General features: G+C 47.3%; 7 protein-coding genes and 4 non-coding genes across 12 annotated transcripts; 4 read left to right on the forward strand and 7 right to left on the reverse strand.

Annotated features, from left to right (window-relative positions):
- Nucleotides 1-3,019: 3,019 nt before the first annotated feature.
- LOC135814059 (glycoprotein endo-alpha-1,2-mannosidase-like protein) lies at nucleotides 3,020-4,856 on the forward strand. The gene has a single exon (XM_065327117.1). The coding sequence runs from the start codon at nucleotides 3,298-3,300 to the stop codon at nucleotides 4,699-4,701; it is 1,404 nt and encodes a 467-aa protein (XP_065183189.1). The 5' UTR covers nucleotides 3,020-3,297; the 3' UTR covers nucleotides 4,702-4,856.
- Nucleotides 4,857-7,240: 2,384 nt separating this feature from the next.
- On the reverse strand, nucleotides 7,241-28,770 carry LOC135814060 (transcription termination factor 2-like). Its single transcript, XM_065327118.1, has 23 exons — nucleotides 28,644-28,770; nucleotides 27,959-28,067; nucleotides 26,794-26,874; nucleotides 26,221-26,299; nucleotides 24,435-25,817; nucleotides 23,561-23,676; nucleotides 23,079-23,221; nucleotides 22,300-22,681; nucleotides 21,695-21,902; nucleotides 21,358-21,448; nucleotides 20,789-20,855; nucleotides 20,199-20,260; nucleotides 19,718-19,782; nucleotides 19,257-19,348; nucleotides 18,670-18,943; nucleotides 17,148-17,297; nucleotides 16,843-16,910; nucleotides 16,127-16,216; nucleotides 15,687-15,750; nucleotides 15,104-15,186; nucleotides 14,474-14,548; nucleotides 13,149-13,232; nucleotides 7,241-8,107 (listed from the first exon to the last, which is right to left on the reverse strand). The coding sequence occupies exons 1-23, from the start codon at nucleotides 28,696-28,698 to the stop codon at nucleotides 8,047-8,049; spliced, it is 3,882 nt and encodes a 1,293-aa protein (XP_065183190.1). The 5' UTR covers nucleotides 28,699-28,770; the 3' UTR covers nucleotides 7,241-8,046.
- Nucleotides 17,717-17,790, reverse strand: Trnan-guu (transfer RNA asparagine (anticodon GUU)). Its single transcript has one exon. It is a non-coding gene; the product is annotated as a tRNA-Asn (tRNA).
- Nucleotides 28,771-33,314: 4,544 nt separating the features above from the next.
- On the reverse strand, nucleotides 33,315-34,184 carry LOC135813377 (very long chain fatty acid elongase 2-like). Its single transcript, XM_065326475.1, has one exon. The coding sequence runs from the start codon at nucleotides 34,182-34,184 to the stop codon at nucleotides 33,315-33,317; it is 870 nt and encodes a 289-aa protein (XP_065182547.1).
- A 14,498-nt stretch (nucleotides 34,185-48,682) lies between these two features.
- LOC135814061 (ectonucleoside triphosphate diphosphohydrolase 1-like) lies at nucleotides 48,683-64,222 on the reverse strand. Of its 2 annotated transcripts, none has more exons than XM_065327120.1 (10): nucleotides 63,924-64,222; nucleotides 60,945-61,089; nucleotides 60,212-60,338; nucleotides 59,660-59,807; nucleotides 58,698-58,878; nucleotides 57,777-57,998; nucleotides 56,691-57,041; nucleotides 50,948-51,058; nucleotides 50,053-50,181; nucleotides 48,683-49,559 (listed from the first exon to the last, which is right to left on the reverse strand). In XM_065327120.1, exons 2-10 carry the CDS (start codon nucleotides 61,071-61,073, stop codon nucleotides 49,311-49,313), a joined length of 1,647 nt encoding a protein of 548 aa, XP_065183192.1. In that variant the 5' UTR covers nucleotides 61,074-61,089; nucleotides 63,924-64,222; the 3' UTR covers nucleotides 48,683-49,310. The 2 variants fall into 2 exon arrangements, with proteins under 2 accessions (XP_065183192.1, XP_065183191.1); XM_065327119.1 differs by having other exon boundaries at nucleotides 59,660-59,810.
- A 1,145-nt stretch (nucleotides 64,223-65,367) lies between these two features.
- On the reverse strand, nucleotides 65,368-69,586 carry LOC135814062 (protein phosphatase inhibitor 2-like). The gene is made up of 5 exons (XM_065327121.1): nucleotides 69,338-69,586; nucleotides 67,334-67,525; nucleotides 66,709-66,815; nucleotides 66,133-66,271; nucleotides 65,368-65,870 (listed from the first exon to the last, which is right to left on the reverse strand). Exons 1-4 carry the CDS (start codon nucleotides 69,451-69,453, stop codon nucleotides 66,153-66,155), a joined length of 534 nt encoding a protein of 177 aa, XP_065183193.1. The 5' UTR covers nucleotides 69,454-69,586; the 3' UTR covers nucleotides 65,368-65,870; nucleotides 66,133-66,152.
- Nucleotides 69,587-70,504: 918 nt separating this feature from the next.
- LOC135814063 (cleavage and polyadenylation specificity factor subunit 3-like) lies at nucleotides 70,505-96,274 on the forward strand. The gene is made up of 28 exons (XM_065327122.1): nucleotides 70,505-70,717; nucleotides 71,777-71,840; nucleotides 72,397-72,494; nucleotides 73,137-73,182; nucleotides 73,389-73,441; nucleotides 73,676-73,705; nucleotides 74,447-74,531; nucleotides 74,814-74,906; nucleotides 75,310-75,399; nucleotides 75,492-75,552; nucleotides 75,722-75,811; nucleotides 76,096-76,176; nucleotides 76,735-76,781; nucleotides 77,089-77,136; nucleotides 77,828-77,890; nucleotides 78,963-79,058; nucleotides 79,228-79,297; nucleotides 82,228-82,304; nucleotides 83,195-83,269; nucleotides 84,526-84,603; nucleotides 84,896-85,004; nucleotides 85,194-85,228; nucleotides 85,631-85,741; nucleotides 86,036-86,086; nucleotides 86,381-86,474; nucleotides 92,087-92,147; nucleotides 92,671-92,788; nucleotides 95,692-96,274. Exons 1-28 carry the CDS (start codon nucleotides 70,650-70,652, stop codon nucleotides 95,815-95,817), a joined length of 2,118 nt encoding a protein of 705 aa, XP_065183194.1. The 5' UTR covers nucleotides 70,505-70,649; the 3' UTR covers nucleotides 95,818-96,274.
- Trnas-gcu (transfer RNA serine (anticodon GCU)) lies at nucleotides 82,035-82,116 on the forward strand. The gene has a single exon. It is a non-coding gene; the product is annotated as a tRNA-Ser (tRNA).
- Trnastop-uca (transfer RNA opal suppressor (anticodon UCA)) lies at nucleotides 86,938-87,024 on the reverse strand. Its single transcript has one exon. It is a non-coding gene; the product is annotated as a tRNA-Sec (tRNA).
- Nucleotides 96,275-97,114: 840 nt separating the features above from the next.
- Nucleotides 97,115-97,201, reverse strand: Trnastop-uca (transfer RNA opal suppressor (anticodon UCA)). Its single transcript has one exon. It is a non-coding gene; the product is annotated as a tRNA-Sec (tRNA).
- Nucleotides 97,202-101,120: 3,919 nt separating this feature from the next.
- LOC135814064 (protein Wnt-4-like) lies at nucleotides 101,121-111,319 on the forward strand. The gene is made up of 9 exons (XM_065327123.1): nucleotides 101,121-102,180; nucleotides 106,444-106,595; nucleotides 106,973-107,074; nucleotides 107,561-107,643; nucleotides 107,927-108,155; nucleotides 108,382-108,518; nucleotides 108,734-108,874; nucleotides 109,245-109,474; nucleotides 110,336-111,319. Exons 1-9 carry the CDS (start codon nucleotides 102,110-102,112, stop codon nucleotides 110,448-110,450), a joined length of 1,260 nt encoding a protein of 419 aa, XP_065183195.1. The 5' UTR covers nucleotides 101,121-102,109; the 3' UTR covers nucleotides 110,451-111,319.
- Nucleotides 111,320-114,918: the final 3,599 nt, after the last annotated feature.

The raw sequence follows: 114,918 nt of genomic DNA on the forward strand, positions 1-114,918 counted from the left end.
ACTTTTGCGATAATTGTGTTTTGTTCGCCCGTAAAAGAGGCTTTATTAATTTTATTTAAAAAATAAAAAATAAAAGGTACAGTGTAACCACTGGTAACTGGTTGGAGTCAAAAGTCCAATACAAACTACAGTAGGGTGTTCGGTGCCTCGAACCCAGGCGCATTTTGAGTGGAAACAGTTTTGTACGGGGTTCGTGGCACGATCGTACATCACTGTGCTTATTGCCTTGGCAAGGTAAAATTTTAGCAGCTCAGGACGAGTTTGTTTCTTTGTTGGAAAGAGGAGATGTCTCTGCTGTTGAGACCGTAAGTCCCGTTTCCACACGACGAATTTTAGCAATGTTACGCCCTGCGCAACTTCAGGGTATCGATTTCGGCCTGTTCTGGGCCGGTCGCAACGCCGACGACCATTCCATCGTCTTCAGCGTCGAAAAACTACGCAGTGTGTGAAATTTGGAGGCTCTACGATGCTGTGTTCTTGTTCTATGAGAGATCGATTTGCGCCAGGATACCAAATGTGCGGAGTACATGTACATGTACATGGAGTTGATGGACTTGGCTGTAGTGCTGTTTATTTGTAGTTTCGCTGAGCTACCACATCAGATAAATCTGGTCGCTGTATCATATAGGAGAGTGGATAAAGCCATTGTGCAGACAAATTGGTCAAGAACAGATTTCCTGCCAATACTGCGTTCAATCATGATGCAGCTGAAAATCTGACACTCTGAGGATTTGCAAAATTGCAGCGCGCTAGCACAGTGCAGCTACGCAATGCCGTGTCTGGAGTACATTGTCATCCACATAGCATGGGCAATGTAGGGCCAGTGTATTTGTCGACTTTATAATTTACATCCAAATTACGCTTGCACGATCATCCGATAAATGAACTGTCTGTTGATAGTGCAAATCGTATGAATGAATAACATGTGACGTGCGACACCAATTGCCCCGAAGTGCTGCACGCGTCGTATATGACTGGGAACAAGTTGTCCTTCTAAAGCTGATGATTAGCAGGACTGCTGCTGCCTTGGCCTGGCTGAAGCTTACATCGTGTTGCAATGGTGCAGCATACCTGTTAATTGGCTGCATGCATCCGGTCCCGCGGCGCAACATGCCCGGGTGCGGGTGCCGTCTCGGCTGAGTGCGTATGTTATTTTCTTAGATGCTTCATCTACATGGGGTAGATAACTGTAATCTCCTCCTGGTGATGCGTCTTTGTAGTACCCGTATTCCAATTAGCTTCAGCCTGTGAAGGGTTACATCTTTCGCATTTATTTCGACTAATTTGTATGCGTTGCTATGGTGGTTGCTATGGGCGTAATTTGAATTTGGCTAGATGGAATACCAAAAAAAATGGTGAAGTGATGGAAGCTCTCTATTGGCTATCATCTGTGAAAATTTGAAAGACCCTGAACGAAATTGATTTTCACCTTGTTCTAGTTGGTTTTGAATTTCCCGGTTTTGTGCCACTGGCCTGCATCAAAACTGTTCCAGCAAAAGTGCCAACAAGCGCACTTCAAACGATCATAACTCTTGAACGTCTGGTCGGATTTAGACAAACCTTATATATTTCCCGGCTAGTTTATCCTACTCTTTCCAATGAGACTAAAATCGAGGAGATCGGAGCAACTTCAGGGCTCACAGTCGGTATGCAGGATCGACAAAAGCGTCGTGCGAGGGCGGGTTTGGTGCACGTGAGTCGCGTGACCCCACGAGAGCACGATCGTGTACATCCTACGCATCCCAACAGAACAAAGAAGAGAAAGAACCTTGGCTTGAGTAGCCTGTTCTTGTCTTGCAGAGCCGATGTTCGCGATATTTTGGTCGGACCTGTCCTTTCCTCGCCTTCTCTTGGCATGCAGTGTCAAACCATTCTCGTTTCCGTTCGTCTCGATCTTGTGCTTTTACGATCGTGCATACTCCAGTGGAAATAGTTTGCTTTATTATTTGCACTGGGAATTGCACTGCAACACTGAACAGTTACTGCCAGCCCTCGGCAACGACTTGCCTTTCACTGTGCCTTGTAGAATTGGTCCACCGAAGGAGAAGGCGACAGGCAACCTGTGCTAGTCCCAGGAAATTCATGTCATGTAGCCGCTGTTCGACCAAATGCTGATGCTACAATGAGCGATCGCGATGTTCCACAGGTAAGAAGACAAACAAACGAGTCAGAGCTCGCCAGGCAGGTAACGCCGAGAACATACCACACAGAGCTGCTGATCGGATGGAGGCGAACGGGACCAGCAAATCCGCCAGGCGTTAGTTGAGGGCCACTGAAGGCCAGGTTTCCAGAGGTACCAGTTCCTCCATGATGGCGAAATGCGCTGCCACAAGAACTCCAGCGAGAACGAAAGCACAGCAACCAACTCCGCGGGCGAACTGAGGAGAGAACACTGAAAAATCTGTGCGCAATGATTTTCTGTTGGACGGCGCGCGCGTTGCTGTTCCGCTGCATGCATGCGTTTTTCTTGTTGTTTGATCTGGTGCTGCTTTTGCACTTTTGGCGTTCTGCGCGCTGAGTGGCACTCACTCAAAAATGTCCACTACATCTCATTCTTGGCGGATTTTGATCATCTATGGCTTATTTTTTTCAGCGTGGAATTCTCCAGACATTTACCGATCACTTTTCCGATTGCTGTGCCGAAATCGAAGCCAAAACGACCAGACTTTGGCTAATCCGTGCCGGAAAACTGGAGGGAAAATGGTGAAACGCTGCGGTAGATCACTGAGTTTGGGGGTTTTGAATCAGCATAGCGAATCCCAGCTTCGTGGACATCAGGGCCGATGTAGTGGACTAGATCAAAGATTTGAGAATAGAGGAGAATAGAGGCCTGTGATTGGTCAGTTGTCATCACGTGACATCCGCGCAAAGCCGTGCGCGACTCGACGCTTTTGTATTGGACTGTGAGCCCTGAACTTTCAAAATCGTCCGAACACCCTAACTACAGACAGTACAGTAGATCTACTCGGTCTACCGTAGATCTACGGTAGTATCAAGAGTACATAACCCCGTGTACTCTTGGTAGTATGAATCATCAGGTAATTGTTTTTAAAATAAATAGGATGTGACTGTGGCTTTTGTGGACTGCCCGCGATATTTATTGAGGACAGACTTGTACTCCTCATGTCTCCTCATGACTCAAAGTAGTTGCCGGAGTCGGCGAAGGGCAGCTCAGTAGAGAGGGGAGCTAGAGGACGGTGATCAATCAACAAATTTGTGTGAAACAACGACCCATTGTGTTTGAAAAAAGAAACACCAATGTAACGGGTCCGGGTAAGCGGTAGACCGTGAGCTGGCATGCAATTGAGGCGTTTGCCGTGGAGGTTTGCGCGCCTGGTTCTGCTCCTGTGTGTGGTGTCGCCTCTGCTGATCTATACTGCTGGCTATTTATCGTTCCGCTCCGTCAAGCAGAGTCCTGGAAATGGCCTTGCCAGAGACACAGATAATCATGCCACTAACAAACAATCCCAGATTCCTGGCGGCACGACTGAATCTGCGTCTTTGAAGGCACCCCTGGTTCTCTCTACGGATCAGCAATACCAAAATTTGCAGAAAATAAGGAGCCCAGCTCCAGGAACAAATGATAAGGATGGGTTAGGCGCTACAACTGCTCCAGTGTATTCGTCGCGTATCCATGCCTTCTACTACCCTTGGTATGCCTCTCCAGCCATAGAGGGAAAGTATCTGCATTGGAACCATCGTATTCTGCCGTTCTGGGGCGATAAAGAGGCCGTTAAGAAGCCGCCGCATTATCACACACCCCCTGGCGACATCGGAGCGCAGTTTTACCCCCAGCTAGGTATCTATAGCTCTCGCTCGCTGGCTGTTATCAGTGCACACATGAAGCAAATGAAAGCCGCTGGGGTTGGAGTTGCTGCGGTCAGTTGGTATCCACCAAAGTTGGCTGACGACAACGGAAAGCCGAGTGACGATGTCATTCCGATGCTTTTAAAGGCCGGCCATGAGCATGGTGTGAGCATTGCATTTCACCTGGAACCTTACGAACCGCGTAGTGCCAAAGACGTATACAATGACCTCAAGTACATCATTGACACCTACGGCCAGCATCCGGCATTCTACCGCACTCGCCTATCTGCGGGCACGCCAAGCCGTCCGATTGTTTATGCGTACGATTCTTACAAGATCCCAACTGACCAATGGAAAGCGTTGCTGACTGAAGGTGGTGCCATGTCGATCCGTGCTAGCAAGTATGATTGTCTAATGGTGGGACTTGTTGTGAACAAGAATGACCTAGAGAAACTGCATGCGGCTGGATTCGATGGATCCTACACTTACTTCGCCAGCAAGACGTTCACGTTTGGCTCGAACCCGGAGAACTGGAAGTGGCTGAACGAGCTCTCAGCCAAGCTGAACATGCTGTTCATTCCCAGTATAGGCCCTGGCTATGATGATACGGCCATTAGGCCGTGGAACGCCGACACTCGCCAAGTTCGTGCTGGCGGTAAGTACTACAGGGATATGATCTCGGCTGTTCTGGAGTTGGACATCGAGGCAATCTCCATTACCTCTTTCAACGAGTGGGGCGAAGGAACTCAGATCGAGTCGGCCGTTCCGTACACGTTCATTAATCCACATGGCTCCAACCGTGTCTACTCAGATTACCAGCCACTCGCGCCGGACGGCTATCTCAAAATCACGAAGGAAGACCTAAATCATTTTGTTCCTGCTAGACTCTTCTGAGTTGGACCATGGCATGCTCGGTGCTGTGCTGTACTAAGTTCTCATCACGCCCAGGCAGGTTTAATTTAGACCTGTGGGCATACCAGCAAGGTAGATCTATGATTTTATTTTATCCCATCGAATTACTGTGCAGTATACAGTCGTGGCAAGCGAAATCCGACACTTGCCATAGGGGACAGCGCCACAAATGGACATTAATGATGTAATGCACTGCACCTAATTAAGTAGAATAGAGCCGTATGCATCCCAATCAGTTCGAAAGGTCACAGCGTAGATACACACAGTTCACGGACATGGTACACACAAGGAGAATTGGTATTCAGTCCCTTTCACTTTGCCAGCACCTTGAACTTTGACTGTGAACCTTGAGTGTGATGAGTATGAGTTCTGTCATTTTTTGTTTTTACTTTGTTTTTATGCCAGCTGTCGGATTTCACTTGCCACGACTAGCGACTGTACAATTACAATGTGTTGTAGTTGTTAAAAATTCGACGAGGAGACAATAATTTTAATATGGCAATAAGTAGGACGAGCTGAAGCGACATGTGGACTACTTTATTAATAAAGTAGTCCACATGTCGCTTCAGCTCGTCCTACTTATTGCCATGTTGTAGTTGTTTTATTTTTATTTGTATTTAACAGCCCCTTGTACGGGCAATAATCGTGATGATGATGACTCTAGAACACGCAGAAATAAGAACTTTGTGCTAAAAGAAGAAAAGAAAATAAGAACTGTATAGTGCAAGATGTTTGTACTGAAAATAAGTTCGTCCAATCTTTCATACAACATGCCCGTGCTGCCCGTGTCCTAATGAAAGTTTTGTTTAGGGTACATGTAGCCAAAATTAATAGTGTGAAGAAGAGGTTGGTGCGACTTAGGCGATACTTGGGGAATTGTGTGTCGCTTCCTACTTGGGGCTCACGCTCTTCCTACCGACTTGACTGACTCACGACTGCCGTGCAGAGCACACGAAAAGTCCATCGAACCTTCCACTCGGCAAACCTGCAAGAAAGCCCCACTAGTCTCCCTGCTCAGAAGGTTTGCCGAGTGGAAGGTTCGATGGACTTCTCGTGTGCTCTGGATGGCAGCTGTGAGTCAGTCGAATTTAAATTCAAGTCGGCAAGAAAAGCGCGAGCTCCCACGTAGGGCGCGACACACTATTCCTCAAAACCAAAATAATTGGTCGAACGATTGGTTTGTGTCCCCTATAGATGCCTGGAGCAAGAAGTGAATGACCATTGATTATAGTAAGCTAGCGGTACCGCTGTATGGGCATAACCAGTATGCCGCTCTGAAAATATCGAATTTTCCGATTTTACGGGCCATAGGGCCTATTTTATTAGGTAGCTTTACATGTACTGGTAGCCCAACATCATGCTGTACATGTAGCTCCTGCAGATACTGTGGAGGAGGTAAATCTACATCTGTATACAACAATTTAAAAGTTTCCAGCCTTGAAGTTTCCACCCAATCTTCCATAACCTTCGCAGACAGTGTGTTCCGCATAAAATTCAGTGTGACCATGATGAGATAACAAAATCTGTCCGAAGACTTTCCTGTCTTGCAGCTGCAATGTCAAGCCACGCCCTTACTGAGCAGGATATAATTATTATTATTATTTAAAAAGGGGTATTTGGGCAAATTCCTACTGTGAAGCCTCGTTTCCCTTTTGGAAATACCAGTAGACCATGGTAGACTTCAATCCAAAAATTAAAAAAAATTGTGCACAAGGATGGCTTTTCATTCTACAACTTTAGTACTTCAGTTAGCTGTCAAGTCATATACAGTAATAGAACTACAAGACTTGTAGTACAGTAGTCTGTAGAGATACAAGGTAAAAAAATACCTAGTACAACAAGCCGCCCTATATACGGTACATGTAGCGCCTATAGGCTATAGGCTATAATGCAGTTCATGCTGATTCGTACAAATACAAAATAGCAAGAGTACAATACTGCTGCTATTTTGTACTTATTACCGTATGTAGAGGACAGATGGAATCTTTCGTAACCTTTTGTTCGGGGCAAGCCACCATGTACCACAACTCAAATTCCCGCTGCCGTAAATACCCGGTACAGTGTGCTTGTTCGAAGTAGCACAAATTTGATTTCTGGTGGTTTACCCAGAAAAATGGGCCAGAATACATTTGGTCCTGACATGAAGCTTCACGCAAGAAGGGTCCAAGGTTCAAACAGATCTTGCGAAACCTTTTTTATTTTTTGTCTCACTGACACTTGACAGATGGAAAGGAGAGAAAGTTATCGTGTTTCTCATCGTACAAGTACGCAGTGTTGGCTTATACTCTTTTTCCATTTCTATCAACACGTATAAAAATTCACGGCGCAAAAGAGGAAGAAGTGAATGTTTTTACCAATGCTGGAAACATGGCAACGCCGCTAGTCCTGCACAACACTGATGACGGAGCACAACGGAGAAGATAGCGGTGAGATATGGAAGAATGTGGAAAAAGGGGACACACAACTGGCTGCTCAGTACTGCTGGCTCGGTTAGAGCATAGCCGAGATGGAAAAACAAGGAGGAGAATGTGTTAAACTGGCAAACCGGGAATAGAAGAAAGGTGATTGCCCGAAAGGAAAACAAAAGCATGCATACACTATCGCCCATCAATATGGATATGTGAACACACCATGGAGTGGTACTTCCACAATTGAGAATGCTCAGCACAACAGGAGGAATGGCAATGAGATGGTCAGTATGGTTGAAGAGAGCAGTAGGATTATGGGCAGTGAGTTATATGGACCAGCCAATGAAAACAAGTAGAATAGAACAAATAGATAATATTATTGGAACATGGAATGTGTAGATTTGAAACATGCGAAACCTTGTCAAACTTGTATTATTGCGAGCTTGGTTAGTAGATCTGGATTTAGCACAGCATAGTTGATAAGATCTGAGTTTTGTGTATAATAAACATAGTAATGATATCACCGGGAAGTAAGTGAGAGCAAGGAAAGGAAGTTACGTTAGAATGACGAATGGAAGTCCGTGGATACTCACAACTCAGCACGATCAGCGTCATTCGGATAGGCAAACACATACACACACACACACACACACACACACACACACACACACACACACACACACACACACACACACACACACACACAGATACATGACATGTGCAGATAGGAATGCTGAACACAGGAGTTTGACAGAAGAGAAACTGCATGTCACGTTAACACTATGATCATTCTTTGCCCTGACCGGGGAGAGCACGGTACTGAGTGACAGCAGAAAGCGACAGATCATTCTGACTATGATAGCAGCCATCACAATGGTCGCTGGAATGGTGACAACATCTGCTGGAAAGATGTCATGAATCACACATTGAAAAGGAGCCGCAGGTCCTGCAGAGTAAGCTTCTTGGCTGCGGTCTTAGAGCTGCAGCATCAACACGTACAGAAAGCAACAACAAAAAACACGGAAAAAGAAAATGACAACTGCTGCACACAAAGTTGATGAAGACAGCAACAGTGACTCTCACACCCATCCACCAAAAGGAGAGTTCATTGACCTCTACTTCCTCCGCATCATTAAAATTGTCGCTTTCCCAGAGCGATTTTTTCTAGTCTATTTTGTCCACTCGGAGCGAAGAAATCAGCTAGAACTTGAAGCAAAGCATTGTCGACGGACTAAGCTTGAGTTTGTGGCCTATCGATTCGCTGCACTTGCGGCTGGGGTCGACATCTCCATCAGAATTTGAGGCAGACCCTTCAGCACACAACAAGACGCAAACAAGAAGCGCGTTCAAATGCAGGTCATGCAACTTCGTTTTCAAGTGATCCATGCCTCCAGGTGGCAGGCGACGACGGCAAACTAGTATTTTTTGAATGCACAGTAACGATCTTCCAGGAAGATAGGGTAAGCAGTTCCGCAACTTCTTTCCTTGACAAGCTCTTTGCTGATTTTGTTCGTGTTTTCAGACCTGCCACCTTCGCAGCAACACACGCGACATGTACCGTACTGGCAATATATGTTGCCGCAGTGAGGCCATGAAGCGTTACATTGGCACATGTTTGCCGCACGCAGGGCGTTACATGCAAAGTCGCACAGGAGCCGTTACACAGGTTTCTATATTGCCGCAGTCCTTTTTTTGCTATTGCCGCATCACTTTTTTTGCTATTGCCGCATCATTTTTTTGCTATTGCCGCATCATATTTTGCAAACTGCAATGAAAAGATCGCCGCACCCCGCCGGACGCGCGTTACGAACTCAACGAAAATTTGTCGCACTAGCCTGGTCGCGCGTTACACCGCACCCTGCGTTACGCGTTACGCGGCAACATATATTGCCAGTCGGGTAGTCTTTTTTTTTTAGGAAATTGAGAACACATTGTTCTTGCCTCGTCAAGTTAAGCATTTGAGAAATACCAGGTTTCTTATACCGGAGCTTGCAGTCTTGACAAATGTCCACGCGAACGATGTGGGCCGGCACGAATTCCAGAAAAAGATTCTTTTCTCACTCACAAGTCAGTACTATATACACACCTGCACACACACACACACACACACACACACCTACACACACCTACACACACCTACACACACCTTTGATGCCCATCGCCAGAGGCGATGATAGCAATGCTACGGCAGAAGCCATAGCAACTTGTGCTGGGATTGCACCATTCAACAGCTTGCAAGGCTGAAGAATTGACCGTCACTATTCAGCCTGGTCTACACCATACAGCTTTTTGAAGTGACTTTTTCTGGCCAGTGAATCCCTATTTTTGGTCTTTTTTTGGTCTTTTTTTTCCCACGCACACATCACACCACATACTCCGGCATGCACTGGCTGTTGGTAACCACCCAGGAGAATGAAACTGAAAGAAAAGTCAGGAAGAGTCTGAGAAAGAGAAGAAAGACGTGTGTGACCATAATCGTCGGGAATCGAACCCGCAACCTATCGATTGGAAATCCCTGCACATACCACTGCACCATATGGGACACACACACCTACACACCTACACACACACACACACACACACAAACTCTCTCTCTCGCGCTCTCTCTCTCTCTCTCACACACACACACACACTCATCACAGAATAAACAACTGCGGGGACAGACACATCTTTTGTTTTCTTGCTTTGTAAGCGCAGGGATCGATTTATCCGGGTTCGCATCGCAGTTTGCGAATCAAAATTCACTGGCTGCGATTCGCTTTTCGTTTTTTATCGCCCAAAACTGCGATGCACTGGCCATGCATACCGGTATGTACAAAGACCATTCTGTACTGTTTGTGCGCAGTTTGCATGCGACTGTTGTACACACTGCTGACTAGGGAGTAGTATTTTACTACTCCAACCAACTGGCCTATCCTGCTCAGGCCACGCACGGGTCGCGGATCGCGCTCTGTTTGATTTTGGACACTGCATTAGCCCTGCTATAGCACTGGTCGACCGGTCGTACAAGACTGCACAGTCTGCAGTCTTTTGAAGTTTTGTACACGGCGGCGACTTTCCCTGAAGTTCTCCTCTCTTCTTCACCGTCAAGCTCAATTCAGTTTGTTTCTGTTCGACAAGATACAGTTGAAGTAGATGGTTCTTAGTCTCATGTAGCCAACATGTCAGTGAATCTGATCACTGTCCAGAAGCGGGAAAAAGAACTGGATGCGCCAGGAGTGTCGATTCGTTTCGATGAAGAAAAGTAGAAAAGCGAAAATTCTGTGCGCTTTGAACGAAGTGTCACGATCGTTTGAGCGCTTTCCTGAGCTTTCTTTGTGGAAGGAATCAGTGGAACTGCCCTGTTGAAGGACATTGTGTTGTGAAGAACTCGAAGTCGGATGGATGCTGAACATGTAACAAGCCCAAACGAAAACCCTAACGTAGAATATTCAGGTCAACCGTTCGTTTGGAAAAGCAAATAGCAACTGCAGCTATTGTACAAAATCCTGCTATTGTACAGATATATGTAAACTTTCGATGAAGGAAAACTGCTAATCAATACTGGGAGTTGCTAGTCAATTGTAAAACTGTGTAGCAGTGACTGCTATGCCAAAAAATCAAAGTAAATCGATCCCTGAAGCTGGTTGCCTTTTTTCTGGACTCCCTTGATTTCATCATTCGTTGCGTCGTACCTGCCTTTCTGTTATACCTCCAAGGAAATCCAAGGCCCCTCGGCAGCGCAGCTGGTACCTCCAAGGAGAAAATCCAAGGCCCCTCGGCAGCGCAGCTGAGCGTGGAGCTCAATGCAATGAGGGAGAAGTTTGAGGCGGAAAAGGAAGAGAGCGCCCTGAGAATCAGGCTCCTCAAGGGACAGCTGGAACGGGGAAACGAGTCGTCCTCGTCCAAGCGTAAACGTCGTAATGTTTCTGTATCGTCGTCGTCTTCATCGTCTTCGTTATCATCTTCGTCATCGTCCCCGTCATCAGATTCGTCTGACTTGTCGGACGACTCCCGCCGGAAGAGAAAAACCAAAAATTCCAAAAATCGAAGAAGTCACGAAGATCCTCCACCTCGATGTCAGTGCGAAAGTGGAAGACAAGATCTTATGAAGTGCAGCACGGCCTGAATGAGCAGCTGCAACGTCAACTCAAGAGAACCAGGCGGGACCTGCGGAAGCTGAAGGGTGGCCAGAGTCTCTCTAAGAGGCTCAGAAGAGGTGAGTCGTTGCTGTCTGCTAGACAAGAATGGTTGGTGGTGGCGGATGTGCATGGCCACGAGGCGGCCAGCAGGTTTCAAGAGGGGGGTGAGCTGGTCGACATCATGTCGTCCTCCGAAAAGTCGAAAAAGCTAATCGCTGCGATTCAAAGCACGAAGCAAAGAGCCCCCACTGTTAATGTTAGGCAGCCCTTTCGTGGCAGTGCCCTAGCCACCTCGTCCAGGAGCTGGGGCAATTCCCCAATCCCCTTCACGCCGGGCGTCACAGCAACCCCTGCCCCAGCAGTTCCCCCAGACCTCCCAGGGCTGTGTGCCACTGCTGCGGCAGCGCTGACCACTTCGTCAGATTCTGCACCCAAACCATCTCTGCCCCCGCTGCTAGAAAATAAGCCTGCTGTTGTTACACCAATTCATTCCGATGAAGATGTTGATTCTTATTTGATGGAGGCTGATGGTGGGTGGGATGTGCGTGAAGTTGGTGTTCAAGATGTTCAAGTAGGTAGCCTAGCTAAATGTATGCAATTTTGGCGCATGATGGGGGCACCTAGGTTTATTCAAACCATAGTACTGCATGGATACGCACTGCCCTTCATAGAGGTCCCGCGTGCAAGAGAATTTGCAAACCACCGCAGTGCATGCGAGAATGCCGAGTTTGTTTGTGACTCGGTGGAAAGTCTGAACCAGGGTTGCATTCAAGAAGTAAAAAGGGATGATGTTGTAGTCACCAGTCCGTTAGGCGTTGTGAACAACGGCAAGAAGCTACGACTCAGTGGACTTGAGGTATGTAAACAAGCATTTGCAAAACTTTAAGTTCAAGCTCGAGGACATGAAGGTCGTGGCAAATGTGTACTCTCAGGGAGATTATTTGGTAATGTTCGATTTGAAGAGTGGGTACCATCATATTGAAATTGCGAAGGCGTATTGGAAGTACTTAGGTTTCTCCTGGGTGGGGAAGGGGGGTAATTGCAGGCGATTCGTTTTCTGTGTTCTGCCCTTCGGTCTATCCACTGCCCCATACATTTTCACGAAGGTAACCCGTGTCTTACTCAGACACTGGTGGAGGGACGGCATCAGATGCCAGCTTTACATGGATGACGGGTCGGGTGGGCACTCTACGGTCGAGGGTGCACGGGCAGTGGCAAAAAGATTGAAATCAGATCTAGTTCAGGCCGGATTTGTTCCAAACGAAAATAAGTGCCACTGGGAGCCCTCACAGACGGTAGAAATGCTTGGCATGGAAGTCGACATGAGGGAAGGGATCATACGGGCCACTAAGGGAAGGGTGGAAAAGCTGAAGACGTTTGTAGAAAAGCGGTCACAGGTCGAATATCCAAATGCCAGACAGTTGGCCAGGCTTACGGGGTATTTGCTATCTATGTCGCTGGCAATAGGCCCCGTTTGCAGGTTGAGGACGAGGTCATTTTATGCACTGATTATGAACCGTGAGTCGTGGCATGGAAAACTCACCACGGCTTCCGTAGCAAATAGACATTGTGTAGGAAGGGTCGTAGCAATGTTCGAACACAGAAAACAGCGATTCCGACAGACCGACTAAGACAAGCAAGTCGCAAACATTGCGATGTGCGAAGCGACAATTTCAATGACGCGGAGGAAGTAATACTATTGAACGTAGTCATAACTCGTAACATCTTGTTCTTCTTCTTTTCTAACACTATTACACAATATTTGCAAAAAAATCCGGCCAATGCTGCATGCATCGTAGCCGAGTACCATGTGCAGCACTGGCCGTATTTTTTGGCGAGTATTATATATGATGTACATGAGCTTCAGCAGGAGCAGTAGCAGAATTAACAGTTAACATACCCTGACAATACACCCTCGGCCAGAGCTAGCTTCTTGTTCTGCAGGTCGATGATGCGCTTCTCAATCGTGTCCGCCGTCAAAAACCTATGCGGCACACAACAACGTAGGGTTGATTCGCATCATCAGACTGCAATACCTCGACGTATGAGCAGTGCGCCAGTGCAAACCATACAAAATGGCAATAACAGGTGTATACTGGACCATAGACCCCGCATGCACGGGCTATTCTGCGTTCAACACAACTGAAGTCTTGCACTGAGTGCATTGAATGTAGTGAATGTAATGACTGTAGTGAACGTGCACTTCAGCAGGACACATGGGATACGGCTGTACCACTCCCAGTCTGAAGCCAGTCAGATAGCATAGTACGCAGGGATGAATTTATCCGGTATCGCATCGCAGTTTGCGATTCAAAATCGATCGAGTGCGACTCAAAAATCACAGCGACTCGCAGGAAACTGCGATGCATAAACGGCACTGCATACTAGCTCGCGCTGTCAGTAAAAGTGATGCTGTGACTATGTCGTACACTCACTACACCTGTACAGTGCACGGACCCCGCTTTTTTCTCTGGAAGGTGTGATTTCTAGTACATGTACCTGTGAACTGTGGCTGGCTCCGCGTGCACATACTGACTGTACTGGTGTCCTACTTGAACTACACGTACCACTTTGTGCGGCTTTCATTCAGTAAGTAAGTTCAGTAAGTTCATGTACATGTACTTTCCGTACTGACAAGCATCATCTTTCCTCCACGATAACTGGCGGAGGTCTTGTTGTTTGTTTTCTTCTTTCTGGTTCACTTACCTCTTTTCGTGATATTATAGCTTTCTGCTTGTAGCCAGTCGGTCTTTCTGGTCGTGAGGAACTTTTGGAATCACGTTCGTCCTTCTCTCTGACAATTATCCAAGCTGTAGTTTTTCTCTAGTCTGGTTCTGCCTCCAACATGTCTGTACGACAGAGTACCTTTGAGAAGTGGGTGGCAGAGGTCGATGTCCAGAAGAAATGGCTTGGTTCTGAGAAAGCTACAGGTACCTAGGTGCAGCGGTGACGCTAATTTTCTGCTAGGTATGCAGACAGCACGAGTACTCCCTCCGTGGACTGAGAAATTTTAGTCGGTCTTCGTGGAAGAAAAAGTGCTAATCAAAAATCAAGGACTGCTACGCATTTTGGCGTTTGCGTCGCGAAAACTGCTATGCAAAAAAATGACAGTAAATTCATCCCTGGTACGGATACCACTATACCAGTTGTCTGAAATTCCTCAAAGTCACTTAGAAGTTAGAACTGATAGATGTGCCTGGCCCTCGAGCACAAACCATGACTTACTTGTGGACAACCACATCGCGCGTCTGCCCCATTCGATACACGCGGTCAAATGCTTGCTGCTCTTGAGCAGGGTTCCTGGTTAGAGGGAGCCATGTACATATACACACGCACGCATAGAGAGAAAGCAAATTAGAAGGCTTCCCTGCACATGACTCAGGCGTGATAATAGAACTCGTGCCAGGAACAGATGGCTGGTTAGTTGATAATAGAACTCGTGCCAGGAACAGATGGCTGGTTAGTTGATGAAAACACATATTATTAGTACTAGTACGCAGCTGTTTTGAAAGGAAGCTTTGTCTATCTAATCCATTGGTTTGAAGAGTGCAACCTTGGAAATCCGACCGCCATCACTCGAGACTAGCCCGAACGGCCTGATTTCCGAAGCGGTTTGGTTTGTGAAAATGACCATCCCGAGGCTGGCGACCGTACATTGCACATGGCTGGACTTGAAAACAGGATACCAGGAGATCAGAGACAAGGGAACTGTACATGAATAACCAAATATGCCTGGCCTTTTCCGTCGGATTTTACAACTGACAGCATGGAGCTGAATAGTAGACGTGTTTTCGAGGCATGTAATGCGTACCAGGTCAGCGCTAACACAAGAGCAGAAGCGAGCAGCCAACTTACCAGTGCACATCCATCAGGAAGAGATGATTGCCTCCGATCAAGTTCAAGCCGACACCGCCCGCTCGCAATGACAGCAGCATGATCTGCTCGGCGTGCAGCGCAAAACAAATAGTCACCGTTCATCAGTGTAGTACACGTGCTAAGAAACTTATAGATGACTGTGCCGATGAACTCGTACATGTAGAACAGGTGCTAATGAACTCAAATATGTGCTAAGGAATTCATACATGTACTTGAAGTACTGCATGTGTTCAATCTGCGGACAAAACTGTGTCGTCCTTCGTGGACTCATCAGCGCAGCACAGAGAAAATGAGGCCGAACCTGATAGCAATGAAAATAAAATTTCCAAAGCCAGTAGTACACGCGCTAATGAATTCATACATGCAGCACATGTGCAAATGAACACATACATGTACTGCATGTGGCAACCAGTGAAGTGCAGCAGTCCACCAGGGCAAGGGGAACTCAAAACATTCTCGAGCTTCCAACCAACTCAGCATCCCTGATTCTTGAACAAGCATTTTCAATACCAACAGTGACATAGAAAGCAGCAGCAATAGCAGCAGCAGTAACAAGCCATACCTGCGGCCCAGAGTCAGGAGTGTTGAATTGTTCCACGGTCTGATGGCGATTCTTTAGGCTCACACTAGAAAACCAGCCATGACAAAACAGCACATGATTGACATCCACTGGAATTGGTTAACTATGTGACCACGTTAAAATGAAGCTGGGCAGATCACTCAGCACATCCAGCATGCTCCCAGTACATCGCTCAGAACCAGCGACCAAACAATGTAGATGGATAGCAGGTTTTCCTAAACCAGCAAAGAACTCAAAAATTCGCAGACAAAACAAAAAATATAATACGTGACTGTAATCTAAAGCTATGCGTATTCTTTAAAAAAAAACCCAGACTACACACAACACAGCGTATCCTTGCATCTAGGAGGGGCCTACAAAGTACAAACAGTGCAATTCTGACACCACTATCCGAGTACATAACGCGAGTACCTACAGCCTACCTTCCATCAATGCGACAGTGTGAGAATCCACGTTCATCCAAGTGATGTGCTACAATGTCCAGCATGCTTGTCCACTGTGACACAATAACACTGTGAACACATGTACACAGTACAAGAGATGGATAAATAAATAAATAGACAGATGGCTTTGGGAATTTATTTTTCATTGCTATCAGGTTTGGCCTCATTTCCTCCGTGCTGCGCTGATGAGTCCACAAAAAAACGAAACAGTTCTGTCCGCAGATTGAGTAAATAGACAGATACAAAGATAGATAGATGTAGTAGCTGAGCACTCTCATGTGGAGTAGTGCCCTTGCTGTTTGCGTTATGCAAAGCTCACTGACTGGTCAGTTTGAGCACTGTCAATGTACTTTCAGGCCTAGTTTAAATCTGGCCTTGTAAAATTTATTTTTCATTGCTATCAGGTTCGGCCTCATTTTCTCTGTGCTGCGCTGACGAGTCCACAAAGGACGAAACAGTTCTGACTACAGATTGAGTAGATAGGTAGATAGATTGATAGATAGATACATGTAGATAGATAGAGAGAGAGAGAGAGAAAGAATGATAGAGATAGATAGATAGAGAGAGAGAGAGACGAACACACGGATGCACAAACACACACACACGCACATTAGCAGAGACCAAAGCATACACAAGACATAGGAACTACATTACGGCAACATCAATCGTATTGTGCCCCTCAACAACAATTGTACCTTTTTGTGGGTCGAGCTGGATCGGATGCAAGCGATAGCTCTTCAAGCTTCTTCAGAAGTGTTCCAACCTGTTGTGAAGACGAACAATAAACCACTTGATGTAGTGCAACTACAAAGCAAAAACAACCCCTCATTGAGGATAGTATACAATAGCTGACATTACTAGGCAAGGGTCAACAAATAGGATAAACCTGAAGTAAATTACACTGTATATTTAAAGGGGCTGCACCTTCAAACTAACACAACTCACAACTCTGAAACACACACACACATACGGGTGCACAAGTACACATGCCCTCCCTTACCTTGGTGCTGGGGTTTGTTGTCACAAAGCAGCCAGGCTGGTTGGATTCGCTAACCCCCTGCAGCAACTCTTCACTAACTAGAGACATGTCAGCCATCTGTTTCTCAAGAGAACCCAGCTCTAGCTTGTCATCGTCATCCTTCTCCGCATTCTGAAATGGAACACAAGGCAGAAAACGACAATGAAAGTTCTCTCTACATAAAACAAGGAAAATAAATGTTACAAAGATGAGAAAGTCTACCAGGCAACATCAAACCTTGGCAGTCACTGCATAGCGCACACAGTGCATGCAGTGTAAAGATAGTGATTGCAGCATTGTTATCTTCCTTAACAGGCGCGTAGCACCGCCATTGGAGGTGGTCCGGTTGGAGGGGGTCTGGGGGTGTCCCCCAGGAAAATTTTTAAATTAGGGTGCAAAATCCTGCATTGTGGGCCCTTCTGGGCGGAAAAGTGGTCCGGCCAAAGCCTGACCGGCCGGACTGGCTGCTACGCCCCTGTCCTACCCACATAAACCAGTCTAGTGACGTGCAACAACAAAAGCAATAATAGAAAAAGAAAAAAAGAGATATGCGTCCCCGGGTGGGCTTGAACCACCAACCTTTCGGTTAACAGCCGAACGCGCTAACCGATTGCGCCACGGAGACATTGCTGGTTCTAGCCAGCCATATCCAGATCAAAGTGGTCTCAACCCTGAGTATGAGTTCCAGTACAGTACCAAGAGTACATAACCAAGAGTGTGCAACTCGACGATCCCCAGCCCACGGCGGAATTTTTTTATGACATCAGTCTTTGGCGGCTGTTTGGCTCGCTGATGCCATCATGCGTAGCCAGAGATCAAAGTACAAAAAAATTGTACTTCGAAGTACATCACAGCTACGGTAGTCGAAGCAGAACAATGGACGATAGATCGATGTGTCCTGAACCTGGTGAACTCTCACCGTATTTACAAAAAAATGTGCGGGAAAGCATACGCACTTGATCATACTTCAGCCAAAGAATGACGCAATAAAAAAATTCCGCCGTGGGTGAACCCATCGCAGCTCGAGATAGGAGTTGCACACTCTTGGTTATGTACTCTTGACAGTACCAAGAAACCAGCCAAGAGTATCCAGCTGTGCATATGGGGTCTTTGACAGCGAAAACTCACATCAAAAATTGTCCAAAACCCACTGCATCCAACGGAGGTCAGGGTGCACACAGTATGAATCTGCCACAGATTCTGTCCACTTTCCGTCAAGGAATTCTATTTTTACTCTTCTATTGCTTACTTAAATCGAACCGCACACATACAACGTGAACACTGCACCACACGATGTGACTTTTTTTGCAATTGGTGAATCCCATAGCAAATCCATGTAGAGTCGATGACTCCTGCCTCACTCTTGGTGATACACACAATGGCACATCGCTCCAACTCCTTGGGAAGAGTGTAGTGCTGCCTAGCCTGGCCAGCATGTAAGGGCAACGTCAGAAACGTCATATTATTGGCCGACCAGCACAAGTTAAGAAGATAGACAACGTACCTGCACAAGCAGTCCAAGGTGGCAGCAACACTGACGCAGCCGCAGCAACAGTACCAGCATGATGGACCACTGCTTCTGCTGTTGCTTCACGAACGACTTGATCTTCTTCAGCACCACCTCCTCCATATACTTGGCCACGTGATCGTCCTCCGCAGGGACGGCGGCGGCGGTGGCTGGATCAAGAAGACTGGTATCCTTGAGCGGACGATACGTACCACGACCAGTAGCAGCTGCATTCTCATTGGACTGGGTGATACACGCAGCCACAGCGGACCTAGCGTAAACCAGCACAGCAACAAAAGCATGAACCAAACAACGGCATACAGTACTTTATGCTCACAGAGCGGGAACAAGAACAAGAACAACACAAACAACAATGCAAACAGTAACAATGGCGACAAGAACAACCCGCGTAAATGAAGATCTTGGTTGCGTTTGATTTCCATGGACCATGCCGTCAGCAGACAAGCACCCACAAGCCAGTGGAATACAAGAGTCAGCGTTGTGTGTGAACAATGGAAGGAAAGCGGGGTAATTGAAGCAATGGAGTGCAGAAATGAGGGAAGACGCCAAACTACATTGCGTACCGTGACAGCTGAAATAGTGAATCATATGCAACACGCTCCTCGTCACCAAGCCTGAGTTCATACGTCTTGATCTCCTTCTTGGGAAGAGAGATCTGACACAACACAACAGGAACAAAAGAAAGAAAAAATCGTACTATTATTCGAAAGTCTGGACTCGTATCCAATTACATGTACTCGTGTTTCCCAAATTGTACATGTAAGTCGCACCCCCATTTTCAGGACTCTCATATCATTTCAATAGGTTCACTTCAGCAGTAAGTTGTGCTCGATTGTAAGTTGCAGCCTGGAGCCTATTGTAAAAAGATGCAATGGGGGAAATACGGAACCCAGTCAACAACTACATGCACTCACACAAGAAGAAACTGCATTCGGGCACTACGAGCACTGGTACTCAACACTATCAGGTTGTAAGAAGTTGTCCAAGACACAAATTTAAAAAAGTTCGCTGTGGGCAGCCATACCAGGTTTTTCGTGCGGCGCAGCAATAAAGCTTTCATCACAGTGTTGAGCCTGGAAATGCGGTCCCCTGTGAGCGAACAAAGAATGGCACACAGGCACATGCAGTGTTCAGCACCTCTAATCATAGCCATAGAGCCACAGATTAGGGTCTTACTGACCAAGTCCAACAAGAGAAATGAGAACCGTCGTTCATCCCAGGAATACACTTGGTGACATCATCATACGTAGAGGGTGGCAAGTTGATGGATATTGTAAATTCATCATGGAAAAATGATTGAAAGGTGCATCTGATGGTCACCACCCAGACAAGCAATGCTCGGTCTGGCAGCCGAAAGTTCTCGCCTAGCTCAGCATCTAGTTCATTGTTTTCTTTCGTAGCAGTCCAGCTGCAGTTCGTACCTGTACTGTTGGTGGGTGTTGAAGGGACAATGTATTGACGGGCACAGAGCTTGATTAGATATTCCAGTCACATGTCAAACTTACGATCTTTTCCAGTCATGTGCTTCCACACCTTCAAGTCATCAAACGGGCTACAACGCAGGAATCTGCACAAAGCAGAAAAGGACACGAGGTTTGTTCAGCGATCAGCACACATTTTCACTCCCCCCCCCCCCCCCCCCCCCTCATACAGTATGCTCACATATGATGCGCTCACTCTCCTAGCCAACACACCTGCTTCACATACACAGGCTCCAACGGTGCCCCAACAAGGCAGAAGTATAGGATTTACCGTCACGCACAATGTCAAACATGACTAAAGTTACCTAACCTAACTAAACCCTGTAGTAAGATACACATACACAGCTAAATCTACATGCACAGGCAGGATAATACACCTTATCAAAGTAGCAGCAGCAGCAGGAGAAGGAGAAGCAGCAGCAGTGGAGCACTGTCCTCAAGACCAAGCAGGTCAAACGCTCTCAGAAATGGTGGTGTGTACACGCGGAGCCTGTGCACGCCGTCCCAGTGCATTGCATGGCATAGCTGCTGTACACACAGCCCCAGTGTTGCATGGCATAGCGGAAGAACGGCAACACAAAGTGAGATTGGATCCTGGAAGGTAGGACACCTACTTCAATAAACTGTACATATCCATCAGGTCGTTCTGAATTGGGGTACCGGATAGTGCCCAGCGACAATCTACACATGTACACACACACACCACCACCACACACACACACCACCACCACCACCACACACACACACCACCACCACCACCACCACACGCACATCATACACACACACACATACACACACACACATACACACACACGTACACACACAGGATACACACTTAGAAATAAGAAGCTATAAACACGGGGAAGGTTATGTCGGTGGGTAAGTGAGAGATAGGAGTGTTGCAAACTGCACTTGGCTGCATGGACACATGCAGGGCCGTAGCACAGGGATGTCAGGTGATCCGGCCAAAACGAATACTTCGCCGGAAATGATCTGTATTCACGAAAACACCCTTTTGCATGAATCTGGTGGGTCAACTTTTCAGACCAGCTGGACTGGGTGCTACAGCCCCGACGTGTGTGAGTGTGTGTGTGCGTGGGGAGGGGGAAGATAAATACAGAAAGAAAAATACAGCAACAGCATTTCAACAACAGCAAAAAAGCATCGGAGTCACTGCGCTTACCAGCATCAAGCTCACAGACACTTTTCGACGCAGAGGTCTTATAATTGCGGATCTCGTGTGCTTCATCCAGCACCAGCCTGCACCAATGTGCCTAGGTCCAGAAAAGGAAAATGTGGAAGAAACAACAGAAGGTTTAAATATAGAGATGGCAAAGAATGAACACACAGTCATTGTATAACGTCAAAACAAGCCAGTTAGTTACATGAATAAAAAGAGCTTGTCAATCACACACGTACACACGTACACGTATACACACACACACACTTGTATTTCGGAATGAATACCCCCAGTACACGAGAAAACAGACCAGAGCAAACTAAGCTGCAATGATACTAACATTGAACAGTGGCCAGTCTCCCTTTCCTTTGCTGGCTTTCTTCGGTTTCTTGGTGGTCTTTTTGGAGAGGCTGAAGTCAGAATCATCATCGCCGCCATCTTCCTCATCGCTGCTGTCTTCATCCTTCTTGAAGGTAGCTCCACAAACTGCAGCGTACTCACTCCTCACCACACCATAAGTAGTCAACACGATGTCTTGCTGGAGAAGTCTGTTGAGAAGCAGATTGGACAGCAAGTACATGTAAACCATTCAAGGTCCAAAGCCACTGCTGAAGGCTGGGTCCTTCACATCAAATAGGAATCAGAGCAATCGTTAAATTAGTATTGTTTGGGTCAATTCCATCCGCTGAGATCAAACTACCGGGTAGTACAAGTAGAACCAATCTTTCTAGTTTCTACCCCGCCAAACTCTGCCAAACTCTGACTGCTGAGCCAACACTCAAATCTGTATTGAGGAGAATCGAAAAAAAAAGTTGTTTAGGCGGGAGGGGAGAAGAGGAGACAGAGGGGGGGGGGGGGGGGGGGGCTGAGAGCATGTCTCCTGCACATGAAATGACATGGCAAAACAGAAGAACAACAGTTACTAAACCAAACAATGCTACTCACAGGTCAGAGCTCTTGGTACGATTGGGCCCATGATGCAAGTGCACCTTCAGGCTGCCACGCTTGAAGCGCTTCTCTGTCTCAGCATTCCACTGCATGATGATGGACGCCGGAACAACGATTAGCGTGGACGTGCGTGAGTCTCGGCCACTCTTAATCGCACGACTAGTCTGGCCACTGCTTTTGCCGCTTGCGGAGTCGACAAAGTCATCGTCACTGCACTCCTCGCTATCATCACTGGTGTCATTGTCGTCACCCGTAGCATCGCCGTGCTGTTTGGAATTCACTGCCTTGACCGCTGCCTTTGCATCGTTTACACGGTCCTCCTTGCACTTCATCACGTGAGAGAGCATTGTGAGCGTCTTACCAAGACCCATGTCATCGGCTGAGTACACACACACACACAAACATATGCACACGTGCGCATGCACGCACACAAGAAAATAAATAACGAGCAGGATGTTGTACCGTTTTCGCAACAATGGTTGGGATTGGTGGTCGTGACTCGTGAGTACAGGGCGTACAATGCCAAGCACCTGTTCTGCACCTGCGAGGGCAGGACGAATACAAGTGATAAGTTAGGTTCAACCCCTTTCTCACTTTAGCACTGAACAGTAATAGCTCATGGAGCACCAGAACATACAATCATCAGTGGACGGGTCCATTCAAGCCTACCACCTGAATTGGAATCCATTCCCGATACCTCTATCTGCCAGCCAAGCAAAAATCAGACTTCAGCAGCCTCACTGTGTGTCAAGACATGCTCAACCACCCAAACTAACCCAGGATTCCGCCGTGCGGTTTCTGCTGCTCGCGCCAGCTCAGCCAAGCCAGGCCATGCTTTTGATGCGGCAGTAGCGTCACGTTCTGCAGGCCCACTGGGTCACTGACTTGGACAGTGGGTGCGGGCACTGACTCATGTTGCCTGCGGCAGAAAATAACGATGGTCGAGCGTTAGGGTACAGCAAAAGAGACTAGCACCATGACATACCAATGCAAAACGATGCTCACAGCCTTTGTACTCAACCAAGAGTGATGCATGTCCATGAAACCTATCAGATGTTTCGTCTCGATATGTTGACTTGACACATGTAAGTCAAAGAACTCTACCAGAATACAGAATATGACCGACAATGTAATCACGGACACAGAGCCCTATCAAAGTCACGAGTATATCGCTTGGATGTTTCACACAGCTTGGCAGTCATCGCCATAGCACTACGGCATTGTGATGTGAAGACAAGGCAACGGCGGATATCCTTACTGATGGAGAACTTCCAAGACCTGGCGGGTCAGACGATTGGTAGCGTACACGTCAAGGCGCTTTGTGCCCTCAATGTAGACATTAGCTGATGGCATTGCAATAGGAATTGCTGCGTGCTGTGAGCAAGAAACAGGCACAAACAGAACCAGAACCAGAACCAGACACAAGAAAATATTTTCATATTGAAATACAGTGTGGGAGTGAAAGAAGTGAAAAAGTTGACAGAATTTCTGATATGATTGTTTGGATATTCATGTACATGCGCACACAACTTGGCCAAGCCTGCATGGTTTCTAGAGAATTTTCATTGATTGACTCACACATGCGTAGCGGAGTGTATTTAGTTTAGGGCCGGGTTCCAGTGCGGCTTCGCGGCACTTGGCTGCATGCAGCGGAGCGGCGCGGTTCCACTGACACTCGCCATTTGCGGTACCGGGGTCGTGCTCCACATTTTTTGATGACGTTTTGCCTGCCTGCGCGCGCGCGCGCGCGAAATCAAAATAATCCTCGTGTTCTGGCCTGCGCAACAAATTAAAATTTGAATATTAACGCGTACAAGACAATGCAAAGTACGGGAAACAGGTCGAGCCGCGACCGCGGCTCGCAGTTTTTGATCAAGAATCGTAGCGAAAGCTCGCGGTGAGCCGCGGCCTCGCTGCTCCAGCTCGAGCCGCGGTCCCTATGGTAATGATGATGTTTTAAGCCGCGAAAGACGAGCAGCGGAGCAGCAGTGGAACCCGGCCCTTAGAAACCAAGTGCTCAGCACCCCACCCGACCTGTTTGCATGGGGCTCACAAAGGAATAACAGCATGTACCTAACATTAAAAGGCCGCCCCCCCCTGAAGGTGGAATGCACGTAATAGTGTGGTCTTACCTTGACAGCCGCACTGCCACCACGCGACGCCATGGGCTCTGCTGCATACGCCCTGGCGGCAATGCTTTGAGCAGAAGTGGTCACGGCGAAACCGGAGATCTTTGGCTGAGCACCTGCAGCAGTGCTGCCAGCACTAGCTACACTATCACTGCTGCCACCGCGGTGGGCAGTAAACGAGTGAGCACTGGCCGGTCGAGATTGACCGTGCTTGGAGTGAGAAGACGATGCGGCATCTCCTGAATGCGAGGGTGGCGGTGCCTGTGACAACACGTGTCCAGCGAATGGCCGAGCACTGCCTCCACCACGGCCATGCTGCTTGTAACCCTGCTGCTGGGAGTATCCGTGAGAATACGACTTGCCAGATTGATATCCGGATGTGTCACCACTGGCTGTTGCAGCTGATCCAGGACGAACGGAGGTGTAATGGGATGGATAGCTGGTGGTTCCATGACTACTCTGATCGTGTAAAGAGCGATGGCTAGCACTGGGGTGTGGCAAACCAACAGGATGCTGCTGCTGCGGTTGTTGATGATGCCGATGTTGTTGGTAAGACTGATGCTGTTTCTGCTGGTATTGGCGATGTTGCTGCTGGTGAGGCTGATGTTGAGTTTGTTGCTGCTGGAAAGACTGATGTTGCTGCTGCTGGTGGTGAGGCTGGTGCTGATGCGGTCTCTGTTGGTATTGGGGTTGTTGTTGCTGCTGCTGCTGCTGCTGCTGCCGCTGAGGCTGGCTTTGCGGCCGCTGCGTTTGGTGGGGCTGTTGTTGCTGCTGTTGCTGTTGGGATTGGACAGAAGCATGAGTACTAGCTTGTGTTGCAGCACTACTCACTGACTGTCCCTGCAAGGACTGTCCCTGTCCTGATAATCCCGTACGTGCAGGAGCTGAAGCACTTGAAGATCCACCCTTACTTTGCAGTCTGGATGCACCATTGTCACCATCATCATCACTGATCACCACAACATGCGACGTTGTGGGCCTAGCAGTGTTGGCAAGTGGAGGTGACACATTGACACTTTTTGACTGCTGCTGCCCTGGCCTAAACGACTGACTTGCTTGCTGCGACTGCTGCTGCCCTGGCCTAAACGACTGGCTTGCTTGCTGCGACTGCTGCTGCCCTGGCCTAACCGACTGACTTGCTTGCTGCGACTGCTGCTGCTGTGCGGAGTGGGAAGGTGGACTCTTGGACTGAGGTTGTTGCTGCCGCTGCTGCTGTTGCTGCGCTTGTTGCTGCTGACGCTGTTGCTGTTGTTGTTGTTGCACCTGTTGCTGTTGCTGTTGCTGATGTGCAGAGTGCGAGGATGGACTCTTGGACTGAGGCTTTTGCTGCAGTGCAACATTCTCCTTGCCAACACCTTGCGCCGGGGATGACTGAGCACTTGAGCTCTGCACCACATCATACCACAGGTTACCACACACACACACACACACACACACACACACACACACACACACACACACACACACACACACACACACGTGCACACACACACACACACACGTGCACACACACACGCACACACACAAAGCCACACACACACGCCCACGCCCACGCACGGCAAACAGCTGAATCACAACTACAAGGTTAAAACTCTATTGTCCTGACAAGGCTCTGTGTGAATTCGCATTGAGCCTTCATTGACAGTACAATTGTTTTTTACTGTGACACTGAACAATAAGCCAACCTTATGCCAACAATGTGTCAATATGCCAACCATACGACAACAGTGTGTCAATATGCCAACAGTGTCAACCACACATCAATGCGAACAGGCTACCATTCATTTACCTTGCAGCCAGGGACGCGTACAAAGCGGCTACCACACCAGCTCTGTCCCTGAACTCGCTCCTTGCAACGATAGTACTGCCTACAGCAGACAGCAGTTATAGAAGTAGAAGAAAACACTTGATGAGCGCCAAGTTTGAAAACTTCGTTATAATAATAACGAAGCTGGTTTTGATTTTTATGGTCTCCCTTAGAATGGTTAAGTCTCCCTGATCCGTCTTCTCCTTCGAAGACAAATACTGCGCCAAATAGTACCTTCTTGCTATGCGATGCTGGGTACCACATAACCGTATATACATGTACAATTGTATCAAATCTTCTGAAAACACTAACTCAAAAGTCTTCGACACAGTGAAGCTGCTCCACTGTAGCAATTAGGCGTTCCCCTCAATGAAGCAAGGTAACGGAGCAAGCACTCGAGCATTGCTTTTCTTCATACCTTCCAGTAGTCCCAATTTCGAACATACTAGTCCCAGTGGGTATTTGTAAAGAAAGACCATTACTAGTATGTGAATAACGTTAATAATGGGATTCAACCACCGCACACTACACAATGCCATGCTGCACATATCTTACTTGGAAACTCCATCGCATGGCTTACTTGCCGCTTGCAGCTCAATCATGGAAGTATGCGATGGACATGTTTCCGCTGGCACTCTACCAGACACATCACAAGGAGCATACGCAGCATGAATGATTACGGTAGGTATGACCAACCCCGACAAGTTTGAAAGAGATCCGGACAGAATAAACCAGCATGCCCAACAACAACAAAAAGACCAAAACGGCAGGGATTTCACTTGACGTGCAAATTCCCTTGCAGGACATCGACATCATGACTGTAAGTAACCCCCGATAGTGTGCACGTGCCTGTACTTTCTCTATCCAGTCTAAAGATGGCAGCGTTTCACATCGCTTCACCAGGGTGCACCTGCGTTCAACAGGTTATTTGAGCAAACAGTGCAAAGTCGTACAGAGAGTTGTACCCAAAGCAGGATTGTGTGTAGCTATCATGTACTTTGAGTGCCAGATGCAGGCGACATGCACAGATTCGTCACATGATGTGAAATCCAGCCGCCGTCACCGACCCCCACAGACCCCAGTTGCTCAGTCTTGGTCAGTATGCACAATCAATATACTTACAAATAGTAATGTACTAACGTGTGCATCTCCCTAATCAATAATGGACACCTCATGGAAAGGCACATTGTTAAGAAACCACCACAGCAGTTGTAAACATATAGACGTGTAGCATAACCCTGGTTAATCCAGTACATACATTGCTACTTGTAGGCACACCAACTATGCCTCTTTCACTACTAAATACGACCAGTTGGCTGAAAAGTGGCCTGGCCAATGCCGGACTGACTACTATACCCCTTAGACACCAAAGGTACCGTATATCCACCCCCTTCTTAGAGGAAAAATGGGCAAAACATCACATTGAGATTTATTCAGTTGGTACGAAATTGCGATGAATACAATGCTTGGAGCATAAGCCACAAGGGCCGTTTATGGCGAGATTTTTGTGTGAAGAAAGTGCGGCTCGGACACCTGAAAGTACAGTACCCGGCTTTTCCTCGCAGAACAGCAGAAAAAAGCGTAGTGCAAGGTACCGTATATCCACCCCCTTCTTAGAGGAAAAATGGGCAAAACATCACATTGAGATTTATTCAGTTGGTACGAAATTGCCAAGAGCAACTGGGACTTATGACAGGGACAGACAGAACATACTACGTACTGTAATCTCTGTTCGAAAGGACACCGGTCGTTGGCGTTTGGGCACAGCAGGAATGAAACGCCCTTTGAAGGCCCTTCACGCACACCCGTCTTGATATAACATAGGTCACCTGCACGTCACAACAACAACGACGGATCAACACACAAACTGTACGTGTGATTATGAAGTCCAAGGAGATAGTTTGGAGAGTTTCAACACATTCTTATGAAGACTAGAGCACTGACCGACAAACCCAAATGTACAGTTAGGATCTAAAACTGACTTTATACATCAGCAAACTCAGTCCAAAAAAAGTTGGTGGTCAGTTGCCACATGTCTACAGTCGTAGCGTTATGAATTTCGATCACAATAAGCAGATCACAGGCACCACTATGAGCCGTCTACATGTATATCAGGGATGACTATTATAAATTAGTCAACCTCTTTCCAAGCAAATGAAACCAGTGACATTTGTAAATGTTCCCCTACATCAGCCATCACGTCGTAAACGCCATGAAATCGGACTGAGCCCAGACACATAACGGTATTGGGAGAGAGATCAGCACTCACTGCTCACTGGTTGACAATTTTTTTACCCGATACCAGCAGATGCACCCATGAAGACACAAAATCATTGCTTGTCTGAAGCAGCCTGGTTTTCTACACAATTAATTTATTTGAGCATCAAGCACACACACTCACTCACCATGGCCCGAACATCGAACGTTCGGGTGCTCGCCTGTAACTGTTACGTCGCTCATGGCTGCGCCAATCTTGCTTAGATCAACACCTGGGATTCAGTGGGAAGCAAAGGACATACCGGTGACTACAAGAGTTCGCTGAAGTTAGTGAAATGATTGTCGAGTCGGAGTAGTTTGAAAATGACTGGACTTTGAAAAATGGAAATGAGAAGTAAATTTAGTTCAGAGCAGGATGCATCGACCACGACACGTGCGTGGCTTGTTTTTGAATTCTGGCGCTACATATCCATGGATGCACGCCACTCACGCGTGACCATGGTGACCTACTGTACTCCTAGATCCTGACTCGAGACTGCAGCCTGTGGTAGTGTGGACAGTTCAGTGTTGACTGTTGTCGTTCTGTCCAGTGTCTGCACTTGCCACTGCCAGTCTGTGCACTGGTTCAGATCTACCGTCCTCGTCATCATGGTCATAGTCCTACCTCCACGCCCCCCCTCCCCCACGGTCTGGTCCGGTCCACCCGACTCCACCGGTGCACCGACCGTGGTATCGCTGATGAGCTCTGCAGCCAGGAGCGAAACAGTAGCTGAGCCTGTCAGAGTTAAAGGGGAAGTTAAGGCAAAAATTAAAATTTCACCAGTTGTAGTCTTCGGGGTGCTGAGTCGAATGGTCGTGGTCCGAGGAAGCTGAGACGCTCCCTTCCTACTTGAATCCCAATCGAACTCGCGCACTTCCACCGAAACTGGGTGACTGCGCCCTACGAGATGGGGATTTGTATGCAAAATGTCACTAAAAGCGCCATTTCGTTCTTATAAAAGCACGGATGACCGCGATTGACCCATATGTTGTAGTCTTTTGGACGCTGAGTCGACTGGTTTCGGTCCGAAAAGGCTGCGATGCAGCGTTCCGCCTTTATTCCCAATCGAACATGGTTGAACAAGCGGTCACGTGCTCCTGCGTACGCCAGTCACCTGGTCACCGTGCCTGCAGGGTACAACTTACTAGCCGGTTTGACCTTTTTTTTGGGTGCAGTCCTGTCACTCGAGTTGAACTCGAGTTGACCCTGGCCTTGGTGTGAAAGTTGTCACCTGCTGGCGTGGTGACCAGGTGATTTGGGCACCCAGGAGCACGTGACCACTTGTTCAACCATGTTCGATTGGGAATAAAGGAGGAACGCTGCATCGCAGCCTTTTCGGACCAAAACCAGTCGACTCAGCGTCCAAAAGACTACAACATATGGGCCAATCGCGGTCATCCGTGCTTTTATAAGAACGAAATGGCGCTTTTAGTGACATTTTGCATACAAATCCCCATCTCGTAGGGCGCAGTCACCCAGTTTCGGTGGAAGTGCGCGAGTTCGATTGGGATTCAAGTAGGAAGGGAGCGTCTCAGCTTCCTCGGACCAAGGCCATATAAGGCCCCCATGAAGAGAACACACCACCGAAAATATTCCCGGAGTGCCCCTTTAAGTCCTGTATTCATTATAGCCTTTATATAGGGTCCGGCGGATTGCCGTGTCATGTCGGTTCGAGCTCTCACCATCGCCTGGCCAACATCTGCAGCAAGCACCACGCAAACATTTCCCTTACCGCTATCGTCATGTCCCCTCTCACTGCTGGGACTCTCTTAATTCCGATCTCTCTCATTGTGACTGGTCATTTCTACGCCCAGGCAATTCCCCAACTGTTGACGACGCAGTCGATCGATTTTCAATCGTCCTGGAACAAACCTTCCAGCACCACCTCGCTGATTTTTCCACCCATTCTTGTCGGTCAAACACACGCACATCGTCTGTGACATCCAATCCACCCTGGGTGTCGACTGTCCTCGTATCTGCGGTGAAACGTAAACGAGACCTCTTCAGTGTCAGCCGAAAATTTCCAACACCTGTCAATATGGAGGCCTACCGAGTTCAACGCCACTTTGTCAAATACCTATCCCGTAAAACCTACCGCTCTTACATCAGCTCCCTCTCTGCAACAATCTCATCACCCAATCGTCCTTCTCTCTATCAGTTCATTCGCACCCAGCGTCCCAGTGTCTCTCGCGCCCCAATCCAATGCTTGATTGATCCTGATGGCAACAGTCAGTCTGAGGCAAAGTTCATTGCGGACACTCTGAACAAACAGTTTGTCTCTCCCGGACTTCCCGACGATCCGAACTGGGTTATCCCGCCCCTGCACCCAGCTCCAGAGCTGCGCGCTCCACTTCTGGAGGTCTTTACAACAACTGGTGTGGTCCGCAAACAACTGAAACGTCTTAAGAGCTGCAAGTCTCCTGGAAAAGACGGTATTCCAAATGAAGTCCTTAAACTGCTGGTGCCTTCCTTGTCGTATCCCCTGTGCTTGCTCTTCAACTTGTCATATCGTGCAGGAGTCTTCCCATCTGCGTGGAAATCTGCTATTGTTGTCCCGATATTTAAGAAAGGACAACGCTCCCAAGCTGTTAATTACAGGCCCATCTCCCTCCTACCAACTATATCCAAGGTCTGTGAACGCATCTTCTATGAATCTCTCTACCACCATGTCACCCCTGCCCTCTCCTCTGCACAATCCGGCTTCTGTCGTGGCGACTCAACTACTTTGCAATTGACACGCTTAATCCAGGATATTTACGGACATCGTAACCCGAAGAAGCATGTAGGTCTTGTCTTTTTTGATCTGTCAAAAGCGTTCGATACAGTCTGGCATCGAGGCCTACTTGCAAAGCTTGAGTACATTTCTCTAGTACGTGGTACAGCTCTGCAGTGGCTGTCGTCATATTTGTCGTCCCGTCATCAAACTGTCCGTGTCTCTGCTTCCTTGTCCGATCCTTTACCTGTAGTGTCTGGTGTTCCACAGGGGTCCATACTGGGTCCACTCCTTTTCCTAACTTATGTGAACGATCTGCCCTCTCTAGTTCCAGACGTCAGCCTTTTTGCTGATGACACTGCACTGTTGTGCTCTGACAGCTTGCCGTCCAACCTCGTTACCTCCATGCAGACCGGCATTAACTCCACCATAGCATGGATGGAAGCTTGGAAGCTGAGGCCCAACATCGCGAAGACCGAAGCAATGTTCATCAGCCCATCGCCGCCTACTCAGCCGTTGCACTTTCCAGGAGCCAATGCTAACGTTAAAATTGTTCATGAACACAAACACCTTGGTGTTATATTCGACAGCCATATGTCCTGGTCCCCACAGGTCCAGTCAGTATGCAAGCGAGCTAGCTCCTCCCTTGGCATGTTGCAACCTCACTGCCACCATTTAAATGACCATTGCCGAAAATTGTTCTTTACGTCGTATATTCTACCTATATTTGATTACTGTGACACAGCGTGGTGCGGTCTGTCTCAGGCCCTTGTCCAAACTCTGGAAATACACCAGCGTCTGCTTCTAAAAATCCTGTTTCGCAAAAATCAAACATTCTCCTCCCAACGTCTCTACAGTTTAGCTTCAGTATCTCCCCTCTTAGAGCGACACCAGCAACATCTTTGCATCCTTGTACACATGATCTTATTAGACCTGGCTCCAAAACACTTTGCTAAGTATAACTGGTTTGTGTCCACCAGATCAACACGTCATTCCTTCTCATTACCCCGTGCCAATACCTCCCTGTTTCTGAAATCTCCTATCTTCTCTGCGTACACTCTCTAGTCTTCCCTGCCAACTAGCCTTAAAGCATGCACAGACATTAAGGAGTTCAAGCTTCAGCTTCTTCGTCCTAAATAATCTCACCATTTTCATCATGCCTCCCCTTGCAGTACTCTCTTTGTTTCTCTCCTTATTATTCAGTTCGCCGTGGTTGGCTACCACCCGACTTCTCATATATATTGGCAGTCTTCTGACGAGCCAGGAGATGTTGAATTAATAATAATAATAATAATTCTGCCGGCAGAAAAATTGGCAGAATTCGGTACTTTTTCTGGTAAGTTTCATGTATGTTTGGTACACGAGTCACAGGAAAACCACGCGTCTTGATTGTCGTAACTTCAGTTGTCTGAAGATTGCTATATGGCATGAAACTTTAAGTTACGACAATCAAGACGCGTGGTTTTCCTGTGACTCGTGTGTTACTGCTCTGCTTCCGCATTGAGCACTCTATCGATCCGGAGGACTCCGCTATTTGTATGTTTGGTATGTGGATAAAAAAATGGAGCAGAATTCGAGTAATTGCCTGCCATAAGGTTTGTATTGTTCTGCCAATTTCACTGCTTTTCGAGCAGAATCTGCCACCGTTTTTCGAGCAGAATCCGCCGGTCCCTAGTATTCAATCTTCCCTCCGGTCATGTTCAGTTTTGCTAATATACATGTACAATTATTGTAATAATACCTGGGAGGTGGTGTGCATTGTGCAAGTACCGGTAAAATTTAATGGAGTTGCTCAGTGCCCCCCGGACCTGTGAAGAGTGAAATCTGGTACTGTGGTAAAGCTGTAGTGGGTTTAGTACTGTAGTTCCACGGCCGGGCTGTGTTACAATCTCAGACTGAGTTCTTTCCTCCATCCCACCTTCATGGCATTGAACATAGGGTGTGGCCATGCCGGTCCTGCTGCAGCCTGAGAACTACAACAGGTGCACAGCAGAGGACTGCAGTGACACAATGTTTACATCCAACGTCACAGTGGCTCAGCTAGGTTCCTTTGAGGATGGCCAAATCTGACTAGTTTAATTGCGGGAAGGGTTAACGCTTTGATGGCTATTTGTTTTTATAGGAGTTGTCAGTGGATCGAGCAGCAGTGGGAGCGGATACCAAGTGCCTAGATTGACATGATGAATAACACTTGTTGTAGAAGCTATAGAAGAGCAGCAGAAATGACAGCATGTAGAGCATGACAAATATGGCAAAGTTGCGCGGATAGCCGCAGTTCAAAGCTGCTATGAGGCCAGAGTGGAGAATCAAGGTGGCAAACTGTACCATCTGCAGCTGGGTGAGGTAGCACTTCCACCACAGGTATGGTTTTATCCAATCGCCGAGAGATGCCAGAAAGTAATAGGCATACATGAACACGTGGACGACGCAGTTCAAAACTGGCTCATAGCTGCTGCTCCCACCGGGCATCCAGCGGGCCACAGCCCACCACACAACTGTGATTGAAGCATGGTGGTAGACATGGAGAAACGTCACCTGCGAGTTCTTCTTCCTGACGATCATGAAGATGGTGTCGGCAAACTCGATGATTTTCGAAAAGAAGTAGAGCCAGATCACACGTGCCACCCGGTAGTCAGACGGGGCTAAATCATGACCAATAGGTGCACATGAGACAGCCTGGTTGTTGGAAAATCCAGACATTGGCAACTCGACAGCCATGTAGAGGCTAAGTAAAGTCATGCCGCAGTTATAGATCTGCATAGCACGGTTGACATTCCATGCTTGGCGCTTCTCCATCAGCCGCGGCCCTATGGCGACAGCAAGCAAGTATGCAGCGACTAAGACGATCAAGACCCATGCTTGGCCAATGAGAGGCAGCTGAGCACTTCTCGGGTCAGGGCCTGGACTCCACGGAGGAGCATTCTGCTTTCCAACACCCAGCAGCAGTGCTAGAGGATGATCAGCCTCCGCGTCCATGACTGCGGCTTCGTAATTCCTCCTGAACCTTCCAAAGAGAGTTCCCCCTTTCACCAAGCAAAGCCGGACGTACCGTACACTAACCAGTTACTTGTTTGTCTTCGCTTTCACATTATAATAGTGAGAGTGCATGGTATAGGCACGCTCAGTGGAATTGGGGGACTGAATGGGCACAAACCCGCGAGTGGCCCAAGGAATATCCAGGATCTAGCCTAACACGCAGACGACGCCTTTAGCCCAAAGTCCATGAAGTGAAAACCAGTCATACACGGCTTGATACAGTCCAACAACGGAAATGACCTCCGAATTCCCAGGTTCCACGTCGCGACGTCGGTCATGCGCCAGATGCCTGTCAGTGACGTGACTTTACTTCTGCTTAGCCCACTGAGGCCAGGGAGTGCTGCTTGAAAGCACTCCCTGGTTCAGCCTGCCTACTACTAGTACTAGTACATAGGCTACAGGCTAGTACAGCTGCCACCACGGTGTGCGCTTGTCAAGACAAGACTCAAGAGTGAAGACCTGAGGTGCAGACCTTCCTCGGCTGTCAAACGTGACCTGCGACGTGGGATCACAGACACAGGCCCACAATCACTTCGACCAGCTGAGCAAATACAAGACAAGTAGATCTACGACTATTACTGTATTAGTATTAGCAAGCCTTGACCTTTGGTAGCCTATTTAGTATTTACTCTGGGTATTAGTTACTGTAAGACCAAGAGTACATAACCCCGGGGAAGGTATCCGGAGTCCCGGATAGCCTGCTCCGGCCAGCCCGAACTGAGTTCAACCCGCACAGCCAGGACCGGTACAACAAGGGCAAACGGCAACAGACTGCATGCAGCAGCAATCTTCAAACTGTTGCTGAATAAACACTTAGCCAAAGCTGAATCCACCACTCCACCTGAAAAGAATGAAAGAATGGCATAGATAGACAGTTGAGGGGAACTGTGTGAAACCTGAAAGTAAGGCTGCAGATGAGATGAATATTGTAGATCATAGATGTACAGTGATAGCTAGCGTGTAGCTGACTTGCGGTAGATCTACGTTATGACAACACCATTACACTGACTTACCGGTCACACTAATAGTAATACATTACAACAAGAATACATAACCCGGGGGTTATGTACTCTTGATTACAATCGACAACAAAATGCGATCTGAATCATCTGATGTGATATTGACACCGAGAGATTACCAAAGGAGGAATAAGTAGCCAGGGGTATCATACAATGTAGAACATGTGTGTGCCAACTAACGTGTTACTTCGACCCTGCATATATCTATACACGTCATCAAGACGGGCCATAACTGGTGGTGGTGGTGGTGGTGGTGGTGGTGGTGGTGGTGGTGGTGGTGGTGGTGGTGGTGGTGGTGGTGGTGGTGGTGGTGGTGGTGGTGGTGGTGGTGGTGGTGGGGTATGGACGCTTGGCATCATACTTCATACTAAGAGTCGGTGCCACATCATACTCTTACTCCGGGCTTCTCTACCCTTTTCAAAATCACTTTTCTTGTTCTCCCTGTCTCTCTCTTTCACCCATTTTTTTCATTTCTTTGACTACTTTCACGTGGGACATGTCCTGCAGTCATTTGCTTTGCCCTGTATTAACTGTGACCACTACATGTAGTACAGTCATACTCAACACTCACTAGTACATTAGTGCACACACTGTGCTTTACCAAATGAGACGTTTACTTTTAGAATAGGACTAACATGATCCGAGTAGCTCATTTCACGTCAACACTATACCCACTGCAGCCCTCTCAACCCTCAACAACAGCTGCGACAGCGACAACGATGACTCCGACTACGACGACGACACCGATGGTGACGACGACGACGACCGTGAAGAAGGCAGTCGAAATGCAAAAGACATGACCAAGCCCCGAGCCAGGGACCTTTGCTGGCTCGTCCAGAGCACTGCTGTATATCACGGAGATACAATGTAGATCTACTTCGAAGTAGAATATACCGTTGTACTACTCCGTAGTAGATCTACATGCAATGGGGTAGCCACGGAAGCACGCAGACCTGCGGCTGTAGCCTGTACTGCTGTAGCCAGTGTAGGCTGTAGGCGTTCTCCGATCATGCCAGCCAACATTTTTCGAGTATCCACAGCTGAAGCTTGCAAGCCCAGATAGGAGTGAAGGAAGTAGTTTCGCTGGCTGGCTGCTCAGGTAGATCTACTAGGTGCCTATACGAGTACTTCAAGTAGGTTTACCCACACGGCGGTTGTTGTTCGCACATAATTCTTCCTCCGACAGGCTGCTCGTCTAAACCGTCTGTCTCAGTCATATCTTCTGCTCAAAGGTGCCAACCGCAAACCGACTTTCTTTACACTGGAGTCTACGGACGACGGTCTGTGCGCAGAAGTCCCAGTTCGAGTACAGTAGTGGCTACATGTACAATGATTGTAGACCTGCATGAATGCCCGCGAAACCAAAATCTTTGGTGTGAACGGGCCGAGCAGGCAGGCGCACCTTGCTACCTTGTGAACTTTTCCCGCGCAGGTTGCTCGTCGACAACCTAGCTTGATGAAAAGAAAACCATGTGCTTGACTTCGCTATTCTCTTATTCTGCATGCGCTGCGCGACACCACATTTGCAGCGCTTTGTCGAAAAAGGAGCAAGACGTAGAAGCTTGTTTTCTGCTCCTCCTTCCGCAAGAACTTGAAGAAGCCCTCCCTCCCTTATTCCTCCTAAATAACTATTACTTCAAAGAACGCTCCAGGCCCCTTCTCTTCCGCACCGCGCGCGCAATGTTGACTTCACAAGGAGCGTGGCACTGTTAGCGGTAAGTCGGTACATGAGAGCTGTTTCTCTCTTTTGATACTGTCTTTCTGTGTTGTCATGCTTAGTGAAATACTTGCTGACGACGCTCTAAGTCTAACTTTACTTACCAGGCGTTGGCCTCGCTGCCAGTGCTTCCAAACACTGCTATTCAGTTATTTTTCTGTTGTTCGCTCTCACCACCAGTTTCCGCAACGTGCGTTGCTGTATTGTTTACGAATGTCCTCATTTTTCCTGACTTTTCCCGTTTCACTTCCTCAAACTTACGAATTTCCCTTTCTCGTACTTATCACTTGCTCGCAGAAGACGGCACGGCTGGTTACCAATATTTACTGCAACCTTCCGAGATGAGGAAAGCATAGACTCCGCAAATCCGCAGCAAGTTGAGTCGGTTGTTCTGACTTGCCGATGACTACACCATCATTGTCATGTTACGTTACTTTTGACGCGGAGCGTATCACGTGACAGGGGATACGTACAACGGTTATGGTGAGTTTCGCTAGAATACAGGCATAACCATGACTTCGTCCTATGGTCGGAATGCATTACAGCAGCCGTGTATCGTTGAGCAGTCACGGTGAATAGCCCTAGTCACTAAGTGTGCTAGTGTGCACCGCGTAGTTGTAATGATTGTAAGGCTGGCTCCGCTGGTATCATGGTGTGGCTTTCTGTGACTGCCTTTTTCTGCAAACCGGAATAACCTTCCTGGCGAGTACGTGCCCACTGGCACGATGAGGGTAGAATGTACCTGCACAATTATTCTTTGCCAGTTAGTGCATCCATGATCAGTAGTGTGCATGCGTGCATACGTGACTCTCTGCATGTAACTGATGCCCTGTTGACTCGAACATGATGCTAGTTCTGTACATACATACCGTTGAAATGCTGTGCCTGTCCTGTACAGTATTGTGTGGTTACACCTCACACCTCACACCAGTGTTCATGCTTTTGTGTACATCCTTGCATTGAAATTACAGAAGTCAACAGTCAACACACCTGCAGGCATATCGCATTCACCGATCACCTTCGCATCCCAGTCAAACGCCTTGCTGTACTCACCTCACATGCCTGGTGCTGCCTGGCAACTGCACAACACCCTGCACCGCCCCGCACCCGACAGGCACGGCAGAGTTCGCTATGAACATCCCTGCCATAGCCGCCGCTGATGAAAAGCTGAGCCAGGCTGGTGACCGGAATTGGAACTGCAAGCAATGTCAATGTAAGACTTCTGTACCTAAGCTGAGATTAGCGATTCTTTCCTAGACTAACATGACCCGTGTTGCCTTAGCCCGCATGTCTTGCTCTTATGAGTGCTTCATGAACTAGACCTTCATGTTTTTGCACAACAATGCTGGACAAGCTTGTGTCATCATTCATGATGATGCATAGCAGAGACTGACCAATGAAACGGATGCAGGGAGGCTACATCTACTTGTAAAACAGATTTACTAGGTCCATCCAATCCAAATCCAACGAAGGGTGTTCACTGTAAACATACAGCGGTGAATAGTATTCACCGATGTACAGTCATGCCCAAAGAAATCCTACCCAGGTGTCGAAAGCAGCACCTAGCAGCCCTCAGATCTGTTTTTGGAGCATGCATGATGTAATTGAAATGGCACCACAGCGCTACTTTTGACTCGTGGGTGGGATTCTTTAGCCACAACTGTATGTTTACAGCTGGAGCACCGTTCCAGTGCAACTTCAGTGACCTACATGTACATCCAAGGACCACGATAATCTGTACTCCATGGAGCTTTTGACTTTCAAATAGTGGACTGTGCACTCATGGTACAGGGCATAACGTTGTTCTTTGAAGTAAAAGTCGGATTTCATTGCTTTTCTTCGTATCTGATGGAAACAAGAGTGTAACTTCGGGTGCCTCATGGTACCTCGTATCAAAGGTTTACTCTAGAATTCAAGACCCTTGGTACTAACAGTTATTCTGTTTGCTGTCTGTTCACTTCTGCTGCAGAATTCAAACATGAGCCGAAGTTGCAATGCCCATGAGGATTGCAATACCCCTTCAGGCCGATGCTCTCACTCAATGGACAATTGGATAATGGACTGTGGACAATTCTCTCGTTCAACTGAATCTGGTTATACGTACCATGCACACATAGTGTCACCAGTGGCTTAGCACTCTAGATAGGTACACGCCAGGAACAGATACATGGACCATAGCCAGATGCGAACTGGCTTAGCTTAGGGCCGGGACAGATACATGGACCATAGCCAGATGCGAACTGGCTTAGCTTAGGGCTGGGACAGATACATGGATCATAGCCGGGTGCGAACTGGCTTAGCTTAGGGCCGAGATATCTTAGGGCACACGCTGAGCCACTACTTTTCCAGGCATAACTTGTAGGATTGTAGATAGGAATGTACATGTCTGTGGTGGGCATGGTAAGGTGAAGATCAATCCAATCCTGGTGGACAACTATGGTGTTCGTCCACGCAATGCATTTATTTTGATTTTTGTGACCAATCTCACTCCTGGATCCAACGGCAGCATGGGAGCCTCAATGCAACTGATGTAATATACTTCACCTTGCCATGTGGCCATCGTTTCTCTCCCTATTGCAGATGCGATGTCCACAAGAAAGTGGCGATTGTGTATGCGCAGCAGGTAGAGAGCAAAGTTGTCCAGTCAAAGCGTGCGCCTGTTTTATGTTCTCTTGTGTATCCTAGATTATTGTACTGCAGTCTGTGTTAGGTCAGGTGTTAGGTGAGATAGGATATAGGATATAGGATAGTGCAGTGTAGATAGTTAGGTAAGGGTAGGGTTAGAGGGATAGGATAGCATGACATTTCTAGGACTCGAAAACTGGACAATGCGCTGGCAGGTGCGAAGGAAAAGAAGTGTGGACCTGGTAGTAGAACAGGACTTGCTTCTCCATCGTTTCACTTTCTTCAGCTCAAGATCAGGTGTGATATCAGGTCGCCGTAGAATATCTCCACAGTTGCAGCTAAGTCCAGGCCACACATACTGTATTCGTCACCGCAGGCCGGCTGGTGTCTGTCGCGTGAGTCGATACGTAGATGCAGTGTAGTCACCACAAGGTCACTGGGAACGCGCGCGTAATGACCTTCAACGAGGGCCTGAAGACTTGAGGGAAGCAGCCCTTCAGGACATCTGCTGATGAGTAGGGCGGGGTGTGCATTTGGAGAGGTCCTAAGTCACCAAATGCACACAGAAGGTGCTTCTCTTCCGAATAACCTTTCTTTTGTTACTGACCTACACATGAGGATATAACAACATGCACTGGGCTAGGCATAGTATAGGCACAATGACAACAGAACACTTATCATTTCCGTTTTCTTATTATTTCCAAGGCTTCTTCACCAAGATCAGCGTAGGTCACTGCAGGTCATCGTTGCGAGTTTGCGCAATAGTTGCGTCCTGTGAGTCGGTGTGATCTGGTGAATCCTTGTGGTTCACCGTCTTTACCTCTTGCGTCCTACCCTGTCTTTTCTCTCCTCCTCCCTGCTGGAGCTATGTGGTTAAGTCGTGCACATGCTTCAAAAGGGAGGACTTGTGTTGTGGCGTGGCGGGTGTGTGCGGCGTGGCCATGCGAGCATGCTGTGCGGCTTCCAATGTCGAGTGAACAAACCCATGCTCTCGTGTTGAGTGTTGGGTGTTGATGCATGGCTGTGCTGGTCAGCTGTGGGGATTGCAGCTAGTCGTGCAGTGCAATCCCAGGCTGTTCAGCTGAGCCATGTATCATGGGTATGGGTAGAGTACCTTACAGTAAATAGTGCATGCCTAGGTGTGTGTGCATGGTGTGATACTGGTGTGCCATAATAAACTCTCCAGATGAACACTGCGTGGAGCGGCTTCTGTTTTGTGTGCAGGGGTGTCGGGCACATGGAGTGGTCACTATTGCATGTGCCATTCCATGACTGCGGGAAAGGTGTATGTCGGGTGTGTGTGCGAGGCATGGTGAGCTCAGGCAGGATTGCGAATGGTCCTGCCAGTCTGTCTCCTCTCTCTTTCTTGAATAAACTTCAGTCTGTTTTTGATCAGTTTTGCTGGTCAACTGTGTTCACTGTGTGTGGCCTATACCTTGGTACAGCTTGGGGAATGGGTAAGGTAGAGCGTACCATTACGACCCCATACTGCGCAGCCCTGGGTTACTGTGGGTTAGAATAGCAAAGTGCATGTGTATATGTATGACGGTGCATGTGTTTGTGGGTGCATGGTGTACATTTTATGACATGATTTGATACCTTTTGTTACTCGTCCACTGCTCTTCAATCCGTTCTCTCGTTTCTTTTCACTGTTTACTGCAAACATGATGCCTTTCGGTAACAACTATTATTGTTGCCCGAAATTGTGTGCTCTACTGTGTGCATGTGCGTGTGTGCGCTTGGTCAGGGGTACCCTGCATGCTTGCGATATTCACTTTCCCCTCAACCCTCCAATAATAGTGCATGAAAGCCTCGAAGGAAACGCCAAACTTGCGCCACAAACTCGCATTTTTGCTTACATTTTACTGAGAGGTGTGCTGGTGGTAGTACTTTCAGTAATGTTTTGAGACTGATGAGGATCGAGATGAAGGAGGTGCCCAGGGTGCCGTTTTGTCGAGGTGGAAGGAGGTCGATGGAGTGTTATTGAAGTGGAAGGAGATCGATATTTTATTTGGATTTTGAGGACAAGCCCGAAGCTGAACCGTGGCAGGAATATTTTGAAGACTTCTCTTAAGGCTCATTTGCTAGAACTTGTTTTCAAGTTCTACTTTCCCGTTTCCATTACTTACGATGTCTAACTTGTTTGTGTCTGTGTGTGATTTTTATATTGTCCCATGCAGGATATTGACACAGGTGATGTATGGTTAGCCTAAGTGTATGCATTTTGTTTGGTACCACGTGCATGCTTTAGTACATCAATTCTTATTATGCAGTGCTTTGGAGTTGGTTTGTGTGTCCCCTGCAGTTACACAATGCTTCGCCACATCGCATTCTGGAGTATATTAGTTGTCTTATTTCTGGACTCATGGGCTGAACCTGGCTCCATATCCTCACTATCATTGATGCACGATGACCTTGGTGTATTGTTGGGATTGTGACCTGGTTTAAGTGATGGGCTTCAATTTGTTCTGGTATGTAGTATTTCGGTTTAGGTCCCAATTGTATAATTCTGTACCATGCTACTCCCACTACCAAGATACATGTGCTAGCTTGTCGGTGTCTTGCACCCTGTTTTCCTACCTAGCTATAGCTGGCACCTGGCGATCTTGAGTGTGTGTGTGTGTGTGTGTGTGTGTGTGTGTGTGTGTGTGTGTGTGTGTGTGTGTGTGTGTGTGTGTGTGTGTGTGTGTGTGTGTGTGTGTGTGTGTGTGTGTGTGTGTGTGTGTGTGTGTGTGTGTGTGTGTGTGTGTGTGTGTGTGTGTGTGTGTGTGTGTGTGTGTGTGTGTGTGTGTGTGTGTGTGTGTGTGTGTGTGTGTGTGTGTGTGTGTGTGTGTGTGTGTGTGTGTGTGTGTGTGTGTGTGTGTGTGTGTGTGTGTGTGTGTGTGTGTGTGTGTGTGTGTGTGTGTGTGTGTGTGTGTGTGTGTGTGTGTGTGTGTGTGTGTGTGTGTGTGTGTGTGTGTGTGTGTGTGTGTGTGTGTGTGTGTGTGTGTGTGTGTGTGTGTGTGTGTGTGTGTGTGTGTGTGTGTGTGTGTGTGTGTGCTGCAAGTTGCGTATTTGCATGTGTGTGTATGTGTGTGCATGTGTTAACCACACTTAGTTTTTGTTCAATATGCAGGAAGCCTTACGTCACGGCAAGCTTGCATCAGCCGTGGCCATCACACGCGGCACCAGCTCGCTTGACGACTATTGGTTATCTGTATCGTGAGTTGGGATAGGTGTGTGTGTTTGTGTGTGTGTTTGTGTGTGCATGGGGATTTGTTAAACTGACGGCGTCTCTTGGGGTGTTCAGCCAGGGCTCAGTCCAAGCCCATCATGTGCACAGATGCCATGTCGCATACTGTCAAGAGCTACACTGGTGCAATGTTCATGATCTTCCACGAAGCGAAAACTGGCCATGTGAATGGATTTGCCATCACTGGGGTGCACTGCAGAATTATTATGTGCCCAACACTATGATTTTTGGCTTGTTGTGTTAAAACGCACTGGTGGTTCCAACATTATGCACACATCTTTGCGTCTGTGTACTCCAGCTTATCGTTGTGTGGCCTGCATGGACCGTAGTAAACATTCATACGTGACTGGTTGAGGTTGGACAAAAAGGTAAGGTGCTGCAGATAGTGTACTGACATAGGGGGCACATATCCATTTCCAATGTACAATGTGCCAAGGCAATCAACTATTCTGCTATTTATCCTAACTGCCTCCTCCTCCTCCTCCTCCTTCTCTGCAGGCTCCTCCTCCTGGAAACCTTTGATTTATGCTGATGGAAGTTCCCTTCTTCTTTCTTGTTGAATGTGCCACGTGCATGCGTCTACTCCTGGTGTGCATGCGTCTACTCCTGGTGTGCATGCGTCTACTCCTGGTGTGCATGCGTCTACTCCTGGTGTGCATGCGTCTACTCCTGGTGTGCATGCGTCTACTCCTGGTGTGCATGCGTCTACTCCTGGTGTGCATGCGTCTACTCCTGGTGTGCATGCGTCTACTCCTGGTGTGCATGCGTCTACTCCTGGTGTGCATGCGTCTACTCCTGGTGTGCATGCGTCTACTCCTGGTGTGCATGCGTCTACTCCTGGTGTGCATGCGTCTACTCCTGGTGTGCATGCGTCTACTCCTGGTGTGCATGCGTCTACTCCTGGTGTGCATGCGTCTACTCCTGGTGTGCATGCGTCTACTCCTGGTGTGCATGCGTCTACTCCTGGTGTGCATGCGTCTACTCCTGGTGTGCATGCGTCTACTCCTGGTGTGCATGCGTCTACTCCTGGTGTGCATGCGTCTACTCCTGGTGTGCATGCGTCTACTCCTGGTGTGCATGCGTCTACTCCTGGTGTGCATGCGTCTACTCCTGGTGTGCATGCGTCTACTCCTGGTGTGCATGCGTCTACTCCTGGTGTGCATGCGTCTACTCCTGGTGTGCACGAGTGTGTACACATACATCGCACAGAGTCATTGTCCGCGTGTATAGATGACGTCAATGCTGAATTCGATGATCAAAAAATGGTAAGGAATCCATGCTCAATATCCACATAATTCATTTTGTTCTTTACCATACCCGCTCATCAGTATACCTGACACTATGTTGCTGCCAGTATCCAATGGAAAGTTGTCTGATTTGAGAGTTCCTCATGAGTGCTTAGCTGAGCGCTTGTCTAACGGTGTTGTGCGCTGTGCAATGGTGCATGCGTTTGGATGTGCTATGATGGATGTGTGGTGTCTGCATGACTGTATGTTTGGTGCTTGTGTTTTAAGCCTGGCGACTTGGATATGATGCATCCGAGCGAGTGAACAATATTCCACTGGTAAGGTCAGTCATTCAGTGTTGTGTGCCTTTCCAGCGTATGTATTATAGTGATGTGACTTGAAGCCGAGACCAATCATGCAACAACCTGTACAACAAGTATTTCTCCTCGATCCACCTTCAGTCTCTTCCCCATGGCAAGTTATCAGAATGACTGTACATACGAGTGTTATTAGGAGACACTAATTCCTCGCCTCTTTCCGTGTGTGTGTGTGTCTGTCTGTGTGTTGTTGTCTCTCTGCGTGTCTCTGCATGCCTCTGTCTGTGTGTATGTGCATTTCTGCTACCTGGTGGCCATGAGTGTATGTGTATGTTCTGTACAGCGACCACCACGATTCCTTCTACCTGACACATGAATGGTAAGGAATTCACCGCAACGACATACATTCTCTGTATAGGTGATTAGTAATATATGTGGAAGAGAAAAGGACATATGGATACGAGTTAAGAGTAACTCTCCATCACTCCATAACCTTGAACCTTCCAAGTTGGAAGGCTGTCGGTTAGCGCTACGGAGATGTGTTGAAGCTAGGTGTCAGGACGTCGAATGTTTCAGTACTCTGTCAGTTTTGTGCCTAGTTATTGCACTTTCTGACTGTATATAGTATCATGTTACAGTGATGGAGAGTTACTCTTAACTCGTATCCATATGTCCTTTTCTCTTCCACATTTATTTATGGCTCAACATCCGAGTAATATATGTGTGTAAAGTAAAAGTAAAGTTTGCACGTCCGCATAATGTACACTAAAACAAATTCGAACTTAGGAAACTGAATGCAGTTTTGCCAGTCAGATTAGGACCAGCTGACAATTGTGTATGTTGCATGCGACTTCGTGTGTTCGGTGGCTGTACGTATATGCATCCATGGCATGTGTTTGCATAGATACCGGTGTGTGTGTGTGTGTGTATGTCTGTGTGTGTGTCTGTGTGTGTCTGTGTTTGCATGCATGGTTGCTTTGTGTAACTGAATTCCCGAAGTGGATTTCTCACTGGACTGAACAATCATCTCCCCATGTGTGGAAGGTAAGCACAGCTATTCAGAACGCATTCATGTCGGTTCAACCAAGAGTAATCATAACTATGCCATGCAGCGCGCCTCTATTTTCTCCGTTTGTTTGCACTCCACCCTACCTATTAGCTTGGCGAACTGTGTAAGTGGTATCTGACTGAGTCTCAGTCCTGTGTCTTGCTTTCTGTGGAGACGTGCTGGTGTATGCAAATTCTGGTGGCTGTCTCTGTTTGAACGTGGACGTGCACGCATGTATGCCCTCAGGTTGAAGCTGACGGCAATATTCGAAATCAGTAACGGAAATTCGGTAAGGACTACATGTACATGGGTTTTACTGCCGATGCACTACCAATATTCTGTTGCAAGCCTGTTCATAAAATTACGTTGTTATCATACTATGAATGACACATGTAGTTTGTGGCTGCATTTGTCGAATGATTGTGCTCATTGTAGTTCTGTGTGCTTGGTGTCGTCACGGTTTGGTTTGTGTATGTGTGTGTACGGTATGTGTGTGTACGGTATGTGTTGCTTGTCCGTGCTTGTGGTTGTTGCACTCCTGTCCACGTTTGCTTGCATTCACTGCTAACATGGATGCTCCTTTCCAAATGGACGGACACTGGACAATCCTCCATCATCCCTGAGCTAAGGTAAGCATAAACATTCAGTGCCAGGTCCGTTTCAACATGGTGTGGGGGTGGAAGAAAGTTCTATCAATTTTCAGTCAACAAAGCAACCTACTGTTTTACTGCAATAAAGCAACCATTCTCAGTCCACTCAAATGCCCTCCCTGCCCCTCTCACCATAACATGTAACTAAACCATCATTGACTTTGCTTAACCAACTTAAACTTAATAAACCTCAGTTGAAACTTCCTTACTTCTAATTGAAGAGATTCGTTTAATTTAAAACCGTTCATCATGCCAGCCTTAACTAATGGATTTAGCTAAACAATCAGTTGCTGTGGACTGAGAATGGATGCATCTTGCAGACTACAGGTTTGTCGTCGCATGCCTCAAACGTCTAGCTAGCTTCATTGCATAATCGCATGTCTTGATTAGAATTGTGGATTTCTTTGTTTGTGTGTGTCTTTCTCCCATGTACCGGTCATCAACAATATAACATGCCGAGCTTCAATGTACCTCATCCCCCGGCAGCAACTATCGGATTCTAACAAGCCGGGATCTAGCCAACGGCGCAGAATGGTAAGAGCATGTGTTGAAGCAATTGATTCTAAGTTACCTATGTTCACCCGCTTCTGCAATGGTCTAACAGACAACACATGATTGCAATCTTGTCACTAAATACTCATACCCAGCAGGATATCGACAACATGATGTGCACAAAGCCCCAAAGTTCTGGCTGCTCGTACTATTGGATCAATATGTTTGGCCATGTTTGAAGTACAGTGCTGTTCAATGCAACCTAATTGTGTGAGTTTGCGGCCCGCACTACATTGTAGTTCACTTCACAGTGTTAGCAGGTCTAGGACTGCACAGTGCCCGTCGCGTACGCAGTTGACTCGCACAATCGGATTTCATTGAGTAGCCCTGTGCTTGATATTCAAACTCTGTTCATTTCCTTTCTGTTCCATTTATAGTTCACATCTGCTACTCAACTAAACGCGGCTTTCACTGCACTCGGCACCGGCAGGTATATTCCACTCTGGACTCTCGACCCATTCCTAAGCCATGTGTGGCCGGGCTCCATTGGTATTTTGCCATACTTTAATTTTGTCAAGTGTTCATCCCTATTGATCAATCCCCTCTCTCGTGTACCGAGTCCTCTCTCCTGTCCTGTACTGCCCTGTCGTGTGCTCTCCCCCCCCCCCCTCTCCTGTCCTGTACTGTCCTGCCATGTGCTCCCCCTCCCTCTCCTGTCCTGTACTGTCCTGCCATGTGCTCCCCCGCCCCCTCCCCTCTCCCGTCCTGTACTGTCCTGCCATGTGCTCCCCCCCCTCCCCTCTCCCGTCCTGTACTGTCCTGCCATGTGCCCCCCCCCCCCCTCCCCCGTCCTGTACTGTCCTGTCATGTGCCCCCCCCCCTCTACTCCTTTCCTTCTCGGTCCCCTTCTTTCCTCCAGACTGTCCATACTGCTGCTTTTTTAAAATTCTCTTCTCCTATTCTTGTCTATTAATGTTACTGACGATGCACCTCTCTTCATGATTCTTCCACCCACATCTTGCTCTGACTTTCGAACGACTTTCAGCTCCTCCCCCTCTTCACCAGGCTTCAGACCCCCCCTCCCTTCCTCCAGACTTCCCTCTGTCTGCTCCATTCGTCTCCTCCCATTTTTCTACCATGCTATTATTCTTTCATTCACATTTTACTTTTCGAACCATGTCCTGGCAATGTACCTCCCTCCACATTTCACTCCGGCAAATTTATGCACTCTACTTTACATTTCCAATTTTTAAGAGATTCCCATAATTTCGTTCACCCTAAATTGCTTTCTATATGTGTGCCTTCTCTTTGCAAATCAGACCGCAGTTAGGTGAAGTTGTGCTGTAAGACTGCTTTCAGCTAATTACTTATATTCCTGAATACAGTGAGCCGATATTGTTCCATTGTGACCTGCCTTGGAGTATTGATGTTACTGCTCGTCATCTACTGTGTGCCCTATGCTTTGCGTATTTCCATATTATGAGCACTGCAAAGCTGGTGGACTGCTGAATCATGTGTGGGTAATTGTTAGATAGGTACTTGTTCGATGCCTTGTTGCATATAAATGTAAAGGCTTGTTCTATTCATTAAAAAGCACTATTACAATGTATATACATCTAATTTTCTAGTATAATTATTACAGTGCCTTGCATGCATCCGATTGTCCATACCCTCTCTGTACTACATGTACATCAAGTTCAATGCACGGCTTTTCTGGGGGTCATCTCAGATGTGTAGTGGCGGCTAAAATAAAATTTCAACCGTTTGCTTCACATGGTGGCTTTGGACGAGCATGGATGTATGTGCCACTCGGTAACGAGTTAGCCAATGGCAGCAGAAGTTTTATTTCCACGTACAGTCTTGATTGAAAAAAATGTATGCGTTTCACTTGCATGTGCATGGCTTCTATAATAATGCCCAGCTTCCTTCTACAGTGCTGCTCAATGAAATGTGATTGCACACGTCCAGCTGGTGTCGGGCGCTGTAAACACAGTTACACTGGGCTCTCTAAAATGGTGCAGAAAATAAACTTGACATGCATGATCGAATTTCATTGAGCATTGGAGGCTGAGCCAACCCAACTAGTGCATGCGGGCATAGAACACCACTGGATCCACTGTAAATCTTACATGTAGCAAAGGAACACAACAAAGTCAGCTAAGCAACACTCTGATTAACTTATCTATTGTAATATCTCTGCTCAAGGCAATAATAATTCCAAGCCTTTACGTTAAAAATAATAATGTCTCAAGCAGAAGAATAAGAATAAAAACAAACCCTGGATACATTAAAATCCGAGGTGGAATAGTAACAAACGGATCCTGACACGAAGAGAAAACAGGCTAATATCTGCCTCAAGAACACAACGGCTTTTGAAGAGTACCTGTAGCCTAATAAAATACTGGTTCACTCAGTTGACACCGGCATTTCAGTAGCAAAAGCCATGCTTGCCACCAAATAAGTCATACCCCTGCTCAATGAGGAGATCAGTTAAAATATCAATACACATACTTCAAGTAATAACGCTCAGACGCAGCCAGCCAGCTAGCTCTGCTGATAAAATAAGTTGCAGCTTCCTAATTTATACACATTGCAAAGTACGCTTCAATATGAAGACTTATGGGGTGGGGTGTGGGGGTGGTAAAGCACCCTATTGTAATGGGATAAGATGTCAGTCAAAATCAGGACAATGAGCATACGCAGGTCAAGGACCTTGGGAAGTAGAGAGCAACAGTTCTGTTCATGCCACAGGCACGTACTGAGAATGGTCCTGTCCTGGAATGCGCACAAAGCCAGCCTTGGCCATACGCCGCCGTCGGTACACCCGCACAACGCACGGGATGGTCAGGAGTATCAGCAACGCGGACGCTGCCAGCAAGAACGCATACGACGTAGTGCTCAGGAAGGCCTGTGGGCCAAAGTCTACAGGAACAACGCTGGACGCATGGATAACATAGCCGAGTGCCCAGCCTGTGTCGGTGCCATTGATCTGTTTCACACGGAATAAAACACAACACAAAGTACATGGCACAACACACACATGCAATGACAAACTGTCTATACCAATGCCCAATTGTAACACAGAGTTTACCAGGCTGATGTTGCTCTATCAAAAGGAACAAAGCATCACTCATTGGGTACTAAATCCCCCAAAACAATGATTCTGAAGAAATCGCGCTCATCAGAGCCACATTGCATTGTTGTGCCTTACTTGTAGCTATATACAGATACGCTGCACACTGAACTGACTATTTGTACTTGTATGTGGATCGTTGGCAATGCTCCCATAAACCATCCGGTGATACGTATGTACATGCACATGCACACACATGTACACACACATGCACGCACATGCACACACGCACACACGCACGCGCTCACGCAAACACATGCACAAATACATGCACACATGCATGACTGTACAAACAAATGCAAACACATGCATGCCTATACACACGCACACAAACAGAAATTGGCCTTACATCATCACGGACGTCGATCACAGCATCTAGAGAGAAGCCAAAGCCGTCCGTAAGCAGTGACACTGCATACTTGAAAGCAAAGCAGTAACGACTGGCAAACTCTGCTCTTATACTGGGTAGCTGCAGCACCTAGATATACCACACACACAAACACACAAACACACACAACACACACACACACACACACACACACACACACACACACACACACACACACATGCACACACACACACACACTTAAACACACATGCGCGCGCAGACACACACACACACACACACACACACACACCGTGTGGTGCGTCCATGGAGCTATGAAGCCGAGACCTCTGGTCGGCGGAGCTTAATGGGCCCCACCACCACACTCCATCATTCACCCCAGTGTCTGGAGATATGTGGATTTTGTAGAAAAAACAAAAAAAACACACACACACACACACACACACACACACACACACAACACACACACACTTCCTGTTGAGAGGCGACCAATTAATTTCTAAGCTGATGGACTGATAAAACTACCCAAACGTACTGCACTTGATCGAGGACAATCGGAGAATCTCCAAACCTAACCCCCAGCTAGCATGACTCACTGAAATACAGACACTCCACCACTAATCAGCAACCGGGTCCGACACTGATTCACACTTACGGTCGAAGTAGACTTAGATAGAAAGAAGATCAATCCATTGAGAGCTAGGCAACCCATTGAGAGCTAGGCAATCCATTGAGAGCTAGGCAACCCATTGAGAGCTAGGCAACTATAAATCTTAGCACAGGTAGTGAGATACAGTTACCGACTATCACAGAGAAACAGAAAAGGCTCCAGGCTGTCCAATAGAGTGCTCAATCAGAGTCAACGCCCATGTTGCAATGTATCACAGTACGTCCTTACCTCCTCCAGGGTCATCCTACACACCATATCAGTGGCGTTGACAAGTTTTCCCAGTGGCACGGGGCCGGTCACGTTCATTGGCTCAGCCTGGTAAAAGTAGCCGGCAAAGGCCTACGAGTACAGCCAACACATACACAGAACACACGAACACAACACGAACAAACACAGCACATACAAACACAACACACATAAACACAGTGTCTGCTCTAGGATTTCAAACCAAACGGGTACACGTGCACCTGGCGCAACCATTGCAACCGGGTCAGAGCCGGATCCGTTCAAGTGCGGCTAGTGCATGACTTGTACATCAGGGAGTTGTAAATATTTTAGGGCTGTCTGATGTACATGTTCATGTGTATTGTATTCCCAACCGGGTCACAGGTGACCCGGTGTTCTTTTTCCAAACGGGTCCAAGTACTAGTACCCCCCCCCCCCCCAACCGGGTCGCTGACCCGGCTCTGGGGCAGACACTGAAACACAACACACGCACCTACCCACACATACACACGTGCGTACGCATGCACATCAAGCTTATTGGGTGGAAGTGAACCGGTACAGCATGTGTCCACCTGTCCATAGGATGGTTTCGCACTGGGCCGCAGCAAAAAAAAAAAAAAAAAAAAATCACGGTTCGCGTGAGACTCGGCCAAAGGCCCAGTTTTCCGCATCCGCAGGAACGCCACCACCCTCTTGGATCAAGGCGCAGATGCAGCTCCTAAACGGTGGGAGGTGAGTAGATCAGACCCACCACAAAGTGGTCGCAGCAAACAGGAGTTAAAACCCTCGCCATGTTCAAAACTACACGATGAGTGAGCAGAGAGTAGAAATCTTTGGGATGACATGATGACTACACCATAGCTTAGTGGTAGGCCATCGCTGGCCATAAGCGAGGGTCCCTGGTTCGCGTAGGTACTGGTGGTGACAGTCAATATTTTTTCCAGACTTTTCCCGTTTTCAACTCCCTCAAACTTATGAATAAGAGCACAAGTGCTTCACAGTACAAGCAGACTAGCCAGGACATCATGATTCATTCCACAACATAATCATCATCATCAGTAGCAGTATTACAACCCAGACTGAGACAAGGATGTTACCGGTATGTATAATTCTATTCACAAAAGCCAACAACGAGGAAGTCACTTCAAGGACTCGGAAGACAGAACAACAAGGAAAGGGCAAGGAAGCACAGGTTGGCCTGTGTGCATGCAGAGTCCTAGTGACGTCTTAGTGACGTCAACACAAGACATGTACATGGATATCACATCCCTCCAACCCTAGATGAAACAAAGACTAAGTAAACAATAACAAATAACAAATCACCTGTAAAAACAGTAACACAAAACATGGCGAAATATAGCTGTAAACACAGAAATAAGACAGCAGATCTAACTGTGAGTAGCTATGATAGAACTGTTACAAGTCCAAACGGATGGGCGCCTGAACAGCTCTAGTTGAGCGACGCGGATGAATAGCAGCAGTCGACCCAGCTGACTGCGACTCTGAAAGTGTGACTGATTCCTGTGCTGGAGGAACTGGTGAGGCAGATACGGCCGTTGGTACAGAATCAACTGAAGGCTGTAGTTCGGATGCGTCTGAATCCGGCACAGATGATGTCGACACTGGATGGCTCAGAGGTTGACCAGATGGAACGACAGCTGGATATGCGGTTGTTGCCTGTTCTGGCGCAGCAACAGGTGGCTCCTCGGCCGGCAATCGCGGGCGGATGTGGTCACTGTGCCGTTTCCACAATCTGCCATCGGGTAGGCGCACCGTAAATGTGGCTGGGCCTAGACACTCTTCAAGAACTCCATCCATCCATTTAGGTGAGCCCGCAAAGTTGACACAGGACACAGGGTCGCCACAGCAGAAGGACGACGAGTGAGCCGGGCGGCGGTCTACGGCTGCTTGCTGTCGGCTGAAAACCTTCTTAGAAGTGTCCGGAAATGTGAGGTCAAGACGGGACCGAGGCTTATGGCCCATCATGAGTTGGAATGGAGATTGACCAGTAGTTGATTGTGGTGTAAGGCGATACTGAAACAGGAACCGATACAGACGGGATTCCAAATCAGAATCACCAACAGACTTCTTCAGCGCATTCTTGACGGTTTGTACGGCACGCTCAGCTAGACCGTTGCTGGCTGGGTGGTACGGAGATGACCGGGTATGCTTGATACCATTAGCAGAACAGAATCGTTGAAATTCGTCGCTGGTGAATACTGAGCCATTGTCGGAAACAAGTTGAAGCGGCAGTCCGTGCGTTGCAAATGTCTGACGGAGCTTGGCAATAGTTGAAGCCGAGGTTGCAGACGATACCGGGTGGACTTCAATAAACTTACTGAAACTGTCAACGATAACCAGGAGCATCTTGCCTTCAACTGGACCTGCGTAGTCGACATGCAGACGCACCCATGGTTTACCTGGCCATTCCCAGGGATGTAGCGGCTGAAGGGCTGGTGACTTCTGAATGGCTTGGCACGGTTGGCAGCTCTTGACCTTGAGCTCTATCTCGTCGTCAATAGATGGCCACCAGATGTAGCTGCGGGTGAGGGCTTTCATCCGGGTTATGCCCGGGTGACCTTCATGTAATTCTTCCAGGAGCGTCTCACGGCCTCTTGGTGGAATAATAACACGTGAGCCCAGCAAAAGACAGCCACTTATTACTGAAAGCTCATTACGACGACGGGAATACGCTTGATAATCCACGGGGATGTTGTCCGGCCAACCTTCTTGGACGTACTTGAGGACAAGTGACAGCACCGGATCTTTGCTCGTCCATTGAGCAATGGTGGTGGATGTGACCGGAGTGTTCTCCAGGACAGACATCGACAGAACAATTTCGGCTGGTGTTGGGACTTCTGGTACCGATGAGGGTGATGGTAGCCGACTGAGTCCATCAGCATTACCATTGTTGCTGCCCGACTTGAACTGAAGCTGGTAGTCGTAGCTTGCTAGTAGTAGGGCCCAGCGTTGGATGCGACCACTGGCCATCGGCGGAATCGGACGATCTTCCTGAAATAGACCAAGTAGAGGCTTGTGGTCAGTCTGCAGCACAAAGGAGCGGCCAAATAAATACTTATGAAAGCGCTTGACGGCGAACACCATAGCCAGGCCTTCTTTCTCGATCTGTGCATATTTCTGTTCCGCTGAGGACAATGTTCTCGATGCAAACACGACTGGATGCTCGTCTCCGTCCGCAGTGATGTGTGAGAGAACGGCACCAATACCATACGGTGACGCATCACAACTGACGACAATTGGCATCTTCGGGTCGTAATGTACACGGCATGGTGCTTCTAGTAGCATGGCTTTGCTTTTCTCAAAAGCAGACTGTTCACAGTCAGACCACCGCCACTGCTTCTTAGAGAGCAATTCGTACAGGGGTTTCAACACAGTACTTAAGTTCCGTACAAACTTGTGATAATAGTTAATCAAACCCAAGTAGCTTCTGAGCTGCGATACGTTAGTCGGTGCCTTGGCGTCCAGCACATCTTGCACTTTCTCAGCTGTCGGCGTTATTCCGGTTGAATCAATGATGTGGCCGAGGAAAGTGACAGATGAACGGCCAAACACACACTTGTCCCGGTTCAAGCGCAGACCAGCCGATTCAAGACGCTCCAAGACCATTTTGACATGGAGGTCGTGTTCCTCTCGTGTTGCGCCAGATATGAGGATGTCGTCCAGGTACACTACGACCATTGGAATGTCGGCCAACAGCTGCTCCATGGTGCGCTGAAAGATACCAGGTGCAGAGGACACTCCAAAAGGCAAGCGATTATACACAAATAGGCCTTTGCTTGTGTTGATAGCCGTGAGAAGCTGAGACTGTTCGTCTAACGGTAGCTGCTGATAGGCCTGGCTGAGATCTAACTTCGTGAAGCAGCATCCTTTATTCAGTTTCACATATAAGTCTTCTATGTTGGGTAACGGATACTTGTCTGTCTTGGATGCTTGATTAATGGTACACTTGTAGTCGCCACAGATGCGTATCTGGCCATTGTTCTTTAGCACTGGCACAATCGGTGCAGCCCAATCGGTACTCTGCACGGGGTGAATAATGTTCTCTTTCACCAGCCGGTCCAGCTCCTTCTCCACTGCCGACTTGAGTGAATAGGGAACCGACCGTGCCTTCAGAAATCGTGGCCTCACGTTACGGTCCACTGCCAGCTTGACACTGCCATGTCGCCAAGTGCCCAGGCCAGACTTGAATAGTTCCGGATGCTTGTCCAGGATATTCTTCGGCATGTCACCAGTGACGTTGAAAACTTGGTTCCAGTTGAGCCTCAGTTTCTCCAATGCGTCCCGACCTAGCAGATTGGGTCCAGTGCCTTTGACCACATAATAGACCAGCTCAGCCTTGCGTCCTCCGTGGCTGGTTTCGCTTCTCACGCGGCCTACCGTTGGGATGATCTTGCCGGCATACGTACGTAGACTGGGTAAGTCGTCAGTTTCCAGCGTCAACTGTTCCTTGGAAGCCAAATCATGGTAATGCCGTTCGTTAATCACAGTAACTGCAGCCCCGGTGTCGATCTCGAATACCATTGGGGTGCGGCCGATGCGAACAGTGCAGACATACGGGTCGACAGTACTGCTTACATGGCTGATACACACGGTGTGGTGCAGTTCCGGACAATACTCCTCACTGTTTACTGCCGAGTCTGATTCCCCCGCGTCCGGCGCTGGATTGTGCACAAAGTGTACCTTGTCCTTGGCTCTGCACACAGATGCGAAATGGCCCTGCTTGTGGCAGAAATTACACGACTTTCCCCAGGCAGGGCAGCTCTCTCGTCTCTCGTGCCATTGTCCGCCGCAGCCAGTGCACTTGCGGCCAGCTTTGGGAGGCCTGTCGTTGTACGAACGCGACTTCAGCGATGATGGCGCGGACCGAAGACTGTGGACGTCTGTAGTCCTTGAGGCCGATGTCAGCTCTGCAGCCCGCGCATCAGCGAGTTCCTCCGAAGTTGCCGTGGCTAAGAAATCAGCAAATTTCTTGTCGTTCGCCATAGTCAGCAGTTTCTTCGTGATGGATTGGCCTCGTAGCCCTTGCACGAACTGGTCCTTCAGTGCGCGATCCAAGTGGGAGTCGAATTCGCAAGTGGACGCCAGTCTCTTCAGGCGATTTGCAAATTCCGTGACAGATTCCGTTCCTTGCCGGCACTGATGGAAACGATAGCTTTCCGCCACTAAACTCAGCTTCGGTTGGAAGTGTTTCTTGAGGAGATCGGCTATCTCATCGAACGTTTTAGACGTTGGCTTGTCAGGAAAGCACAAGTCTTTCAGCGTCGAGTAGGTAGCTTTACCCATCAGCGCAATCAGGGCAGCCGTTTTGACCTTTCCTGCAGCAGTGACGTCGTCTGCATCGGTGGTAGCTGCCACTCCGATTCTATTTGCGGCAAAATAACACTCGAGACGATCCAAATAATCGGAGAAGTTCTGGCCGTCAAATGGCTCCATCTGGCAGAAACTGGAGGCCATGGCCATCGTCTAATACTTTTATCTTCGTCGCCAATTATTACAACCCAGACTGAGACAAGGATGTTACCGGTATGTATAATTCTATTCACAAAAGCCAACAACGAGGAAGTCACTTCAAGGACTCGGAAGACAGAACAACAAGGAAAGGGCAAGGAAGCACAGGTTGGCCTGTGTGCATGCAGAGTCCTAGTGACGTCTTAGTGACGTCAACACAAGACATGTACATGGATATCACAAGCAGTTACTAGTACACATGAATACACCAGCTTACAATGAAGTCGTTGTCAGCCAGGCTTGGCTGATACGCCCCGTTAAAAGAACAGGATGGGTAGGTGCACTCGGTGTTGTCAAACATCTGGTCAACCAGTCGACGGCACTCACTGCTGTTTCCGGTTCCTAGCAGCTGGAAGTTAGCGTCCTCTGCAGCACCGAGCATGTTCACCCTGTCATAGGCACTCTTAGCCAATCTGCTTAGGTCTGGTTTGTGTAGGATATCACCCCATGCTGTGATGGCTTCATGGCCGCTGCTACATGGTGGTAGCCAGAGAAATTCACCGGTCACGTTCACCACATCACCGCGCAGACCACACGGATCCTCTACCACCGAGCTGTAGTTAGCCACCTGCCAGATGAATGGAAGGGAGTGTGTGTATACACCCATGCATGCATCCATGTATGCACGCGCACACACACACACACACACACACACACACACACACACACACACGCACACACGCACACACGCACACACACACACACACATGCGCACGCACACACACACACACAAACCTATCGCAAAAGGAGACTAGCTAATGATTGATATAAAACTCATTTTCAACACCCACAACTAAAGAATAACTATAAACTGGTGACACTTGCTGAGGGGACAATATACTGAACTCTACAATGCTGGCCAAACCAAGAGGACACAGACAAAAATTAGTCACATACACACACTGTACATGTACAACTAGTCCGGGGGGGGGGGGGGGGGGCCTTGATCACGTGAGACTAAGAGCTCTCTAAAGATCAATGGGTACTTGTGCGTGCACATTCTGCACCAGCCAGGATAACCAGAACCAGTCATGGGCTGTTTTGATAGGATCGATCACGGCATTGATGTACACAACCACCCATTCCTACATCATTATGTCACAGGCCTATGTCAACAACACAGTTATAATAAGTGGTAGTACCCAGCTCACAAACACACATGCCCACAACTGTACATGCCCACAACACCTAAGTTGCAATGATCAGCTGCACTTTGGAACTGAAAACATCTACATTGTGAATTCTGCTTCCTGAAGCTAAAGTTTGTGTGAAGAAAGAATAAGCCTTCCTTTCTCACTCTCACCTGCACAAGATTGCCCTGGTAGCGACGCCGTGCCTCGTTCAGACCATAGCAAAGAAAGCTGTGAGAGTAGGCCACGTAGCTACGGTCGTACGCTGTTACGTTGGAATAGAACAGCGAGGAATTCTCAAACTCTCCATTGCTGCCGTTATAGGGAACAAACGAGATCTGAGTTGATGCACCTCCCAGGTCCAGGGCGCCAGCAGTTCTCACCGGCTCGGGATTCTAAGAAAGCACAGGCACGAGCAATGAAAAAGCATGCCGAACAGAGAAAGGGAATATGTGAGTGGAGGGGGATGGGGGGGGGGGGCAGAAGTCTGGCCACGACCGCAGAAAATAGCACGGGGTGCATCCAGAGCCAGGTTGAGGGAAAAAAGACTTGGGAAAGTGTTTAAAAAGGGTACAGAGTGACCTGGTAGAAAGTCACACGCTTCAGAAAGTAGATGGAGTAGAGACATACACGCATGCGAATGCAACCCAACCCAGGCACACACGTGCAAAATCAACCGATCATAATCTGTTCAACTCTCAGCCAAATTCAACAAAGTGTCTCGAGGACACCATACACCAGTGGTTTTTCCCTGCTCTGACAAGTTGAGCCGCACCGAGCATTACTGCCTCCTCGCATGGGCAAGTGAAATTCTAAATGTCTAACACAATGACGAAGGTCACCGTGGATCTGGTGCCAAGAAAACCCTACCTACACCCCTTAGAGGCCATAACAAAACAAAAAGTCATTGTCCAGCAAAACATCACTGAACAAATTTACGGTTCGCGTCAGACTCGTCTGGAGGCCGAGTTTTCCGCATCCGTAGGAACACCGCCACCACCCTCTATGGATCAAGGCGCTGATCCTTCACTGACTTCACTGAGTGCATCACTGAGTGAAAAGAGTAGTTCTAGTGAACAGTGTGCTGTGCATACCTTATCTGGATCAATTAGTCCCAGGAGGTAATTGACAGTGATCCAGCCAAAGAGACCTTCTTCCACGCCAGTGATGATCCGTGCATGCTTTTCATCGGTGTCATCCTGCTGAAAAGGGTAGGCGTCGAACAAGTCCAAAATTGCATCCAAGATTGCATCAGCCTGGGTGGCATTTTTCTCCCTAGAAACACACATTCGAGTACACAAACGGCACGCCTGTATCTTTCACCAGCCAGACATAATCCGAAACACCAAGAAATGCTTGGAAGCAATACAGTTTCGGCCTAACACCTCCCTCCCGCTCCCTCAGAACGTAAAACAAATGTTGACATATACATGCATAGATGGACTCAGATGGAGAGCCAAGGATTAATTTATAGCAAAGAAAAGGACATAATATATGTCCTATGTTATTATAAGAGAAAATGACCTCATGATAAGTTATGAGTTATGACTAACAATCCACCAAGGTAACGAGATAATTATACAGTCAGGTTGTGCGACAACAACCCAATATTGCTCGCGAACTGCTCGTAGCCGGCACCAAGGTACCGCCAGTCTTGCTTGCTGATCCAGCATACTCGCTTATGCCATGTGTCCTCAATGAGTGCTCTACCGAGGCAACGGACCCGGAGATTGGCTTCAACAACAAGCTGAGAAGTGCCAGGAATCAAGTTGAGTGCGCCTTCGGTAGGCTGAAGGCGAGGTGGAGAATCCTGAACCGCACCATTGAGTGTGAGGAGCCTGAAACTAACTTCTTGTTTTCTTCAGTATGATTTAATTTCTGTCTCCAAGAAAACTAGCAACTGGGTTTCAGGGTTTGTTTGAATTTTTGAAAAAGATTCCCAAAGGCCAATGCCTAGCAGGGATCTCCTAAATGAAAGCAGCAAAAAAACCATCCATAGATGTTACAAACGGCTACTACAAACTTGTGGTGATCCCCGGGTCTAACCCTGACATACTGTAACAATCTCATCCCGGCTGTGGCAGCTAGGTACAGCGGTGTCAAGTGATGATGAGTTGATGGCACTATTTCTATTGCCTCGTTCAAGCATCCAACTAGAGACTGCGCAGCATCTGCCGGTATTGCATATTCAGATATGCCACGAGCTGCTACATAAGTAAACCACATACACACACGCACATGCACATACACACACACACACACACACACACACACACACACACACACACACACACACAAGCAAGCACACGGATCAGACAACATACAAGGCCCATAGTGACAAAAATGAGGTCATAGGTGTAAACAAATATGTCACAGGGACCATTGCAATATAGAAAAGATCATCTAGTAATATTGTGTGTGTGTGTTCTGCGAACCTAGGGAAGTTAACATATGCCAGATTTTGAAGTACATGAACGCACATGGGTGGCATCATGATGACGATCATCTGGCAACCACGGCTGGAGAAGTGCAAGTGAGTGTGAGTAGGGTGTGCAGACGGGAAAAGAGAGAGAAATCACAAGTATATGTGCATGGTAAAGGGACTTACAAGAATTGCTGCAACTCTCGCCAACTTGGCTGATGACACCAGATCCCTTCAACAACCTTGTATTCCTATCCCACGTGAACACACTCAGCCGTGAGCCACTGGAGCCGGCATCAATTAGAATAGCGTACTGCATGCAAATGAAAAACAAACAAATATAACTAGTCAGGCCCAGCGGAACCAATCCGGTTGGTCACGCCCTGGCCGGACCAACCTATTGGCCCGGCACCGTGTGTTTATTGCTGACGACGTCATGTGTATACTGTAAGACCAGCTATTTTAACGTCAGTTAAAGTTTATAGCGATCCCCGGATTTGTGTTCATTCGCGAAGTGAAATGCTCACGAAATCTGTCCGCTAAAACCGGCAGATGATCGCACATGTAGATACCGTTTTGCACATAACGACTTCAATTTTTAAAGATTTTTCAATTCGTTCTGTTAGAATTAAATGTTCGCTAATGTTAGTGATCTTACAGTACCCTCAGATCATACACAAAGTATGAAAGGCTAGGGTTAGGCCGGACCCATCGAAAACTGCTCCCGCCGGTCCTGTTAGTCCACGCACCACCTAGCCCCATGCATGCATACAGTATTCATTCAGACAGATTTCCTTTGCTCTAACAACTTTAGATGGGAAGACGTGAGGCAGGGGTGCGCTAAAACGGATATTGGCAAGACAAACAGGCGACGCATGGCACCGGCAAGACAAACATACAGATAGCACCTACAGCTGACCTGTTGTGTTCCATAATCTTGTATGTCGCTATTCCTGCGTTCCCGCAGGACAGGCACAGTGACCAGGGTAGCAAGAGAGATGACTACCGATATGGTGATGATAGCCACCCACACCTTTTCGTTTGCCATCGTGTTGAAATCAGCTCTAGTGTACATAGAGAACAGCATGACGATGTAAGACAACAATGGTGACAATGGTGAAAATGAATTATGATCGGTATGGCAAGATTCAAGATTTTTCACTGCCAATATGACCCGGTCTTCCACACAGAAAAACTATAATGTATCTCCTGTCCACTTGAAGAGTGTGGAACTTTGCATATGCGGTGCGTGACGGGCGGAGCCGCACCACATGGTGAAGAACGGTTTAGACTACTTGTGGTGCAGTAAAATCATGTTTCATTGTGCCGCAGTGAAAACTTCACAACAGGTATGTGTATAATGCACCTCCAAGGTCCACAAGGACCTGTATGTTATAGCGGATGTGACTCTGAATCCGATGTCGAATAACTGGAGCAGTATACGAAGGGTCCTCAAAAATAGTTTCACATCCCCGCATAGAATACTTATTATTATTATTATTATTCTCGTATCCGTCCCGAATGGGACTCACGACGGCAGAATTAACCGTGAGCATGTGTGTGTGAGAGTGGGAGAACGAAATGAAAAAGAAAAGAAGTCTTGTAATAAGGTCAAATTTAAGAAGAGCAGTACTAGACTAAATGGCTGAGCAGATGTTACTCCATTGTTTTCTGTCGCGGGCATAGGTGCCGAGATCACGAAGGCAGCTGGGCTTAAAAATGCAGATAGGTGTGAGGCGGACGTCTCGCTGGAGACTTGTGGTGAGGCAAGAGCGGGGTGCACCTATTCGAAAGGGCTGACTGGTAGCATATGTACAGAAAGCAGTGAGAGCAACATTCGCAGGGATGTCACTTGGCTGGCGTAATATATGTCCTAATAGCTTCCACCTGTCCCGCTTGGCCATTTCAGATACAGAGCACTGGCCAGTAACAGCATATAAATCTGCATTCGAGATGACATCTGGGTAGGTAATTCCAAGGGTACACCGCAGCTGTTTCCTATGAAACACATCTAGGCGCTTTTCTTGTGCACGGGACAGGCCATGGCAAGCAAGGTTGTAGGTCAAGATTGGTAGAACGAAAGTGTTGTATAAACGAATTTTGATGGGTGTAGAAAGCAGGTTGTGTTTGAACCATAACTTCAGAGTGTCTCCAAATGCTCTTGCGGCCAAGCCAATACGGCGCGTTACGTCCTCCCCGGAGCCGTATAGCGAGCCGAGTGTCTTCACCTGTCGCCAAGCTTCTTTACCACGAGTTGTGCCGACCTTTCTAGATGTTGTAGAGGTGGCATCTCCCAAAGTGGGTTCCAGGTAAATACGGATCCACTCAGTCTTACTGGTATTGACGGTAAGACCCCATTCGGAGAAGACGCCTGCGATGACGGGTAGGGCGCTGGTAAGGAATGATTTTGATGTGGAGATGAAGTCTACGTCATCGGCGTAAGCTGTTTCTTCAGGTAGAATGTTGTCTGCTGATGGTCGGGCTGGCAGTCGGTCACGTACCATTCGTAGGGCTGCTTCCAAATAAACCGTGAACAGTACCGGTGACAAACCATCGCCCTGGGGGACCCCCCGAGCTGTCTCAAAAGGTGCGGACTGTGCTTCGTTCACGCGAACTGTCAGCGCCGTGCCAGATAGCAGGTACCTAACCAGTCGTAAACCGTCCGCGTCTCCAATTTTCTCTTGCTCCATGACATCAAGCAGCTTTGTGCGGTTTATTGTGTCAAAAGCCTTGCTCAGGTCCAGCCCTAGCACGTAGATGGTAGCGTTGAAGCGTTCAACAATTGATGCCAGGATCCGTTTGCAAAACACAATGTCTGCGGTTGATCTGTTTTGACGGAACCCGGCTTGCGATGGAGATATATATCGCTCTACGTCAGCTCTGATCCGGCTAAGTGTGATGAGGGACAAGATTTTTCTGGCAGTAGTCAGCAATGTTATCGGACGCAAATTGTTCATGGGGCCTTTGGGTTTACCTGGCTTATGCAGAGCGATTAGTACACCATCTCCAAGGGACGCTTGGCTGTGCTGAGTGAATACATCGTTGAAAATGCTGCTCAGGCATTCTGCAAGTGCAGGGCCTCCGTATTTGACCAGCTCGGCCGGTATGCTATACATAGGATACTATATACTGAACTACATCTACCTGATGTAGTCGCCAAACAAATCCGGCCAATGCCAATACCATTGATACAGTGGTATGGTACGCATTGACGGCGGTGCTTCATGGTGGCATGGTAGCATCCATCATGCATTTACTGTACCAGCACTGCACAGACTGTATGCAGGGACATACTAGTAGTCATTGCATATGCAGTGTACTACTACTAGTGTAGTAGTGGCAGTACATGACATCAAGAGTATATCCCCCGGGGGTTATATACTCTTGATGTCATGCCATGTACCATACAGGAAGGATAGCATTGGCCGGATGTTTTTGGCGACGACTGTACATGCATTTCACTGCATATGGGCATAGTATGATACAACAGAGTTCACGAAACGCAATCCAAATTCGCCCGGCACACACGTTTCCGCATTTCAGTGGGCACTGACACTGCACTGACGCTGAATACGGATTTGCTGCATTCCGATGGTGTCGGATTTCACTTGCATAGCACTAGCATTGTTTATATCAGTGTTCGGACCAGGGAATAGTAGAGCACCGTATTGTACTACTCACTGGTTTGGACCGGCATCTGAGATTAAATATTAATTCAATTCAACAAACATGTACACAGTCTTGTACATGTGTAATCATCATGGCTGTGTCAAACACACGTGCAATACAAAATCAATAAGATCTGGACAAGAATCCCGCATGACCCTGGCTTAATCCTTATGACTGTTTCATGGACTCTCGACGAAGTAACAACCTTCCCAAGCCGGATATCACTTACATTTTAACAACAACTTCCAGAGATCAAGAGACTGATGGGAGTAGCACTAGTCTACGAGTCCATACTACGTAGCGATCGTTTTGCACCTGTCATTTCAAAGGAAATAGGCGGGGATCAGGAAGAGGAACTGGGTTTCGTTTAGAACAAGACGTAGTAGGTCTACAGTACTGTTTGATTTCGATCGGGTCTGCGATGCATCGTAGAATAGTAAGCCACGCAACAGCTAACCTAGCCTTCGCCAGAGCGAACGACGCGTGGCTATTCTTGTCTCTTCTTGAACTAAAATCCCCGCGTTTACTTTCTTTTTAGACTTTTATTTCAGTGACCGGTGAATATGTTCTCCGACAAAATTGACGTCATCGAACAACCAGAGTATCGCATTTTTTGAACATTTTCCAGGCTCTACTTGTGTGTGTGTGTGTGTGTGTGTGTGTGTGTGTGTGTGTGTGTGTGTGTGTGTGTGTGTGTGTGTGTAATTGTACATGTAGTTCAAGTAGTTGTAGATGAGATGATCTCTAGCATGCAATACTACGGTATTACAAAAAAACTTGTACATGTAGTACCATTATCAAGGCCAGGGAGTCTCCCTACCAGTTATTGTATTGACTACTGTTCACCTTTTTCATGGTGCCGTAACCCTGCCTCAGTCACGGCCAGGCAGAAAAAAATTGTCAGTAGTGTGTGTGCGTGCTCTCTCTCTCACGCACACACACACACACACACACACACACACACACACACACACACACACACACACTCACCATTGGACGCCCATCGCCGGAGGCGATGATAGCGATGCTACAGCAGAAGCCATAGCAGCTTGTGCTGGGATTGCACCATTCAACAGCTTGCAAGGCTGAAGAATTGACCGCCACTATTCAGCCTGGTCTACTCACACACGGACATCACATTATGACATAACACACTGTGTTTCCTGTATACTTTTCATGGGACAACAGAACTGTACCCTCTTGGTGAGTTTAGGTTCATCATAATCCTCCCTCCAAGAGCTTTCCAACAAGCCTGCGGCTGTCAAAGCCAGTCAGATGGGACCAAAGCCATGGCAGAATATAGAACAAAAACATCCACATATGCATCTGCACAATATTCAACCGGGTGTTTATTTGTAGTTTAGACGATGTTTCTTGTCCGATTACCCGTTAGGTGTAGATCTAAATGACAACCAGTGCACAGACTGACCTACGTCTATATGTGCTTTCTGCACGAGTTCTGCTTCCACAGTGGAACCTTAGAAGTCCGACCACCTACCGGACTGAACTAAAAGTATCCCATTTCCACAGTGGTGACTGGTCTGAGGTGGTCGTAGAACGAGGTTCGACTGCACCCAGTCCGACAGGACTACAAATACATTGCACTCAAGTAGGTAGCACAGCCTACTGTAACTGCCCTTAACTAGACACACACCATCACTATACCACAAGGAGAAAATGCTCATAAATATTGTAATTGGTAGTCAGAGCAAGGTCAATGACGACTACTAACACCTAAAATAAACAACGCACAGCAGTAATGAACAGCAAAGCAAGCACTGCGATGTGGCAGTGCATAGCATTCAAGGTCAGCTAAGACACAGAAAAGAAAAGACAAACTAGACAAACAATATCTCCTCTACAAACAGTCCATCTAAAAAGTAATATAAAAATACTATAAAGGAGACCAAAGCCAGCCAGCAGGCCAAGTAATGGCTGCCTAACAACAAAAACAACAACAACAACAACAACAACAACGGCTATCGTGAGAATAAAGATTTGAACAACAACAACATTCAAAAATATCACAGCAAGCATAGAGGAGTAACATAATGGCTCTGATAAAACAAGATTCGAGTTCGTGCAGGCAAAGACCCTGGTCCAGAAGCACAATGTACTAGGCCTTGAAAACTCACAGAGGTTATGGGAGGTTTGATAACACAGTTGCATGTCATAACTGCAGCCACAACAAAAAGAGACACACAGATATGAGAGAGAGAGAGAGAGAGAGAGATCAAAGACAAACACCAAGAACACTAAGCACAGGTATAATTATACCACATAACTACTTACATAAGATATACACATAACACGGGCCTACTTCCCACCGAATACGTTAACAGAAATTGGATAGACTGGCTGTCGGTTGATTTGTCTCTCGAAAAATAAAGTTGTACAGAGTCTATCAATTTCTTACTACATAGACAATTGCAACTTACCAATATAGAATCAAAGCTATTTACTCTTCCTCATCATCGCTGGATTTCCTGCCAGCTTGCCGCTTCTCTCTCATTCGCTTTACCATCTCAAACTCATTATAGTGCTGCTTTCTCTTGGCCGTGAAGGCTTTCTTTTTAGCTGCAAAGAGAGAAAGAACGGGGAGAGAGAAAGACAAAGCAGGAGAGAGAGAGAGAGAGAGAGAGAGAGAGAGAGAGAGAGAGAGAGAGAGAGAGAGTCAAAGCCCAAACAAGCCGCACTGGGGTTGTATTGCTGAGCCATGCCCCCCCCCCCCCCCTCATCCCCGAAATCAGACCTGGATTACCGTAAGTAAGTTCCCATGCATACGGTACAAATGGATCCTGATGCTCTTTATCGTAATGCACACTCAATTTTTTACTCAATTTCAGGGCAGCTAACCCATTCGAAATCTTTACGTCTCATCAGCAGATCTCTGGGTGACTGACCGAACTGAATGGAATAGAGTTTGGGCAAGCACCACATGTTCCCTTTTCCAGAATACTTCTACAACCATGGAAAAAACCCATCTTCCACAAGAAGTCGATGTGTACATGTACCTTTAGCTTCCGGTGTGAGGTCATCGTCTTCGTCTTCGTCGTCCTCAGTACTCTTCTGTCTGGATTCCCAAGTGCCGTCTTCTTCCTTTGCCCGTGCTTCCACAAGTCTAGTGATGCAAGAGCGGCAACAGAAAAGACAAGGCAATCTTACCATGCTGTAATAAGTTTACACATTTCCCTGCAACACGCCTACACTAATGTCCGCAGAGTAAGTGCCCCATTCATACCCAAGGTTTAATAGCCCATTCATCTCCTAACTACCGTAAAAGTCCGTAAATAAGTACCTGCCCGAAAGGAATACCCCCTTCATTCTTTTGGCTCTGTCTGCTGAAGTCAAGTCAAGCCCGATAAACATACTACCCGAAGTAAGTACCGGTACGGTGCGCACATGCAGCATGTAGCATGTACATCTACATAAAAAATGTCCTTTCCACTACACACAAGTCAGGCCCGAAAGTTAGTTCATGCCCGAAAGTCAGTACCCGCCCGAAAGTTAGTACGGGTGTGGTCACTAAATTCGAAAGTAAATACGTACTTATTTACGGTATGATTACATGAATGTATACCCATGCACAAAAGAAAACATGCTTGAATATTACCTAGTAATGCCTTCATGTTTTCTTACTTTTCGAGTGCAGCACCATCGAGTGGTTCCTCCACAGGATTGCCACTTCCACCAGCTTCCATGTCCTCATCTTCATATTCACGATTGTAGGGCGTGGGAGGCTCATCTATTTTCATATGGCCATAATCTTTGTCCGGCGGGTGCTCCGTCATGAGGATATTCATCTCATCCCATTGCAGGGGCTTGGAACTCCTGAAGGCCGGAAGAAGCAATGGCACAGGTTCCAGATTGGAATGGAAATGCAAAAGAAATCAACTGCATGCCGAACCGTTACCGTTGATGCCCCCCCCCCCCCCCACACACACATACACTGTGTTGCTAACTTGCTTGACACCTGTTTTTATAGCAGTGGTGGGAATTAGATCAAGACTATGCAGTGCAGTATAATTAATAACGCGATCAAGAGCATGCAAAAGGTTGAATTTGCTGTGCTGAATCATGCACAGTTCCATCATCCACCTGAACACATGCATGCACTCCCACACTGTACTGGCATGTATTTGGAGGATAACAGCAGGTAACAAGGCGGAGGACACACTGCGTCGAGAACTGACAGTGTTCCCGACTACAACCATAATCCATGTATCGTGTACAGCAGTGCACGCACCTTATTGTGATGAATACACTACGGTAACTAGCTTCATACATGTAGGTGGAAAGCCGGCAGGTGTGATCAATGCCATACTGTAAGACCAGTAATGTTAACGAACATTTAATTCTAACAAGTTAACGAAATTGAAAGAATCGTTAACATTTGATGTCGTTAGGGGCCGTCCGTAAATATCGAACTTTTTTCACCAAACGAATTATTTTAGTTTAGATCCAACCCCTCCCTCCCTCCCCCTCGGAACGTAAAAATTGCTGACATATACATGCATATACAACAAAAGTCGCAAGTGTGTCACTGCTCCTATGGCCATGTACATGTATCGAAGTTTTCTGAAACGAATTTGGTCAACCCCCTCCCACCCCATAACGAAATTATTTCGTTTCGTGAAAAAAGTTCGATAATTACGGACGACCCCTTATGTGCAAAAGGATATGTACATGATTGTACAGTCATTAGCCGGTTTTGAGAGAGAATTCGTTAGAATTTCGCCTTGCTAACCCACAAAAATCCGGAGATCGTTAACTTTAATTGATGTTATATATATCTGGTCTTACAGTACCACCAAGAGTACATAATCCCCCAGAGTGTGCAACTCCACTATGGGTGCTGTCCCGACAGAATTTCAAGTTGACGTCATTTTGATGATGCAATGCGCACTGTACACGGATTATCAGACGAATCCGGAACCTGTGGTTGACCGAAGCCGATCGATCCTGTACAAATTATTGCAAAGAAAAACGTGTGATGCGTTGACACCCGTACACATGTTGTAAATCACTGCTGCAAGGAGCATTGCGTCATAAATAATGACGTCAACTTGAAATTCTGTCGGGACAACAGGGTATGTGGGAGTTGCACACTCTGGGGGGTTATGTACTCTTGGTACCACTAGTCCCATGTGGATTCATTTCCTTCAATTTTCAGTGATTCTCCATGCTCTTTAGTTTTAGATTCAGAGCATTACTCCACCAACCCCGAGCCATACTCTGAAGGCGTGTACTGGTGAAGGCCCAACAAAATCACGCATTGTACACACAAGTCGCTGGTCAGCGCATGGCTACTTCCTGCAATATTTCTGGACAGTACTTCCTGTACTTCCTGTCACATTCGTGTGGCTCCTCATACGAAGGAGAACTGGTTGTCTCAATGATACAGTGCTCATGTCAGTACATGTACATGTAATGATGTACATGTACTGACACAGTGCTACATGCCAGTACAGTCATGTACATGTAATGATGTACAATGTATATTAGTAATACCATAATAAGATTGTCCAAAGCTCAATCATGAACTTCCAGTGGAAATTGGATGTTCGTAAACTGCATAATTATGTTCGTGATCAACAGAGCATAGTACGTTAGTGTATCGATAAACACCAAGTCCAAAATTACCTCCTTGAGGTCTTCAGGATGCTCTTAGCTGGCTTGGCGCTGGGATCAAAGGGCAACGTCGCACCGCTTGCAGAAGCACTAGCAGCATCACTCTCACTGGCGCCTGCCTCGGCCATCTTGGACGATATACGTGGGAAGCACAGTTAGCCCACTCCTCACAATAAGGGAACGGACTAGAATCTGGAGGGACTTCGACACTGCACTATTTCCACATCATCTCCCAGAAATCACTTTTCGAAACAACCTGACAACAACACTCAAACATTTGCCTCTGTGACGCATGCAGATCTGCAGAGTAGATCTACGTGACGTCATATGGAGTCATGCAAACAAAACATGCACGCCTGGAAAATGTATGAAAATATCATCAAGAGTTCATAACCCCCAAGAGTGTGCAACTCCTGATCAGTCCCTGTATGGAAGCCCGCTCGGCGGAATTCCTTCATTGCGTCATTTTTGGTGCAGTGCGATGAGTCACACCGATGAATTCTTCTAAAATTTACAGTCAAACCAGGATGCTTCCCCAGGGTAAACTGCCTAATCTGCGATTCTAGTCTGAGTCTGAGCCTCAACAGAAGCAAAAGTGAAACGAAGCACACGATCCTAAAGACAAAACTATTTATTTTTTCGATGCAATGGTGACTCTTCATCGCCTTCTTCTTCTTTCACCAGTGCAGGCAGTCTCTTCAAGAACAATTTCTTCCCCAGGCCATCGGCATAATATTTCCGGGTCTTTCCTCGACGTATTCTCTCAAGTTCCCGGGAGTCAACCATTTGAAATCGTCTTCGAAGGAGCATTTTTCGGCTGAGTTGCACAGCTATCAGAATGATTGTCCTCGACGGCAATGCAATATTTTTAACAGCGTCCTCACTTCTTCCTGTCGCGATGTCCTTGGAGAAAGAGTTTGTTTTTGAGAAAGTACGACTTGTACGTCCGAAATGTCTTGAAAAAAGCTTCGAAAAGTCGAGGCTACAGCCTTGAGTTAGGAGCGGTTCAGGGTATAGTTTCCAGAAATCGCAAAGAACCCATTTAATTTACCTCGGATGACAAGCTGCGCATGACGTAATGTAGGAATTTCGCCGAGCGCTGGGTCTATGCCCGTTGCACACTCTTGGGGGTTATGAACTCTTGATATCATGTGATTGAGTTTGAGTTTGAAAGTAACTACGTACAAGTAGTGAGTTGTTGAATCAATCTTCCCTTTTCATCTAACTTTTCATACATCTTTCGTTTGGTGGCTTCGAGCTCAGCATGTCTATATAATACGTTCAATCAGAGATCATTGTTGTGAGGTTTGTTGAAGTCCACACCATGGCGACTAAACGGCGGGCGACTAGTCCGGCCCCGGAGGAAAGTGATCAAATGACAATACGACCTCTGTAAGTAATAGCCACAGATTAGGAGTATTTACTCAATGGAAACGAAACTATCACCAGGGATGTTCATGTTGCTACATTTGATATCATGTAATGATCACGTACTATCAAATTCTACAGTACGTACGTTGAGTGCAACAATCTTTCTTACTGAAACAAAGTGGCTGAGATCTATTTTCCAATGTGGAAATGTGATCTGCAATATAAAGTAGTGTTGTGTATGTGTAGGGCTAGTGGCATCGAAAGGTATTTTAGGGTGGTACTGTCAGCCATGTGAAGTACAATTAACAGGGGCCCGGGGGGGGGGGGGGGGGGGGGTGCTTCTTTGCTGAAGTGTTCCGAAATTTAGAACCCGAGCCAGCGCATTTTATTGAATCATGACGTGCCTAGAGCAAAGAGTGGTATGGTCAATAGAGAGGTTGCGCACAACGAAGTTTCGTAGTGTTGGACGTAAGAAAGAACCACGAAAAAGGCTACGCAAATCGTTTGATTGGGAGGTTACGCAAAAGTGGTAACGTAACGTCAAGTTTTTCGTAGTTCGAGAAATAGGTCTAGACAGTGAGGCATGCAAGCGCTGAGTGTACGATAGTACGCAGGTGTCGTACATTACTGCATGGCAGTACGGTGATGGCAATGAAAGTAATTTTCGTCGTTCAGCTCTTTCCATCGAAAGTCTACGAAAGTTCGTACAACTTTTGTTAGGCCAGCTCGTTACGGCCAAATCTTACGAATTTTTGTTGTGCGCAACCTCTCTAATGCCATAGTGATCGTAGCATATCCGGCACCCCTGGGCCATGCGTCTGCATGAACACACTGAGAAGCACTCTCATCGATAACAATGCACTGCTTTTCTGACCACATGGAAATTGCGGAAGAATTTCTCAGAAAATGCGGACTGGAAATGCGAAAAATCGGCCAAACGCTCACGCTCACTCGGAGTGCACTCACCCGGGATTCGCCCAATCGATCACGCTCCAAGTTCACAGCTTTAGACGAGATTCTATCATAAATTAATATTAATGACTCTGGCTCTTGCTCTTCATTCTCTGTGCCATATTGCAGAGGTGCTGGTCAGGAAGTCGGCCGGTCTTGTATCATTCTTGAATTTAAGAACAAGAAGATTATGGTAAGGCGGTCTTTGTCAGAGGGGATCATGGTGAAAGGGTCTGTTTGTCAGAGAGGATCTGTCTTGATCCTGTTCCCATGCCTTGGGCTGGGTGTTGGGATATGTGATGTTATGGTGCTGGAAAGTAACTTCTTTTGGGTTCTGTTGCTGTTCAGGCTTACAAGCTCCCTATGTTGTATGCTGCTTCGAATAGGCACGCACCTGCTCCATTGTGCCTCTGCATGTTAATTTGTTTGTCGGCTGTTTGTGTTTTACCGGTCTATCTGTTTGTGAATCTTTCTCCTTTTCCTCTGCTCCTTCATCTTTCTGTGAGCACCGGACCTATGGGACGGTGAGAAGGCAAGCATGCCTGTGCAATTGGTGAAGTAAAATAAAAGTCAACAACAACAACAACAACAACAACAACATTGGCTTTTGACTGTGGAACAGGGTGTTTTCTGTCATGCTTTCCAGGTTGCCGCATACTTCCGAGTATAACATGTCATGTAACAGTTAGATTTACCAGAGCTGACATAGTGACCGTGTGATTTTCTGTGCTTGATCTGTTTGTGCGCAGTTGGATTGTGGTATTCACCCCGGTTTGCCTGGTCTGGAAGCCCTGCCATACACTGACATGATAGATGCCAGTGAGATTGACCTTGTGCTGATTACACAGTAAGTGTGCAGTGTGTCTTTGTTCTGGCTTCCTTTCTACAAGCAGAATGAAGTGTGTAGGTGTAGGTGTGCTTATTCATACTGTTGATGTTTTTGTTGTGGGTTTACTCCGACTTAGCCCTGTTTAGTTTTCACCTCTTGTTTAGTGTTGAACATCCTCATCCATATCCTCTCCTTGAGTGTTGCATTAGCACATTCACACATCCCAGGCAAGAACATGTACAGCCATTCCACACTTTTATTGCTCTTTTTTCACAATCTTGTCCTTCTGTTAGTGCTAGTTTTGCGAAGGAAATGTTCAGTCAGCCCTTTCCTCTACTTCAGTGTAGAACATTCTGTCAAGTGCACATCAGTTCTTTTCAGAGCCATTAGTTTGTGGAGGTGTTTTGCTCTGTTGCTTTCGCTCCTTTGAGGGTATTGCCTGTTCCACCTGTGCCTCCATGATGGGAGCATATTTGCTCCACCCCCTGACCCCGGAGTTCTGTAGCTACTGCTGATATTCGGATGTACGTTATCAATTCTCTCTCTCTCTCTCTTCTCTCTCTCTCTCTCTCTCTCTCTCTCTCTCTCTCTCTCTCTCTCTCTCTCTCTCTCTCTCTCTCTCTCTCTCTCTCTCTCTCTCTCTCTCTCTCTCTCATGCAGCTTTCATTTGGACCACTGTGGTGCTTTACCATGGTTCCTAGAGAAGGTAGGTCTCTTCACTTTATGCATGCATGAGACTTGTAGCCCGGTCACTGGAGCTTGTATTGGTCACAGCACTGTACGTTGAAGTACATGTATTCTTTCCGTTTGTCATGTGCAGTGCATGTATAGTTGTGGTGCTTGTTGTGAATTGGATTGAAATACGGGGAACTGCTTGTCATACCTGCTTGTTTTACTGATCTGTGCTTGTAGACCACGTTCCGTGGCCGTGTCTTCATGACCCACGCTACCAAGGCTATATACCGGTATGTTGTTCACCACACTGGTCTTGTGCTGCTTGGATATTTTCAATTATATTATTTTGTACACCACATAATAGTCTACTTGTAGCACTAAGGACTGTCTTTACCATGTCTTTTCTTGTTGCTTTGTCATCGGTTTCACTCCTTTGAGATATGCTTTTGTTGTGTAACTTTTAGTCTATGCGGAGGTAGTCTCTGCTAATACTGGTGTCTATGTGATTTTCTTTGCTTGAGCAGGTGGCTTCTGTCAGATTATGTCAAAGTCAGGTAAGTTCTGCCTGGCCCGAAGCACTGACTGCTATGTCATGTGTGGCTGTGTTGCTGTGCCATGTGCGGCTGTGCTGCTGTGCCATGCGTTGCTGTGGTGTTATGCCATGTGCAGCTATGCCATGTGCTGCTGTGGTGTTATGCCATGTGCTGCTATGCTGCTGTGCTGCTGTGCCATGCGTTGCTATGCTGCTGTGTCATGCGTTGCGGTGCTGCTATGCCATGTGCTGCTGTGCTGCTATGCCATGTGCTGCTGTGGTGTTATGCTGCTTTACCGTGTGGTACTGTACTGCTGTGGTGCTGCGCTGCTATGGCATGTGGTGGCATACTTGTATGCCTTGTGCTGCTTTACTGCTGTGGCATGTGGTGCCATACTTCTATGCCTTGTGCTGCTTTGCTGCTGTGTCGCCATGCTGCTATGTTGTTTTGCCATGTGGTGCTATGCTGCTTTGTGCATGCACTGTTCTCATTGGGAAGTTGATGGTACAGGTACACGTATCTAGCACCTCTGTGGTGTTTGCGGTGTGCCTGCTCCTGCTTTCTATCTTCAGAAGTTCTATGTCGAACCTTTGATTGTGAAAGACGTAACACGCCGCATTTATTATATTTGCTTGTTTGTCCCAACAATAAGCCTGCATTTTGACAGCAGTTTGGGAATTGTTTTAGTGCTGTATCAACATTCTTATGAGTTGTTATCATCTTGCCTCACACCAAAGATGTGTGTTTGTGTTGCTTTTGCAGTAACATATCTGCGGATCAAATGCTGTATACTGAAAAGGAGCTGGAAGCTAGCATGGCGAAGATAGAAACCGTCAACTTTCATCAAGTGAGTCTGTGTTGTTGGCAGTGCTGTTATTGGCATAATATCAAACTTTAGCAGGATGTGTTGTGTTGTTACGTGATTTAATAAATGATATATTATTGATCCATTCTACTGGCATCACTAAGTCCTTTTTTCTGCCATGTTTCTCTGCCCATTTTCATTATCACCAACATAGGTTTCATGTGCTTTTGCATAAGTAACCCTTATTCCTTTTGTATTGTGCGTGTGTGTGTGTCTGTGTGCGTGCGTGTGTGTGTGTGTGTGTGTTTTCTTGCTGTGTTGTAGGTGATTGAGGTTGGGGGTGTGAAGTTTTGGTGCTACAATGCCGGTCATGTCTTGGGTGCCGCCATGTTCATGTTGGAAATTGCTGGTGTAAAGGTCAGTCTGCTAAGAGCATTTTATTTTATCTTCCTGAAACACCAATCTTACCATGGCTGAGTAGCTCTATTGCTGGTGTGTGTGAGTGCGTGTGGGTGGGTCGGTGGGTGTAATTTACTCTGACGTCTTCATAAATTTCTACAGGCAATTCTCCTTCAACCTCCCTTGAAAAACGATGTTTTTATGGTATTTTGCAGTATTTACTTGCCTGTTGTCTGCTTGCTTCCACTGGTGGAAGTCAACTGTGATTGTGCCATTACCCGTCTTCTTTAAATCTCCCACAATTGGTCTCATCTCATGTTACGTTCTGGGTTCTAGATAATTTTGACATTAGGGGCAATGAATTATTACTCTTTTGTAACTTCCCTTCACTGGCTTTTTGTCCTTGCTATGCCTGCTCTAGATTCTATACACAGGGGATTTCTCACGACAAGAAGATCGGCATCTAATGGCTGCTGAGATTCCACCAGTCTCGCCAGACGTCCTCATCATGGTATGGTTGCGCATTCGCCTTGGAAGTTGTCTCTTGCGTCCTCTGCGATACAAGCTACATGTTTGTTGCTTTCTGTGTCTGTCTTGTGCCAGGAATCAACATACGGTACTCACATCCATGAGAAGCGAGACGTACGGGAAGCTCGCTTCACCGGTGAGCTTGGCTACTGTTTCGCATCCCTCTTGACACAAACCTTTAGTGTCGTTGCTTCTTGTTCTTGCTGTGTGTCCAGTTATCAACTTCTTCCAGGTTTGTTGCAGTCGTGTTCAGCAATTCTTCTTTGAACTGACTGCAGTGTGTGATGCTTATTCTTGTGGTATAGGAACTATCCATGACATCCTCAACCGTGGAGGTCGCTGTCTCATCCCTGTTTTTGCGCTGGGAAGAGCGCAAGAATTGCTTCTTATCTTAGGTACTGTCCTGGATATTAGATTTGCCAGTCCCTACAACTGGGAGTCATGTTTCTGGTGTGAATGAGGTCGGCCAGAGAGCGCATGTGGTGGAGTTTGAACTAATTCATGCTGTCTTGCTCGTCATTTATTGTAATGTGCACAATCTCGATCCACTGTGACTACTTGATGCTGGCTGCCATCAATTGACATGATTGTGATAGCCATATTCGTAGTACCATCCGCCTACAATGTCTATAGTAGATGGGTGGCGAGTGTGCTCTTTGTCTGTTCTGTACACGTGTAGACGAGTACTGGGCTAACCACCCGGAGCTACAGGAGATTCCCATCTACTATGCGTCATCCCTTGCCAAGAAATGCATGTCGGGTAGGTGTTTGTGTACGCGTATGCTTTTTTCTGTGATGCCATGCCAATGGTCGTGATAGGCTTCTTGTTCAGATGACCTTCTGTCAATCTTTTCTCCTCGAGGTCATGGCAGAAACGGTGCATTCCTGGAGTCATACCTGTTTGCCGGTACATACAGTGCAACTGCCGCTACACATACTGCATCCTAGATTCTTATTGCTATGTTAGCGAAGCAAATTGAGTTCCTAGCTTTCCTCACTAGGTACATTGCTGTGAAGCGGTGGCCCTGTTCCGATGCGTGGGTATACAGTGCTGCTCAATGAAATCTGATTGGGTGAGCGTGAGCTGCACCCTGCACCAGTTCACATCGCTGCTCAATGAAATCTGATTGGGTGAGTGTGAGCTGCACCCTGCACCAGTTCACATCCCAGTTTGTGCAGGTCTAGGGTTGCACAGTGCCTGGCGTGGCATTGGCTCGTTTGATCAGATTTCATTGAGCAGCGCTGTGGTTTTTACCAATGCTGGTTGGTGTATATGTACATGACTGTGCTCTTTTCCTGACTTTTCCATCTTGTGTAGTGTTTCAAACGTACGCCAACGCCATGAATGAACGCATCCAGCGTCAGGTAGGGGCTATTTGCAGAGAGTGGTTCCGTGTGCGTGCATGCGTGTGCCAGTTGCGGAAACAAGCCTATGCATGCTTGTGCCAGCTGTGTTGTTACGACAATAGTGCTATGACGCAGTGTTTTCCCACGTATCCACGGATGAAAATGCGTAAAGGGTTTCGAACAAAGCTCGTGAGTTGATAGGCAACCTTGGTGATATGTGTGATTATATTTCCGTCTCCTAAATCTCTCTGTACACACTGTACTATTCAGAACTGCATTGTGGTTTCTGCTGTATTATGTTGATTGGTTGGATTCTACTTCACAGATCAGTGTGTCAAACCCTTTCATCTTCAAGCATATCTCCAATCTGAAGGTAAGGTTGTATTGTTGGAAGATCCAAAGCATTGTATGCTGCGAAGGGGAAGACAATTTTCTCCATGCTGTAAATTAACAAGTATTCAGCACATATTTAGTTTCGTCTATTTTTCGGCCTGAGACTTCAAGGCCTAAAATTTGTTGTGGCTAAAAGATTAGTTTGCAAGGTAAAGTGTGACAGAGTATGCAGGCAGGGGCAGTACAAGCTGAAATTTTAATGCGGATGGAACGTGATTTAGCCCTAGGAGGCTGAAAATTATTTCTTCTTCTGGAGAGAAACACGTATACTCTCCCCTGACCTCCAAGTCTTACCTCTTCCCCCCCCCTCCCCACTCCTGCCCTTTTGTAGTGGCACTCCGGCTTTATACAAATGTAGGCTCTAATAATGTTGAAACTTGAATTTGGGAAACTAATATCAAGTGATGCACTGGTCGAAAGTGTCTGAACAGCTGCAGATTGCCTGAAATTTTGCGCTCAATCACACCAGCCACGCAAGGCTATGGCCACATATGACATTGTGTGCCTAAATTGCACAAACCTGTTCATGCTTGGGTGAATACTGATGTGCAATTGTGCTGCTGCCTCACCTCTACATATAACAGGAAGGTTGCTCCTAGCCTACCTAGAACGCGACTCTGCAGATCTGTGTTTTAATCTTCATTGCACCTGTTCTTGTCTCTTGTGTCTAGAACATGGAGCAGTTTGATGATATTGGACCATCCGTTGTAATGGCTAGCCCGGGAATGATGCAGGTGAGGATGGTATCTCGTATGACACCACTAGCCATGATCGTATATACCAAATCTTGGTGGATGTGACAATGTGGCATAGATTCGGATGACAGCTTACACTGGCCACCCTATTACCATGTTACGGTTGAGTATTTGAATTAGTGCTGAGTCAGGTAGCATTTTCTTCGGGTATCGGGTACGGGTAGTTTTCCACGGGTAGCACGGGTACCCGATCGGGTAATGTTTCCATGGTAACACCACAATGCACCCCTTCCCTTACACACTGGTTAGACATGCAGAGATGACATGAATTTGTACACGTGCACGAGCTGTACATGTCATACGATATTATCTGCGACTTCGGGTTTTCGGGTGCTATTCCGTACCCGACTATCCGAGGTCACAGTACGGGTAGCACCAAGAGTACATAAACCAGAGTGTGCAACTGTGCATATCAGATCTGAAACAGCGCAGTTCGTGCACTACGTCACCCTGATGAGATCAGCCAAGCCGCGACTTGCGTACAGCTCAAATTTTCATGTTTCATAGCCCGGAAATCAGCCAAGTTTGCTTGATTTTAGACGTCCTGCTTCAGGATTTCGGTGTTTAGTGTGACTGTATACGCTGCGTACATCCACCGACAAGTAAAGTCACCAGGCTATCCGTCTCAAAAAACCGAAATCAGGACAAACTCAGTGAACTGCACCACCGCGACTGGTTACGCAACTTTTCACCGTACCTGTGGCTTACCATGCCGTCAGAAATGACGTAGTGCACGAATTACGCTCCCACAGGAACCATTCCGAGTTGCACACTCTGGTTTATGTACTCTTGGTAGCACGGGTACCCGACTACCCGTGCACACCCCTAATTTGAATGTGTAATATACAGTCATGTACTTTGATCTACACCATAGCTTAGTAGAGCATCGCTGGCCATAAGCGAGGGCCCATGGTTCGAGTCCTGGTGGTGACAGTCAATTTTTTCTTCAGACTTTTCCCGTTTGCATCTTTCCCTCAAACTTATGAATGCTTTGATCAATAGTAGTACCTGCTTCTGTTTCTGTTTCTCTCTTACTGTGTAATTGCTTCAGAGTGGCTTGTCTCGAGAACTGTTTGAGAACTGGTGTACAGATCGACGCAATGGCGTTGTGATTGCTGGATATTGTGTGGAAGGAACGCTAGCCAAGGTAGGTTATGATGTGTCCGCTTGTTGAGCCAGTTTCCTGAATTGGCATGTGATTCCAATAGTTTTGTGTTTGTATGTGTGTGCGCGCGCGCGTGTGTGTGTGTGCGCGCGCGCATGTGTGTGCGTGTGTGTCTGTGTCTGTGTTGCCTTTCTTCCCTTGACCCCTACAGCATGTTATGTCAGAGCCTGAGGAAATTACCACCCTCAGTGGTCAGCGCTTACCACTGAAGATGTCCGTTGGTGAGGAACAGTTGATTGGTTGATGTTGGGAAAAGGCATGGGATGTGCAGTGCATTGTGTTCTCTCTAGCCAGCAACAACACCAGCAGATGCTGTATAAGCAGAAATATTCGTCTGGAATTTAATTTTGTCTTTTTCGTCCAAGGAGCTTTTGGACAACATTAACTGCCGGACTAATGTCGACTTGTCCTTCTTTTCAGTACAGCCTTGTGGTCCATGGACTAATTTTTCAACCAGACAAACTCCCTTTTTTGGGGGATGGACAACTATTGACCGGCTAAAATTTCTGCCTGTACAGTATTAGAAATCTAGCAGTAGGTACTCCCTCCATGTCATGAGCAGTAGGTACTCCCTCCATGTCATGAGCAGTAGGTACTCCCTCCATGTCATGAGCAGTAGGTACTCCCTCCATGTCATGAGCAGTAGGTACTCCCTCCATGTCATGTGCAGTAGGTACTCCCTCCATGTCATGAGCAGTAGGTACTCACACCATGTCATGTGCAGTAGGCTGTGTTGCCACACCTGCCGACATGTCAGTAGCCTGCCGATTTTTGGGGCCTGTCACGACCTGCCGACAACAGCCGTGAAAGTGTCCAAACTTGACCTTTGTGCTTGGTTTAGAAGTCGTGGTCCAGAATTTTGCCTTTTACTGCTCATTACGAGTGTTTCCATAGCTCTCTCCTACAATACAAACATCAGCTGTCTGGGGGAAATCGTGTGCACTGTAGAATCCCGCTGGTGGGTTTGTACAACGAAGCTTGGCGATGTTCGAACTTGGCCTAGGCTTATGCGTGGGTGGGTTTATTCGCTGGATTCTACGATATATTAGGGTTACTATGAGAGGGGGGGGGGGGGGGGGGGTCCGGGGGCTTCGCCCCCGGATGATGCATTTTATTTTTTTCAGTCTACTGATATTTGGCTATAATGATGTGGCAACACTGAGTAGGTACTCCCTCCATGTCATGAGCAGTAGGTACTCCCTCCATGTCATGTGCAGTAGGTACTCCCTCCATGTCATGAGCAGTAGGTACTCCCTCCATGTCATGAGCAGTAGGTACTCCCTCCATGTCATGAGCAGTAGGTACTCCATCCATGTCATGTGCAGTAGGTACTCCCTCCATGTCATGAGCAGTAGGTACTCCCTCCATGTCCTGAGCAGTAGGTACTCCCTCCATGTCATGCGCATGTTACATCATTGCCCGTAAAAGAGGCTAAAGAGGCTATCACCAGGGCGAACTAAAAAAATGTTACCTTATTGCTCCTCGCAGTACAATCTCACAAGTCATTATTAAATTTTACATGTCCTTCAAGTACAAGTACATGTAGTATGGATCAGATGTACACCTGGATATTACGTACTACTTTCATGGCTTTGGTATTTCCGCTTCCTCCTCCTCCTCTGCAGTAATAGTAGTAGCCTTAGTATTAGGGGATGCACACTCACAGGGTAACCCGCGGTCACGGGACGAGGGAAAGTTCTGACCGTCTGGCAACCGCGACACGTAGGACCGTTCGCACGCCTAGTCAGCTTTCCCTTGGTCACATGTGTTGCCTTGTCTGTTGTGGAGGGTAACTCAAAAATCCATTTTGTACTGAATTTGTGCTGCGTTTTTTGTTTGCAGTGCATGCTGTGCTATATTTCATCATTTTCATGCCTGACGTGCGCAATTGCATGCTTGATCACATTGTCTGCAATGCAACCTGCGATGTTCTCGTACATGCACGACTATGCACTGCGGACACTTGGCAATAGAACGTGCCCTTTCCCTCCATGGTCACTGTCCTGAGGCATGTGGCCATGGTTTTGCCATACCTTTCCCAAGAGATTTTTCCTATCCCTTCACGCCATGAATTCCAAAACAACTTTTCCGAAACTGTGGTTTTACAGGTTTGTGAATCCCCTATCAGGGCACAAAGATCTACGAAAGTGCAGACTACACCTACTGTTCTGGATAAGCTGGAGCAGTGTTTCTTTTTGAATTTCACAGTGAAGCCTGGCGTGAGCATCAATTTGTCTAAAAGGATCATGTGCATACCCTTTTGCGTTGCGGTTGACATACACTCTTTGTACCGTACAAACTGATTTGTGCGGACTACAGTAGATTCGTACGCCCAAGAACGCGGTTTCAGAGGGCCAGCCTAGCAAAGTTCTTATTTTTCAGTGCCCCAGGCTACGTTCTTATTTCGCGTTCTTACGCGTCCAACGTGACCCGTGGCGCTCATGTACAATGCACTTTGCGCTACATGTACCGGTTGTACACTTTACATGCACGTGTAGTGATGTTTTCGCGAGGAACCGACAAGAGTTTGTGGTAGCGGACTTGTTTTTCGTGTACATTCTTAAAAATCTTGGAGTTCCTTTTAAATCCAGGCTGGGGCGTTCTTAGATTTCCAGCCTGGACGTTCTTGGGCGCCACGTTCTTGGGCGTACGAGTCTACTGTATGACGAATGCTGCCTTGGTTTCGCCAACGAATGTGGTCTGTTTCCTGAGTTTCGTTTCATTGGCATGAGGCTGATCCTTGTGTACTAGCTGCACGATCCTGTTCTACATAATTGTGCCAACCAAATGCACCCTTTCAATCGGGCAAATACGGTACCCCTGTCCTGAGATGATACCGTTTTAGTGCATTTGACTGGTCATTTTTACTACATAATTATACATTCTTATTTTTATGCGCACTTGGGGGCCCGGGGAAGTTCTATTTATTCCCCGTTCAACTCTCTAAGCAACGTGTACGACGAGGTGGCCGAGTGGTTAAGGCGATGGACTGCTAATCCATTGGGCTCTGCCCGCGTGGGTTCGAATCCCATCTTCGTCGTGTGACACTATTTTTTTTCTTTTTCCTCGTCCGAACCGTGCCGGCAAAGTCGGATCGTCTCTCCCCGTTCCTAGATCCTTGCTGTCTCCGTTCTCTTCTTTCCCTTGGTAGATTACGTTTCCTTTTCAGCCCATGTGGACTACGAGCAAATTAGTGAATTTGTTCGAATATTGAAGCCACCACAAGTCGTAAGTATTGTTTTTGGAGCTGTTTTATTTTTTCTTGTCAAGTGCAGCGTGGCTTCGCAATTTCGATCGCCATATCGCCGGTTTGTTGTGCGAATCAAACAATTATTTCCCCGTTTCTATGCTTCTGGAACGTTGTTGACCCTGAAGGTGACTTCGATAGGCTCGCCTCATGCTAAATGATTTCTTTTCTAAAGCATTCACGCAGCATCCCTGGTTCTAGCGGTATGCAAAGTGTTTCGTTCCAGATATTCCTCATGTCTCTTGCTGTGCTTGAAAGTTGAAACTCATTGTGCCATAGCAAGCAGTAGGTACTAAGGCTGCGTTCGTTTTTAGCTACCTGGTAGAGTAGAGTAGAGTCACTCTACCGATAGAGGTAGATGGTAGAGGCAAGTGTACGAACGCTGTTCTACCAGATCTAGTAGTTTACACGATGTGTACGTGAAATGTTTCTTTTTTTTATGGAGTTGTGTACAAATCCTCGATCTTGCTGGAAATCCCGTAGCTCTACCAACTTCTACCGGTTTCTACCAACTTTTTCCCGGTAGAGCCGGTAGAGGAAAGTAGAATCTACCCTTTTGAGTAGAATTTTTTTTCAAAAAACGAACACCTCTACCGTAAGAAGTAGTTTCTACCCAAACCTGTAGATCAAAAACGAACGCCCCCTAAAGAGCAAAGTACACCGTACTTCTTTTTTCTATTTTCTTTATTCTTCTTTTTTGTTGCATGTGAACCGGTAGCAGCAATAGGACAATTGAATTGGCACTGCAAAAAAATCTGCACCAGGCACAGGTTTCTTGTAGATCTTCTCTGTAGGTCTACTGAAGTACTTGTTATGGTGCAGTTCCACTGTACTGTATTCAGGATTGTTTTACTTTGGTGTTGCACTCTAGGTACTGGTTCATGGAGAGGCAACAGAAATGGGCCGACTGCGGTCAGCGTTGGTCAGAGAATATGAAGACAATCCGGTGAGAGCTTTGTCATTTCTCTTTCACTGCTCCTGGGTTCTCAGACAGTGCAAGGCTTGCCTTTGTGCCCAAGTGAACTGCACACTTATACATTTACAATGAACACCATTTCTCATAACGAAATCATAATTATATGCATGCATGCTGGCACACACACACACACACACACACACACACACACACACACACACACACACACACACACACACACACACACACACACACACACACACACACACACACACACACACACACACACACACACACACACACACACACACACACACACACACACCACACCACACCACACCACACACACACACACACACACACACACACACACACACACCTCAGACCTCAGACATGCCCATCGCGGAAGCGATGATAGCGAACAGCTATGTTAGACATAGCAACTTGTGCTGGGATTACACCATTCAACAGCTTGCAAGGCTGATGAATTGACCGCCACTATTTTTAGCCTGGTATCCACCACACAGCTGTTTGAAGTGACTTTTTCTGGCCAGTGAATCCCTATTTTTCATTTTTTCCATTTTTTCTACACACACACACACCACACCACATACTCCGGCATACACTGGCTGTTGATTACCACCCAGGAGAATGAAAGAAAAGTCAGGAAGAGTCCGAGAAAGAGAAGAAAGACGTGTGCGACCATAATCGTCGGGAATTGAACACACACACACACACACACACACACACACACACACACACACACACGCTCGCACATACACACCATGTACACACACATCGTGTACTAAGTACACACGCACGTGTGTGTGCGCACAGTTGCAGTTGCATACCCCCTTTCTCTCTCTCTCTCTCTCTCTCTCTCTCTCTCTCTCTCTCTCTCTCTCTCTCTCTCTCTCTCTCTCTCTCTCTCTCTCTCTCTCTCTCTCCCTCCCTCCCTCTCTCTCTCTCTCTCTCTCTCTCTCTCTCTCTCTCTCTCTCTCTCTCTCTCTCTCTCTCTCTCTCTCTTAGTATGTTTTGTGCATGTAGTCCAGTGATAACAAGTGAAGCGCTAGGCAAGGCAAGGTTTTAGTTTCCTTCCAGCGACGTTGCAGTGCAGTATTGACGTGACGTCACCAGATCCCAGCAATTGTATTGTACTGCACTAGTCCCACGGCAGATTGTCTCTTGCCAAGCCTGTATTCCTTTGTTGTAGCAGCACTGGTGGTTTTGTTTGGCCATCGATCCTGACATTGGTCTTATCCCCATTGATTGCTTTGTTGTTTCAGCATGTCAAAATGTCACTGCACACACCAGCTAACACACAGGCTGTGGAGTTATGCTTCCGTGGTGAAAAGATGGCAAAGGTAAATGTCTCATGTAACTCTGGCAACTATGTACATTCATCTTCATCTTCAAAGCAACTAATTATAATATGTAACCCATTGTAAAAAAATACCAGCTCAGAGGTTATGATGTGTGCACAGACAGGCAAACATGCATGTGTGTGTGTGTGCGTGCGTGTGTGTGTGTGTGTACGTGTATAGAGGAGGGGGAGGGGGCAAAGTATCCATGCTTATTGCATTCCCAACTTGTTTTGTTTTTATGTTGCTGAGGTGGTATACTTTTCTGTCGGTTTTCAATGCATATGTCTTGTAGGTGGTTGGTGGACTGGCGTCAAGGGAACCACAGGATGGTGGCACGGTATCGGGCATTCTCATCAAGCGTGGGTTCAAATACCACTTGATGGCACCGACTGATCTTGCGAGTAAGTCTTTGACTTGCCATTCCCTGTGTTGGGAGAGGAGAGCATACCATGTCCCTTGTAGTATCCCCTGTGTGATCCATTGCGGTGGTATTAGCAGTTGCCACCGGTATCAGATTCTGCGATTCTTTCTCGTTGTCATCGGCGTGTTTATCATAACACTGTGGCTGTTGCTGTTTGTCTTTCTCTCAGATTACACCGACCTGTCTAGTAGTGTTGTTACACAGGTTAGTACGTGTGTGCAGGTGTACTACTACAGTGCATGTTTTATCGGTTCTTCTACTGTCTGCTGGTAATTATTTTATTCCGCTTGGTTTTGACATTCTGTATCACACAATTTGTGGTTTTCCCGAATAAAGCTTTGAGTCACGGTACATGTGTGTGGTCTTGTCGTTACCATGTGCATAGAAGCATGCATGTCTTGTTGTTTAAGTCTTGTTCATTAGTATTACTAGTAGTCTTTTGTCTTGCAAGGCCACTGGCAAAGGTCCCGTTCCATTCACACTTGCTCCTGGTTTCCATGTTTGATGCACACTTTACCCTTTAGCAGTACAGTAGCCTAGAAGAGTGGTCTTGGAAGACAGTTTGCATTCTCCCTTTCTGGGTATCTGTGCGTTGTTATATTGTAGAAGCAATGTGTACCTTACAAGTCTCTCTTCTCGCTAGTTGGTTACTACTTACGACAAGTAGCTGGAGAAGTGGAGGAGATCAAGGAGAATGGCATGGTGACTGGGTACAAGGTGAGAGAGACATGCTCCTTACGGCTTCGGAGTTTTCTGTCTGATTTCGTCATGTTCCTGGGTGGTGTGGCGATTGCTAACGAGCTGTCTTCCCTCCCTACTGTACACACAGCGCACGGAGAAAGGCTTTTGTGATATATTTGGGATTCCTATTGGTTTGTATGTGAACTAGACAGAAATGCGCCTTCATCAGTGCATGTTGCATGCATGAGTGAAAGCTGAATCTCTTCCACTGCCAGCCAGTTTGCACATGTGCAATGGCGTGTCACTTTGGATTTGTTTCTTTCTGTGCAGGCGTTCAAGGTTGTGACAGTGTTGAAAGGAGCTCAGAAAGTTGTGCTTGAGGTATGGCTGGTCCTTGTACACATTTCTGTGTGTTATGTTATTGTGTTTTGGTTTTATTTTCAACTTTTTTTCATTCTGTCACAAACTGCATTGGCGAAGTACATGATCTGTTTGAATTCCACGTGCATATTGAAGCCATATTCGTTATTTACCAGGCTTGTGTGCAAAGTAGTTTATCTGTATGAAATTCATGTACATGTTGCTTTTATGGATGACATACGGATTCCCCTCTCTTTGCTTCCTTGCTCCATGTTTGCTTCCTCTCTCTGCTTCCTTGCCCCATGTTTGCTTCAGTGGATCGCCAATGAAGCCAATGACATGTATGCCGATGCAGTACTGTCTGTATTAATGCAGATCGAAGGTGATACCACGGGAAATGCACTTTCTGGTAAGTCTGCTGTATTGTACTGTGCATGCATGTAGGATGCTATAACCATACTGTGCTGGTTGATGCATCCTCAACCATGAAATTGAACCAGTTTGATCATGTATCCTGGGCCCAGGTTTGAAGGTTAGCAAATGACCAGAATCGGCAAATTATAGCCATGTGAACGAACAGCTGAGCTTGGAATCTTCGCGACTTCTGGTCATGATCCACTTGGAAAAACGTGGAAAGAGATGATATACATGTATGTGACTAATTTGTTGGATGACCTGCATTCTGGCGGTGAAATATCTGTGCACATATAGGGAATTCTGGAATGGGCGGATTTGTGCGTAACCGGTCGCATCAATTGTATTGATAATGCAGGCACAAGCATACCAATGCGCAATAGAACATGGATATAAATCAGGAAGTGCGTTGGAGATATGAAAGCGAGCTAGCGGGAAACAAAAAGGGAAAAAGGTGGCGCTCGGAAGGCCGAATCGAACGGCTGTGGCGTTAACCACCTACAGGTTTGAAGCCTGCACCCCACACCAGTGAAGCTCATCCGAGCAACCCTTTAGTGGCTGCGCTAGGTTTATGTACTGCCTGAGCTATCTCTAGTGGAAGAATTTACCCATTCTGGCTAGCGTAGTAAAACATATTTCAAGACGTGTATCTCTCATGTTATCAGGTCCTGCTCCATCGCACCACACTCAGTGCGTGTCTTTACTTGTATAATGTTGCCGTGCCGCGTTGCCATGGAGACCAAGTTGTCTTTTTTGTCCGTGTGTACTTGGGTACCTCTCTCTTGATGAGCATTGAAGTGAGCAGTAATGTAGCAACTGGGTAATTCATGAAGTTATCAATTGTGCTGTTCGTACTTTGTACATTCGCATGGTCGCCTTGTTACCATAGCAACAGCATCATCATGCATTCAACCTCGTGAACAACGACCTCGGGTATGACAACAACTTGCGAGAAACGGCACAATCTTCACTGACTTCAGACCTAAAATAGCAATGAAAAATATCAATTGTGCACTCATAACCATGTATAAACAATTAAAATGAAACAATTCCAGAACGTTTTCGTGTGACCATCATCAGTGGAACATCGTCACATAGTAAGAATCACTAAAACAACCAGTTATATAGCTAGAGTAATATGAAAAGAAGCGTGAGAATGCAGCACAGCTAGCGGTTATGCATAACGCGTGTAGTGTGAACCTTTGCTTTGCAGTGCAAAGGTTCACACTACACGCGTTATGCATAACCGCTAGCTGTGCTGCATTCTCACGCTTCTTTTCATATTACTCTAGCTATATAACTGGTTGTTTTAGTGATTCTTACTATGTGACGATGTTCCACTGATGATGGTCACACGAAAACGTTCTGGAATTGTTTCATTTTAATTGTTTATACATGGTTATGAGTGCACAATTGATATTTTTCATTGCTATTTTACGACTGTTGTCTCCTCGTCGATTATTTAAAGACTTCAGACCTAGCGAGCATTTGACTGCATACTTTCAACTAGTGCCGTAGTGGTGTGCACGGGTACATCGGAAACGAAGTACTTCGGACTGGCTTTTGCCCACGTGGTTCTCCCGGAATCCGACTTTGAACGATCTATGTCTGCCGACTTTTGGCCAGAAACCCTGCGTGTACGAGAATGGCGATTCGCATCTGACCGCATTGCTACCTCCTACAACTAACTATGACTTCACCCACTCTCTCTCAGCCACCACCTTTTTGCCCCACTGTGGAACCCATGCCGCATGATGTTATAAGTAACCTTGTCTTCCCCAACACTACTGGAACACTGAATCCACTGGCCCGTCCCTTTTATCCTTCCATCCATACTGCCCTTACCATCCTTTCCCTCAACTGCCGCTCAGTGGTCAACAAAGTAGCGGAACTCACTGTTATGTGCAACATCTACTCTCCGGAGGTTATATGTTTGTGTGAAACATGGTTGTCCCCTGCCAACCTCTTCTCATTGGCAGGCTACACAGTTCATCGACGGGATCGTCCCACCTGTAATATTCAATCAGCCAATCCTACCAGAGGTTATGGTGGGGTAGCCATACTGGTGAAAGATGGCTCCTTTACATCGGTGAAGCCTCTGGCGAATCTTCAGCAACCGGGCTTGGAGGCCATCTGGCTTGAGCTTCGCACAGCCAACTCACCCCAACGTCCACTCATAGTCTGCGCCACCTACCGACCTCCTGGTGGTACCCTGGCGGATATCCAGGCCTATTCTGATGGTCTGGAAGACTGCCTTCTGTCAATTAATCTATCTGAATCCACACTACTCCTCACCGGTGACTTCAATGCCCATAACTCGAGCTGGTTGGCTGGTGATCGGACAACCCCGGTGGGTCAGTGCCTTGAAACTGCCTTCAGGTGCTTCGGATTAGAGCAACTGGTCAACTTCCCTACGCACTGGAGCCCAAGTGGCCGGTCATCTTGCTTGGACCTCATCGTCACAAATTCACCCCAACAGTTCCTCTCCGTTGATTCAGCAGCTCCACTGGGTAGCTCTGACCACGTGCAGCTCATCTGTCGAGTCCGTCTCCCTGCCACGTCCAAAAATCCAACCCTACACCATCACTTCCTCCCAACATCTACCCCTACACCCCCAGGTTACAATTTCAAGTTGGTGCCATGTTGCGTATGGGATGACCTGAATGCTGAACTTGCTGATGTCCACTGGAAATGTCACCTCCGCAGCTCGCACGTGGATGACGCTCTTTCGTCTTTCCACTCTATTCTTAGCAGGGCCATGGAGAAGCACCTCAGTTACTTCTCCCGGCGTCCACTCTCCCCCTCATGCCGACGTTTAGGTCAGCCACCTTGGGTTGATGCCCCCCTCCGTGCCGCCATTAAGGCAAAGCACGATTTCTACAGCGTGTGTAAGAAATACCCAACCCAGCTTAACATGCATGTATATCGATCTCAACGGAACTTGGTGAAGAGTCTGACTCGATCGAAATACCGGGGATACATTCGGTCCGTACAAGCTACGCTGCAGGACAAAAACCGCCCATCACTGTTTCAGTTCGTGAACAAATTAAAAAATCATAAAGTATCTCGTGACATCCCGACACTCACCATTAGTTCTACGCAGCAGGCTACTACCTCTTCAGCTAAAGCCACTGCATTGAACTCTCAGTTCGCCTCAGTGGCCGTGCCTGATGACCCTTCTCTACCCATTCCCCCCATTGCCGAGGAGTCGGGTGAGGTTGACCGTCTCACATCTGTCTTTACTACGACTGCTGCCATTCGACGTTACATTCGAAAGCTCCCGTCTGACAAGGCTCCGGGCCCAGACGGCATCACTAATCTGGTATTAAAGTCCCTTGCGCCCTCAATAGCATACCCATTATGTCTGATTTTCAACCTATCATTCCGCACTGGTCGTTTTCCCTCTGCATGGAAAACAGCTAATTTTATACCGATCTACAAGAAAGGGTCCCGCCACGAAGCATCAAACTACCGTCCGATATCTCTACTGTCCTGTGTTTCCAAACTCTGTGAGCGCGTTTTCTACGACCAATTGTACTGTCATGTCTCGTCACGTTTGAGTTCAGCTCAGTCCGGATTTCGCAGAGGCGATTCTACCACCCTCCAGCTGACGCGCCTGGTGCAATTAGTGTGTCGACATCGGGATGCTGGAGATCTAGTCGGGATTTGTTTTTTCGATCTTGCCAAGGCCTTCGATACCGTCTGGCACCGGGGGCTTTTGGCCAAGCTTCGTGGATCATTTACTGTAGACGGCAATCCCCTGCTATGGCTGACATCTTACCTCACTGGGCGAACGCAGTACGTCACGGTACATGGGACGTCCTCGGCCGACACAACAGTACTATCCGGAGTTCCCCAGGGTTCCATCCTCGGCCCCCTTCTTTTTATTTTATACGTCAATGATCTGCCCGCAGCTGCCCCGGGCACATCACTGTTCGCAGATGACACAACGCTCCTACGGGCATCTCCTAACATCACTGGCCTGATGAGTAACCTAGCTAACGGGATTCAAAGAGTTATTTCCTGGATGTCGTCTTGGCGGTTATCGCCCAATCTGTCTAAAACTAAAATCATGCTCTTTCCTTCTCAGCCCGATGTTCCGCCCCTCCTCCATCCCACTTTCCCCCAGCCTATAGACATAGTCTCCAGCCATAAGCATCTTGGCATTTTCATTGACTCTAATCTTTCATGGGAACCCCACATCGATTACATATGTAAACGATCAAGTTCATCTTTAGGAATTCTCTCTTCTCACTGTTACCATCTCCCAATCTCTTGTAAACTCCTCTTTTACTCAGCTTACTTACGCCCCATTTTTGATTATGCAGATACTGCTTGGGCTGGAATTTCCACAACCCGTGCTGCCAAGCTCGAGATTCAACACAAAAAAGTCCTCAAAATCCTCCTCCGAAAACCCCGCATGCTTCCATCTTCCACCCTTTATGCCCTTGCTGACACTTCCCCTTTGTCTAAGAGACGTAATTCACATCTTGTCACCCTTATCCATTCTCTCAAACTCAATCTGTGTCCACCTCACCTCCACTGTTTCAACTGGTTCTCTTCCCGTAGCACGAGAAACTCCCTTTCCCTTCCGAAACCTAAGTCCTCCTTTCTACTTCACTCTCCCTTTTTTATTGCGTACTCTGCGTGGCTGGCACTTCCCCAAGAAGCTAAGGACCTTTCTTCCCTCCGCCTTTTTAAGAGCCTTGTCGCGCCTTGATTTTGATTTTGTGTTTCTGATTTGGTTGCAATCACTGCTTATCCATGCCGGTTCCTTTTTCTTCTCCTCCCCTTCTCCCTGCCTTGCCGTGGTTGGCTAACACCCTCTCTCTTTGTATTGGCCGGTGTTCTCACTGTGCTATGAGATGATGTAATAAATAAATAAATAAATAAATAAATAAAAACATGTAGTCGGGTACCCGTGCTACCCGTGAGGGCCTCGGGTAGACGGGTACAGAATAGTACCCGAAAAGTCGCAGATGACATCATGTACAGTGCACGTGTACAAATTCATGTAATACTCCGCATGTCTACCCGGTGTGTAAGGGAAGGGGTGCATTGTGGTGTTACCATGGAAACACTGCCTGATCGGCTACCCGTGCTACCCGAACCCGATACCCGTAGAAAATGCTACCCGACTCAGCCCTACTTTCAACCTCACAAATAACGACACTTTTCTCATACATGATCGAAGGTCGTTATTCGCAAGGTTGACTGTACCCGTATGTGCATGTGCATGTACATGTAATTCAGATATGGATGTGTACCAGATGAACATTGCTGCTTTCTTTGTTGTTTTGAACTGAGAACCACATCCAATCGGGGCTTTTTGCATTGTGAATGGCACTCGTACAGGCTGACAAGTCCGTTACTGTATTTAGAAACACACTGTATTCAGTATATTGGCAACGTTGTGTGTTTCTTCTACCGCAGTCCCATGCTTACCCTTAGGCTACTAGACCAGTAGTAGTAGTCTCTTTTTCCTTCCACAGGATATGGCAATCATTGACTTGTGCCAGTGCTTTTCTGGCCAAATTGCTGGTTGGTATTTTCGTGACTGCCTACTTATCATGTACTCATATGCGCTATATTGTTGTTGTTGTGCAGTTGCTCTCTCCAACGCAACCAGTGCGGGAAAGTATGATGAAGTTGACAAGTTTCCGAGCAGGTGAGACTCTACTGCACTCTACAATTCCTGTTCGCAGTCCGATGTTCACAAAGCGCCGTCTTCCTGCCAATGAAATCCGCCAGATCACGTTGTTGTCCATGGCTTCGCATCAGTCTAGCTAGCATGTTGGTGTACTGGATGATGGGCATTTACTCAGTGTCTTTCCGGTACCCGATCCACTGGGAGAACTACGTGTCGTTATTTGTGTTATTGTGGTTCTCTCTGTTCCCACAACTTCGCATTGTGTGAACGGCACTGCACTTTGCGTGCATCGAGCACTATTGCAGCGCCAGGGTCCAGCGTCCCTTTGCGTTCAGTGCACCGTATATTTGAATATCCTGAATCCTAGGTGCAATGCTGCTTCAAGGTGGACTGTCATGATTTCCCTGATGGCTTCATTTTGTGAACGTTTCCTTGTGTGCCTGGTTCAGCATGCCTCTCACGGGTTTGTGCGAGTCTGTGCTGTGACAACTAGACCTCTGTTGCCACTCATTGTGTTGTCATCTTGCAATGTTACCCTCAGGCTGTTCAAACTTCTGTTGGACATCTTCGGCGAAGGCAGAGTTGCACGCAACCCTACTGGTGACGGCATGTTGGTGACCGTTGACTCACACGAAGCAGTGATCTCCCTCAAAGACCTGGTAAGATGGGTTGAGTGTGTCCGTGGCTTACGCTTGTACACACATGCTGCCAGCGCTTTGGCCGAGTGGTCGTGGGCTTGCCTGCGAATCACGAGGCGCCAGGTTGGAGACCCAGTGGCGGGTTTAGGGGGGGGGGGGGGGGGGGCGCGGGGGGCGCGCGCCCCCCCCCCTCAAAAATTTCGACCTAGGTTTCGAAAAATAATAGGCAGGGCGCTAGGGCGCCGGGTCGATCGAGCTAGACTCGTTCGGGGCGCGCGCGGCCTGAAACGATTGTCCAAAAGCGGTTGCACGGTCGAGCTGGTGTTGATTGTACACACTACAGACTAGTAGTACAGTACAGTCTACAGAGTAGAGTCTACGTACAGTGAGCATGCACGGCGCGGCTACAGAAACATGGTGACCTGACTGTGTACTATTGTACAGTGTGATCCCTGCTGGGACGCGCTCGACGCGTCTTCAACGGTACAAACATCGAAGAAAAGTCTTCGAACGAGTCAACCAAAACACGATTCGAATGCCGAGGGCTCAGGCGATCATCCTTGTTCGAATCGTGTTTTGGTTGACTCGAAGGCTTTTCTTCGATGTCTCAGGGACATCCCAAAAGGCCAAGCTCTAGCCAGCAGAGCCTGGAATTTTTGTAAAGCGTTCCTGTGGCGGCGCAACTCCTGCTGCCGCTCCAACAGCAAACAGTGGGAGTGATGAAGTCGCTGTTATTCCAGTTGAACTTTCGGAGCGGACTGACAGTCACACTCCGCCAGACGCGGAAGAATCTGTTGTCAGCGAGTAGCCAGAACATGAAGAACAGCGCACAGTGACAAGTACCGCTGCCTATGTAAAGGATGCTTTGACTCTTTGAGAGCGGTGAGAAATTGTTGGACTCGCATAAATAATTGCAGTTGATTCGCTCACCTAACGGCAAATTTGAAGTTTACAATGTACATTGTTGCTGCGTGTACAGAAATACTGCTCGTGGTGTGTGAGATTTACGGCTTGTTGTTGTTGTTTATTTTACTTCACCAAATGAGCAGGCAGAGATGCCTTCTCACCTGCCCATAGGACAGGTTCTCACAGAATGATGAAGGGCTGATATGCAAGGGAAAACAAGAAATGATAATAATAATAATTATAAGACAGAAAGGACCAAAAGAAGAAAAGGAAAAATTTATATGAAGACAATTTCATGGAGTCAGAAATAGAAAGACAATAATTTCATGGAGTCAAAGAATAGAAAGACAATCTCATGGAGTCAGGAACACGTCGTTGATTTTATAGACATGCATGCACAAATGTGATAGATGAGAAGGTTGGAATTTATGGCAGATAATAAAAGTTTAACGAGGATATTCACAAAGTAAGCCAGTATATCAATCGCAGAAAGAGCTTTTCGGAAGGGACCAGGGACACGTATCACTCTAAAATCAGAGGGGAGAGCGTTCCAGAGAATGCTTCCCCGAAACATCATGGTCAATCGTCCCGCAGGCCCACGAAGGAAGGGAACTTGAAGCAAGTTCGACACTTGTCCCCGTGTGGTGCGCTGATCCTCCGGAACAGTCTCTGGGGCCGTTCGGGTGAATAACTGTTGAAGAAGGGGGCTACAGGAGGAGCTTCTTGACATCGGTTTTCAAAATGGCTGACCTGGGACAGTAGCATGATGTCATCTACCCCCACCCCATCCCGCCTTGATCCCGGCCGCAACCCCCCCTCAGCCAAATCCTGGACACGCCACTGAGACCCTCTGGCAGCTTGGAGTTTGTACTGTGCTAACAACTGCGGTGACGCACGCTTTATGTAGTTTTTTTTGCGCTGACATGCACAGTCAACTGGTTACTCACTATGCAGAGTGAGGGCAACATGCATACAGCTACCGGTAACTAGCTTTCTCCGCCTGGTGAGCACTTGGTTGTGAGACTTCACGCCGCGCTCTCGCCACTATGCGCTGCATCTGCCAGCCAGGTATGATCAGATGTGGTGGTGGCCTGGCACGTGTGAACACCCTATGGTGGTTGTCTTTCCAAGTATATAACCGGTAGTAACGTGGATGTGCGAACTTTACCTTTTGTTACACTCTACTTCGGAAATATACTGTGCTTCTGATCCTGGACAGTACACGCTAGGTGATGAGCATGTACAGTGTACGTAGTGTTGCTGCTGGGGTCGGGACGGTCAGTTGTACCCAGTGTCTTTCTCTCTTGAGTGTCTGGTTTTTGTATTCTTTCTGTGAGATGCGACTGTGGGCTCTGATAAAGTAGAACCATGTACTCCTACTGATAGAGATGGTTCGTGCAACGTTCCCCTGCTGCAACGTCGACGTCAAAATCCACTTTCATACATGATTGTTTAGGCCCTCATCAGACTACGTACATAGAACATTCAGTACAAAATCACATACCGGTAAAACCTAAAAGGCAACATTTTTCCACGCCTGCATTCAGACTACACATTTTACATGCAATATACAGGCAACCTTTGACCCTACGTAATTGCGCAATCGGCCTGGGATGTGTGAAAGCAGCGGACAGTCGTACCCAGGTACAAAGTGTGTACGACTGCCAGGTGAAAGTACGATAAATGCAGGAAAGTTGCCTTGTACAAGGGTTCACACCCTGCCTGAAAGGATTGGGCAGCTTTTTAGGCTTCCCGCCAGATTCTTGTTGTTGTCTTGGAAACTTCTATATAAATGTGACTTATAGGCTGTTTTGTACCTAGTCTGAAAAGGGCCTTACGGCTCCCATTCGAACGCCATCTGAACACGAAATCTCGCATTACGCCAAAAAACATCTGACGAAACCTCTCTATTGTTGACGTGCCGCATCCGTATGTTTGCTACAGAAGCATACACCGGCGGCATGCTGGCTGACTTTTGCTATGTTTGTGCTCGCCACTCTCCTGTGTCTTTCCTGCAGTCCGTAGATTGTGCAGACGAGGCTCTAGCACAGCAGGTTCAAGGCGTTGTCCGCCGTCTGCACACTGCACTGCACCCTTGCAAGGCAGCATCCAAGGCGGAGATCCCAGAAGTGAAGGCGGAATGAGCTGCTCACAAGCAATATCGGTCAGATATTCTGAAATTGAACATTTTTGTTTTGATTTTAGATTTTGATTATTTTCAATCAATGTGCCCGTCACTCATGGCTGTTGTCTTGATGATTTTCTCGTGTAAATATGTTCTGTAAATACGGTACGCCATCGTGTCGACCATTGTACAAAGATTCTATTTTATGTACAGCTTCTTTCATTTCTGCTTCTTTATATGGGCTCTGGCATCACATGTTCAACTACTGTCAATGGGTTTCCTCTACCCCATGCAGCCTGTTTTTTAATTTATTTTCAGCTGCACTGCACGACTTTTCCTCTCCTGTTATGTGTCATACTACATAGCAGTCATACAATTATAAAACTAGTCTGTGAATGTGTGATGTAATGTTTTGTGCACTGGTGTAGTGCCTGTTTGCAAGGACATGTCTGGCAATCTGGCATTGCCATCATTGACGCTGCTGTGTCTTCTGATTGTGTGTTGGTGTGGCCACTGCTGTGCGGGAATGAGACTACAGTGTTGCTTGCATGCAGTGAGGGAGGCAGTTTTCCAGGGGTTGCACTCATGTGCTCTGTGCACACTACCGGTATGCAGTGTAACAATTACATTACTGTCCAGGGGTTGGGGATCCGGGCCAGGGATGCCCTACTTGTGATGTGATGTAGCACATGTGGCAGTGATCATGTGTGTGGTTGGGGTTGGGAATGGCATGCCCTACGAAAATCATGTGCTGAACGTGTGTCTCTGTGTTGGTCCTGCTCCTGATGAAAGAGAGAATTTCATTACTACACTACACTACACGTAGTCGTACACTGCAGCAGTACTTGCCATTGTGCTGTTATCCTTTTGTCATCAACAATGTACATGTACTCCATATCTTGTATATTAATTAAGTTTGGATGTTGTTCTACCCGTTTGTACCACTGCTGCACAGCCATGAATGAGCACTACTGCCACTTTCGTGATGGAATCCCGGCTCTGCTGCATGCCGTGCAGTACATGAGCTGTTGATCAGCAGTAACAGTGCAAAGAACAGTGTCACCCCTGGCCCACACACGGCTGGTGCCTTTCCTGTATTTGTAATGGTCCTTATAGTGGAATTATAGTGCATTTTAGCAGTACAGTTTGCTAACTTTCTTTGTAGTGTAATATCAAGAACACATAAACCATTTATGTAGGAGTCGTACGTACCCTTGCTAATAATTCTGGTTTCAGCTGTATTATGGAACTGCACTTGCTGAAAGTGAGCAGCCAACCAACAGAACAAAAGGGGGGGGGGGGTGGCAAAAAAGTGGCGCTCGGAAGGCCGAATCGAACGGCTGTGGCGTTAACCACCTACAGGTTTGAAGCCTGCACCCCACACCAGTGAAGCTCATCCGAGCAATCCTTCAGTGGCCGCATTTACCTTATAAACCCAGCAACGGCACTCTAGTGTGTGTAGTCACAACACTGTGCACCATTGTGGTTTGGCATAAGTAGATGTTGTGACATCTTCTCAGATGCGGCTACCACACTGTGGTGCATTGACCACCAATGTCTCCCCTTACTGGCCTTAGGCCATTCTGCCGGGCAAATGCCCGCAGCGCCATGGAAACCAGGTATGCTCAGATGTTGTAGGAGGTGAAATGCTGTTTTCTCTGTTCTAGGTTGTTCTCTAGCATGCATAGGCGTGGGAAATAGCCCTTTCCCAAGGTGCTCGCCCTTTTTTCACCCTTTTTGGCCCTTTTTGGAAAAGCCCGTTTCTTCGCCCTTTATTGTGTTTTTTTTGTGAAAAAGTGCTAAAATCTGTTTGTTCATGCATGCGATCACAGTTTCCGAGTGCTCGATGGGCCTTGGCACGCCGCTTTTTAGGGGGCAACAAGTTGGTGAAGCTTGTACACAATGCTGTAAAAGTGGGTTTTTTGAACTTTACTTCCTGTTTTGCCTTTCGTGGACCCATAAATGGAAGAGTGCGTATTCATTTCTCAGCTGGGGTTCATATCTGAACATGGATCATGGCTATCAGGGAGTCGTAAAATGGAGTCGTAAAATGGTTTCATCATGCATTCATCAAGAAGGATTATGTATGATTTCTAAAAATAAAAAAAAGTTACTTAATTCTGCCCGTACAAGAGGCCGGTTTACCAAGTTAAAAAAAAAAAAAAAAAAAAAAAATTTACGACTCCCTGATGGCTATGCTTCACTGTAAAAAGAGCACTTTTTGCCTGTTTTCACCAGGGAGTAGTGGTACTGTACTACTCCCTGGTTTTCACTGAAAAAAGAGCACTTTTTCAGCATATTTTGAGGGGCGCGAAAAGCACTAAGTGCGAATTAAAAAGCACCTTTGGGAAAGGGCTACCCAGAAATGATATGTGCATGGGGATACCTCTGCATTTTATTGCTTATATGGGGACTCGAAGTTCAGAAAATCGCATTTTTCGTACTTTCAAGTGGCCATACGTACAACAAAATGCATAAATATCCCCCATAATTATGAATATCATTTCTGTGTGTATGCATGCTAGAGAACAACTTAGAATACGAGAAAACAGCACTTATTCTGTTAACGCCTGGCTGTCTTTTGCACGTTCGGAACTCGGGGAGTGGTTTTAACAATGCAGTGGGAATAGATGGAGTTGGCATAACTTGTAATAGAGACAGTTCTTTACTTCTTCGGAGATCATATTTACAACACCCACATCACCACATACCACACCTCACAGGTAACTCATACCCACACCATGCAGTATGGCTAATGTGTGAGAGGCGGTGTGCGAGAGTGTCAGGGAGTGTGTTTGGCGAGTGTGTTAGGTGAGTGTACATGTAGGAGTGTAGGAGTGTGAGAGTGTATGATGTAGATACACATCAACACTGCGGGTCTCATCTTGCAGTGCTTGCTGTGACATCCATACCCACCACTGAGCCATTGTGTGCAGCTGGCGACAGGATGAAATCCAATCCTAATTGCTGATTATAATACTGGTGCCGATTATCTGAATAGCACACAGTAGGTGAGCATTGCACGCAGTCATGCCTTTGCAGTTGCTTTAATGTGGTCAGTAGCTTGCTGGGCTCATGTATGCAAACACTGCTTGTTATCCATACTGTTATGATCATTATATCCAGTGCCACTAGCAGAATGTCCCAAGTAGTGAAAGCAAAAGGCACCAGAAGAGTGTCACGTACACTGGGCCAGCATAGACCTGCATTCTAGGAGTGTGCGGCTTGAACCCTAACCTGTCCCTGGAGATTGATTTTCGCCTGCACTGATCATATTCCGATTATCTTGGGTTATCAATTTTAGTGAGTGTGGCATAACATTGGGATGCAACACCATACTTCACACCACTGATTTTCGGCTTGGTAATCATTAGTCATGGAGTAGCTTTCAGGACAGGGCAACGTGCTACCAACTACTCTATAAAAGAGCCTCTTTGGATGCACCGAACAGCCTCCAGCGCATCTGCTGCTGCGGATGCTAATCATACCCCCAAAAAATAACGCACACGTGTAACTACATACTCTAATGTACATGTACATGTAGGTGTCTCGTATGCTGCAGCATTTGAAGGGTACAGCCACACTGAATATCATCACTGTGCTAACGTTAGGAGTACATGTATATGTACCCAATATCCTCATTAAAATGTAGCCTGGGCTTGAGTTGGGGAATTAGTTGACCAGGACACATGCTGTGACTCATGTCCCTGTACATTATTTATGATGGCATGCTATGCTATGCAACCCTGCTGCTTTTTTATGCCAGCTAAAGTATGCCAGTCAGCTTATTTTTAGTCCTGCTTTCTTGTGTCATGTTTGGTCAATAGCCGACTTCATAATTACTCAGTACCCATGCTGGTATATGTATGTGGATGTGCAGAGTGGAAGGTGGAGTGACTTGCTTGCTTCCCCATCGCAATGCCCGAGTATATACATGTACAGCACGTCAGTGTCAGCACGTACTAACTTGATGACATCCTGCTTGTCAGCAACACTAACTTCAAAAACTTCAAACATGAAACCATCCACACACCGGTAGGCCCGGAATATCACCAAAATTAATATCAATCAATTTTTTTCTTCACACCGTTTTCCCTTGTCCATTCCCTCAACCAGTGAATATCACCAAACCAAGGGATTTCGGAATTGCCCTGTGTGATACTGTCATACAGTAGCCGGTTTGGGGCTCCAAACTCTGCTCACCGTCAGTGGGATAAATTTCCTCTTGGCAATGGCGTATGATGCTTGAGGGCACAATAAACTCACTGTTGTTCACTACCATATACCTACATGGAGCACTTGTGAGGTATTTAGACTCTCTGAATCCCTACTAAATGAAGTAGTATAGTATATTATGGTGGCTGCATTCCTAGCTGAGTTCACATGTATTCTTATGTTCAGTTCTTGTTGTAACACCAGTACTCACCTTTTAACTCGAGGAGCTTGAAGGGGATGCTGTCAGAAGTAACACTTTAGTTGAGCCTGATCAGCTTGTTTGGGGGCATTCTGCTCCTGCACGTAGTATGCCTTTGCTGGTGTGCGCACCGCTCCATGCTCCGCGGCATTTATACACCACCTTGTGTGACGTTTCCGGAGTGGAGGGCAAGGGGGAAGAGACTTGAAGATTGTCAACACTCTTCCGACCCGGGTCCTGGGAAACAGCCATGTTAGGTAGATTTTGTGTTCACACGTGTGTGGTGCTGCTGAAGCGTGCAGTCCAATGCCATCAAGGTCTGCATTCCACTGTCTGACGGTGACGCTACAGTCTGTAGTCTCTTCAAGCTCCATGTGAATGTGATGATCATGTGTATTGTGCAGCATGCACACAGTGATGATGTAGGCAATGCTGTGAATCATGGATCTAGCCTGAATGTATGTATTGTACACGTGACGTACAGTACAGGTACATGACTGTACTCATACTCATCATGAGCCCACAGCCTAGGCAGAGTATGCAGGAATCAGGAGCACCATGGATCGCAGATGCACAGTGCTATGCTGCATAAGTCAAGTGGGGTAGCAAACCTCAAAGCTTCACCCATTGGCATTGCGCACGTGCCATCGGAACAGTCATACCATAGCCTCGCTCAGCATGCGGACAGTGGTCAGTCTCATAGTCATACTGCTAAGATGACCAAGCACACTCACAACATAGCGACCACCCGATTATACCCCAGTCGTCGAGATGACTTGATCAGTACGCAACGTCCTGATCACGCAAGCATTGCAGACCATTACCCGAGTCACAAGAGGAAGAAGTGATATACCACCACAGGACGGCTGCTGGTGATACTCTTCGGTGTTGAGCTGCCCAGAGAACAGTTGAAGATTTGATTCCTGGTTACAGGCTAGCCAGGTTTGAGAGCCATTGAGCCGGAGCGCTTAGTTCAGTTACCGCGGGGTGCGACAGGTGACTTACTTGCAACCGCTGCAGGCCAAGACAATTCAGGGAACAAAGGTTTGCACGCCAAGGTTCAATCGAACGCCATCGACTCCAGAATTCGGTCACACGCATTCCATGGTAGAACGTGCAAGAAAGCTGCCTATGCTCACTCATTCCCTGCTGCTCACAGCTAGCTCCGATGTAACAACAATCGGATTAGCCGAGTGAGTGTGTCGCATTTTCAGGAGATTCTACAGCTAGAAAAGAGAGGGTCTTAGGAGAGTTCTAATCAGATCTTCGCGGCTGCACTGGACGCACTTTGTATCCATTGTGTTGGACAATCGGCACGCTGTGAAACTACTTGCAATATACAAGTTCCCGCGAGGACACAGGAAGAAAGCTATCCTAGTAGATCTACTTCCTAGCTGGGCCAAGCACCAGGTTGACCTCTGCAAAGACCTGCTCGCTACACGAGGAACGCCGGTGAGCTGGATATAACTCTGTTACCATCAGTATCTGTGTTCAGTGTTACAAGTTCATCCGGGAACGACCACACGATCGAAACACCCGTGACTTCGCACTTCCTCACTGGTCAAGTCTGCAAGCAGCAACAGGCTAGCTACGCGATAGGATAACCTCACGTGCATATAGCCGGCGTATGTGCCAGACGTGTGAAGGCAGTTTCACCTTGCACCGGACAGCTACCAACACTACAGGATACCTAGTGCCTCTACTCCGCTCTAGACCTCGCACGTGCTGAGAAGAAAGCAGAAGACCAGGGAGCTATTTGGAAAGGTATCCACTCTCATTCCAAACGCTGCAGGAGCCAGTTGGAGCCCATACCCGCTCAACAGGCGTGGAAAGGAAGAAAGTGAACAACGCGGAGCCGGAAGTTCATCGACCGATATATCCTACATCAAAGAAGAAGATGGCAAACGTGGGATTTACCTGGATTGCAGCGATATTGGTGCTGGCATGCGCGAGGCGATCAGAGCAGAGGTTAGTGATTGTTATTCTCACTGCCACTAGGATAGGATTCACCCTAAATATACTGTCACGCTCGTGTGACTATTCCCCATGCACAGTCTTTGCGAGTGGGCACTCATCTTGATATTGTGAATAGCGCCATCAGTTTGCCATGGTCCAATAACCGTACAGCAATAACTAGATCATTACATCGACCCGTAGTCTAATCACACAATGCATACACATGTGCATCTAGTATACCGGTATCCAATAATATGAAATGAAGTGCAGCACTATGACACACAAAAAGGCACGAAAGTTGCGGCAAACTCTTAGGCCTCCTCTGTGCCTTTGTGTATACTATGAAATGAGAACTCAATGCTGGAGAAAGTGAACTATTTGCGCCAATGCCGATGGTTCGTCAGTCAGAATTAGGCATCGGCGGCTAATGCTCGTTTTTTCACAGTATAATACTTTTGGCAGTGCTCGATATTTCACGGCATAATGCCTGTTATAATGCTCCATTCACACTATAATGCTAGAGTGATATGTACATTTTCGAGCTATCTTGAGCAAATATGCACATGGAAAAGAAATGTATCCACAATTGGCTCATACTGAGATAAGGAAGTGTAGTTGTATATGCATGACCACACGAAAACACGCAACTGTGGGAAGAGCGACGCAAGAGTGTCGGTACACTGTCTGTACAAGCCTCTTGTCATGTGAAAAGACGTGTAAAAAGTCTTGTATTGTACCAAAATAGAACTGATAATGCTTTCTCCAGCCAAAAACATGCCACCTAATGCCGAGCACTGCTACTTCTTCAAAACACCCATAATGCTAGTTATAATGCTAGCATTAGCCGCCGATGCCTAGTCAGAATGCAACTTTGGGCATATAAATACACTGAACAGGTAGCAGCCATAGAGACAGTGGCCACAAAGATACAGTTGAGAGATTGCCTCCGACTGTCGTTCTGAAATCATTACATGACGGGAAAATAGAAAATTGGTGCATCTGCCTTCCATGTCTTCTGCAAGGCGGTCAAAACGTCTCCAGTAGATGGAAAAAATTCTACTATTGTTTCGCTCAGAATTGGTTCATTAAATGTTCCGTTCTGTAATGTGGTGCGGGAACTAGCCTAATACAACATGATTCGATAAACTTCCACTCCACATGTTGGGTTGAGTACAGCCTTATGAGAAAACAGATCTAACGTTCGGCTATGATGAGTACTGGATGGGACGTGTTAGGGAATGCATGTTGCGGCCTCGAGGACGCGGGGAGGAGCGTAGTGTTCTTGAAGGTTTCCTGATCTTCCTTCGCCATTATCGGGTTCTGAGAATGAAAGAATTTTTTAAGGTGAGGCAAGCTCAAGTCCCTGCACTTGAAGAGAACGTCAGCTTGAGCAAAAGACTGAGCACGTTTCGCTGCAATGGTACCTTACCCCACAGGAAAACGCTCACGGATAGCAAGGTTAGACTGTCGCTCACCGTAGTATGTCCACAGTGGATGGCGTTCTGTCATTTGTCAAAGCAGTGCTTTCACTTCTGAAGTACAGGCACTATATCTTGGTATTGGGAGTGCTGCGTGTTTTGCGTGTTTTCGTTGCGGGTGCAATGGTGCTAACAAAAGTACAACTCTTCCTTGTCAGTTTAGAATGGGCTTGTGACAAAGTGAAAGTAGAAATAGTGTCTTTGTGTGCGGCATTCTCTTTCTGGAAGGTTCCGTGGCCCGGTCAGGCAGAGTACGGTCTAGTTTTGCAACACCCGCTCTTACGCGGCTGCGAATACTTCGAAATATGTGTAAAATGTGCATTACCTGATGGAGCAGTTTGCTGAAGACGTCTTCATGACCTTGGTAGGTCTTGATATTCAGAATGGTTATACTATGTAGGGTAACAGATAGGAGATACTGCAACATAGGCTAATGCTGTATCACGGGGTTCCGATCAGAGTGGAAAGAATCGAGCAGCCATGTATGTGTGTGTGTGTTGGGGGGGGGGGGGGGGTTGAGTGGTTCCACTGGGAGATGGGGTTAAAACTTGCCCAAGTCAGTTGTACAATGTATGTTATGAGCATACTCGTACAGAAAACTTTGCCGTGCCAAGTTTTAGCTTGAGGAGGAAGCACTCGACAGTTACACATACGTGTACATCTACATGGGCAAAAACTACCCGATAATGATGTAAACAGCAGAGTTTCCAACTGGAATTCAAGTATACCCCTGTCATCAAGCCCCTAATGACTGCAATCAGAATGTGTTTTCCTGGACACTGCCATGTTAAGACAAGGCACTTGGACGTTTGTGTGGCTTTATTCCCTGACCTGATCTTCACAACATCAGTGTTTGTGTGCTGGAGCCAGTCAACCTAAGTGCTCACAAGTTCACAAGTGTTTAGGACCAGGCAGCTGCCATTCCTGAACCTAGCTCCCCTGTGCTACTGGGACTGGAGCAGATTTGTGCAAGACCTCTGCTCATCTTATGCGTTCTGTCCATTGTTCCATGTGGGGGGACAGCATCTTTGATGCGAAACCCGGTCTGTGCGCCTTGCTTTGTGAGCTTTGTCGGCATCAGTGCGATGCTTTGTAGTTGGAAGAGAAATCGTGGCACGGGGTATCTTCCAGATCACTCTGCAGGTTTGCTTGACGCCAGAGTGCAGTGCAAAGACAATGCATCACACCGCTGGTCATCTGGCAATAGCATGGTATTCACACAGTACAATGTGTGGGCATATTGCACTATCCTGTAAAGGAAGTTCGCACAGCGGGTGGTAATGCCTATGGCGGGAACGGTTGCCACTCCATCACATGGTGCTCTGGCTCTTAGCGGCATTTCTGGCTTTTTAAGGCCAGCATCAACCATTGCCATACCAGTACAGCTCTAGGTAGGGAATGTTCGCAAGCAATAACTGATCTCTCAGCCCAGTTTTCACATGTACTGCGTAGCCTACAGTACATACATTTTGGCGCAGGTGTATGCACAGTCACTCAGTGCTGGGACCCCACATGCTAACTTAACGTGGCCTAGACATGCAGAGTGGCGTCCCTTCTTATTTCTGCTCCTGACCGACCAGACTAAACAAAGGCCCACGGTTCTGTGGTATTCTAATATGCTAGCAAGGTGTCACATCCATGATCCACACAAGCAGAAGTATCAACAGCATCCCGTTTTGGCTATGCCTTCTGGAGTGCGAGTGTCTCACTGCAGTCAATCATCAAGGGTGATAATTAGATTTTCGTGGACAGCACTTCAGCTGGGTCAAAACACAACTAATTACTTACTTGTCTGCTCTTGCAGTGTTTGTACTGGGGCCCATGGCCCAGTGTGGGACTTGCCGCTCTGTGTACCGTGACTACAGGTTTCCGGCATACCACATGTGCATGCATTACTACTATACAGTAGTAGTAATGCATGCCCTTACTGGTTTGTTGTCTGGGGATTGACACTGCTAATATGCATTCTGTTGGTCTTGTATTGTAATCGTGCGTCTATTGGTGGCAGTCAGGGGGTAAACAAAGCTTCATCAGTCCGAGCACCACTCTCTCCTGTATATTTATGTCCATCTGCCTATGCCTCCTGGCTGTGGCCGGGAGGTTTGCTTGGAGAGCACCTCACCCTATGGCTGAGATGTTCATGGCGGTCTTAGATCCTGCAGTTCAGCCGTTGGCATTGATTCGAATGCGTCTTTCCCCTGGACCCAAAGTACATACTGCACTCTTAGTATACTTTAGAGGAGAATTGCCGCTCCTTTTCTAGTTGTTTCAACTGAGTTGCTTTTGGAAACTTGGACCAGGGCCCATGCGCCCAGGGTGCACTGCCAGCAAAGCATCTAGCCTGGAAGGGTCCCTTGCAGCAAAACTGTCTCAGTACTCACTGGAAGCTGTTCACAGAAATATCCTGGTGTATCCATGATCTTATGCTGCTTGCACTTTGCTAAGAATTTGTGTCTTGATTGCGCACAAGTCAGAGTTCAAGAGTAGGCATGGCCAATTTAGAACAATGAGCTTGCACTGTTTTCAATGCAATTCCCTGGGCTCCACTGAATTGTTTCAATTGTGGCTACTAAATCTGTTATGATGGGTGTTGTAGTCTTTAAGCTAAGCGGCAATTAACTTGTGTTGAGTTGTGGAATGATTAGTTGTACGTCAGTAACTTGTTGTCAATAAAAAAAGAGATAATCTATTCCTCCAGCTGACATAGTGAATTGAGAGTGCCACTGGAGCTACATGATCATAATCCCTGTACTTACTGCATCTATACTCTGCTATCTGCTGTATTTCTGCATGGCAGTGTCTGGATGACTGGAATATCGATCAGCTCAAAGACCCTGGATCCGCTAGAGGGTGCACTGCAGAAGACATGCAGCTCCATTGCTGGTTTGACGCACCGTCAGCGCATGTTCTGCTTGACTCGATCGGAGCTGATGGATCCCATCGACCAAGGCAAGATACTGTGTTCACTGACATAGAGTAGGACCTGATAAGCTAGCAGTGGACCATGCTTCAACATTTAAAAAAATTCGCCTATTGAGTTTTCGGATCTCAAATCACACAACACCCTGTTTTCCGGAATTCTACTCGAGTCACAAGCTGTTCTTCTGCCATGGTGAATTTGATACCCTCCGTGTTGAACGGGACACTGAAATTTGCTGGATCACAACTACAATACATCTGAGTTCACTAGGCACTTTACTGTGATTTTTTAATTTTTCAAGTGAATTAGCTCAGATGGTCTTTCTGTCATAACACCCACGATCCTGCTTCATCTATACAGTCCACGCCCTCATGAGATTTGCCTTTTCACATTGCCATACCTGCAGGAGCCAATCTTGGTCGGCTGGAGTGCAGCAGGAGAATGAGTAAGAAGCGATGGAACTGCCCTAGCGACGACTCTGTACTGCTCAAGGCTGCTCTTGTCAAAGGTAAACAAGGGAGTGTAGATTAGTATGCTGATTGATATGCCTAACCTGCCATGATGTAACCGGAGTTGAGAGTAACAAGCCTAGTAATATTATCCACAAGTATATCATAATAATTATATGCATGTTAGAAGTGCATCTGCCTGCAATGGAACAGCATGGAACTCAACTACATGTAAATTATTTAATCACTTGTGGCGCATGCATGGCTTCATACATGAGCAGTGGCCAGCTTCATACAGAAGCAGTGGCCAAGGCGGCCTCTTTGTCCTTCAGACGTCTAGAACCTATGTCGCTACCCAGGATGATGGGACACTTCCAGAGAGTAATAGTACACTTTGATTTACCGGCTATGCATGCCTGTATCGTGTGTGTGTGTGTGTGTGCGTGTGCGCGTGTGTGTGTGTGTGTGTGTGTGTGTGTGTGTGTGTGTGTGTGTGTGTGTGTGTGTGTGTGTGTGTTTGTATCTGTGTGCTGCCTATGCACTAGGGTACCGAGAGTCGGCCTTTCTGCAGGCAATCCAGTCCAGTGGCGTAGTACAGGCAGTTGCCCGGGTCTGCAGCTCTGGCAAGGTCAGTAATATCATAGTTACTGTATCAACTTACCAAATCATATTATGACTTGGTAAGTTGATTATTATGCAAACTTGTAAAGTGATATAAGACTTTAGAATATGCAACGTAACTACAAGCGCATCTATCTCTAGCCGTCTGAAGTCTGCTTGAAGAGTTGTAAGATTACAAGCAGTCACTCTGTTGTCTATTCCCTGGCAGTGATGGGTATAGTTACCATTCACTGAGCTTTGTGGTGTCTGATGACATGGCGTGTGTGGTATTTCTCTTCAAATGCCTGCAGGCTGAAAAGCACTGCGGATGCGACAGCTCTTTCAAGCAGTATGGCCGAGAACAGCACGAGAAGTTCCAGCAGCGGAGCAGTCGTATCCGTGCCGAGGCTGAGAGCTCCAGCCCAGGGGGCAGTGGCGAGGTCAACCTCGACTTGGACGGGGATATCATCAACTCTGTACCACTGACCGAGGATGACCAGTCCTGGGTGTGGGGAGGCTGCGGAGACAACTGGGAAGCAGGTAGGACGATAGGAAACATGGATCCAATACTGCATACCCTTTCCACATAATTGGCTTTTAAATTCATACAGCTAGAATTACAGTGACACTAGGGCGTAGGCAATTATTTGCACGTGTAACAAGAGCAATCCCTGTCCTTGGTAACTCTTCTTCAGGGCTCAGTACTGTTCTGAAAACAGAATGGACCTAACCTTGAACCATTTTGTTCCTGTCGGCTGTCCTGTAGGAATGCGTTTTGCCGCAGAGTTCCTCGACACTGGCGCGGTTCTTAACCGCTCGAAAGTGGACAAGCACGGCGGGATGTTTGGGAAGTCGCCGCTGGTGAATCGCATGGCGTTGCACAACAACAAGGCTGGTCGATTGGTAAGTAGGTGTGATGAACTACCGGCATGCTGACATGTTCTTTGAAGACCAGATCAAATTGCAAATGTGAATCTCAATGGATGTCGGGGTGTCGGGGGGGGGGGGGGGGAGGTAGTTGCGTGTTGGGGGGATTATCACATCATGGTTGCATTGGTGGGAAACGGTTTGGGACTGTCCTTACAATACTATCATATGTACTTGTGCTGTCTGTGCAGGCCGTGAAGCGACTGCTGGACATCCGATGCCGCTGTATGGGTCTGAGCGGCTCGTGCAGTGAGAAAGTGTGTTGGAGAGTGCTACCAAGCATACAGAGAGTTGGAGACAGACTGCAAAAGAAATTCACAGCAGCTGTGAAGGTAGGCAGGGTCAATAGCTGCTAAGGTGCACACTTCTGCATAAATTCGAGGACTTCATCTGATGCATTCCTAGTACTCTCTCCGAGGAACTGCCAATGGGTCCTTTTTTTGGCAGGAACTGGATCCCCCCGCCCCCTCCTATCCCCCCCCCCCCCTGAGAATGCAGCATTTTCTGTCACCATTATGAAGTAACACAAAAATTAATAATACATTGCAGAACATACAAGGTCCCCTTTATCCCCTAAGTACTTGAAAACCACCACCAGCACAACCACCAGCACAACCACCATTACTATCATGGCAGGTTTGCTCATTGAACTAATGATTGGTCATGTCCTTTCAAATTTTCTTTCCTTCTGTGGGAGTGTAGGTTCGCATGGCTCCACGATCTCGCACCGGTCTCGCTATGGTCATGGATGCAGCCATTGGTGAAGAGAGCCGTGACGTAAAGCCACCCTCAAAGGATCTGGTGTTCAGTGAAACATCGCCGTCGTTCTGCATCCATGATCAGCTGAAGGCATCGCCTGGCACAACGGGACGCAAGTGCAAGCCGTTATCACCGGGCGACGATAGCTGTCAGCACCTATGCTGTGGCAGAGGGTAAGTACCGGCATGTATAGCGGCGACCGCCTCTCTATAATCACATCCTGCGATATTACGCATGATGCAATAGCCATTATGCCTCTTTGCATCTTGTGATATTACGCATGATGCAATAGTCATGATGTTGTGACCCTCTGTTGGTGGTGCTAGGATACTGACAGACCATCAAGAAGTCACGCAACCACTCGACTCACCTACCGTATTTCCCCGAGTAAAAGTCGCACTTTTTTTGTACTAAACTGAAGGCCAACAAAGGGGTGCGACTTACAATCGAGCATAACTCACTAATGAAGTGGATATATGGAAATGATTTGACAAACATAAAGATGACGGGCTGGACTTACAATTGAATGCGACATACTATTGAGGAAATACGGCACGTTGACTTCTAATGTGCACATTTCCCAAACCATCACCATCTGATCTACACTTTTAGAATAGGCTTGGCAAGAACACACAGGTTCCCCGGAGAGACATATTTGTCTAAAATCAGGAGGGTAGATCATGGCCTTCATCATGTTGACATGCCTTGGACCTGGGGTACGTTGGCATGTGAATGTTGTGTTGACATCTCAAGAATGATACACTACTACAGGAGTACTTTGAAGTGGTGTATGGAATCTGCATACGAAGGTGAAGAGCTCCTTCTCAACTGCATTGCTGAAGGAGTGTAGCACACTGTCTGCCTCACCTATACCATCCAGTCTTTGGCAATGCCAATGCTAATGCTTTGGTGTTTGATTGGCATGTGACAGTCAAGATACATGATACCTGATGTGTTTACAAGTAAGTGACCATGCATACTCACTGGTTGTATGTCTCTTTCTTGTCGGTATTACTATTTGCTGTCCGTTGCAGGTACACTACAGAGAGGAAACGAGTGGAAGAACGCTGTCGTTGCAGGTTTCACTGGTGCTGCCGTGTCACGTGCGATCGCTGTGTGTCCGTGCAAGAGATTCACACATGTAACTAGCGCTGCAGCTACTGCCAGCCAGCCAGCCAGGGAGGGAGTATTGTACTACTCTGCTGCCGACCAGACTCCCGACTGCCGTCATGCACTACAGTAATTGAGGCCATCCCACAAGAAAGGTCGGAGTGTTCATGCAACGTGCAATGACATGCCTCGAGTTACGGAGTTGCCGTGTTAAGAAATGGATGAGAAGGACAATCCAGGTACAATGAATAATTATAGTACATGTGCGCTAACTTCCAATGCTGCCCTGCAAGATTTTCTTCCACACTGTACCACATGTACATTACAGCCGTTTCCAGTGATTATAGTTATGGATGAGGTCTTCATTCTGATAATTATCAGGTCCTTGAAAATTGAAGGAGACTTGAAGGAGACTGGCCCAAGCAATGGCACCCATTTAGAGAATTGAGTTCATAGCTTCCATCCCCCTTGTCTTGATTGCTGGTTATCCTACGATGCACCGAAGTTGACCGCTTGCTACACAGCACCCTTTTCAGAGTATTTATGTCACGTCTGCAGTCACCTTTGTGAACAATGCCGGTACGGTTTGCATTCCGACTACGTGCATCCGTATGCACGCTCATGTGTATGGACACCGTAGCCCGACCAGGTTTCAGTACACATTTACTGCATTGTCGGAAAGGGCGACCGCCTAACGTGTTTTAATCACAGTAGTTCAGTGTCGACTAGGCAGCTGCCAGTATTGCTGTTTAGTTTACACAGGGGCCGCATTGTGCCAAGAACCACCCAGTTATCTACTTTTGAACATATGATTCAATATGGACATCTAGTGCACGCCGCATAATCAATGCTATACTATAAAAAGCATAACGCATTGCAGCATGCGAATCATGCCGTTGATATCATTATCTTTAAGATCAGTCCTGATTGAAAGCACATGTAGATGTACATGCTTGTGTGATTGTGTTGCATGAACCTTGAATATAACCAGTTTCACTTATAGAATGTGGAACCTCCTTCTCAGGCTAGGAGTTTTTCAAATAGCATGAATCCACTCGTTATCTTTGTAACATCTGAGCAATGTTGGAATTCCAAGACTATGTCAGGGAAAAAAACCCGTTGTTTGATTAAACATGTACTGACTGGCAAACTTACTGACTGGCAGTCTGGGTAGAACGTATGACTGTACTCATTGAATAATATTGCAAGTACCATTTCTGGCACTATTGCTTGCGTGCAATGGCTTTAGTCTCATTTTATGAAAAAGACAACTGCCTAGGCTTGACCTAAATAGTACTGGACGAGGCATCCTTGGCGGACATCTGACAATCACTAAGCATGCGAAGGGCTCCTGTAGATGAAGCTATGATGGCTCAGGTTCTGTACAAGTGCACGCCATTCCTAGCTGTGCTGCCTCCGCCCATTCAATCACACGTATACATACTTTGAAGTAAAGTATCAACTAGATTGCTTTTATCATATATGGAGGGTAAAGTGGAGCTTACGGAGAATCTGTCAAGCCTATCAGAATCACAGCATCCTTGCGCAAAGCCACAAACAATGTCATGGCAGATAATCAAAAAGATAATCAAAATGGCAAATTAAGCCACACTGTGCACCTACCGGTGGGAAATACAGGAGTCAGCGGAGGGAAGGAAAGAAAGATTACAAGGAAAACATGAAAGGGGCGAAATGGGTGAAGGTTAACAGAAGGTTTGTAAGAGGAAATGGTTGTGCTAACGTTAACTAGAACCAGTCCAAGGAGATCAAGAGGTTAAGAACCAGTGTGTTGATGAGAGTGCCAGCTTAATATTATGCTATCTGCATAATAGTACATATGATCAAAGAATTATACTAATATAAGCATAGCTATATTATAATGGCAGAGGGGTCAGTGATTCACATCATGTGTCAGAAAATTTAAAGACATTCGTTCGAAGACCTATAAAGCTAGCAACGGCAACGTAGCCACCTGCACTTTCCACCACATTGCCTGCTGCTAGTACAGAACCCACTACATTTCTTCTTCTTGCATTCCTTGATTGTGAACGGCGGTGAACCAGCGCAGTGATGACTGCTGGGACAATGGGAGTCGTTAGAGCAGTCGCTGCAACGTGCGAGGGTACAATGCGATGAGGCACACTCGCGGCTACGTAGGCATGCTGATCCTGTTTTCTTTCCAGCCTGGCAGCTGTTAGCTACCAGCGGGAGATTCTTGCCATAGCAAAACTGGCCCCGTGGGCAGTCGCCGTCGTTTGAGCAGTCGCCGCATCGCAGACCATGACAATGGCTAGTGGTACATTGACGATCACGACTGCAGACTGCACCATGTGACAGCCTCGACTTGCAGCGATTGGCTTGCAGCAGCGGGACGTTGCGTCCGGAGCAGAACTGGCCAGGACGGCAGTCACCGTCTCTCTCACACTCACCACACCGAAGACCGTGGCATTTTCCAGACTTACATTGTGAGTCCTTGGTGCAGGCTGAGCCATGGTTCTTCCTGGTTCGGCACAGGTTGACGACCAGTGGAAGGTTGTTTGCGTAGCAGTACTCCATGCCAGGACAGTCTGAGTCTACATTACAGTAGCCGCATCGGCCACCATCGCAATGCCCTGATGCGCATTGACGATCACGGCTGCAGAGACTTGCAATGGACAGCTTTCCCTTGCAGCGATTCGCCTTGATCAATGGAAGGTTGCGTCCGGAACAGAATTGGTTTCTGCTACAGTGGCCGTCATTCTCACACTCTCCGCACCGAAGACCGTGGCACCGCTCATTGGCACATTCTGCATCGCGTGTGCACACCGCTGAGTGATTCTTTCCTGCCTTGCAGCGGTTAGCTTGGACTAGCGGTAGGTTGCGACCGGAGCAGTACTGTCGTGAGGGACAATGCGAGTCTCTTTCACACTCACCGCATCGGAGACCGTGGCACCGCTCATTGCCACATTCCGCATCACGTGTACATGCTGCGCCGTGATTTTTCCCCGGTTTGCAGCGATTAGCCTGGAAGAACCCTGCATTGCGACCCGAGCAGTAATGTCCTCTTGGGCAGTCGGAATCTCTCTCGCATTCACCACAGCGAAGACCGTGGCATCTCTCACTTTCACACTCGGCATCTCTTGAGCAGACAGCACCGTGCGCCTTGCCAGCTTTGCAACGATTGGCTTGGACGAGTGGTAGGTTGCGTCCTGAGCAGTACTGTCCCGATGGACAGTGAGAATCTCTTTCACACTCACCGCATCGAAAGCCATGACATCGGTCATTGGCGCATTCTGCATTGCGTGTGCACACCGCTGAGTGATTCTTTCGTGCCTTGCAGCGGTTAGCTTGGACTAGCGGTAGGTTGCGACCGGAGCAGTACTGTTCTGAGGGACAATGCGAGTCTCTTTCACACTCACCGCATCGGAGACCATGGCACCGCTCATTGCCACATTCCGCATCGCGTGTACATGCTGCTCCGTGATCTTTTCCTGCTTTGCAGCGATTTGCCTGGAAGAGTGGAACATTGCGACCTGAGCAGTACTCTCCCGATTGACAGTGTGAATCTCTCTCGCATTCACCGCAGCGAAGACCGTGGCATCTCTCACTTTCACACTCGGCATCTCTTGTGCAGTGAGCACCGACCGGCTTACCATCTCTGCAACGATTGGCTTGGACGACTGGTAGGTTGCGTCCTGAGCAGTACTGTCCCGATGGACAGTGAGAATCAGTCTCGCATTCACCGCATCTGAGGCCGTGGCATCGCTCATTGGCGCACTCGGCATCACGTGCGCACACAGCACCATGGCCTTTGCCCGGCTTGCAGCGATTCACCACCACAAGCGGTAGGTTGCGACCATGACAGTAGTTACCAGCTTCACAGTCCGAGTCTCTGGTGCACTCGCCGCAACGTAGACCATGGCAGTGGCCACTGGCGCATTGACGGTCACGCACACAACCAGCACCAGTGCTAAGAAGTGCTTCGCATCTGTTCGGTTTCCAGAACTTCAATCGGTGTGCGCATTGCTGGCTATCGTTGCAGTGGCTGTCCTTCTTGCACTCCACACAGCGTAGAAACTGGCAGTGTCCGCTGGCACAGTCACGGTTCTCAATGCACGGCTGGCCAACGGGATGTCCCACAGCGTCGCCACAGTCACCACCGGTACAGTAGGCAAACTTTGCTACGTCCACCAGATGCAGTACGTCAGTCTCGGTAGCGATGGTGCGATCACGCCAGTCAGATCGTCGAGCCCCTGCATAGTACTTCATCAGATCAATCTCACCGCTAGCTGGCTGCCTGTCTTCGTTCAGCAGTTTCCCAAACCATGTTGACGTTCCCTTGTGTGTCCAGCTGTGGGAGAATCCCATAGCTGCCCGTAGCACGCTGTGTCCCACTTCATGGGCGCCAGTCTCTGCGAAGATGTCATTCGTTGCACGAGGGTTGCGGGCGTGGTTTTCGTAGTTGTACTTCATTGTCATGGACAATATATCGGAGTTGTGGCTGCGAGTATTACCCACGGCTGGTTGG

The sequence above is a fragment of the Sycon ciliatum genome, chromosome 4 (assembly GCF_964019385.1).
Source record: "Sycon ciliatum chromosome 4, ocSycCili1.1, whole genome shotgun sequence".
In the NCBI taxonomy this organism is placed as follows: Eukaryota; Metazoa; Porifera; class Calcarea; order Leucosolenida; family Sycettidae; genus Sycon; species Sycon ciliatum.

Bases quoted from the DNA above. Each gene is read 5' to 3' on its own strand.
- LOC135814062 (XM_065327121.1), bottom strand. From the start codon at position 69,453: ATGGCCGAGGCAGGCGCCAGTGAGAGTGATGCTGCTAGTGCTTCTGCA. The intron at 67,526-69,337 runs GTAATTTTGGAC...TCCGGCCTTCAG, and splicing joins ATCCTGAAGACCTCAAGGAG to GAGTTCCAAGCCCCTGCAAT. The intron at 66,816-67,333 runs GTAAGAAAACAT...TTGCATCACTAG, and splicing joins GATGGTGCTGCACTCGAAAA to ACTTGTGGAAGCACGGGCAA.
- LOC135814061 (XM_065327119.1), bottom strand. From the start codon at position 61,073: ATGGCAAACGAAAAGGTGTGGGTGGCTATCATCACCATATCGGTAGTC. The intron at 60,339-60,944 runs GTCAGCTGTAGG...ATTTGCATGCAG, and splicing joins AAGATTATGGAACACAACAG to TACGCTATTCTAATTGATGC. The intron at 50,182-50,947 runs GTAAGGACGTAC...TGGTATATCTAG, and splicing joins GTAGGATGACCCTGGAGGAG to GTGCTGCAGCTACCCAGTAT.
- LOC135814060 (XM_065327118.1), bottom strand. From the start codon at position 28,698: ATGAGCGACGTAACAGTTACAGGCGAGCACCCGAACGTTCGATGTTCG. The intron at 19,349-19,717 runs GTATGGCTGCCC...GTGTTGTGTCAG, and splicing joins TGCGCCGCACGAAAAACCTG to ATCTCTCTTCCCAAGAAGGA. The intron at 17,298-18,669 runs GTACGTTGTCTA...GTTCCATTTCAG, and splicing joins ACCTTGGACTGCTTGTGCAG to AATGCGGAGAAGGATGACGA.
- LOC135814064 (XM_065327123.1), top strand. From the start codon at position 102,110: ATGGCAAACGTGGGATTTACCTGGATTGCAGCGATATTGGTGCTGGCA. The intron at 108,156-108,381 runs GTAGGACGATAG...GCTGTCCTGTAG, and splicing joins CGGAGACAACTGGGAAGCAG to GAATGCGTTTTGCCGCAGAG. The intron at 108,875-109,244 runs GTAGGCAGGGTC...GTGGGAGTGTAG, and splicing joins AATTCACAGCAGCTGTGAAG to GTTCGCATGGCTCCACGATC.
- LOC135813377 (XM_065326475.1), bottom strand. From the start codon at position 34,184: ATGGACGCGGAGGCTGATCATCCTCTAGCACTGCTGCTGGGTGTTGGA.
- LOC135814059 (XM_065327117.1), top strand. From the start codon at position 3,298: ATGCAATTGAGGCGTTTGCCGTGGAGGTTTGCGCGCCTGGTTCTGCTC.
- LOC135814063 (XM_065327122.1), top strand. From the start codon at position 70,650: ATGGCGACTAAACGGCGGGCGACTAGTCCGGCCCCGGAGGAAAGTGAT. The intron at 74,532-74,813 runs GTGAGTCTGTGT...GCTGTGTTGTAG, and splicing joins AAACCGTCAACTTTCATCAA to GTGATTGAGGTTGGGGGTGT. The intron at 76,177-76,734 runs GTAGGTGTTTGT...CATCTTGTGTAG, and splicing joins TGCCAAGAAATGCATGTCGG to TGTTTCAAACGTACGCCAAC.